The sequence below is a fragment of the Ascidiella aspersa genome, chromosome 6 (genome assembly GCF_963924565.1).
Source record: "Ascidiella aspersa chromosome 6, kaAscAspe10.2, whole genome shotgun sequence".
NCBI lineage: Eukaryota > Metazoa > Chordata > Ascidiacea > Phlebobranchia > Ascidiidae > Ascidiella > Ascidiella aspersa.
The window spans coordinates 18,796,640-18,926,262 of NC_139452.1; the positions used below are offsets into that span (position 1 = coordinate 18,796,640).

Sequence of the window (129,623 nt, forward strand, 5' to 3'; positions counted from 1 at the left end):
AGTTGTTGATCGATGAGCAGTCATAAGCTCATTTACCTTAGAGGTTAAAGATGCAATTGTTTCTGGTTCTGGAGTCTTTTTGGGCAAGGCGCTGTTTTTCCTAGATATATCATGGAATTCATCCGCATATTTGCCCAAGTCTCGCAATGCTTTTCCTTTTTGTGCCTGTATAGTAGGCCGGATTATTTCTGGTAACAGGTCTATAAATCTGCTGTGTAATATAGCTTTGGCCTTTGCGTCATTTTCGGGATCTAATGGGCAAAGATCAATCAATCTACATAGTAGTGTAGAGGGGCGCTCGTTTAGTTCTGCGCTTAGCGCGTTTACTCTATGAAGTCATTCAGTTGGGCTGGTTCCGAAAATGTGGCTTAAAATAGCCTTTTTTAGCGTTGTATAAGGATTTTGGCAAGACTTGCTTCCGCAAGGTGGGTCGCGTATTTACTAGATTGCTCTGCTGTAAACGACGCAGCGAGCAAGGCGATACGGGTGCTTTCAGTAGCAATTCCATTCGAGTCATAAAACTTATCCAAAAACACGAAATACGATTTAATTTTTGTAGACCAAACCGCGGGAATTTTTAGAAGCGAATTCCTTAAACTACCAATGCCAAGGCTGTCATTTATACTCGAATTAGAACAAGAATCGTCATTTTGTGGGCATTAACCTGAAGTAGATGATATGTTATCATTTACGGTCGGGGATTCATTTTGTAATGTATTCGCATTTTGACTTTCTGTAGAATCAGTTGGATCTTGAGTATTAGTTAAAATCTCTGTGCCAGGGTCGGATCTTTCTGGTTGTTCAGTTGAGGCCATTTGATTTTTAGAAAACATCACAACAAAGCGTTGGACGACGTGCGAGTGCGCAGTGCAGCCAATGATTTCCAGTGACGTCAGAATTGTCGAACACCGAACAGGGGATTGCCCACCCGATTCACAAAATTCCTGTCTAAAACACCAAAACACAGCTCTGCCGGCGACTTGAAGAAACAACGAGATCGCCATCCAGCGAAAGCTAACATCAATTCAGCGTCTCCCAAGACAAGGAGAACTTGGATCAACAGGGCACACAAGAGAAAATGAATCAAGAAACAGGAATAAAAAACAAAGCACATATTGCGCAAGATCAGATAATTCTCGCATTTCGCGTCCAACGTTTCCACAAACATTCCACAAACAATAAAACAAATAGCCAGGGCTTTATATGCACCCTGGCCAAAAATTTAAAGGCCGAGTATTCTGTAGTAACAGTGGTCATTTAAGATGTTTTATTGAGCATTTAAGACGTTTATTTGAGTTGTGTTCTTTTCAAAATGTATAATCAAAAATGTTGCTACTTTTTCACGCCTTTACCAAACACTTCCTGTCACGCTGCGAACAAAGCTTCAGCTGGTTCACATATGATTAATGTATAATGTGACACATATTCCGTTACAGCTAAAAGTATTTCACCTGTGAGCCAGAAAAGGCTACGGGTTCTGAATCATTTCCGCTTTCTCGTGTTGCCTTTTCTCTTTCATGCAAACTTTCAACTTATATTTGGAAAGCTTATATCAATATAACCAGTCTTGTCTAGTCAAAAAACTAAGCGGGTGTTGGCAGGCTTGCTGCCAGGCCAGCTCAACACCAGCCAACAAAAACTGTGTGGATTTGTAATCAGACTACAGCAATACCTTGAAGTAATAGTGAGGTTGATTGGTCGAGGCAAATTAGTTTAATGAGACTTGTAATTAACACACATGCTTCAAATTGATGCCCTCCGAGTGACGAACGAAGCTCAAGAAAAGTTGTACCTAAATCCGAACGAGCCACCTGCAAACTACTTTCCCAAAAAGACTGAGGAACGAAGCTCAAGAAAAGTTGTATCTAAATCTGAACGAACCACCTGCAAACTACTTTCCCAAGAATACTGAGGACCAACTCTTATTTCCGCATATCCTATGTACAAGAAAGTCGTCGAAATTAGTAAGTGGATGTTTGTAATTACAGTATATGTCGCGCAACGTACCATCATTTTCTGTTGGAAAAATTAAGCAAAAAGCAACCTTAAAGCCCCCCACCCCCGCTAAGGAAAAGAAAAAATTGAAAACGCTTATCAAGCCCACGCCTAGAATTACTCGCAGCCAAACTAAAAATCAAATGACCTCAAATAAACAACCAGAAAAATCCTCACTCGGGGCACCAATTTGAAGCCTGTGTGTTAATTACAAGTCTCATTAAACTAATTTGCCTCGACCAATCAACCTCACTATTACTTCAAGCTATTGCTGTAGTCTGATTACAAATCCACACTTGAAAAGTTTGCATGAAAGAGAAAAGGCGACACGAGAAAGCGGAAATGATTCAGAACCCGTAGCCTTTTCTGGCTGGCGAGAACAGTGACAATCACGCGTTCACACAGGTGTTTTACTATTTTTAGCTGTAAAGGAAATATATGTCACATTATACATTAATCATATGTGAACCAGCTGAAGCTTTGTTCGCAGCGTGACAGGAAGTGTTTGGCAAAGGCGTGAAAAAGTAGCAACATTTATGATTATACATTTTGAAAAGAACACAACTCAAATAAACGTGTTAAATACTCAAGCCTATGACGTAAAACATTTTATAGGGTTTCCCTATCCATAAAATACGTTAGAAATGCACCTGGTTGAAATGGATTACCGTATCAACATGTTTGTAAGAAATATTGCAAATGCAGGTAAAGCTTCACTTTACAAAAACCATACCTATTCGATTTAAAACAAAATTATTGTTTAAAAGTTCACTAAAAAACAAACGAGCAAACCGACAAGACTTGGTCTAGGTCGTGTGTGTTAAGAGCTATCAACACAAGCAGAATATTTATATAATGTATTCAATGTAAAAATATAGACACAACAGAACTAAAGTTCCAAGACAGTGACTCTTTGCCACGAACTTGTCCTGTTAATTTAAAAATATTAATTTTCGGCTACCAAAGCAAATTCGTTCCAAGATTCTGTGAAATTGTTCTAAACAGGCTAGTTTTAAACTTATGTAAGTGTAGCAGGTGGAGTTAAAGTTGTTTTTAAACCTTGTGGTACAAATTGATCAATTTAAAACAACGGATTCTTCCTGTCCCATCTTGCGAATCACACTGTCCCATCAAATAAAACTCTGGGTTCCTAAGACGGGACACAGCAACGTTTTTTCTAAGATGATTTAATAAAAAAGTTTAATAGCTAGAGGCAAAGTTATAGGTGTTTTTTAAGCGTTAGGGCAGAGGTATCAAACAGGCATGATATTATTCAAAGTTGTTGTTATAACTGAGAACTACAATCATTTGAAAAAACGTGTCCCATCATGAGCAACCTTCCCCTACATGTACCCAGTGGTGGGATTCAGCTGGTTCGCAACGGTTCTATAGAACCGTCTCATGAAATTTTAGGAGATTAGCGAACCGGTTAGCATTAAGCTACTGCCAATGGATTTTTGAATCTTATCTGAGACTGATATACCCGATTTTTAATATCCAAGTACCGGTAGTTTACGTGTTTTTTTCAAAATGTACAATTCTTAAGTTCGCACGTAACATAGTGTTAAATTTTTATAATTGTAAAAATTTTCCTTTATAGTTTGTCTGAAAATTGCATCGTTGCGTCATAAGAACAAGTCAAGAGACGACTGCTGCTTTTTAGTGTGTCTGTTAGCAATGATGGGATTCAGCCGGTTCAAACCTTTCGCTGTAACCTGAGGTTGCATTCTGTTATTGCAACTACTTTAATTATTTGCTGTAAAATATAACTTTTTTAACAGAACAGGCTGAAAAATATAAGGCTTTTGTGATAGAACCGGCTGACAAAAAATTTAAATCCCACAACCAGGGGGGCCGGCAGAAAATTTTCCAGGGGGGGGGACAATCAGGGGCGTAACCAGAAAATCAAAAAAGGGGTCCTGAATTTTCAACTTAGGGAATTCACCTATTTTTCGCCTGACGTTAATGAATAATGACGTCAATAAAACAGTTACAGTATGACGTCATAGAATGGTGATTGCAAGACGTGATAGAAAAAAAAACAGAAACAGCCAAATACGTCCAGCAAAGCGAGTACGTGCGTCGTCGACAATCCTGTCAGGCGCCAGCTGCGAAACCACAGTGTGCAATCGATAACTTTAGGCAAAAAAAAACCAAGACCTTGAAATATGTGTATTTAATTGTGGTAGAATCATACATAATAATTCGACTATTAGCAGCACAGTTTTCAAGTTCCATGAACGAAACTAGCGCTGAATTACAAGCACGCCTTTCACCACGTGCAATACTAAACGAAGATCGTTTTTACCGGGTGTTATTATGCCACGATTGGCGCAACATCTGCGCCGAGCTGTGTGCCAAGTCAGCTAAATTACAAGCTGTGGTTGAGGGGAAATAAGTCGTGTCCATTGCACACTTGGCACGTGGTCTTAGAGTATGCTTAAAAAGCATAATTTTGCGTTAACTATCATTACTTAAAAATTTACACTTTAAAACGCGCACGACAGTCACCATTATACCTCCTTTTAAGAATCTGCTTCATTTAAACAAATGTCGATGTTACACCAACATCGGATATTAGCGCAGAGACCGAACAGCGAGAAACATGGGCTACTGCGTATAACTTGACGTTTTTAACGAGAAAAAACGAAATAAGGTTTGACTTAGCGTTGTCAAAAGTCTACACACTTGCTTATAAGTCAACCTAAACCAGTGGGGGGGCCATTAGAACATTTGAGGAGGGCCACAGACCAATTTAAAAAGCTAGATTTAGTTTCATTTGTGTCATTATATTTAATTTTAAAGGAATAATGGTTTGGGAGGAATTAAAAGGGAATCTCACTAATGCACGGTTGATTAAATAATCTGTTTTGAAATATGTTTTGCTGTGTTTTGTTCTAAACCTATTTTAAAGTTTTTTCTTTTATAAAAATTCTATTGGGAGAAACTATCCAGCGTTTACGGTCGACCAAACTAAAGACGAAAAACGGCTTTGGCTTCGCATTAGATAAACACGTGATCCAATTACTCAAAAAGCCCGCCGCTTCGAACAGTTTGTTAAACCATGACAAAAACGATAATATCACTTACTAAAAGGGGTGGGTAAGAACTCCCTGAGTTTTAAGCAGATGCACAACTACTGCACGTGTTTCAGATGAAAACCATCAGAATCACGGTTTTCATTTGTGCACCAAAGTATTGACAAAAAATAAAGTTTTCTTTTGGCACAAAGGTTTACCTGTACCTTGGGAGTCTCTAAAAACGCTGTTAAAAAATTCGGCCAAAAACAAAAAATCTGAATTTTAAAATTACGGTTTCGACAGTGCACCAAAATGTTGTTTTTGAGAAATTGTTTTTTTTTTCGCACAAAGGCTTACATCGTACGATGGAAATCTCTAAATACGCGAACAACCAAATTCGACTAAAACAAAAATTCTGAGCTTTGATCAGTTAAACGTTTTCAGCTGAACATGATCTAATTCACGGTTTTCACTAGTGCCACAAAATATTGTTCAAGGAAATTTCACAATTTTTTACCCAATTGCTTAAAATTGCTTTTAAAACTTTTAAAACAATATATATACTGCTTCGAAAGTTCCCCTAATTGATCAACATCAAACATCAACCGAATAGCATGTTTTTTAATGACCAAGACTTTAGGATCTGTCTTTCTTGTATCAGCATGTTAGTTACAACGATATTAAAGCGACAAAAGTACAAAGTTCCAATTGGCACAATAGCAGGTTTTTTAAATGTGTGAAGTTCTGCACGACTTGACGTTCAACACCAATGGTATAAGGTACCAAAAATGGTTAACAAATTGCACGAAAAATTTGGAAACAAGATTTTTTTTTTAAATACAAAAAAGAAAACAGTCAAATAAATAAAAGTTCATTAATTAGTAGCAAGGTAAATAATATCTGTATTGCACAACTTTAATTAGCTGGTTTCTAGAAACTAAATTAGTGTATAGTGTATGGTCTTGTTGGGACTAACAGTAGTGGTTTCATGCCGAAAAAGTGAAAATTTATTACTTTTGGCAACAACATATGTTTGGGAAACACAAGCAATAATTGTAAGCCACATTCAAATTACCTATACAACGATTTACATTGCAGAAAAAACATTGTGCAAAGTCAGTTTCTGTACGGTAAGTGCATATCGCAACATAAAAGTTATCGTACGTGTGACTGGCAGCAAAAATATATGAAAAAGCCATTAGGAAATCGCTATCTTGATGGAAAGGATCGTCCATTTTGATGCTGTTAGCAATCTATGATGAATCTTGACAAATCTCACAGGTCAAGTGCACGTCATGTAAGAGGAATAAAATGGAACACCGATTGAGCAAAATCTTTCAGACAGTTTAAACGGCTATATGTTTTGGTTGTTGTACAAAACAATAGGACACTGTGGTCTTTATTTTGATTGTATTATTCGCCTAAAATGATTAAGTATTAATTTTTTACTTTATACATGTTGTTTTCAGCAATAACAAGTAAAACAATTACAAGATAAGTCCAGAAAATAAATTTTTGGACCATGTAATAACTGTTTTTTAATATAACATACAAGTTAAACTCCTGCATAACAAAATAATTCAAAATACATTGTTGTCCGAAAAATGATCCATTGGGTGTCAATTTAATGGTAGGATTCCCATTGTGAACTTCCAATGTTGCGACGGTCGGTGATTGCACAGCGACAATACAAGACCTTTTTCCCGTGAGAATTTGCTGTCGATACATAAGTCAGACCCACTCAATCGAAGCTGATTGTTAGAGTGGTCAAACTTCTGCACAAAATGTTTCAACATTGATTTAAGATCGGTTCATAAAACATTTTCATAACCTGTTTTGATCGCAAGTGTATATATTCGGGAACCAGATTAAGTTATAATATCAAAAGCTCTTCTATAGATAGAGCACATTAATCACTATTTAACCAAACTGGTCAATCTATGTATTATTATAAAAATGTAATATAAACGAATACAGTTAAACCAGGTATGAAATTGAAAGTTATTTTATCCTTTTTTTTCTCCAGGCCTCATTGTTATTGAATTTCAGTCTTTCAAAAGTAATTTATGCATTTCATTTGAGGATAAACATAACATAGTTGAAAAAATATTTTTAGGAATAAAAAAACATGTATAGGCTTCACTTATTCTGCAGCCTTGTCATAAAGCTCTTAAAATACCAGACAGGATATACAGAATTGTTCCAATAGAACAGTATCCCTCCTTTTCAGTCACACCCACCTAGTATACCGCTAAAACGACAATAGTAAAGTAAAACATAGAATAATTAAATAAACAACGGCGCAAAAATCCAAGATTTTATTTCCTAACTTTACAAGATGTCCTATTTTCCTAACCATAACGCGTGCCTTGATGTTTCTTCTCTTTCACATTAAGACATGGGTTAAAAACTTCTAAAGCACATCGGCATACCAGTATGTGGGACCAATTTATAATAGTTCGGGAGCATTTCTGGAGTAGTACTGGGGTTATACTAAATCTAAGTTTATTGATCTTAAATTAATGGTTAATGTAGAGTTGTTGTATAATACTGTGTTGTATAGGATTGTTGAGTGCGACCTTTATGACGTATTGCTGTGCCTGTATATAACCGCCACTCTTGCAGTACTTCGTTATTCATTACTTGTGTTCTAATACGTCGCTGTGTGTCACGTACCCTGCCAGTAAATACTACATGGTGTCAGAAGTGGATTCAACTGCATAAGATGTCTTTCAACAGCCAGATTGCACTACCGGAAGCTTTTAATTTTAACCAACCGGAAGGATGGGACAATTGGCTGCGACGCTTCGAAAGGTATCGACAAGCGTCGGATCTATGTAGTGAATCGGAGAAAAAGCAGGTGAACTTGTTTCTTTATTTACTGGGAAACACGGGAGATGACGTATTGTCCTCGTTTTCATTGTCTGAAGATGAATCTTCGACTTATGATGTGGTTATAAGAAGTTTAAAGAGTCCTTTAATGTTCGAGTTAACGTTATTTATGAACGGGCCACTTTCAATCGCATTTGCCAAGAAACCGTACAGACTGTTGATGATTTTATAACTTCATTGTATTCACAAGTCGATAAATGCAACTATGGGGTTCTCAAAGATAAAATGATTCGTGATCGCATAGTAGTGGGTATTTGCGATAAAACTCTTTCTGAAAGACTGCAACTTGACGCAGAAATAACGTTAACTAAGGCAGTAAATCTGGTTCGAAACGTGAAGTTTGTTAAGAAACAACAAAAAATCTTGCAGTCCAACGATCATCAGGTAAAGCAGGTGGAGATCGACACGATGCAAAGGTATACGCCTCGCGCCAGCGGGGACCCCAAAGTCAGAAAGTGTGCGTCGTGCGCTAATTATTACAGAAGCGCTCAACACGTGTGTGTGTCCCGCTAGAAATGCATTTTGTTTTTAATGCGGAAGGCGCGGCCACTACAAGCGGGCATGTAATGGTTCGCAGGTAAATGCTCTTTTAAGTTGTATGAAACCTTAAGATTCCTTCATTGGCCATTTATCCGGGGAGAACTGCGCCAGTCCAATGGCTTGGATTTCATTTAATGGGTTACGATTACATTGTAGATTGGACTCTGGCGCAGATGAGTCAGTAATTTCCTACGCAAATTTTAGGAGAATTCCACAGGTAAAACTTCTTCCGCCGAACCAGACGCTGCGTGGTCCTCGAAAAGAAGATTTACCGAGTGAAGGTAGATTCATTGCCACCTTATGTCATAGTGATGTTTCTGTTACGGAATTTTTTTTATGTTTTTCGTAATTTAAACCAGTCTTTATTAGGATGGCCGGCTATTAAAAGAATGGGATTAACGTCATGCTTAAACGCGATTGATGCAACGCAGAGGTATCGCAATTTATTCCCATCGTTATTTACGGGGCTGGGTCAACTAGGTGAGCAATATCGGGTGAAACTTAAACCGGATGCGAAACCATTTTGTTTGTCCAGTCCCCGCAGGGTTCCTATTCCCCTTAAAGATGCGGTCGAAGCTGAATTGATTGAAATGCTCAAGACTGGAGTAATTTCTAAGGTAACGGAACCAACGGACTGGTGTTCGGGAATGGTTGTTGTGAGGAAAAATAACGAAAAGGTGCGTATATGCGTGGATTACAAAAAGTTGAATCAAAGCGAATGTCGAGAAAATTATAGGTTGCCAACTGTGGATGCAACATTAGCAAGACTGGCTAACGCAGCGGTATTTAGCAAACTGGATGCAAATTCGGGGTTTTGGCAAATTCCTCTTTCTAAAGAGTCAAGATTATTAACTACTTTTATAGCCGATAGTGGCCGTTATTGCTTCAACAGACTTCCATTTGGGATTTGTTCTGCCCCAGAACATTTTCAACGACAAATGACTTCCATTCTTGAGGGTTTGGATGGGGTGCTGTGCAAAATGGATGATGTGTTGGTATTCGGAAGTTGCCAAGAAGAACACGATAGACGTCTTCGCAAAGTTTTACAAAGGTTAAGTAATTGTGGGGTAACACTTAACGATAAATGTGAATTTTCAAAAACCGAAATTAAGTTTTTAGGTCACATAATTGACAAAACAGGAATTCGAAGTGACCCCGATAAAGTGAAAGCAATAACAGAAATGTCACGTCCGGCTAATACAACCAATGTCAGACAATTTCTTGGTATGGCCACTCAACTCTCAAAGTTTATTCCGCGATTGTCGCAGGTAACGAAACCACTTAGAGACCTGTTAACAAAGGATCAGAAGTGGAGATGGGAGAAAATACATGAAGATGCTTTCATCGAGATCAAGAATATGCTTACTACCACACCGACATTAGTGCATTATAATCCAAGTTTAAAAATTGTTGTATCTGCAGATGCTTCATCTTACGGCCTGGGTGCGGTACTTCGACAAGAAGTTGATGGCGACTTGAAGCCGGTAGCATATGCCTCGCGATCACTAAATCCAACTGAGCAACGGTATGCTCAGATAGAAAGAAGCTTTGGCGGTAACGTGGGCATGTGAAAAGTTGAGAGATTTTTTAATAGGCTTACGATTCTGCATTGAAACCGACCATAAACCTCTAATCAGTTTATTTATGAAGAAAAATCTTGACGAATTGTCTCCGAGAATCAGCGTTTTCGAATGAGATTGGCGAGGTATGATTTTACCATTACTTTTGTCGCAGGTAAAAATCTACTAACTCCGGATACGTTGTCCCGATCACCTGTTTCTTGCCAGAATGAAGACGAGCTGCAGTTTATGAATTTGGTGGAAGCTCAAGTCGATGCTGTTATAAAGTTTTTGCCAGCCACTGACAAGAGACTCGAGGAAATTCGTAAAGCCATTCAAACCGATTCAACATGCCTGAAAATTATCGAGTACTGTCAAAGTAAGTGGCCAGATATAGTTATTAATGACCTTGTTCCTTATAAAAGGGTTTCTTCCGACCTTGCCTACCACAGAGGACTCTTGATGAAGGGAGATCGGTTGGTGGTACCGGAGGATCTACGAGGTAGTGTACTTTCCAGCATTCACGAGGGTCACCAGGGGATTACAAAATGTCGTAATCGTGCCAAATCAGCCGTTTGGTGGCCGGGGTTAAACTCCGATGTGGAATCTTTCGTGAGTAGGTGTCATATATGTACTCAGTTACGCAGCCGCAGTCCGGAAATGATGATACCAACGAAACTCCCAGATTATCCATGGCAGAAAGTGGGCTGTGACTTATTTTACTTTAATAATAACATTACTTCATTGTCGTAGATTACTTTTCACGTTTTATTGAAATAGGTTTACTAAACAAAGACATCGGGTCGGACAACCTTATTATTCATTTAAAGTCCATTTTCGCAAGACATGGGATTCCAGAAGAGGTTATGTCCGACAACGGCCCTCAGTTCTCATCGATGACATTCGCAAAGTTTGCGGACAGTTTTGGATTTCGCCATGTGACGAGTAGTCCACATTTTCCGCAGAGCAACGGAGAGGCGGAGAGAGCGGTTCACACGGTGAAAAACTTGTTACATAAATCGGGCGACCCGTATATAGCGTTGCTGGCATACCGGGCTACACCGTTGCAATGTGGTTGGTCACCAGCGGAGCTGTCGATGGGGAGAAGAGTGTGATCAACGGTGCCAGGACTCCCACAACATCTGGTGCCACAATGGCCTTATCTAGACTCGTTTCGCAGCGCGGACGAGCAAGTAAAACGTCGTCAAAAGCGAGACTTCGATAAACGTCGTCAAAAGCGAGACTTCGATAAACGTCATCGCAGTCGAGATTTGCCGTCTCTATCTCCAGGCACTTACGCTTGGATAAATCACGATAACGCATATAAAGAGTGTACTGTTGCCTCACAATATGATAATGTACCACGTTCGTATGTTGTTAATGATGGTGCTAATATGCTACGCAGAAATAGACGCGATGAAATTCCTATCCCTGTTGAACCTGTATATACTCGTTCTGGTCGTTTGGTAAAGCCTCTCGGGCGGCTTAACTTATAAGTTTAACGTTCAATATTCTAGAAAGGGAGATGTAGAGTTGTTGTATAGTGTGTTGTATAGGATTGTTGAGTGCGACCTTTATGACGTATTGCTGTGCCTGTATATAACCGCCACTCTTGCAGTACTTCGTTATTCATTACTTGTGTTCTAATACGTCGCTGTGTGTCCCGTACCCTGCCAGTAAACTAATACTACAGTTAAGGAATACGAATTATTATTTTATGAACAACACCTAACAAGTTTCTATAGGAAGACCACATAATGCGCTTTTGTCCTAATCACAAAAGGTTTGTAAAACAGACCCCCTTGGCAGAGCACCACTTCAGGCGACATCAGCTTGACTGCAAAAGCACTGAATAAAACTGACATAAAGTATAGACCTTAACATAATAAGATGTTAAATAAGTATATAAATAAACCACACAATTTACCACCAAGAAAAGCATACTACACCAAACTCTCAATACAGTTTTTATTCAAATTTATTGAAAACACACAGAATTTGTTGCCAATTTGCATAAAATGAGTTTTTGCATTTTTAAAGGTAATGAATTTTAACTAAGTCAGTAAAATATAAATAAATATCACAAATTCATTAAAATTAATGCATTATACGAATTTGCCTCTAGTGACCCCCGCTATAGTGACCCCCGCTATAGTGACACTTCGCCTATAGTAACAGCTCTTACAAATGAAGAATACAAAATGAGTAATTTGCAAGAAGTTGAGTCTGTAGACCAGGTAGACATAGACCAGGGGTGCACAAATTTCAGCTACTTAGGGATTGAGAATCTTTATTTTTTAAACTCGTCCAAAAATATGGAACTATAAAGCACTATAATAATGCGAAGTGCGAAAAAAAATGTGTTTATTGAGTTTAAATTTGTCAAAACTTTCACCTTAAACGAAATGGGCTGGGCATATTAAAAGAATCGTGTAATGTTAAAAACATCAACATTTATGTTCGAATTGAACAAAAAATTGTAATTCATATATTTTGTTAGTAACGCGGTGCAACATGCTATAATATACATAGTGCCTTCGATATTAACTGATTTCCTTAAAAGGAACGAAAACAACACAACAGTGACTTGTAGCAGTACTTCGTCACATTGTTGTTTTGCCACAGAGAATTTTTGTTTTTATCGCTGTGTCGTAATGGAAAGTTTTCGGTAAAAATCCATTGCCTAGATTTATTGCAATCGCATTTCAATGTTTGCGTTATCTTTGCAGCAAATGTGCAAGATTCATTTTTGACACCAATTTTTATGCGTCAGAGCATTTTCTAAAATAACGTATATCCGTTTTAGCATATGTTTTCAAAACGCCGGTCCGCGCCGCGGTGTAAACATAGATTAGTTTTCCCCGGTCGCGTGATATTCATTTGTTGTCATTTGACTGAAGTCAGAAGACGTTTCGCAATCGCGTTTTGACGTAAAAATTGTATGTTTAGCGTCAGAAATTAGTGTGAAGAAGGTTGGTTAACGCCCTTTTTGTCAAGTGGTATTTTGTTAAGTATTGTAAGAATTAATGACGTAAATCCTTTTTTTGTTCACAGAAACTTTGCTAACTGATTATCGTCTATAAATAGCGTGCTCAATCAATACAGAATGCCTTTTACTCAAACAACAAATTCGAGTGCTTTTGTGACTGAAGCAGATAGGGTATATTCAATTCGTTATTATGAAGATCAGTATCGAATAAAGTCTTGTCTGTTACTCAAGGAACCAATTGCAGTGCTCGTATGTTAGAAGCAGTCGACAATGAACAATTCAATTTGAATGCAGTATCTATCTTGTAGTCGAGAAATTGATACACCGGAGACACAAAGACAATTAAATGAGTACTCATCATCAACCACTTCTATAGACTGATAGAGGTTCGCACCAAAACAAACAAGTTAATATGAACGAATCTTGTATTGGTAATATTGCTACCGCTAGATAGGAGTAGATAGCTATAAAAAAATGAAAATGATGACGTCACACTATCTGAGGTTTTTGTCCCCAATTAAGAACCCTAAACAACTAAATCGCACCTACATACCACTCTACATCATTTTTTTGTTTTAAAATTCTACAATGTCTACTTTTCTGAAAAAAACAGACAAAAATCGGTCTAAAACATACCAAAGCAAACCAAAAAAGAATAGCGTCAAACACAAGATATGTCCAGAAAATAAATTTTCGGAATTTTTCCCATATAAATAGTGCTTAGCAGCAACTAAAATTAGTGCATAAAAACAATTTTTGTTATATCATCATGGCGATTTCTTGCCAGATTTAACTAACCAACCTGAAATGGATTGTCTTTGTCACATTGACGTAATTTTATAATGCTTCCTTCGCTTATCCCATCACTGGCGGATAAACATAAATCTTGATGGCGTAGCTGTTGATTGTTTTCTAAAGTAAATTCCTAAACAAAATTTTCAGATAAAAAGTTTTTGCCTATTTGTGAAATTGTATCTTTATTGGTTTTACAAACATTATTTAAAAAAAAACGAAAAAAAAACAAACAATTTAACTTGCTGAGGTGGTATTTCAGCTAAGCTCATTTTCGAAAAACTTAGCGCACTTGCCATTTATTGGCTGAAGTGCAAAAGACAAAAAAAAAAAACCAAATGTTTGGATCAATCTACAGTTGACTCCCGAGGCCAACATGATCATTATTATGCAAGGATTATTAAATATAATACTTTATGTACCCTATGTTTACTTCACATATGTTTTCAAAACAGCTACTAACGGATAAAAAAATCCTGCAGGAGTTTTATTTAGGTAACATACCAAAAAAAATAACCAAATGAGTTTTTTTCGAGCTACAAACAGACAAAAAAGTGCCCAAATGATTTTTATTCAAGCTATATACGACCAAAGTGAGTGAATTTGTTTATTTATGCTATGTATGACAAAAAACACAATATTTGTGCAGGTTTAACCTCATAATAGACGGTCAGAACAAAATGAGATTAGTGTAAATAGCAATCATAATAAAATGGGATTAATATAATACCGGGCTAAAATATACATAGGGAGCAGAACGTGGGTGTGCAGAGGGATTTAATCATCCTTAATAAGCTTTTATTTATCGGCAGTAACTTTTGCTAAAAATTATGTAACATTAGACAATAAACTAAATAACTATCCAAAATATGTATTAGTGTAAGTATTACCTGGTTACCTCCTGCATCATGACACTCAAAAACACCCAAACCACCGTCAAATATAGCCCCCAGTGTATCCATGCAAGACTGTTCATTCTGCTTAATTGAACCAAATGCCACAGACTCTTTACTTGGAACCCTACATATTATACACATAAAACAATCAAATCACATCATTTCTGTTTAGTTCGGCAATTGTAAAAAAATATTTAAGCAAGGGGTGTTCAACACAGGGCACACATGCCGAATGTGATATGCAGCCCAATAAAAAATAGCATGCAAGCCTCGCAAATTACTTAATCTGTTATTCAGCCAATTGTCAAAAAATACTAAATTTGTTATCCAGCCAATTGTTACTGTTTGTTTACAATATAAAACAAACGACAATTAACAACTAATTCTAATATGATAACATCATAATGTGGTGATAATTCTAATTCAAAAAAATTTCTCACTCAATAGTTGCCTTTGGTCGCAAACTAAGTTTAAAAATGCTTTTGGGAAGATCCTCTGAATACTCAGGAGACCACCCTGAGTAGCAGTGTCTACTTCTTCTTGGACACACCGACAATGGTCATGCAGGGGTCAATCCCATAAAAATGCCATAACTCTGTGACCGGTGGTGCTAGAGAGTTAATTTTGATACCAAAAGTGGAATGTGCACTTTTTTATCTGTCCTATAAGAACTATTTGTCCTAATTTTACTAAAAATATACTTAGGCACTCAAAATCAATAATTTCTAAATTAAAATATTTTTAGTAAAATTTTTTTTTTAGTGAAAAAGAAATTTAAAAGAAACGCCGTTATACCAAAAAAAAAATCGCGCTCACTTGCTCTCCAGGTGCGCCCAAACTTAAAACGGTTATCAAACGCTGAACTAAATTAACTAACTATTGAAGTTACACTGTTTTTTTCGAAATAGTTTTATATGTCGCGCTAATCGAAAAAACACCCGGGAAGCGATCTCCGTTTAGTATTGCAGGTTTTTTCGCCTGAAAGTTAACGATTGCATACGCCCCTGCTTTCTACCATGATCAACGTAGTGAAAGAATCGGTAGATTAATTGACATTGTACAAATTCTGTCTCCAACAGACATCAATTTCAAAATGAGAGTTTCTCAGCAACTAAGATAAGGCTTCTTGCTCAACAGTGGATAACCCAGGCCAGCCGCCAACTGAATGCTGGGATTCGTAAAGTACTGCAAGCAAATCGTGTACTGTAACGGCTAGTACATCATCTGAAGACTTTGGCCAACCAGCAAAAAAGTTAAAGCTAAATCTGCAAAATAGGCAAACAATCAAAAATCTTGTTTTGATGAGCGAAAGGTTACAACTGTCCGACAGAGCTGGGTCACCAACATGTACAGTCACATTAAAAGATTTTGGCATAGTTACTGACACCGACACCACATGCGTGATCAACAGGTAACAACTGAACACACCAGAAAAATTCACAGAAGAACCAATCTCGAGAAATTATGTCATAGTGAGAGAACCTGGCGAGTTCTACCTTTTACATGTTAGTCCAGAAACTGGAACAGGGCTTCAAATCTCAGACTCAACTTATCAGGCCCTGAAAGACACAGAGCTTGAACAAACATTGAACATCTTTGGACCTGATCGGACAGCATCGATGACAGGATCAAGGAAGGGCTGTATAGCTTCACTGAAATCACTTTATCAGAGGTCTTTGCAATCAATTGTGCTTTAACAACACAATTGACCAACCCAGCCGTGATTATTATTACGGCTACAGAATCTGCATGGCCGTAATGTTGGGCACTGTTGATAAAGACCTCGAGCTTCTTGAAGTTGGAGGACTTTCCCATGCACGCCTGACCTTGGCCGGTCGCATACTCTGTTTCTATGTTTCTGTACAACGACCAACCACAACATTGACAACAATCACAGAATTTTGCACTAGAGTTTACTTTCCCACATGGTTTAAAATCAAGCATCACATATGGGCGGAACAACTTCTTCAAAATGCTACAAATAGTCGTCAAATTTCAGAACAATAAAGTTAAGAAGATTGCACTGGATGTCCTTAAGCGAAATGCATTCTTTGTGCAACAAGAAAACGTTCTCTTGGGGATGATGGCAGATGATGATGAGAAAGTTTGTCATTTAACTGACAACAAAATTCTTAGTTTGAGAGGGGTTATTGAACAATTTTCATTTGAAAATCAAGTCCCTATAAGCGAAGCAGCACCAGTTCAGAATAAGCCATCCGATGGGGAAGAATCCGTAGCTTCTGTCCATGTGAGAAAATCCAATGTTCCTACAATCAACGTTCATGTTAAATCTTACTACAAACTTGTGAACTTAAATTATGACCGACCCAATCAACCACAAACAATTCAACACCTGACCAACCTCAACATCGAAAATATCAGAGAACAAAAGCTCATTATGCGCCATCTGTGCCACAATCAAGCTGTGGAGCGCCACATAAAGCTTGTAACCGAAGCTTCATCAGCAGTAGCTGGCTTCAACAAAGGTGACTGTCTGATGAAGCTAAAGATTCGGTCTCGAAAACTGATGAAGCAATACAATACCAAAAAGCAATTTCAATCTTAGGTCCTCCTGCTGATGCCATTTTCTCCCTGCATAAAACTGGCATAACGTTGTTCTAGGTTATTGTAATATTATGAAACCCAATTTCATATTTGTTTGGTGTTACCAACCTGTGCTTGTGCTTGATCTAAAACCACTCAAATGTGTGTTTCATTGGTTAGAGATATTTTATACTCATTATGCTGATTTCTTGTGGAGTGATTATGTTATGGTGATGTTGAACTGTGCATAATGCTATGTCTTCTTCATATTTGACCCAAAAATTACATTTTGTGAAAATAACCATATAACTAGTGAAGTTTGGAAAAACGCATACTTTGTGACAGATAGAAAAGTGCACAATCCGCTTCTTTTGGCATCAAAATTAGAGTTATAGCATTTTCATGGGATTTGACCTTTGCATCAGGGTTGCCGCCTGAGTATTCCAGGCAACTTTCCAAAAACATTTTTAAACTTAGTTTTGGGACCAAGGGTAACTATTAAGTGGGGATTTTTTTTGAATTAGTGATTTTTATTTTTTTCAGTCCACCAGGCCAGCATTCACATAATTACATAGCTTGGTGTGAAGAAGCAAAAGTCAGCTCACCGAAGGACACTTAGATGCAGTAACGCAATTTCTACTACGCAGCTTAAGGCCAATCTATCTGTATAGTTTGGCTAAAAACAAATGTTTGCAAAAAAGCAGTTTGATCAATATGAATGGTTTGCTTGACTAAATATATGAATGGTTTGCTTGACTAAATGTTTTCATGAGTAGATAAGCATTTTTATTTTTTGTAGAAAAAGCCCTTTAATTAGAAAGAATTAGTTACGAAACTTTGGCATGGAAAGAATTAATACAAAAAAATTGGCATGTCGGCATGTTTGAGTTGAACACCCCTGATTTAAGCTATAACATAAAATCTTCAAAGAATATATCTTTCAATATCATAGTAATTTACATTGTTGCAAATAACTATTTAAGTCTTGTTGAGCTTAATTGCATATTGTGAAAAGTCAGGAATATTTGCATTGCAATAAATGGCAAACATTTTTCATAAAGAGCCAAATAACTGTAAGGCCTTCGCAAAACCGAATACACCATCGCAAACCGGATACCTTCTTGTCAAACTTTTGTAACTTGATCATTGTTCAACAAAGAAATTAAAAAAGTGACTATGTAACAAAAACTGTACAAAATTTAAATGAATTGTTGCTTAGTTTAAAATTTCGTTAAAATTTCGTTTGGAATCTCATACTAAAACATTTTGACTTTACTTCTCTTTATTAAAGAAATATGCCACAGCCCACAGGCCTTATTAATTGACTGGGTCGGATCTGGCCTGTGGGCTGTACATTTGGGACCCCTGGTCCAGAGAAATGTCAAAAACATTTGAAATATGAAAAATCTCTAGAACAATGGTTGTAGTGCTAACATTAAACTATTTATTGTAACACATAACTAGTGCTGCAAATAAGGCAAAGGAAAAGTCTCAGCTAAAGCAATAAATTTGCCAATTAAAGTCCAATCGCCGCCAATTATAATGGAACCATTAAAGTATTGAAATGAATAACTTCCTAAAATTCCAAGAAATGTTTTGCTTAGTAAAAAACAAAAAATTAGGCATCAATTTAATTTCATCAAAAAATCTTTAACAATTGCCCTCGAGTATTTTACTAAAGGTATTACTGTCAAAACAATTTTGAGAAAAAAATGATATTTAAAAGATGTGGAAACCAGACATTACCTCAGTTCCGGGTATACATGCTGCAGATACCACTTAAATGGCTTGCAAAGGTTCCTTTTTCGTATTTCTACTCTGGTGGCAATGCTACAACAAAACAGATTAACTATGATAAAACAAACATGCAATTCTAGTTACAGAAAAAATATTTATAGCTAGAAACAACTTATGTTTAATTGTGATCAACTGAGATATTTATTAACAATTTGCGATTGACCAGTTTGGTAAGAAAGTCAGGACATATAACCCCACTAGACAGAAAATCAGCAGTTTTCTCATAGTTCGAATTTCATATAAGGATGTAAATGAAATAAAAAATCGATATACGCATGGCCATTAGCCCTGTTTAAAACAATCTTTGCAGTATAGAGATTGCATCGTGAACACATAGTTTTGGTGCGATTTTTTTCCTAATTTGTGCAATTTTTTTCCCTAATTTTGGTGCAAGTGCATCTTCATAGAGTTTTACCTCAATATGAAAGATAATTCCGACATTATCCATTGACGTCCTAAAACTTGGTGATGTCTTACTGCGGTATCACATTGACTATTTTGTATCAGCAACTCTTAACGGCTAAACAAGAAAATTGAATTATTGTATTTTGCCATTTTGTTGTAAAATATTGTAACCCACCCATGTGTTCAGCAGAAAAAACTAACAATTGATAAATAATTTTTTTCACCACAGATTTTTCAAGCAAAAATATGAATAACTGCTATTTCCGCAGTTCATTTAACACCCCATGACCTTTTTGTAAATTTAGACTGCTTCGTGACACTTAATGATATTGTTGGTAAACCAGTTACTCAGCAACATTACCTCCTTTGTGTCTAGCCATCGTATTGGTATAGTTTCGTTTAAATTGCTTTTAACATCGGAATTATCAGGTTTTAGTTCATTTCCATATGCAAGTATTTTTAAGCAGATTTACACTGCAGAAAGAGTAATTAACTCAAAAGAAGTACAGCAGTAAACAAGTATTAACTGTCAGGGTAAAATTCTTTTTATTTTTTGTTGTTAAGAGTTTATTGATCAATGTTTTGTCAAGTGCATCACATGTTGGTTTTGTTTTTTTCCCTATAATACATTTAAATCAAAGATGGTAACATCACACTAACAACTTTATTCCTCATTTGATTGGCTTCAGTGGAAAATATTGCTTTGTTTAAAAGAGCATCTTCCCTTGCAATGGACAACTCAATGCTTTTGAAGGGTCTGTATTTTTGAAATGTGTATTTCCGATTCTATACTATTTCACCAACACAACATAGTTTTTTTTTAGCTGGCTGTGATTTTAGTAGATTAACAATGTAGAGTTTGTACTTGATCAATTTAAATCAATCTCTATAAAAGGTGATTTGAAAAGTCAATTTTCCAGCAAAGGGTGTACAAATCAGTACAGATTTATAGATGAAAGTTTGTTGTATCTCATGACAAAGAAGCACCCAAATAACTGCTGTTTTCCTCCAGAAATTTCGTTTTAGGGAGTTCTTTTAAACCTAGAACAAAAATTTTGTCTTGTGGTTCATGTACTTGTTATTGGCTCTCTATTTTCGTACACTCCATCAGTGTTCCCGCTAAGCGCATTTCTTTTTTTTTTTTTTTAGTTTTCAGCACTTGCGCACTTTTTTATTTGAGCTACGTACAATAAAAAATGTACCCGAATTAGTTTTGTTCGACCTACGTACAACCATAAAAGTGCCCAATCGAGTAACGTATGGACAAAAAAGTACCCAAATTAGTTTTATTTGAGCTACAGACGGACAAAAAAGTTCCCAAATTAGTTTTATTTAAGCTATTTGTGGACAAAAAAGTAATTAATTATTTTTTTTAGCCACCTTCGGACAAAAAGGTGTCCAAAATGGTTTCATCCGAGCTACGTACAAAACAAAAAAGTGCCCAAATTTATTTTATTTAAGCTACAGACGACCAAAAAAGTGCCCAAATTAGTTTTATCCAAGCTTTGTACTGAACAAAAAGTGCCAAAATTAAGCTAATTGCAAAACAAAAAGACCCAAGTTGGTTTTATTCAAGCTACTTATGGAACAAAAAGTGGCCAAATTTGTTTCATCCACGCTACATACGGAACAAAAAGTGCCCAAATTTATTTTATTTAAGCTACAGACGACCAAAAAAGAGCCCAAATTAGTTTTATCCAAGCTTTGTACTGAACAAAAAGTGCCAAAATTAAGCTAATTGCAAAACAAAAAGACCCAAGTGGGTTTTATTTGAGCTACGTATGACCAAAAAAGTGTCCAAATTAATTTGCTTTGAGATATACATGCAAAAAAAGTGGTTCTTAACTAAGGAAGGCGCTTCCACCTAACCGACAAATTCTTAGGGCGTTGCAAGTACTGCAATAAATATTTTATATTTTGTGCAGTAATTTTTATGATTACAGGTTACGCCTGGTGTGACTTCTGCCTATATTCGGTGTCTTATGCTCCATGCATGTGAAGTTTCACCCGATCCGTCAGAAATTAGTGCACTTCAAAGCAAAAAAGGCAATGCACTAATTTTGGACCTTTACGCAAACTCCCGGAAAAAATAAATGGAAAATATTCGCAAAAAAACTCACAAAAAAACTATGAGATCTTGACCCACCCGAACCCAAACACTAACCAGCACCCTGACTCAAATAATGTGCGTTGATTTAATAATTATTTAAATGTTGGGAAAAAGACCAGACTCGAGTGGGCATAAGATAGTTTCTCGTCCAGGTTATATAGGATTGTTCCGTCACACATTGATGTATTAGGGCAGAAAGGTGACCATGTAGTAGAGGAAGACAAAAACTGCTTTTTTTAGCTTGGTGCGTTTAAATATTATGGCAAGCCTTAATTATAGACTGAACTGAAGTAGTAAGACTTGTTACTATGTGTGACACTGGTTAAACTGATTTTTGTAGTTGAGAACATGTGTATCATAAGCAATTTAATGAAATATCAGGCTTCGAGTCTTCACCATCCAACAGTTTGCTACAGATCAACAAAAGAGAATTATTTTGAGTCAAGTAGGTTTTTACAACCAGTGGCGTATCCAGGGGGTATTATGAAGGTTTGGACTGCCTGCTAGAACATAAAAGAACCTTGCTTCGTTAATTCTTTTAACTATTGATTACCATATCAAATCGCCGCACATTAATATAAGTTCATTCTGGATTATGAAACTAGTGTACATTGCATTTCTCACATTATCTCCAAAATACATATCTCCAAATGTTTTTTCATGATTTCATCTCCAGCATTAACTCGAAATCTTAATAAAAATATAAAATTCCCATGGTTTTTAGCAGTGATATGCTGGTCGAGATTGTTCTGCCCAGGGTCGATATGCCCTGTCAATGCAAACTTCTGTCTTCCACACAAGATAATAGTTTCAAAAATCAAGCCCAGGGCAGCTCGACTTAGGGTTGCTTGTTTCCTTCTCCCTCGGTCCATCTGCTTGTGTACAAATTCCACTGATAATTTAAATGCTGATTGAAACGACTCTGCTTTAGCAGCAGAAAGCACATGGTATTTGTTAGGTGCGTGTTTGGTGAATGCTTCAATGTCGTCTTTCTAGTTACAAAGCGGTTTAATAACTAAAACTTTTAACCCTGATCCTCCAGCTGTGGTCGGCCCAAAACAAAAAGCAAAATTGATTAAAAGCACCAGAACACACATTACTGTAAGATAACCAGGGGAACCGTTTTAACCAACTGGATTAAAAACTTCATGTTATAATTTTTCCTTTTACAGTGTTTTTTTTCTTGGATAGAACCATGTTTTTGTAAATTTGAAATTTAAGAGTGTCGTCGATCTTGTTGTAGACAAAATTGCCAATGTCAAGTTCATGCATTGTTTTTCCCTTAACCGCAGCTTGAGTTTTTGCTGATTTGGCAAACAGCTCAGGGAAGATGTTCTGCTAATGGTGACATAATAACACCCAGGAAAAACGATCTTCGTTTAGTTTTGCAGGTGGCAAAAGGCGTGTTTGTAATTTAGCTAGACGTGTGTATGAAATTCAGGACACAGTGCAGCTGATAATAGAATTGTTGATGGACCAAAATCAACACGCTTGAGCGGTCTGTTGTTAAGGTTTCCTACTAAACTTAACGATTTCACAATGCACAAGCGGGTTTCGCAGCTGGCACCTGGCAAGAGTTATGTAGACTCACATGTTCGGTGTCGTCTAAATGTTTGCTTTAGTCGAATGTTATTTGGCGTGATAAGGGTCTTTCCCTGTTTTATGATGTCATTAACGTTAAATGGAAAATTGGGGGAATTCCCTATGTTTAAACTTCGGTATGCCCCTTTTCAAATTTTTGGATACTCCCCTGTTAACAACCATTGTTATGATATTCAAAATGCAGTTTGTTTTAACGTTGACAACACTGTACAACCTGGATAGCAATAAGTCGTATCAAAATGTTGTTCAATTAAAGCACTGTAAATAAATAATTGTTTATCAGGATAAGCTTATTGTTCCGTATGCAACATCTCTTTTGCGCGAACATTCTACGCTTATAAAATGCAGTCTTCTAATTAAAATTTTTGTCAAATACGCAAATTTTTAGCGCTTCGCGCACACCAGTTTTTCCAGTCTCATAACATTAGATTTTATTTGCGCACAAGTTCGACGACAGAAGCAAGTTTCTGGAACGTATCTGTCTTTCACAGCTACTTTGTGACTTTATCTTTAAACATTTCATGCCTCGACCAAACAAAAAAAGTTGATCCGCTTCTGGTAAGCATTTAGCCTACTTTATGTGGCCCGCAAAGAATATGCAAGAAATAATGTGGCCTGCCATGCAGTCAACCGTGGACAACCCTGAGTTAGAAGGTTGTTACATTAGAAAGAATCGTGACTGCGCTAGTGTATTACAAAAAATATGGGTCAACTGACCCTTAAAATTTTATAGGGCCGCGAAATATCAAAATAATTGCAACGGGTCCACCAGGCAAAATTTTTAGAAAAGTTTGGGAACCGCTGGTCTAACTAATGATGCGTGACACTGAAAAAAGTTTACTAATGGGCTGCAAGCTGTAAATGTGAGTCATAATCATTTTGAATTGGTTTCAAAAACACTCTGGAATTTTAACAGTTTGGCGTGCCTTAGATTGGTGTCCAAGGGTTTATAAATGTCAATAAGTCAAGAGTTCTCTTGCAGGTTTGGGCTTAAGCACTCGCCCGCTCGCCAATGCGAGTGCAAATCGCTCTGGGCAAGTTCTGATTAACACCCACTCGCCCGACCAGTGAGTGGCTTCAGCGAGAAATTTAATTAGTTGGTGTAAGATAACTTGTGTTCATCACCACTATCCCCTACTAAGCGAAATAATACTTACCCCAGTTATCTTTCTAAACACTAAGACGCAAATACATTCAACACTACACAAATGATAAGGTTAATGGAAGTCATGTTTGAAGCTCTTAATAAAGATTCTTTGTCCCGTTGTATGATCGTAATAAACACTCATTGTCCCATTTAAAAACCATTGTAACAATAAAAGTCGTCATTGCTGCAGTGACAAGTAGTTATAAGGTTTATTTTTCACCTTAAACATTGTTCATTTTAAAATGTTTAACCCAGTCGTTGACGCCTTTGGAAATGTTTATTGGAATTACGATGTACCCACCGATAAGAATTCTACTTTTATGTATTTATTTAATTGTTTGAATTAGAAAATTAGGAGCAATTGCTGCAGTTTTTGGTAACAATAAGTTTGAATGCAAATGTCTTATAATAATATTTGTAAGCAGTATTTTTTATGTTTTGAGGGACCGAACCTACACTGAACACTATGGTATTTAAAAATTTTGCCTACGTGAAATTACATCTAAGAAGGAGAAATTGGTCTACGGAAGTATGTTGTTGCGATCTCTTAAAGATCATAGCGGTCAACCAAGTCAAAGCTTAAAAAATAACTGTCTATGAACATGTTATGCAAAATTATGGATAAAAATCAAAACCATTGTGGACATCCTTGGAAAATTGAAACGACACACTATAGGGCGTCGCGCGGCACAGAACCTCTGGTACATGTGGTAGTTAATTTTTCAAATGAATGGTTTAGTTTGTGAATTTACAATTATTTTGTCATTATTTGCTGTTCAACCATTAGGTGAAATGTTGCAATTTGTTTCTGGCGTGAAACAACCTGCGGTAAAACGTCCTTCAAGCACAGAAAAACCAGAATACGAAGAAAAAAATGAAATTTTAGAAAAATGGAAAACAGGCAGGCCGTGGCTAATGAATTGTCAGGGTTTTTTCACTATACATTGCAAGAAATATTTCGCTAAAAAAACATTGTTTTAGGCGTCAACTGATTTATTTGTCATTAATTTGTTTATTCATGCATGGAAATAAACGACCAGACTTTTATAAAAACTAATGGTAACGTATAAAAACCACAAGACAGATTAACGATAACCCAAAAATGACCCTGCTAGGACGGAAATTTGCAGACGTCGTGCCAACAAATTTTGCAAATTTTTGCTTAGGAACAACCCTGTCTTGTCTAGTAATTTGTATGTAATGATAAATTAGTTGACAGAAATTTGTTACCCAACACCTACTGTAGTTTAAAGAAATAGACAATTTTATAAAGTTCTAGAAAAACACATTACATTTTCCAATAGCCCTTAAAATTTCCAATAGATAAATGTAACAAAAACAGACTTTCGGTCAATTTGATGGTGAGGTTAAGTGTATAAAAAAATATTTTTAACTTGACTTTGCTGTTTTTCCTTACTTTCCAAAAGGGACAACTTTTGCTGATGGTACAGCTGCATAATAATACTGCTTGTAGTCATCCATCCAGACCTCAGCAGCACGCCTTGTGTTCCTGAAAAAAGATAGACAAGAAACATAAAGTATTCAACTGATTAGCTTGGAAAGGAAAAGGTTATTTATTATTAAAAACCTTACTTGGTAAAAACATTTCCACTACCTCCTGGAAAGGTGTAAGGGTGTTGTTTACGAAACACATGCCCAACCCTACTGCATGGAATTATTTCAAGTCTTCCACCACATTGCCACACACGGAAAGATATCTCTTTAATAAAAAATTAATGGTTTATATATTTGATAAAATTATGCAATTGCTTAATGGACAACATACTAGATCAGCCTTTCTTAACCTGGGGTAAATTGACCCCTGGGGGTAAATTTCCTCACTTTAGGGGGTAAATTAACTATCAATCAAAATATCCACATCCGCTGACGAGACAGAAAAATATTACCAGGTGTGGGTATTGGTAGTACAGTTTCCTAGAACTGCTTTTTTGAATCTAGCCTATAGTACCCTATTGATTTTTTATCGCCTTGTAACGATAATGTTATGCTTTGCTAATTGATCATTTTTTTAGTTTCGTGACAATATCCTTATCTTTCAGTTACTTCATTAATACGTCATTTACTGTTTGAATAAATCAGGTTCTTCAGCAGTAACGGCATAGATTAAGGCAGTGGTCTCCAACCTGTGGATCGCGACCTCAAGGGAGGTCGCCTAAAATTTTTGTGGGGTCGCCATAACTCACCATATTCGTAATGTTTTAGTACGATTTATGTATTTAGTTTTCTTTACAATGAGGTCTCACTAATAAACGTGACTGAGTGCATCTTCTACATAAAAATTGCTGTTTTTAGCTCTTAAAGAGCTGCTATATCAGTTCTTAAAAGAGCTGCTATATCGTACATTTGACAAAATTTTTGTTTTTTGATTTAGGGCAGCAGTAGACGGAGATGTTTAAAATCGTCCCTCAATTTTAACATCATAACAAATGCTCTTGATTTCTAGTAAAACATCCGCGTTTTCTGAGGTTGCATTCCACAGGCCAAATTAGAAAGCATACTTGTCATTATGAATACATTCCCCTGGGAAGTAGGTGCCCGTTCTGCTGCATTCTAGCACTTGTTTTAACATTGCCTATATTTGTCTCCAAAATGGGGTCGCAATGTAAATAATGATTACATCTTATTTAAATTGGGGTCGCTTATTTCAAAGATTGGAAACCACTGGAGAACGTGTCTGCGAGCAGTTTTGAAAGTTCCGAAACTCATTGACTGATAATCATAGTCTGTAAAAGTAACAAAAAATGTAATCTTAAAAATGGTGTGTCCCAAAAGAAGAGAAAGTACCAGAAAAACTATTTTAATTTTAGATTTACATATTTTATTGAGAATGGTCTTTAAGTTCCTCAGTGAGTCTCGTGCGTGGAAACATTTTTAAACAGTACCATGAAACCGGCTCCTTTAAAAAGGCACCTAGCAAATTCTCATCCAATTATGATGAGCAAACACTGGCGTTTGTTAGTCAAAACTGTCCAGTCTGAAATGAAAAAAATAGACCAAACTGGAATGTTTTGACAACAACTCGTTGCCAAACGCAAGGGAACCCGTCGCATTGATTATACCTGATGTAATTTGTTACTTTCCTTTTTCTAATAGATGAGAACTATTTTATATAATGGAGGGTAAATGTGATATTTATCTTTGTTAAAGGGGTAAAACATACAAAAAAGGTTAAGAACCCCTGTACTAGATGGTGGGTGTGCAACCATTTATAGCAACAGGCCAAATGTGTTTACCCAAATTACATCAAGCAAAATATGTGATTAGCATTGCCAAACCCATTTCTCATTTCCAAGATTCCCCTAAAGTGCTAGCAACCCAGTCAATACTCGAGGTGACCACAAGTCAGAATTGATCCATGGGGAGTCTGTCTAGGTTGGAAAAAATGCTTATTCAGGTTACTCGAACACAAGTCAAAAAAATTGAACATGATCTGCAGATATTAAACACCAACTGTGTTAACAATTGCAATACCCTTCACGGTTCATGTATTGTGAACACAATCACTTTTATAACCGAGTGTTGCACACCAAGTAGTTTTAGTATAAACCATTGACGTTTCGACGTCCTATACAGGACGCCTTTCTTCATCACGATAACAATTTTATTGCTCAGGGTGCTTCTTAACCAAAACACTTTTAAATAAGAAATTTGGGAACTGCACCATAATTTCAGGGAAGGTGCTCACTTAAAACAAGACATTGTAATGGGTCAAGATTTATGTGAGCATCTGGTTTAAATTTTTTTCAGGTTTTTGGTTAAACGGTTTAAATATTTTCAAAGAGAATAGACAGATTTCACTGAAGAGGATTAAAATCATCTGTCAATCCGTTGACTTCCATGATAACCGAGATGACTGACATTTCAAAATGGGCTTTAAGAAATATGACTTCCTATATACATTTCTTAGAATGCAAATTGATCAGATGTTCAGCCCTATTTATTCTGTACACTCAAAACAGTATCCAGCTTCAATTCTCTAACTTTTGTTAGATGCTGACATAGTTGCTTCCAGTGTTTTTTTAAGGTGTTTTGGGGGACCGAAACGGTACCAAACCTTAAAAAAAAACCTGGCTGCTTCCACTAGGGGTGATGTTACCTGACCTGAGCTTTACTGTTGGAATATTACCGCCTTTGTAGGGACTGATTTGAGATATATCAACCTATTTACACTCGGCGATTTTAACTAGAACCATCAGACATTGTACAGTTTTATCAGGACGGAAAAGCAAGAATGTCAAGTTTGTTGTGCCAAACATAGGGGTAACATACAAAATTGGAAATTTATTTTACATCTTTGTAAGTTATACTTTACAGCATGTAAAACCTACTCTAAATAGTCCCCAGCCTAAACCCACTTTATTTTGAATCAAAATACTTGGATTTCAGATTATTCGCCAGTCTACTGTATTTGCTGCAACCCACAGTCAAGGAACTTATGACTTTAAGTGAAGCAAAGTTGATTCATGATTAGGGATGCTCAAAATAGAATCCCAAGGTATTCTAGAATAATAGGTTTTGAATCTAGAATAACGAATCCAAAATAGCGAATCCTAGTATATTTTTATTAAATTATTTAGCCTCGATTTTGTTTGGGGAAGGGATTAATTTTTATCTACCCTACAGGGCCCACAATCACAGCAATAAATCGCCCAAACAACTTGCTAACATGTGTACATTATAATTTAAAAAAATCTCCCATTTACATTCTTAACAACTGTCATCTGAAGCCGTTCTGTAAACTGTAATATGTCAACTGTCCAGGTTGTGTCCAAAACTTATATTTTTGCCAATAGTGAGTTCAATGCAACACTGCACACAGAAGTCTTAAACAATTCGGTTCTGTTTTTGAAAGCATTGTTGGGTCTTAGTGCTTCTTTTTTGACTAACATAATCGGTTATGCAGTCAAAAAATGTACTGCAAAGAATACAAAGTTATTATTGACATAACAAATTCTTGACAATTACGTTGTGCATAACTTCATAACTTCGCTGAATATTGGCCTAAAGTTGACCTTAAGTAACCCTATAGCGCATTTTTTAGACGGCCAGCACGTTTTGCAACGCTATGTTACTTTTGTAACTTAACGCATTTAGGGCAATTGCGAACTCCACACCAGACATTACACGTTAGTCGCTCGCCCAATAACGCTTGATTGACACTTAATTATTAGACAAACATTATCGCGAGATGCGATAATTGGTCGCTTACACTGCACTACGAGGTTACATTTAAAGCAAGCACTATAAATTGCAGGCCAACTTCCCACACGCGTTTGTACAATTAGGCGCAACAATCCGCGGTAAAACATTAAATTATATCGGTTCCAATTACCCGAAATAAACGGCCGAATTCGATTCAAATCCCATCTGGATTCGAATCCAAGGATTCGATATTCTACTTTGATCATCCCTATTCATGATGATAAGTTATATCATGATTTGGAATTACACTTGGATTGAGTAACTTATGCAGATAAAAACTTTGTAACATCAGCCGTGGATAAAGCGGTAAATAATATGCTCCTGCAAGCAATGAGCAAATTTACAAACAGTTTTGTTAAGTTATATTCAAAGGATTTTGTTACGTTTGTCCCTGATGTGAATTTAGTTCATTAAAAAATAGTTCATTATGTTGCACAACATGAATTGCATTTAGAAATGGTTGAAAATTGTTTTAAATATGTTAAAATTCGTTGTTATCATAAAGATATGTTAAAAAGTTGTTTTGCAATACTCTCTTTATATCACCTTAAGGTATATTAGAAATAAACCCCTTTTAAAACAAATATTTAATTATATAATGTTATAAAATGTGACATAAGGGATTTGTAATTCTGGATTCAAACCTAATATTCTAGAACACCCATGGATCCTACTTTATACCACCTAGATACGGCTTTTAATCACAAACGAAACTTCAATCAGTATAAACATATTTTCAGTTCAGGCTATATTATCAGTTCAGGATAGACACTTTCGCATACCCTTATAAATTTGACCATTTCATTTTAAGTAGTCAAATATGTTGACCTTTAGTTGACTATTGTTTGATTATTCCCTTTTTTATGAAAGTTTCCTACATAGTTAGGCAAACACAGAGTTTAAATGTTGGGGTATGAAAAAAACAGAATAATTTGGTCCTAAAATGCTTGTCACCAGGAGGCTGTAAAAAAGGCTCAAAGTCTTTCTTATCCTTAGTTTATGACTAAATAGAACAAAAAATGGTATCAAATACAGGATAGAACATTTACCAAGATTTTCCCCTCCCCAAACATCCATCTCTACATCGTATTTTCCCAGCTGGTTGAAGTATGATTTATCCATGGTGAAAAGACCACCTGCTATCATAGGTGTGCTAAAATAAAAAGACTAAAGTTAGTGTGGGCACTGTGTCTGAATGTTTTAAAATATATCAAGGAGTTTATTTATCAACACATAAACAAATCAAAGCAGAATTCAACAATGCAACCAAACTAAAAATAACATCAACGTCAGAACAAAACACAGTTTGGAATAAGATCTAAGCAGCCAGAAAAAGGTCTAAAAAACGTTTTACAGGGTTGACACACTATATTATGATAAAATTTCAAGACATAATTGGACTTTATCAAGTAAAATTGATGGATTTAATTCAAAAGCAAAACAATATAAATGCCAGTGTCAATACCAGAAACGTAGCTTTGAGGAGTTTAGAACTACTGACCTGCCTCTTTGAAATACCAGTAACAAATGATTGTAAAAACTAAAACCAGGAGTGCTACGATGTTAAACTGACAACAATGCATTTGGCATGAATGAACCTCTCAGCCATTTTTGTTGCCAGCATTTAATTGCCACTTGTTATTGTTGTCAGTTTAACAGCACAATGGTTCTCAAACTTTTTGCGTGCGACTCTATTTTTAACTTTGAGAATTCCTTACAACCCTAGACATGAAAAAGTAATATGAATTGTTTTGCTTAGCAAACAGTTTAAAATGATTTGATATGCACTAAACTTTACTGGCCTATTTATTAAACTATTTATTCCAATACTATTCCGCAAGCGACTATACTTGAATTCAACTTATACATGACTAATTACAAGAATGCTTGATAACTGCACGAACTGCTTACGATGCAATATTCTGTGGGGATGGAACAAACCTGAATTGGAAAAAGTCATTTTTGGCCTATTTATTAAACTATTTATTCCAATACTATTCCACAAGCGACTATACTTGAATTCAACTTATACATGACTAATTACAAGAATGCTTGATAACTGCACGAACTGCTTACGATGCAATATTCTGTGGGGATGGAACAAACCTGAATTGGAAAAAGTCATTGAAAAATTTACCACAGTGTAATTTTGTGCATATTTGAATCATTCCAATGCGAGTCATTTTTTTTTTTTTTAACCCATACTTGGGAACCACTGCTTTACCACTTCATGTGACAACAAGAAATCTCAAATTTAAAAAATCTGAATTTTTATGTAACTAACAGTTGTCGCTTATAGATTTATTGTCCATGGGTTCTTGTTGGACAACATTTCTACAGGAAATTCTTTTGCATTGACCGCATGCAAACGTATATTGTAAACTATGCTTTCTGCAGGTACATTACGCGGTTGTGCATGTTGTTGTAGAATTACATTGTATCACCTTAAAGAGGTTCTGTGGAGCTACTGTAGCTAAATTCAAGTAGAATTTTCTGTGTCTTGCATGGCCAATAGACTCTATTCTAGTGCTTCACTGACATCACCATTATAAAGAAGAGCTACTGTATTGTCCCAGCTTTCAATGAGATCGATACAAGATGATGCAGATGAACAGCATGTTCAGGCACAATTATGGATAACTTGTTTTTCGTAAATAGAGTCGAACCTTTCAGTTTTTCTATACTGAATAAACATGACTTCGTGTCACATCCAAGTATTGCATGTAGGAATAATATACTCTGTGATATTTTATTTTCGAGTCGATACTTTACAGAGTAATATGACAAGTTTTGGTGCTGGATGAGTTAAACAACACTTCTAGGGACTATCCTCATGTACGTGAGCGTGATGAATTAGGAAAACCAGGAGACCTTTGTCATCTACAATTGTGTTGGTTTCTTTAAATCACTGAACAGCCTTTTAAACAATAATTTGTTAGCATCTTCCGGAGTATAGAGGAATGTACACTTGCTTTTAGTGAGATATGACCCAAGCAATTTAATAAATTTTTCTTATTTTTTTTAAATTCCTCAGAAACTCCTCCTTCACAAGTTACATAGTATGTCACCAAGGAAGTGAACAGTTACTCCAGTATTTCCAGGTGTTCTTCTCGCGTGAGTGGGCGGTTTAGTTGAGTGTGCCAGATTTGTAACCATCTAAAAAACAGGAGCTGACTTATGTTTAGTTACAAAATATTCACAATATGTTTGACAAATTTCATCGTAGGTATGGATTACTGGGATCCATGGTATCCGGTGAAGTAAGGCTTCTCCAACAACCACATATTGAACTGTTTAAAGATCATTACGAATATTAAAAATAAAAGTTTTCTATCTTGTCCACAACGCATTTGCCAAAGTTGGTTTGCAAACTTGCCGCATTACGAAAAAGGATTCAAAAGGGCTGACGAACGTGTTTTACAAGCACAGATTTTGACACAAAGAGATTTAGGCATTTAAAAAAAGATATCAATTTGTTTGTATTGATCATATTCAGAGTTTTGACAGACGTTTGACAAATCCTTAAGCTGTTTATTGCTTACATATTTGATACCAGTTAATACTGAAGAGTGTTATTAAATTTAGCACATGTTGGCATTGATCAAATCCATGTAATTCTTTGTTGCTCTGTCATTTCCACGGCCTCTAGTTGAGCCAAACAAGATCAGTTAAAACTAAAAGTCCAGCCCACACTTTATCACTTCCTCTGACCACGTGGAAACCATTTTTAAATTTTGTATAAATGTCTGTATGAGTTTTAGGGAGGAGTTGCCTCAATGCTTGGATGTTCTTCAACAATTGCACATTCCGCTACTATACTCATAGGTGTGCTTTTTGGTCTGCTTTTTATGTTTACAGTTGTGATGTCATTATGATTTCATGTGCTCATCTAATAGTTTTTATTTAATTGATTTTTTGTTTCTTTAAACTTTACTTTTTATATGATACTATGAGACTAATCTGCATGTATTAGAACTACAAAATTTTAGCAGTTAACATACTTATGGTTTTGACATCATTATGACGTGTTAGGCACTAAATTTTCCAAGGACTTGATTGAGAAAGTTCCAAAGACCCTTTCCAATATGATTCAGCAAAAAAATCTTCTTTTGGAATTAATTCAAGGTTCAAGCCTTTTTTCACCTAGATTTACTGGCCTATTAAGATATGAAATTAGGATTGCATAACTTAAACAAAAAACAGGATATATTGTCTCTCAGCTTGGCTGTTCATCAATAAACATAGTTTAAGCATAAGACGAGGGGAGAAAGTGTAGCTTGCAACAACTGATCATAAACTTCCATATAATGTTTTTAGAATAGTGTTTCTCAAACTTTTTCTTACCGCTCATCAACTTAATGTACAATATGTCAATTTGTCACTTTAACATGGTATTTCATGCCTAATATTCATACACAATTTAATAAAATGTTAATTGTTTCTTTTCCACAAGCTTTTTTTGACCTTGCATAGAAAACCTAAGGGCAATTTCGGCTTTTAGTTTGATACTTATTATAAAAGACACCCTGCTCACACTTCAATGTGCTGGGAAATATCAACAGCAGAGTTATAGCAGTGCAAGCCAAATCTTGTGGTAGTTGCTATCCTTAACCAGAAGTTTATGTGTCATTTGCTGCATTATCAGATTGAATGTCAATCAGATCTTCTTGCTCCCTTGTTACAATTACTAGAACAAATTGATTAATTTGGAACAGATTTGTGATATATTTACAGCATGCCATGTCTACAAAATAATGCATTAACTTGGCTTTGAGCAGTTTAAGGTGACATCCGATTACTCAACATAATTTATCATTGGGTTACCAATGTATAGAGCAGTGTTTCTTAACCTTTGTTACTTGGAAGCGCACCTAGAGACGTATGCAAAACGTGGCGGCGCACCTTGCGAGTGAAGCGAGCGCGAAATTATTGAGGTGTACCGATATTTCTCTTAAATTGCCTGCATTTTTTATTATATGGGTTATTTAGTTGCATATCTTTAAAGGGACTTACAGCCTTTGAGATTCAAAACGTTATTTTGTGTCCATTAAAGTCGTATTCCGATTAATTTTGGACTTATTTTGACATGTTTCCCCCTTTGCCGCGGCGCACCGGTTGAGAAACGCTGGTATAGAGGTTAGATGTTTTCATCTCGATTAGATATTTAAAGTCTAAAATAGAGCTGTTTGGTAGTTAAGTCGACACTTTTGCTGATGTTAGGATTAGCAACTCAGTATTGGCATGGAACTTCAAGTTTTGGGCGATGACTTGACCATACCTTTCACTTTTGATAGCGCCGCGCTGTCTGCCAAACCCAAGGGTGGGCAATTATTTTTAACCGCGGGCCACATGAGAAACTTGAAATGTTGCGACGCTTTGGGTCAAAAAAAGTATCTAAAATACATGCAATATGACGACATACTCTAACTAACAGTATAAAACAAATTAGCTAACAAATTTGTTATTACGTTTGGAGTTGTATGAAAATGTGCAGTGGAATTGAAAAAGGCCACAAAGTGAAATTTAAAGAAGGTCACGAGATGCCACGTGAAGCGCAAAAAATCAAGACTATATTTGTTTTAAAATGCAAATTTTAATTTAGATTTCGAGGGGACGTGGCGCATTTAATACTTTCGAGCATAGCGCAAAAAATATATAAATAATATGCTAAGTGTGTTTAACTTTCGTTGGAAAGAGTGCAATAGTGCAGAGGATGCTACTTGTCTGTAAAGATGAAAAAAAATCAAGTGGACATACAAGAAAGACATTAGACATTTGTTTTAGTTTTCAAACCAGGGAGTCGAATCGTTTGACTTTTCCGGTTAAGGTTCAGTTCAGGTTAAAGGATCTTTTTTCGGTACACGGTTCAGTTCTGGTTCCGGTTTCGATCAATTTAAAAATTCCGGTTCAGTTCCGGTATACCATCGTTATTTAAAAAAAAACGGTTCATAAGTTTCGGTTCGGATACAATATAAGTTGTGTTAAATCTAAAAATATGAGTTAATAAATGTAGAGAATAATCTTTGAATTGTAAGTCATTTAATCTAAGTAACGTGACGTATAAAAACAACAGCAAATCATTACCAACATATCCCCAAAATAAAAAAAATAAATGTTTTATTTAGTCAATATTTATAATTTTTTCATACAATTTCGAACATGGCATAACTTGACTCGGAATACATGTTGTACGTCGTGCTGGAGTAAACCACTTTTTTGACGGGGTCGGTTAAGGTTCAGGTTCTATTAAAATATTCGGTTCAGTTCCAGTTCGGCTCCAATTACAAAAAACGGTTCAGGATCTGTTACGGTTCGGAAAAATTGACCCCAAACCGTTTCATTTAGTTCTGGTTCGGATTCTATGACTAGTGTTACGTCATAAACAACATGCTGCCCTAAATAAAGAAAATAAAAAGAGAGAAACATTCATAAACGGTACACTTGGTAGACTTTATTTACAGTTTTTTTTTATTTTACTATTCGACTTGAAGAGCCACAAAAAGCATGCCAACGAGCCGCAGTTTGCCCACCCCTGCTTTAAACAAATTAAGGGATTAAGTTAACGACTTATTCCTTGCTCTGATTAGGAAAAAAATATCAGAAGAGCCCCAAATAACAGAAAATGGTGCAGTGTCGTAACGTTTATCAAATCATTTCTGGTTGTTAAAACTTATCTTTTTAGTATGTAAATAGCACAGCACTTATACAGCTTGTGTATCAAAGGCTGTGTGAACTATTGCTTCCATAAATGTTACGCAGTGAAGGCTTTACAAAACAACAGTTTTCAGTTAATTTGTGTCAACAGAACAAATGATGCGATTTGGTGCATGTCTTTTGTGACAAAACCTAAAAAAGATTTCTTCCCGAACTTCCTGTTTTATTAAAAAAATTGTGAAGATACGCTTTCAAAATCTAAATAACCAAGTAAAATATCTCTCATTGTTTCAATGGCCATTCACAGTTAAAGTGGAAGAAGTTACATAAACTACTCTTCAGCATGAACTTTTAGATCTAAAGTAACAGGAAGTTATGAAAGATGTATATGCGAAACAATTAATACAATATTTTTACTCTTGCTTCGACGAAGCTTCCTATCGAGTACTAATAAGGAATTCTCGTTTTTAGACTGCACAGTTTGGAAGCACACAATGCGAACAAAAATTCTTTGTCATAAAACTCAATAAGTTCCCAGTGTACAGTCAGCTGTCCGACAGAGAGTTTAGATGTAGCAAATGGTTTTGCCACTGCACAGCTTTGACAAATCTGTTGAGTTTGGCTACAAAGAAATGTTTGCAAATAAGCAGATTTAGTTACCTGATTTGCTTGATTAAATAAACAAATGTTTTTCATGTGTTTATAAATTCTATATAATTTAAAAAAAAGCGAATTAGATATACGTAATGTACTAAACTTTGGCAATTGAGCATGTCAGCACGTTTTAGTTAAACAGCCCTGGCTTCTCTTATTCCACCATGTATATTACTGCTTATTTAACATTATTATGACATTGGTCTTAATACTATAGTATTTTAAGTACTACTTTAACTTTAGATATGGTTTGCTTTCTTATTATGTCTTTTCAGCGAAGCACTAATAAAATTTTTACACACAACACCTACATAAAAGGTATTATCAACCTACATAAAACTTACGCAATTGGGGTTGTTGGATTTGAAACCCTTTTTCTCCGTTCTTCTGCAGTCATATAATCCCATTTAAACACCAAGTTCCAATCAAAGCCTATAAACAAGTTGTGTAACTTATTGCCTTAATACAAACAAAATATTTCTTAAATTGATGCAACTTTTAGGTACAACTACTTCACGGTATAAAAACAAACAATTTAGGTGTCCAAACAAAAAGTTTAAATTGAGTTGCTTTCAAGTTAACAAACCCTAGATTTCAATTATGTTAAAAACATAATACTAATTTATGCAAGTATGACATAATTATGTTCTTTGCCTTGTGCTATGCCTTAACTGTCACATTATTTTGTGTAATCATAGGCTAGGCAAGCAATATCACACAGCCATGTTACAACATAATATGGAATAGGGGTGAATACATGGATTGTTTCTTTTTGTGTAACCATCGAAAATTCATGGATATTTCACAAATCATCGCACTTATTACAGGTACAATTGATTTACTTTGCCAGTGCAATACCCAAGGTCGTAGCGTCAGGGGTGTCTTAATAGTCCTTTTGATAATCTAAACAATGATCACAAAACTAAAACCGTGATTGCTCGACTTTTTTGATATGAACTCCTGTATAATAACTTTCATGGAGTAGTTAAGATCCCAGTGCATTAGGGTTGTTCAGATTTAACCTTTTTTTGAAAATTTATGCTTTCTGCTTGATTTTCCATTATGTGTCACATAAAAATCAGTTTTGTAAGTTTTCAAAATAATTGGACAACATTTAGGGGCTCCGCAGACAGCCCAATGTTACCACACTAAAATTGATAAAATCTAGGATTTCCCCTAACACGATACTGTACCTTTTTCTTAAAAAACACAGAAACCTTGTAATTTTTATATTAAACAATGGCAAGAAAGCATCACTAAATCTATTTTCCAGTTTTATGTAACTTAAAATGTATTCCTAAAGCCCCCAAATCCCTACTTTACCCCCATTTTTAGAGCTGTCATTTAATTTATCACATATATATAATAAAATATATTTCAACAAATTGTTTATTATGAAAAGCAAAATATTTTAATCAACAGTGGATAAAGAAGGAATATAACAAAAGTATAACAATGTCATAGTGGAATAAATATAGTAAGGAAACATCAATGAGTAGCTTTTTTATTTTTTAGCCAGGGTTTTTTTTTAGAAAATCTGGGTAGGATCGCCTGTGATCTTCAACAGTTTGTAGCAAGTTGTTTGTTGCTGTGGATTGTCGGTTAATATAGCAGAACAATCAGTGTTTACTTTTAACCTCTCTTTCTGCGGCATCATTCACATCTTTAACAGTACATGAACACTTTAACTCGTTGAACCCATTATGAGGACCAGTTTTTGTTTAAGGTTTGGTTTGGGTGACCGCTAAGTAGTTTTAAGAGACCGCAAGTGTTTCATTTAAATACCAAAAAGTTGCAAAAGTCCAAAATTTGGGAAACCGCTGGGGAAATTTGCCCAAAACACCTTAAAAAAACACTGATGAGGACTATGAATCGGAAGAATGTGTCGGCCAATCACACTTCTGATTGAGTAGCGTAAACTAAACCAGGAATCTGTGCCAAACAAATCCTATCAAATGGTATAACTTTTGATTTTATGATGCAAAACTTAAATGCCTTGGTGAAAAGCTTCAGGTTTTGCAGTTGCAAGAAGTTTCCGGGCAATTGCTGCCTTTGTGTCGTTGGTCATTTGTGGGTGATTACTAAACAAGGAAAATGTGACAAGTTTGTCTAGAAAAATAGCATCATTACCCATCTGTTTAGACCACATAAACATTTTTGGCCATAGAAAATTTGTTCCGTACACCTTGTACTTAGTGTTGCACCTGCTTGATTTTCTTCTTCTTTCATATGGACGATCTTATTATTCCAGTTCAAATGTCCGGGAAGAAGTTAAGATGCCAGCGTATAGTCTCATCGTACAAGAGTGTCAGACCATTTGTCCCACTTGGTTGGCGATATATGGGCACTGTGAGACTATGTGCAGTCTGTTCCTCCAAACCACAGTCGCAGAAGGAGCTAGTCCCCATTTATTCATGGAAGACATGGCACGCCCGACCCGTGTTCTCAGCCTGTTCAGGCTCACATAGCCAGGCCAAAACCCGAAGACTTATTTAAGGTGGTGGGGCAATAGTGGTGGAGAGAGGTAATCTTGCTCCTCGTTCCATTTGGTGGCCATCCAATCACCTACACCAGAGCTTTCACATTTCTGCAGTGATTTGAGTGCAGCTGGTACAAACGGGCATCTTGAGGGTAGTAGCCTCTGGTATTGTGGCTCCTCTGGGGCGAAGCTCAGCAGGCTAGATGCCTTCCAGGGTTGGAATGTGAGTGTCCTGACCAGATGCATGCCGGGGTTTGTAGACGTGGAAATCCAAAGAGAAAATTCTTCCATTGGAATTGACGGACAACACACGTTTCACGTTTAACTTCATTCTTATTGAGGTGGACTAAGAGTCCTACCAACACTGCGCCAGCATTCCCTTCAGCATGCAAGATCGCCAAGTCATCAGCGTATGCTTAGAGACTGTGGCGGGCAGATCACTGGTATAAACATTAAACAGCAAAGGAGCCAGAACTGATCCCTGAGGCATGCCATTTCTAAGGCGTCATAACCTGCTTTGATGGACCCGTTGTTTGTCTTAAAACAAAGCTGCGATTATGGACAAGTTCCATGATCATGCTGACCATGTGTTTGTTAAAAATATTAAACACTGATTATTAGAGATGTTCAAAGTACAATACCAAGGTATTCTAGAATAATAGGTTTCGAATCTAGAAAAACGAATCCAAAATAGCGAATCCTAGTATATTTTTATTTTTTTATTTAACCTCAATTTTGTTTGGGTAAGGGATTAATCTTAAACTACCCTACTGGGCCCACAATCACAGCAATAAATTGCCCAAACAATTTGCTAACATGTGTACATTATAATAAAAAAATCTTCCATATGTTTAACATTCTTAACAACTGATTTGAAGCAGTTCTGTAAACTGTAATATGTCAACTGTCCAGGTTGTTGCCAAAACTTATATTTATGCCAATAGTAAGTACAATGCAACACTGCACACAGAACTCTTTGGCAATTCGGTCCTGTTTTTTAAAGCATTGTTGGGTCTTTGTGCTTCTTTTTGGACTAACATGATCTGTTATGCAGTCAAATAATGTACTGCAAAGAATATAAAGTTACTATTGACATAACGGATACTTGACAATTACACTGTGCATAACTGCATAACCTCTCTGAATATTGGCCTAAAGTTGACCTTAAGTAACCCTATAGCGCATTTTGTTGATGGCCAGCACGCTTTACAATGTAATGTTACTTTTGTAACTTCACGCATTTAGGGAGATTGCAAACTCTGCACCTTGCATTGCACGTTAGTCGCTCGCCCAATAACGCTTGATTGACACTTAATTATTAGACGCACGTTATCGCCAGACGCAAAGTAATTGGTCGCCCGAAAAAAAACACTGACACTGTACTACCAGGTTACATTTAAAGCAAGCACTATAAATTGGTCGCCGCAGCGATAGGCCAATATACCACACGCGTTTGTACAATTAGGCGCAACAATCGGCGGTAAAACATTAAATTATATCGGTTCCAATTACCCGAAATAAACGGCAGAATTGGATTCGAATCCCATCTGGATTCAAATCCAAGGATTCGATATTCTACTTTGAACATCCCTACTGATTATGCTACTATATTAAACGATCCTCAGCAATGTGCAAGCTTGCTACAGGATGTTAAAGATCACAGGCGATCATAAATAGGTTTTAAACAATTCGATAAAATACATTTTATTGTATATATGTGATAAATTAAATGACAACTCTAAAAATGGTGTAAAGTAGGGCTTTGGCAGCTTAAGAATACATTTTAAACTACATAAAACTGGAAAATAGATTAGTGATGCTTTCTTGCCATTGTTTAATATCAAAATTACAAGGTTTCTGGGTTTTAAAGAAAAACGTACAGTATGGTGTTAAGAAAAGTCCCAGATTTTAATAAATTTAGTGTGGTAACTTTGGGTTGTCTGCGGAGCCGCTAAATGTTGTCCAATTGTTTTGAATCTTGACATAATGGGAAATGAAGCAGAAAACATAAATTTTCAAAAAAAAGTTAAATCTGCACATCCCCACTCGTGTATATTCATTAGCGTTAAGTTGGTCAAACGCTGTTCGTCGCAGGTCGCTCTATTAAACATTTTTATTAGCCTCAATCAAGAAAGGTTGCGCTTGGCTGACATAGTTGTAACAGGCGGAGTCATTGCAAGCTTTATACAATTGGCGAAATCAAACTACAAATTACCATATTTGTTGAAACGCATCGTTAATTTTCATGACAGCAAAGTGCAACAGTTTGTGATTGATACGTCACAGAGGCTGTTCTGACACCACAATTTAGTCGTTTTTCATGCACAATTGAAATCATGTGACATTCGGACGAGAATTAGTCAACGAGGTGTTGCATTTTTCTAGCATCGGACAGACAATTTTAAACAGCCATAAGCTCCTAGTAATCGCCGTTTTTATCGTCTAAAATACACGAAACATAAAATTTATTTGGGCTCCGCCCATACCAGTTAGGGCTGTTCACACCATACTCCGAGACCTGCTTGATTATTTAAGTGCTGATAATCACTGACGTATTCAGGGGGTCGGACCTCCCTTTTTGTAAGTGATATTATCGTTTTTTGTTCTTTTTTGTCAGGGTTTACAAACTGTCCGAAGTTGAAATGTTTTTAATATAATTAGGTCACACATCTTAAGCGAAGGCGAGATCAAAATAAAACGCAAAACGCCGTTTTTCAGCTTTTGTTTGGTTGACAGTAAACGCAGGCTGTTGTTCTCTTTCGTTATTCGTTCAGGTTGGATTAGCAAGTGTATATTCGACAATTGACAACGCTAAGACAAACCTTTTTCTAGCTTAAAACGTTAAGTTAGGCAGCTAATGGTCCTAGCTGTTTGCTATCTACGGCATTATCCGATGTTGGTGTAACAACAGCATTTTTTTAACTGAAGCAGTTTCCTAAAAGGTGGTCTAATTGTGACTGTCTTGTGGGTTTCAAAGTCATCATTTTTATGTCATGATAATTGACGCAACTTGGCACACTGCTCGGCGCAGATGTTGCGCTAATCGTGACATAATAACACCAGGAAAAAACAATCTTTGTTTAGTTTTGCAGGTGGCAAAAGGCGTGCTTGTAATATGAAACTTAGCACATTACACTGCTGATATTCGAATTATGATTCTTCCATAATCAATCACACATATTTCACGGTCTTTGGTTAGTTTTTAGCCTGAAGTCAACGATTGCACACTAAGCAGTTTCTAACAACACTGGATATTACAACACTGGATATTTCTAATAACTATAAAGCAAAAGTCTTTGTTCCATGCAGCTCAAACAAAACTAATATGGGTCCTTTTTGTTTGTACGAGCTTGATTACAACTCATTTAGGTAATTTGTTATTGTATGTAGCTAAATAAAACAAATCAGCGGATTTTTTTGTTTGCAGGTAGCTCAAAAAAAACAAATTTGCTATTTTTTTATCTGCCAGTATCTACATAATAAAAGAGAAGATTTGTGAAATGTGTGTGTGTGGTATATGGCCCTAATAAAAAATAAATTTGAATGCTTTCAACTAAAAAGATGTTTGAAGTGCTTAGCCTTAGGGTATTTAGTCCTTCCAGCGGCTTTAATAGTAACCAATTTTCAGTTTCAAGTGAAATTTTACTTTAGTTCGAAGAAGTATGGTACCGGGATTAAGTAAAAAGCAAATCACATGTTATAATTAATGTTAACGAGCAACAGCTCACGTGCAACGTTCCAAGTGCCTTAAGTTTCACAATGCCAAATTTAGAGTTCGCAAAATATCACGTTTGTTGTCCAGTTTGAGTAGTAAGTAAGTTACAGTTCAACGGGTTACGGGTTTGTCTGACGTTGGACGCAGCTTAATTTGGCGTTTAGTGCAAAGGTTTAGGCATTTTCCCTTTTAAGCATAATTGGAATAAACATTAGGAAACCTGCACGGACATCGTACAACCAACCGTGTTTAGCCAAGCAATTGGCAGAGGTCGCAAAATATTGTGTTTATTGAAGCAGTTTAAAAGTAAGAACTTGTTTTTTCAAAGAGAGTTTTTCTCACGTTTGACACAGTTTAGCACCGGGATTGAGTATATCATGCTACCAAGCAGGTCTAAACAATTGCTGCTACAACCTAAAGTTTTACGTCTGAGAGTTATTCTCAATTGACAAATGTTACGGGGTTTCGTTACTTAAAAGATGTTTTTTTCATTACTTAAAATGACATGCTTAAGCAAGTGACGTGTAATATAGTTTAGTCATACCATTTCAAAAACAACATGCAGCATTGTAGTTTGTTTGCATGTTAAATACAAAGGGGGCACGAGCGACTTCTTACAAAGCCTCTTTGCGTATCTAAGGGTAAAACGTTCCCAACAATGTATAGGGCAATAACTTGCGTGACCGTAAAAATCTAGTCAAGAACATTGCTTTGGTAAAAATAAAGTTCGCAAAATATTGCATTTATTGCATCGTTTTCGTTAACATTCTTTCATGAGGAATCACGACACTTACACAGACAACGAACAGCAACCCTAACGGAGTATAACCTACGTCACATTTGGACTGAGTTTGCCAGATATCGCGTTTATAGCAGCGGTTGGAACACTAAGTAAATTTACTTTTTAAACGTTTTTTTTTCGTTGGATGCAGTATGGTACCTACCGTGATTACGTATTTGCCTGAATTTCGCGCACAAGAATTGACGCTACGACTTTTTTACATTTGTTAGTAATTTTTGATCGACATATGTTACAGGTTTTCGTTACGCAAATTATGCGAGACGTGTTAAGAAGCCAAGGTGGTGTGTTTAGTAGCTCTATTTTAAAAAACACACAATGTTGCAATTTGGTTTGATGTTAAATATATTTTTCAGTATCGGCTATAACATGCGGCTTCAGGATGAAGGTTAAGCAATGCTGGTAACATGTGATTAGTGATTAAATGGTCAGAACGCGTTCGCGCCTTTCCTTTAGTGACCTATTTCAGACACAAAACTGTTTCTCGGTATACGGCAATTTTTTATTTTTACACTGTTTTAACAAAATGCAAAAATTAATGAGAATTTACGGAGACCAAGAATTAAATTTTTAAAGCCACGCAGACAAGTGACATAATTCAACACGCCATTCTATTAATGCCGTTTTCACACAGGCAGTGGGGTGTCATTAGGTTAACCAATTTTAGACACATGATATGACATGATTTGAAACACATAACATGATTTGAAATTTCTATTTTGTGACACGCAGTGCAGATGTTTAGGCATAAGTAAAATGTTATGCCGTTTAAAAAAATATGTTTGCATTATTTGTGCCTCTTACGAATATCTCACACTATCCAGAACATTACTTTTTGGGTATATTTTTATTACCACATTTATCTTTCATAATCATGGGCTAAAACATGAGGCTAGCAGTTTAACATATAACGCAATGTGCAATAGTGATAAAGAGCCCACAGAAAGTTGGATTGTATCATTTTGTTTAACCAGACAAAATTAATGTAGACTTTGTACATTATGGTGATTATTGTGGTGTAATTAATTTTTCATAAGTTAAATAACTGGTAAGTATTCTATTTAACCTGGGCAATGCCGGGTATTTCGTCTAGTAGCTTAAATAAAAGTGATTTGCACAGTTTGAATATAACTCAATTCGTTTTGTTGTTCATATCTGGAATTAAATAGCTTAAATAAAAATCAATTGGGCAGTTTTTTGGTTGTACGTATGTTAAATACAAATCAATTGGGAACTTCTTAGCTTGAATAAAAGGGATATTTGCACTTTTTATCCCCTAGTAGTCAGTCTTATGCAGCTCAAATAAATTTAATTTGGGACCTTTTTTGTTCATCCAGACCTCGAATAGAACAAATTTGAGCAATTTTTGTAAACATATATTTAATAATCGTTGTAAGATAGTAGTCAAATGGGGACCAGGAATATCTGGAGATTAAAACCAGCGAAAAAAACAATTAGTTTTATTTGATTGTGCAATTTGGTGAAGAAAGTGTGCAAGTGCCCAAAATTTTGCTTAGATAAATGAAAATGCACTTTTAGAAACTATTATTAGCTATCAAAAATAATTAAATTCAATAAAGGTTTAGGCTACAGTTGTGACAACTCAAACATGTTAAAATTCAACAGGAACAGTTATATTTATTGCTGTGGAATTATGCAAATTACAACAGACTTGACCTAAAAGTATAAAACAGGGGTCGGCAACCTACGGCCCGCGGGCCGGATCCGGCCCGCCGCCTCTTTGACAAACTAGGCACGATTCCATTTGAAATACTTTTTAACTATTTTAACTACGTAAGTGCGAAAAATTTTTGCGCTTCGCACAAATGATCCTTCTCCATTCGGTTTGTTTACGCTTTCGACGCTGTCTTTTGAAATATAGATTAGCGCTTCTTTACCGTTGTGCCGTGAAAGGCTGCCAAGTGCGTTGCGGACAAACGGAAAATGTATTCACAAATATTGGACATATATTTTTTAGCATTTTTTTATTTTTTATTGTCGGCAATGTAGGCTAATGAAAACTTGCAAGAAATGGCGTTATACCAAAATAAAATCGCGCTCGCTTCCCTCGCCAGGTGTGCCCGGACTTTGAAAGGTTGACGAACACTCAATTAGATTAACTATTGTTATTGCGTTTCCTTAAAGTAGTTGTATTACACTTTTCATTAGCTGTATGGATGACGATGTGTGGACTCGGATTTTAAACCAAACAAACGCATTTTATTCGCGCTTTGTGCCAATACTTTAATACTGCCTCCTTAAATGTAATTAAACACGTTTTTAGGCGCAAAAAAGATCCGAGGTCCGCCTGATTCACTGTAGTTTTAACATTTTAATAACATAATTCTTAGTTAACATTTTGTGCGGCCCGCAGAGACCTTTCTGAGTTTGGTTTTGGCCCGCGACTACAAAAAGGTTGCCGACCCCTGGTATAAAATAATACAAACCACTCATAATTCAAACATATAACATAAAATCATATGCACATAAAACAGAGTAACAACATGAAGATCAAATCAGAAGTAATGCTCTCAGTGTGCTGCAAACACCTGCTCAATGACTAGAGGATTATGTTATCAAATTACTTCTAAACAGGTTGTTGCTTTCATTCTTACCTCCCCTTAGATCAGCACTTGCACCAATGTATTCAAACGTGTCCATGTTAATGACATCAATAATAGGACATACAACTGCAGTTTTGTTAGAGGATACTCTTGCCAGAAGAGGTTCCAGCCAGTTAGTGTTGCATTCAACATGAGAATCTAAAAAGGTAAGCACCGGAGCTTTTGCAGCATCTGCCCCTCTCACTCTAGATCGCATTAAACCTACAGGAGAAAAGCGGATATTAGCATAGAACAGTGTAATACGGGTCATAGAATATTCTATAACTTTGAGAAGTTTCATTTAAAACAAACCAAAAAATTCAATTCTGTTGATAAAAATTTTCTATGTTGCACATAGTATGGAATGACAGTTTCTTAAATTTAATTATGCACTTATGACATAAATTTGTTCTCTGCCAAGCAAACATATTTTTAAACTAAATATTTGACGTAAGGCCAACACTTGTGGTGGAAAGGGAAAACAAAGAATAAATGATTTTTGGTACAGTTTTTTGCAAGCAATGTTACAAGTTTACACAGAATATTCTGCACATTGTGCTTAGTTTGTTGTTACATGTTTATAAACATAATACCTAAATTGGTTAATTGCTATAAGCCTATAATCTCAGAGTCTTACTATCATTAGGAATTATTAGAAACCGTTAAATAGGGCTTTCGGATAGTGATTGTTAAAGTGTTTTTGCATTTAAGAAACGCTTTTTTCTTTCTGTTTTTGTGTACATTGTTATGGGTTTTTTGTCACGATGACCGCATTTTTTTGTGACATAATTATCTACTTGGGGTTAAAGTGCAAAGAAAAAAAAACTATTATTGTTTATACTGGTCACTCGTGCACTGAAATCAGACGCACTTTCCGTCTTTTTTTTTAAGTGCAACAAAAACGATACCCGCCTGATTTACAGTTGTTCTAACATTTTAATACCACAATTCTTAGTTAACTTATTGTGCGGTCTCAGAGACCTTTCTTCGTTTGGTTTAGGCCCGCTACTAGAAAAAGGTTGCCCGGGCCTGTACTAGTTGCTTCCTGTTAGCGTCTCCTCCTGCTCGTCGATAAATGCTCAAGATAGGTTTTTAATATTTTTTCTGGCTGATGAAATATTTAACAAATGTTTTAAACATAATAAATGCCAAATTTGAAAACTCCCAATATTCCCATTATTCCCGGGTCCTTCAAAATTACCGGAAACTTTCGAGGAAAGTTTCCAAAATTCCCGGAAACTTTCCACCCCTTTACAACCCTAGGCAAGTCAGCTGAAATACAAGCAGGTCTTGCAGACTTACACCAACATCTGATATCCGCGCAGACAGCAAGCAGCAAGGAACATCAGCTGTGCCTAACTCAATGTTTTTTTAGCAAGAAAAAATTTTATCCTATATATTGAGGGTAATCTTTTGCTGTGAACGCCAGTTTTGATTAGTGGTTTTGGAAGTAGCATGTTATGGTTTGATGAAAATATTGTAAATAGATTTGTATAATGCTATGTTAATACCTTTTGTTTGGTGATACTTAATCTATAACATATTAAATATATTCTGAAGTGGTACTATTTGTGATGATTAATTATCTTTAGGACAGAATAGAATTAACATTTACCCGAATATAGAACTTACAGCAGCTTAAGTCACTACAGTTGTCAGCAAACAGGAAAGGGAAAAGTGCTAGATACTGACAAATTTCTATGAATCAACTGCCACTTTCTAGTTCTTGGTAAAATTCTCAATAAATATATTTTAATGCATACCAACCATCAGGAGCATATCCAGAAATCCAAAAAGGGGGTTGTACAAATTTTTACACATCACTTGATTTTTCTGTCTGACGTTAATGACGTCATAAAATAGTGATTGTAATGACGTCATAAATAAATAAAAAAATAATCAAAACCGTCCATTAATATCCAGCTAAAGTGAAACTTTATACGCAAAGCGAACTCGAGCGTCAACAATCCTGCCAGGCACCAGCTGTAAAACCGCTTTGAATGCAATCGTTAACTTTAGGTTGGAAACAAAACCAAGACCTAAAATATGCGTGATTGATTTTGGTAGATCCATGTACGGGAGTACGAGTACACTAAATTGCAAGCACGTCTCTTGCCACCTGCAATGCTAAACAAAGATCGTTTTCCCGGGTGTTAATTGATTAGCGCAACATTTGCGCCGGGCTGTGTGGCAAGCAAGTCAGGTGAAATACAAGCAGGACAGCGAATAACGAGGAACATCAGCTGTGCCTAACTCAATGTGAAAATCGCTTGATTTATTGTTTTTAATTGTCAAACACACTTGCTGATCAACCCGAACGAATAACGATAGAGAAAAAAATCCTGCGTTTACAGGCGACCAGACAAGAAACGAAAAACGGCATTTTGCGTTTGATTTTGGTTTCGCATTAGCTTAAGACACATGACCTAATAACATTAAAAACATTGCCCCGTGAGACGGTGAGTAAAACCCTAACAAAAATGAACAAAAAAACGATAGTATCACTAACGAAAAGGGGGGAGTCTGGACACCACCCCCCCCTCATATCTGGATACGACACTGCCAACCACATAAGCGCCGAACGTGGGTGTGCAAAACTTTTACGCCCGGGATTTTTGGCCGGCATCAAAACGCTCATGTATTGTGATGAGTTATATGAGAGGTGATTATTTTTTGACCTAAAAATTTTAAATTTTGACAAAATGTTGAACTATTAGAAATTAAATTAAACAACATATTGGTGTTTAAAGAACTGCATTAGTGGTCTTGGTGTCGTCAAAAATTTCTGATGGTTTACCAACTTCCGGTCGAATACTAAGCGACTTCAGAAAGGGTTGTTTAACATGTGCATGTGTGTGTACCTATTATATCATTCAGTAAAAGTTGGCTTACTTATAATTCTGTAAATCTATTTACAGGCTAAAAGTGAAGTAATGTTTTGGCATGATTGCATCACGAACATAATATGTTGCAATAGGCAATATTTAACAAACATGAAACAATAGACTCCGAACATGCTATGCTGAGTTTGAAAAACACCAGTCTTGCAAAAAAACATCAACTCCAATAAACTTAAGAAATAAGCATTTGGACAGATGCAAACTTTCTTAAACAAACAATATAAATATATAGTTCATGTAAACAGTGACACAACAGCAAACAAATAAAATCATTTAAAAGCAATTTATCACTAGAAATTAAGTGCCCAAAAAGTAGACAATTGCATCAAGGAAAAATAATAAGTATATTTGCATTGTTCAAAAACATACTATTTAATTAGAAAAAATATATTTTTCTATTTTTCTTTTCTAATAATCACTTATTTCTAATTTTGTGGGAAAATGAAATTACAATCATTCACATATTGGCAAGGTACTTCTATCAACAGAATTAGAAAAATAAATGAAACCATGTTGTTAAAAACCAACAACTAAACAGCTAAATTAGCCTAAATGACACTATGCCATTTGAATGATGGAACAAAAAAATAAAAAATTGCACAAATAAGTACCTCCATTTTTACAAAATTATTTCTTTAAACATAAGCACAAATCAAAACTCTCGAAAGAAAGATTGTTAATCTTTATATCCTTTTAACCCAATTGGTCAGCACCATGTGTGCCCCAATATTAAGATACCCAAGTCACTATAGAAAACTGAAAACACTTGCTAAAAAGGAATGTTAAACCACAAATGCATTACTTTTATGTCAAAAGTTTATTTAAATCTTTAATCAGTCCACCAATATTCTTGTCCCCACCCTAATTGGCCTTGTAGGTTTTTAGTTAGTTCAGATCTTTCTAATGCCCTAGTGGAAGTAGAACCAACTATGGGTTTTATCAGATTACAAAAACTTACCTTCACGCTTTCCATTTCTTAGAATTTTCACTTTCTCAATTTTCGATAAGAGCTGACCATCTTCAGCTAAAATGTAAAACAAGGCAATCTGTAAATTTCTACTGTGAATATGTTCTAAGAGGCAAAGCATTAATGCATTGGATTGCAAACATTTTAATTTAAATTTGAATAACTTTTGGACCCTTGTTTAGCAAAAGGTTATTAATAGTACCCTTTGATATCATGAATTAAAAATACTTCAACAAGTTGCTTTACACATTTTCCTCCCAGTAGTACCTGAATAATTTACGGAATAAACCTTGATTACCATTAGTATGGCAGTAGATAAACTGAAGTTCACTACAGTTCCTATTGTTGCAGCCACTAAAACCACAAAACAACATAAAACCATATTTGATACGAAACAGACAATAATAATTGGTGAGGAAAAATAACGCCAAATCAAAATATTGGGTATGGTGGGTTTAATAGTTTACTGCAAATAGCACTCCAATAACAATGATTTGTTTATGGTAGCAGCAGGATATATGTCCAGTATGGTGGTTTTAGTTTAAATGCTGCACTAAGTAAGCTTATAACATTTTATGTTGGTTGTCACACAAACATTAGCAACAATTTTTTTAAATCAGTGTTACGGAAAATCGTCATAGTTTGAGTAAAGTGAGCTCAGTGGCGTATCCAGGGGGGTTTTGTCAGGGTTTACCTCACCGTCCGAAGCTGCATGTTTTTTTAAGTGCAATTGGGTCACACGTCTTGCTAATGCGAAACCAAAACCAAAGGCAAAACGCCTTTTTCGTTTCTTGTTTGGTCGACCGTAAACGCAGGATATTTTTTGTCTTTCGCCTTTCGTTATTCGTTCGGGTTGGCTGATGAACAAGTGGGTGTTCGACAATTAATAACAGTCAATCAAGCGGTCGCTGTAATTAATCGGGCCCGCCGCCTCTTTAACAAACTATACACGAGTCCATTTTAAATACTTTTTAGAGTATTTTAACTACGTAAGTGCGAAAAATTTTCTTTACGTTTTGATGCTGTCTATTGAACTAGATTAGCGCTTCTCTACCGTTGCGCCGTGGAAGGCTGACAAGTGCCTCGCGGCCAAACGGCAAACATATTCAAAAATATTGGACATATATTTTTCAACATTTCTTTTATTTTTATTTTCGGCAATGTAATAAAAACTTGCAAGAAATTTTAAACAATGCCATTTTTCCCCCCAAAAAAAAATTGCGCTCGCTTCGCTCGCAAGCTGTGTACTCAGTTAACAAGGTTAAAAACACTGAACTAGATTAACTATTGAAGTCGCGTTTTAGCAGATGTTGCGCTAATGAAATAACACCGGGGAAAAGCGATCTTCGTTTAGTATTGCAGGTGGCGAAAGACGTGCTTTTAATTTAGCGTAGTCCCAAAAATGGATTTACCAAAATCAATCACATATATTTCACGGACTTGTTTTCGTTTTTCTCCTGAAGTTAACGATTGTACACTAAGCGGTTTCGCAGCTGGCGCCTGGAAGGAATGTCAACGATGTACGTGTGACGTTGTGTTTTGCGTCTAAAAGTTTGCTTTTGCTGGACGTTAATTGGCTGTTTCTGATAATTTTATTATTATTTATGACGTCATTATAATCGGACAGATATGACGTCATTTACGTCAGACGGAAAATCGGGGAATTCCCGAAGTTGAAAATTCGGAACCCCCCCCCCCTCTTTGGATTTCTGGATACGCACCTGAGTGAGCTTGATTGTGTAGCACTGAAATGTTTCCTGCTTACCCCAGTTTTAAAACCCCTGGTTTATTTTGTATTTTACATTGACTTTTTTTTCTGCAAGCAAAAACAGATAAGAGCGGAAAAATGTGCTCTCCTTACCTATGACTTTATTGATCGAAAGGAAATAATACATTTACAGTATTGGTCTTTTCGGTAAAGATTATGCAATTTTTTTAAATTTTACAAACACAACAATTATTTCATTGTTATTTTACATATATATATATCCTCTTTTATGAAAAAATTATTCCCAAACATTTCTTGCCTTCCACAAAGCCTCACCTATATTCGTATTTTAAACACAACTAATCAAGCCAAAACAGAAAATTATTCTGTTGCACTTCATGTTGATAAACTATTTTAAACATATTTCGGAACTCATAAAACAGTTCAAGAACAGATTTTTGTTAAAAAGAAGAGTTAAATTTTAAAATTTCATAAACCATATTCGAAAATGCAATTAGTGGTCTTTCAGTATGAATCCAACCAAAGGATAATTTTTATAGCAATAAAAAAAATTGTCTCAATAAAAGTACCAATGTCTCATGGAAATAAAAGCATGCAATATATGCATTTACTGTTTGTACGAATCGTAAACAAGTTTTCTACTGAATAAAGTACATTAAAACTCCCGCAAGTTAACTGATATCTGTCTTACTAAATTTCTTCCTGCAAACAATTTTTAAAAGCAAACTTGGCCACTGAAAAAGATTGGATGTTATAAAAGTGTGTGCCAACAGAGATGTCTACAATGTATATGAGTGGTTCTTATCCTTTGTTCTGAGCACTCATGTTTACAATTGTGGTGTGGTAGTAAAAAGGTATCATAACAAAAGCAATTTGATATTTTTTGCATATATGTGAGTAAGGGAACATGAAAATACCAAATTAATCCATTTGTATTTTATTTGGCTGAAGTTGGGAAAATGCTTGAGCACACAAAAAATACTAATTGCTAGTGCACAATATTTACCTTTTATCAAGATTATTTTTGTGCTGTTTATTAAAATATGTTAGGGTATTTGATTCCATAGCTGTAAGGCTTCATAAAAAACACACATAAAAGTGCTTGTTGAAAAGACGTTATTCAAAAATGGCAATATTGCACAAAAATTATAGATGCACGGATTAAGAAAAACAGGCCCAATCCTAGCCTGTTGTTACAGAGAAAATGTGTAAGTTAAATTTTTAGGGATGGTAGAATAACTTTTATTTAATTTGGTCTACACTGTCTACTGCAAGATTTTACATTCCCATTTGTGACTGACCAACTTAAACAGGAAAACTATATTAACAATAAAAAGCGCAATGGTATAATAAATTGCCATTGTATCCTGATATTCAGTGATTATGTCTTTACAATGTGTAAGAAATGATTTTTTTCCTTACGGTTATCGCTGAAATCATCAACAAGAATGATTTCTTTTATCAAGCTAGGCGGACTTCTTTTTAAGATGCTGACAACAGTACGAAGTAATGTGGATCTTGCTTCATTGTGAAAGGTTATGATTATACTAGTAGGATGTAACTTTTGGAGATCCCAATGACTGTTTCTGCAACTGTTAAAACAAAGATAATCTGTACCAAAAAGCATTATGTAAATTAAAAAAACAGCTACCGCAAAATCAATTTGCCTTTGCCACATCAAGACTTAAAACTAAAAAAGTTGAATAATGTTGCAAAATAATAATGACAATTTTTTTTTGTTAAAAATTGAAACGAAACTATTATTATAATTAAAATAGATTTGCAAAGAATTTTCTAGCTCATATCAAAAATACACTTCATCAATGCCATCGAAACACAAACTATAAGTTATTTTTTAATTTTGTTCTAAAATTAAATTGTTTTCTATTCTATAAAGTACAATAGCACACAAAATATAAAATAGTTAATAACAAATTTAATATTTACGACTGAAAACAACATTATTACTCAAAACAACAACAAACAAACAACAAACGGAAAAAAACTTCAATGTCAACCAATATAAGTACATAATTTGCATTAACTAGTTCCTTAAAGAAACTAACAAAAGAGCAAAAGAGAAGTAGGTGCATTACAGTTAGTCTTAAACAAATATTTGTAATGACTGAAGCCTCTTTTAATACACAAGCCATATACAAGAAATTAGTGAAATGCCCTGCATAGCTCAGGTTAAATGAGGTATTTTTCTTAGTTTGTAACCTTAACCTTTGTATTAAAAAGACACCGCTTTCTTGGCGATATAAAGAAATTACTAGGGCTGTCAAAGCAGAACATCAAATCCTGAGGTAGTTGAATTTACGTGACAGAAAGGTGAAAGGTGAAATCTTGTACAAGGGCTATCATTTATTGCTAAATGCAAAGTTTGTAATTTCCTTAAATGCAAAAGTTGTAAAATAACATATCATTATAAAATGTGCCGGCATAACCGATGACGTTTGTAGCAAAATAGTTTAAAACTCAAGAATGTTTAATAAAGCATAGTGAATTTCTTAAGACTTGCATTTCATTACAATCACTATGTGAGAATAAAATACGGTTTGGGCATCAACTTGGTATTTTAATCATGTATAATATCAGGATTCTACTTGAACGTCTCTGGCATTTACAGTTGTGAGACTGTGCTAGCTTAGCCCCATTTTTGCATAGATAATAAAAATTTAAGACACCATTATGATGTGTCCAGTGTAAGTTAAATTAAGTTGCATGTCACAGCAGATATTATTAAACTTCAGAACATGAAAACAAAAAAAGTTTTGTTGTATGAATAACAGCTTTTTAGATTTTAAACCTGATAACTCAGTGGGAGTTTCACTAAGTAACAATTTTTCATTAGCAACGAACCCAATCCAACTCTAGAAAGCGACAATTATTCGGACAAAATGTAATATGTAGCGTGAAAAAATTTTTTTTTTGGACACATATTGTTTTTATCTGAATTATTATTTTTTTTTCTTTATTCAATTTTTTTGTCGATCACTTTTAACCAGGAAAAAAAACGAGTTGGAACTTACAATTTTTTTTTTCTCTTCAGTCAATTTTTTTACCCTTTCAAAGTTGTTTCTCATATAAAATTTTTCTGCCCCGGAATCAAGGGGTGGTTTTCAGGGGGTAAGAACTATCATTTTTTGTTAGTTTGGGTTTAAGCAATTTTCAGAGATAAAAAATGTAAAAAAAATCTGATATATTTATGGATGATGGATAAATGTCATATACAAGGCTAAGCAATAACCTTTTAAACCTTACCCCTGAGTAATTCATCTGGGGGGCAAAATTTACAAAGAAATGACACAGAAATCTCAAAATTTCACAAATATTATAGAACCATTTAAACGTGGTGTTAAAGTAAACATTTTACCCATGGAAAAAAGTTTGGCTGTTTTCGTGTTTAAAGGTGACTAATTAATTAAACAAATTTTTTTTAAATATATTTCAATATTAAAGGCAAATTATTGGTTTGCTTGCACAGCAAAATTTTGACTTTCAACTCAAAATAATTAACCTATAGGGGCAAAAATATAGAAATTGATGTGATTTTATTGACAGAATAAAAATCCTCTTATAAATCAGCAAGCTTTGCAAGGAAAAATCTAATTTAATGCACAACAGACATTAATAAATAATATTACAATGCACAACTGGTTGTTAACAAATTTTATAAGCAACAGTTATCAACTGATCACCACCCAGTTCATTAGAAAAGTATTGTCCTAACGCATTGACAGACGTGTCAGTCTTAGTGCGATTAACAGCCTTGTTTCGCAACTTGACGCTATTCAAACTGTTCTTAAAAGATGTTCGTGTCTTTAATGAAATTTAACACACAATAAACAAACCAGTTAACATTCGTTATATCCTTACACCATTTACATTAGATTGAACTTATTTGACAAAGACCACTAGCAACCTATCTTTGTAAAAGTTCAACGAATAACATGCAACTTCGGGCCACATACGCTTTTGCCTGCTAAAGCACTGAAACCAAAAACAACATTGGGACTATATGGATACTGACAAATAAGACCTGATGGAAGAATATAGAATAACTCCAGAATACCCCCCTGGTAAAATATAGCGAAACCGAGCTATATCCCCCTGGTATAATATAGAACCACGCTATACTCCTCTGGCAATATACAAAAAAGCACACCCTGTCTAGTTTATAATGATTATGTAGGACGGCCATTAAGACAGCTAGTTTCATTGCGAATTCTGTTAATTAGTATAACACTTGACACAGGGTAGAATAGAACATAATTATCATATTGTTTGACAGGTTTTACGCTATCATTAAAAATAAACGTAACAAATTTATGATATATAAATCAACATCTGCTTTAGGCCTTAAGCAGAAAATTAAATTGCTACCCATTGTTAAGTTGCTACCCATTTGCCTGGATAACTTCGATTACATTGTGGTGCTATGCCATTAATATTGTTACAGTAATTATGACATCACATAAAACGATTACATTTAAAATTTTACGTTCAGTAGATTCTTGTATATCCTTTGTCAGATGTAAGCCAACCTTGTCAGATGTAAGCTAAGGTTTTTTTACGCAACTGCCTAGAACATTTTAATACCAAACATGCAAAGTATTCCGACAATAACAAAGGACTTTATTGAAAGACTTCTGTATGCTTCTTCGGGGCATTAGTATGAAAATTACTGGCACACATTTGTAGCCAATAATTTAAAGACGAATCTGCCAAAGTTTTTGTGGTTGGCAAATATTTTGATTTACCTGACGCTGTTAAAATGTTGGAAATAGTACACATATATGGTGAACAAGATAATTTCCTTATGTAATGGCACTGTCTGAAGAAAAGCTGACATGTTTGATGATCAATTTCCAGCAGCTAATCCGTCAGAAGTATGCAATTCAGCTCAACAACTAAAGTAGATTTTACAACTGTAGATTAACAATTAAAATTGTCTTATAGTCTGTAAGATTGCGGAGAATGAATTTAATATTGTTCTTCGTGAAGCTGTCAAATAATTCAACTTTATAATAAACAGTGCACTGAACACCTATTTGTATTCAAATCTTTGCAATAAACATGACTCAAATTAGACAACATTTTCACATCCCTTTTTATGCATGTAGAAATCTTATGGCTATCAAGAGGCTACAGTAAGACAAAGGCTATATTGCGTTTAAAATATGAACTTGTCATATCCTTAACTGAACAGAAATTTTGGGTTGATCTTGGGTTGTAAGGTGTGCTACTTGTTGAGTATATTTGGAAAAATGAATAAGTCTCTTTGGGGAAAATGCAACATTTTCTACTTAAACACAAATATGTAACATTTATTAAAAAGCTTACAGTAAAAAAATGGAACAAAATGGTAATATGGAAATTTTAACCATGACTTTTTTCTAATAAAACAGCATCTAGGAAATTTATTGTAAGGTTATCAGGAATTCTTTAAATTGCCTTCATAGACAGTTAAAAAAGCGTTAATTAAACTCTTCCTTCTTTCCGGATTCATAACTTGGTCCTAGGTTGACTGCATCGCGGGCCACAATATTTCTTACATATTCTTTGCGGGCCGCATAAAGTGCTACATGCGTGCCAGGGGCGGATAAATGATTTTCGTTTGGTCGGGGCATGAATTGTTTAAAGATGACACCACAAAGCATCGACAAAAAGTAAAGTTGAAAGAAAAATAAGCTCTCGAAACTTTCTACTACCATCTAACTTTTGCGCAAATGAAATCGAACGATAATAGTTATGAGACTGCCAAAGCAGGGAGCGCAAACCGCGAAAAAATTGCGTATTTAACGAAACTTTGAATTTAGGTTATAAGCGTAGAATGTTTTTAACTAGATCAATTTGGCTGAAATGACATCATGAAAGGGTCCGGGCGTTAGCCTTTTGTCATAGTGAAAAAAAAATTTTAGAAGCGTGATATATTTTATTGTTTATTTACTTTAAAGTGTCAAAAATAGTAATTTATCTAAGGCTTTTTATGTTATGTTTATATTAAAAAGAAGCAAAACAAAGAGCAGATATATAATTATTAAGGTTTGCAAAACAGCCATTTTTTTAGAAAGTTGCATATAGGACGTACTGCGACTTTCAAACTGGTCTAACACATATGAAAAATTAGGTGTTCTTGCCACCCCCTGGACACAAATTTGATGAGCGATAGTAAACTGGTTTATTTAATGGTGTATAGCCGGAAAAATGTAATCATAAGCAAACAATTACTTTTTTTGGGGGGGGGAAATGGCATTTTTAAAAAGTTCTTCCAAGTATTTGTTACATTGCCGAAAATAAAAATAAAAGAAATGTTGAAAAATATATGTCCAATATTTTTGAATACGTTTTCAGTTTGTCAGCGACGCACTTCGCAGCCTTTGACGGCGCAACGGTAGAGAAGCGCTAATCTAGTTAAATAGACAGCATAAAAACTAAAAAAACCGGACATGAAAAAAACATTCGCGCGAAGCACGAAAATTTTCGCACTTACGTAGTTAAAATAGTCAAAAAATATTTAAAATGGTCTCATGTATAGTTTGTCGAAGAGGCAGCGGAACAAATAACGAAAGGCGAAAGAGAAAAAACATCCTGCGTTTACGGTCGACCAAACAAGAAACGAAAAAGGTATTTTGCGTTTGATTTTGGTTTCGTATTAGCAAGGCGTGTGACCCAATTAGACTGAGAAAAAACACACAGCTTCGGACGGCAAGGTAAACCCTGACAAAAACAAACAAAAAACGAAAGTCACTTCCGAAGGGGGGGGGGGGGAACCCCCAACCCTCCAGGATACGCCACTGATTTAAGAGTGCTTCGCGGGCCACAAACAATGATGTTGCGCGCCACATCTGGCCCGCGGGCCTGGGTTGGACCACCCTGGTTTAAACATTAGGAATTTTATGAACTTTTAAACCATGTGCTTTTTAAAGAGTGAGAACTTCTGACACACACTTTTTAGACTTTGTGTTGAATCAGAAGATGCCTGATGTTTAAAATTTTGCAAAACAATACATGCGCGATTTTTTTATAAAAGGATTAATAACTACACACAAAACACAATGTGTGTACTGTGTTGTTATTGTTGGTCAGTACAACTTATGGGAGGCCTAGATCACAGTTGTTTAAATAAGCTGATATGGTACTGTAGATCCCTTTAATATGATGTAGCTGGAATGGTGCTTAGGTTGTTCCTTGACTTGCTCACGTCTGAGTCTACAGTGACAGTCCCAGGAGAGCGACGGTCCAGGTATATCGGAGGTTGTTAGTACGAACCTTACTACAGGCTTGTTGTTTTTCTAGCCTGACCTTTCTTGCAGTAAAATCCCTAATTAATCAAATTAATTTTGGTATGGTGTACTATCTAAAAAGCTTTACACCCCTATGAAATCTTGGTTTGTTCTCACCAACTAGCAAAGTTTACATTGTGTAATGCAGGGTGGTCAAAATTTTACAGGTTCTGGATTCTAGATTCTGTTTTGAGAGGGTCGCTTAAAAAAATTAAAATATAGTAAATATAGTGCCATAAAATTAGTCATATTGCGACATTAGCACGTAACCTTAAAGCTTTTATTGAAGGTCCACTTATGTGAAATGTTAAAAAGAATGAGTCTGGAGTCCTTACGAAGCACTACCGTAACCCATGTGTTTATTTGATATATGCAAACAAACAGAGCTAAAATACTTTCGGAAGTAAGGAAAAACATCAAAGATATATTCGCACATAGATTTTTTTCATTTGTTGGTACCAGAACACACAGTGATGTCAATATAGAACATCACTATATTAAACAATGTTATGCAGGCCCAGGCTAATAACGCTAAGCCTGCTGAAAGACCATTGTAAAAGTATTAGAAACCTCAAAATGTACAGTGCATCTACTCTCTTGAATCAACAGGTCACAACCCAAATGAAATATTGGTGGTTTGAAATGAATTGAACGATAGATTTTTTTTACTGATGTCTTGTTTACAGATATTGGCATAAGGTGATTTAGAAAATTCAAACAGTGACAAAATGTAGATTTTATCAAACACAGGCTTTTAACTCAAAGGTAAAAATCAGGGATTTTAGGCTACTTAATAAAATTGCATAAGAGTCATATTCAGAGGCGCAAATTCCAGGGCGTTTTATAAAAGATCAGTCCAAAATGATTTTTATCCATAAAATCACCAACAAAATACAACAGTATTTAGGAAACAGATTTAGTGCTTCTGTAAGTTTTTATTGAAACAATGCAGTGTGTGGGATTTTGTCGTACAAAATTGCAAATGCGCGCTAAATACTAAACGACAATATTATAGTGGCGATCAACTCTGCTCATAACAAAGAAGATGTCTGTCAATCAACAAAATAATACTTCGCAAATACACGGTTATTCAATAAAAATACTTAATTAGAACAGAGTTTAATTTGTACTTGCTGACAAGTCGTAGCATATCTGGAGACCTGGCGAGCAAAACAAGTGCTAATTTTTTGTGGCATATTTGGATTTTTCTTGAATTGCTTTAAAATTTTTATCACATAGTCCGCATCATTGCGTTAGTACTGAACCACAAAGTTGTTTTATTTTGTTAATTTCAGGGTTCGGCAACATTTTTTTAGACGCATTTCAAAGCGAAACCCTAAAGGTCGGCCTGTAATAAATTTAACTGATAATTTTTAAGTTGACGAACCTTTCATAGTTAATAGTTTCAGGGTTGGTATGGCACTTTAAGGGGAAATCTTGCTTGAAAACTTACCAGATGCATCAATAAATTTTAAATTTACTTAACAAAAATGGCTACAAAAGACAAATAATCAACATTGGCAGGGCGTATTTTGCGACTTTAGCACCTTGGTTAATGTATCTGCAGATGCGAACGGATACTTCCACACGGTGTAAGTTCCGCACATTATTTTAGTGAACTGTGCTAATGGTGGAGTATCTTTATAATATTTTTTTCAGAATTTAAATTTGCACATTAATTGCGTGTGTAACCGGTCAAATTTCAGGGCGTCTAAAAACGCTCTGCACACCCACATTCGGCGCCTATGGTCAAATTAGAATGTGAAGACCTTCTAACAATCCTTGTGTTATCCAATAACAGTATTCATTGATTAGATTTCAATAAAAATATCATTTAATAAGAATTCACTGTTTACAAGAACGCTTTAAAAATCAGCAAAAAGTTTTGCTGGAAGTTAATTGGCTCTTTCTGATTAGTCTTTTCCTATTCATGACGTCATTAAAAACATCATGATATGACATCAACAAAATCACTATTTTAAAATGTCATTTAAACATAGACAGCAAAAATTTTAAAAAGGAGAAATGTCATAAAATGTGATGTGTTATTTTGGCAATTCGCGTTGATCAGAAAACGTAGTCTGCATTGTAAAACCGCAAAGGTGCTTGTTGTCCCTATGTTGTTGCTGCCAACAATAACAGTAACACCTTATAAGGATAAGACCTGTGTAGAAGCGGCACTTAAATGACTGGTGTGGTAAAACTATCACAGTTATGTAGAAAATATTTTATCAACAAAAAAAGTCGGTCACTGGCAGAGCCACGTCATCGTCGACTAACAAAAGGACCGGCGACTTTCCGTCATGTGCTCGCCTCTTCCCGGCCACGCACAGTTTTTTTAAAAGTAACCAATTTTCAGTTTTAAGCAAGATTTAATAAACGTTCGAAGAAGTATAGTACCAGGATTACATAAAAAGCACATCACGTCTTATAATTCATGTTAATTAACGTACGCAATGTTCCAAGTAAAGACTTAATTTTTAAAAAAAATGCCAAATTTAGGCAAAGTTCGCAAAATATTGCGATGGTTGTCGCAGTTTTAAAAGTAAGCAATTTATATTTTTTTTATGGTGTTACGAGTTTGTCTGACGTTGGACGCACCTTAATTTGGCGTTTAGAGCCAGAGTTTAGCAATTTTCACTTTTTTAAACATACTTTGAATAAACAGCAGGAAACCTACATGGATATCGTACAACAAACCTTACCAACAATATTGTGACAGTGATTGTGAGGCCAAAGCCTAATGGCTTCTTATAATGTGTTTATCCACGCAATACTTGGCAGAGTTCGCAAAATATTGCATTTTTTGAAGCAGTTTAATTTTTTTTATTTTCAATGGGGATTTTTCTAACGTTTGACGCAGTTGATTACGCATTTGCTTAAATATCACGCTATCAAGCAGGTCTAAACAATTACTGTTACAACCTAAAGTTTTACGTCTGAGAGTTATTCTCAATTGGCAAATGTTACGGGGTTTCGTTACTTAAAAGATGGGTGACACGCTTACCCAAGTGACGTGTCATATAGTCGATTATTTAGTCATACTACTTCAAAAACATCAAGCAGGATTGTACTTTGTTTATATGTTAAATCTAAAGGGGCATGTGGGACTTCTCGCAAAACCTCTTGACGTATAAGGGTAAAACGTTTCCAAACATTTATAGGGCAATAACCTGCATTACTGTAAATATCAAGTCAAGCACATTGCCTTTATAAAAATAAAATTTCATGTGGCAAAATTTCCACTTATGTTTAATAGCTTTATGCAGTTTTTTACCCATGTGGAGCCTAAGTTCGCAAAATATTGCGTTCATTGTAGCGTTTTCCTTAACATTCTTTTATGAAGCATTAGGACAGTTACAGAAAACATACAGCAACCCTAACAGAGTACAAACTATGCAACATTTGGACTGAGTGTGCAATATATCGCGTTTATTGCAGCGGTTTGAACACTAAGCAAATTTACTTTCCAAATGGAATTTTTTTTTTCGTTGGATGCAGTATGCCAATGACCGGAATGACGTATTTGCTTTTTCGCGCAATTTGAACAATTGGTGCTACGACTTTTTTACATTTGTTAGTAATTTTGGATAGACATATGTTATAGGTTTTCGTTACGTAAAACATGCGAGACGTATTTAGCCAAGGTTGTGCGTTTAGGAGCTCCATTTAAAAAAAACAGACAACGTTGCAATTTGGTTTGATGTTAAATGTGTTTTTTTTTTAATTATCGGCTATAACATGCGGCTTCAGGAAAAATATTATACAATGCCGGTACACGTGATTAGTGATTAAATGGTCAGAGCGCAAAACTGTTTTTTATACGTTAATTTTACACTGTTTAAACATAAATGCAAAAATAAATGGCAATTTACAGAGATCAAGAATAAGATCTTTAGAGACACGCAGATAAGTCACAAAATCAAACACGCCATTCCATTAATGCCGCTTTAACACAGGCTGTAGAGTGTTACTGTGATTGTGGGGGAGCATTAGGTTAACCTTTTCAATACACGATATGACATGATTAGACAAACATAACATGATTTAAAATATCTATTTAGTTACACACAGTGCAAATGTTTAGGCATAATCAAATTTGTTATGACATCACAAAAATATGTTTGCATGATCTTTAGAGACACGCAGATAAGTCACAAAATCAAACACGCCATTCCATTAATGCCGCTTTAACACAGGCTGTAGAGTGTTACTGTGATTGTGGGGGAGCATTAGGTTAACCTTTTCAACACACGATATGACATGATTAGACAAACATAACATGATTTAAAATATCTATTTAGTTACACACAGTGCAAATGTTTAGGCATAATCAAATTTGTTATGACATCACAAAAATATGTTTGCATTATTTATGCCTCTCACGAAGTTCTTATACTATCCGTAACATTACTTTTTGGGTATATTCTGATTACCACATTTATCTTCCATATTCATGGTATATAACAGGAGGCCAGCAGTGTAACATGTAACAACGTAACGTGCAATAGTGATAAAGAGCCCACAGTATGTTGGATAGTTTCATTCTGTTTAACCAGACAAAGTTCAGGTGACTTCGTACATTATTGTGGTTGTTGAGGTGCAATTAACTTTTACCCAGTTACAATAACGGGTAAATATTCTATTTAACCTGGGCAACGCCGGATATTGCATCTAGTATTGCTATATATGAAAAACCTTGGGTTTTAATAGCCTTTTGTTAAAACAATGTACAACGCAAAGTTAAAATATAACCGAAAAGCCATGTTGTGCGTTGTGTCCAAATAGATCGAATAAATAAGCAGCCTGACTTTATATTATTATAGACAGGTCAAGTCCAGTCTAATTTTAAAGCTATCAAGCTGCATCAAATAGAATTGAAGGGTCTTGAAGTAGAGTTGACCAGCTTGGGCGACCCACAAAGACCAAGTGGAGGCATTCCCTTTTTTAAAAGGCGGCCAAAATTAACTTCCTGAATACATTGATGAAAAATACGAAATACAAGCCTACAGTTGCATTTCAAGAGGATGGATTTTAGTTGACAGAAAATTTGTTTATGTAGATCAAGGGCGGGCAACATACGGCATGCGGGACGGACCAGGCCCGCAACGGGATTTTGTGCGGCCACAGACAGTTTCCAGTCTTACATAATAATGTGGCCCGCTGCCGCAGTAAGCCGCAATCCCGCCACTACTTGCTTACTACGTCAAATAATAGTGATAGTTAGTTATTCTTTAGTTCTTTGTTTCGAGTTACAATTAGAGGACTCCAGAAATACGATCCCGACGGAATAAGACCTAAATTACCAGAATCAGGACTATAAAACATTTTACCGAACCCCAAATCCCACCCTTAAGAACAACACTAACTCCCCCTTAAAATTTCAACCCGAACCCATTATCTAACCCCACCACCAATACCCACCAATAACCTCAAACAGGGTTAGAAAATCAGGTGCCAAAATAAAACACCGTTCAAACTACGGCACAAAAAATTTGACACCAAAACAGCCGATGCCATACCCTATACCTACAGTCTCAGGCATTATTTTGGCCATTCAGGTCTTTCCGAAGAATTTAGAACTTATTTCAACAGATTTATATCTTATTTAAACAGCTTTTATTCTGTGGTGGGTCTTATTGCGTATTTCGCTTTTTTACGTCGTTGGTTGGTGTTAATACTATTGAGCTACTGATTTCTGCTTTAGGTATTGTTGATTTTTAGGTCTTATTGCTTGTTCCCAAATTAGATTTACAATTTGCAATCAATATATTCCTTTTGATTTTGCCTAGGAACATAAAGTTGCAAATTTACCAAGGATTAGATGCCGAAGTACTTTTTCACTCAAGTCGACAAGAAACAGTATGTTTGCTGTGCAATGAAAGTGTTGCCGTGTTTAAAGAGTACAACATTAGCCGTCATTATGCAACAAAACATATTGTAGGCTATGGCAGTACAAATAATATATCGATCAGGAATCCGGCTCGCCAAGTACTTCATTTATCCATATCAGGCCCGCCGACTGGAGAAGTTGCCCGCCCCTAATGTACATGAAATTACTAATGAAAATGACAAAAGGGCGATTGGTTGAGAAAGACGTGGCCCAAATTGACATCAACACGTCCTATTTATCTAGAAAAGCTGAGCCGTTGTGTCTTCTGGATGTATCATACAACTTGTTTTATAATTACTGTACCTGACATCAAAGTACAAACTAATCCAGAAAAAATATTCGGTTTTAACCCACTGACTAGGTCAGGAGCGAGTGATGATGGATATCATCATATTTTAAGGATAGGACATTGACAAAATGTTATGGTTGTGTGCCATCTGGAGGTGGCGATCAGTAGGGTATCCAGGGGGGGGGTTTTGGGGGTTCGGACGATAGTTTTTCTCTTTCGCCTTTAGTTATTCGTTCGGGTTGGCTAATTAGCAAGGTTGTGTTCGACAATTAATAATATAAATCAAGTGCGAAAAATTTTCGCGCTTAGCGCGAATGATTTTACTACGTCCGGTTTGTTAACGTTTTGATGCTGTATTTTGAACTGGATCAGTGCTTCTTTACCGTTGCGCCGCGGACAAACCAAAAACGTATTCAAAAATATTTGACACAAAACATTTTTTATTTTCGGCAATGTAATAAAAACTTGCAAGAAATTTAAAAGAAATGCCGTTATACAAAAAAATCGCGCTAGCTTCGCTCGCCAGGTCCGCCCAAACTTAAAACGGTTATCAAACGCTGAACTAGATTAACTAACTATTTAAAGTTATACCGTTTCTTCGAAGTTGTTTTATACGTCAAGCTAATCGAAAAACACCTGGGAAAAATGATCTCTGTTTACTATTGCAGGGGGTGACAAACGTGCTTGTAATTTAGATAGTCCCGTACATGGATCTATACAAATCAATCACAGATATTCCACAGTCTTGGTTTAGTTTTTCGCCTGAAGTTAACGATTGCACAATAAGCGGTTTCGCAGTTGGCGCCTGGCAGGATTGTCGACAACGCACGTGTTCGCTTTGCGTCTAAAAATGTTCGCTTTTGCTGGACGTTAATTGGCTTTTTGGGATGATTTTTTTTCTGTTTATGACGTCATTACCATTGCTATTTTATGACATCATTAACGCCACACGAAAAAATAACGGGGAATTCCCTAAGTTGAAAAGTTCTGAAACCCCCTTTTTGAATTTCTAGATACGCCCCTGGTGGCGATTGCCGGATGATTGTAAAAAAACTGGCGCCCAAACAAGATTTGCATCAACTATCGCAAATTGAACAAGGTGTCAATTTTTTACTCTGAGCCAAGTCCACAGCCAACAAGGCTTTCCTTCCAGAAGTTGTCACGAAGCCACTACTTTATGAAGGTTAGTCTTTTAAAGGGGTGTTGGCAGAACAAAACTACTTTTTTTCACCAACAGATGATGGGCATGCGAATTTCTCAAAATGCAGTTTGACATGGTAAACTTAGGGCTACATTCATACGCGCCAAGCAAACGCTTCTTAAAGGACTAGAACATGTAGAAAGTTATATTAGTGACTTATTGACCCACATCGACTCACAGAGTGATCACCTTGATGCCCTGGAGAAGCTGTTAACCCGTCTGCGCAAAGTGAGTGAAGTTATTAGTACGTTCAGCAACAATTTAAGCCAAAGCATCAAGGATGGCTTGGTTCAAATGACAATAACTTAGCCAAGATATGTGATGCTGGTCACCCATAGACCAAATATGAAGTATGATCTTTCCTTGACTGGATATTAACGCAACTTCATCCTACATTACATGGCTATAGTCGCATGGCTAACAAATCTTAACAGGAAAGGCCAAGGTCAATGGAAGATGCACAAGAAGCACTCAATGAGCTGTGCTCTAGCTAGGACTAGGTGAACAAGCCCATCCTGTACCTACCTGATGTGAACCGGCCAGTACAAATGGATGTGTCAAATAAGAAGATTAGATGTGTGCTTCAACTAGCACAAAATGGGGACCTCTTATTAGTGAGCTATGCCAGTTAATAAGCCAAATAGTGAAAAAAAAGACCATACTCCAATATAACAGTTAAAAGCAGTGGTCTTTACGCTTTTTTTCTAGCTCGCCTTCCTTTTGAAAATGTTCTGTGCCTTGTGCCCCCCTTTGTATATTAAAAAGGTATAATTACAATAGCAATTTGGTATTTGTCAATTATGTAAAAGCAAGGCAACATAACAATACATATTCAATCGTTATCTTGTCAGCGAAGCATGAATAAATTTACATTTTATTTGATTTAAGTTGGCTAAAATTTAATTTAGGACACATGATGCATTGGCATTGAGCACACAACAATTACACATCGCTTTGCTCAATATATTACATTTTATAATGATTGTCATTTTTTGGCCTTTTCTAAAAATGTGTTATGGAATTTTACTCCATGGCTGAAAGGCTGCATAACATTACATGTAAAAAGTTTTGGCATTACCCACAATATTGCCATATTGCAAAAACATTTTATATTTGTGCATATGCAACAACAGACCACTAGTGAAAGCGTGTTATCACAGAGAAAAAGGTGTAAAGATAAACATTTCCGTAAAGCGGAATACTTCTAATTTTCAAAAATTGTAATTTGAATGGGACCGTTATATTTTCAAAAAGTATGTTTATTAAGAAACACAACATACAAATGCATATAGGCAATGAGCTAAGATATGTATACAAATTAGAACAAAACAAAACAGTTAAACAGAATTTTCGCGTATTGCACAGCCCAAATCGGCCGTGTAGGCAGCAAATACAAATTAAAGGTGCCTAGACAGAACTTTAGAAATCAGTCGCTCAAAATCTTGCAAAATGCACAATCACGAATTGTAGTTTGCAGTTAATAAACTATAAATGTGTTCAATTTTAGCGAAATGCATAAGACATCATAAAGGCCGAATTAACACCAAGCGTATCATGTAACCATAAAACTACTACATAAAAAGTTAAATATTGTAGCAGTACTCCACCGGGCCCTGAGAAGCATTGTATAGTGTGGTATTGGATAGCAAATGTGGAATAAAGCGGACATGTTTTATACTGGCTCCATCCTAGTCCTATTCTTCTTGCTCAAGAAGATAAGTCAAACCTTATTCTTTACAGCTTTAGGGGATTGTATGCTTATCTGAACCATGGGACAGCTATGTCACCAAGCATTGTAAAAGTTTGTTTGTTACAAAACAGACAATAAAAAGGGCAAATAGAGTGTAATACAATACCAATAACTGGTGTTTTACCTAAGATGCTGTACTTAGTAAGCTCGGTTCTTGCTTGTCACATAAACATCAACTAGAATTCCTTGAAATCACTGTGCCCGCTCGCCAATGCGAGTGCAAATCGCTCCGGGCGAATGCTGATTGACACCCACTCGCCCGACTGGCAAGTGGCTTCGGCGAGAAGTTTAATTAGTTGGTGTAGGACAACTTGTGTTAAGCACCACTAAAGCAAAATATTACTTAGCGCCAGTTTTAATACGTATAATGGAAGTCACATTCGAATCTCGTAATTAGGGTTGTTCAAAGTAGAATCCCAAGGTATTCTCTAGAATAATAGGTTTCGAATCTAGAATAATGAATCCAGAATAGCGAATCCTAGTATATTTTTATTAAATTATCTAACCTTGGTTTTGTTTGGGAAGGGATTAATCTTAATCTACCCCACAGGGCCTACAATCACAGCAATAAATCGCCAAAAACAATTTGCTAACATGTGCACATTATCATAAAAAATCTCCCATATGTTTAACATTCTTAACAACTGTCATTTGAAGCCGTTCTGTAAACTGTATTATGTCAACTGTCCAGGTTGTTGCCAAAACTTATATTTTTGCCAATAGTGAGTAAAATGAAACACTGCACACAGAAGTCTTAAGCAATTCCATCCTGTTTTTTAAAGCATTGTTGGGTTTTAGTGCTTCTTTTTTGACTAACATGATCTGTTATGCAGTCAAATAATGTACTGCAAAGAATACAAAGTTACTATTGACATAACAAATTCTTGACAATTACGCTGTGCATAACTGCATAACCTTGCTGAATATTTGCCTAAAGTTGACCGTAAGTAACCCTATAGCACATTTTGTAGAGGGCCAGCACATTTTACAACGTAATATTACTTTTGCAACTTAACGCATTTAGGGCAATTGCGAACTCCACACCAGACATTCCAATAAATGCTTGATTGACACTTAATTATTACACGAACGTTATCGCGAGACGCCGTAATTGGTCGCCCGAAAAAACGCTGACACTGTACTACGAGGCTAAGTTTAAAGCAAGCACTATAAATTGGTCACCGCAGCGACAGGCCAACTTACCACACGCGTTTCTACAATTAGGCGCAACAATCGGCGGTAAAACATTAAATTATATCGGTTCCTTTGGAGCATAATGGTTGGAGGTTGTAGTAAGACGTAATAAGAATATCAAAGCCCATACAGAGCCCATGCCATTTACAGGTTTCTTGACCAAAAACACAAGGACGTGCAAAACAAAAGGGTTGAACATGAAAAAAACAAAACGTTGTATACCATCACAATGAAGCTCCCGTTTATTGGAAAAACATCGATGAATATATGCAAAGAACTTACTACCTTCGTAGCGCGCAACACCGAAAATAAAGTCAAATTTATTTTCAGCCACGAAACCACACCTATCAGTTCGTTTTTTATACACAAGGACCACCAGCATGTGTTACGTCGTTCAGGAGTTATATACAAAGTGCAATGTTCGTGCGGATCTACTTATATTGGACAAACCAAGCGTAACCTACAAGTGCGTATGGACAACCACGACCCTTCATCACGGTCCACGCAGGACACAGACGTGGCAAGACATTTGCATCAAAATCCTGGTCACAAAATCGATTTTAAAAACCCCAAGATTCTTGCGACAAGTCGGTGTTGGCGTTGTCTTTTGATTAAGGAAACCGTAGAAATAACACGGCACAACCCGGAAATTAACGCAGACCAAGCTTCTATACCACTCTATGTTTTCAACATCTGATCACGTGGATGGCCTTATCTGCTATCGGCGACCTACCTTCTAATCGCCGCCCACCCGGTTTAGATTATGTATCTATCCACGTTTCCTTCTTTCTGATGTCTGCCTTAGCACTATATATACACTTACCATCAGTGACTTCTCTCTATGTTGAAAATGAATAAAGAGTTATTCGAAACGTTCAAAATGATACCTGCTTCTGTATGGGCTTTGATATTCTTATTATATCGGTTCCAATTACCCGAAATAAACGGCAGATTTGGATTCGAATGCAAGGATTCAATATTCTACTTTGAACATCCCTACTCGTAATAAAAAATCGTTTACCGGCAAATAATCAAACCAAAGACGTCATTGCTGCAGTGGTAAACAGTTACGAGGTTGACTGTTTAACTTAAATGTTGTTAGATTTTTAAATGTTTAACCCAGTCGTTGGCGCCTTTGAAAAAGTTTATTGGACTTGCGATGTACCCAGCGATAATAATTTTTGCTTTACTGTATTTATTGAATTATTTGTATACGAAAATTATAAGCAATCGCTGCAGTTTTGGTAACAATAGGTTCTAATAATATTTGTAAGCAGTGTGTTTTAAGATGTTTTGAGGGACCGAAACGGCCTTCTGAACACCATACGATATTTCAAAATATCGTCTACTTGAGCAACTATAGCTTAGAATTGGCAAATAATCTACGACGTCTGTAGACTCTACGTAAGTTCATGTCAGACGCGGGTCAGCGCAGCCAAAGCTTAAAATATAACTGTCTGTAAATCATTTATATCGGAATTACTGTATGTTTAGATACGAATCAAAACCATTGCGGACTCCTTTGGAAAATTGAAACAACCCACTTAGGGGCGTCGCGCAGGACAGAACCTCTGGTGCATATGGTTGTTAACTTTGCGAATAAATGGTTTGGTTGTAAATTTACAGTTATTTCATTATTTGCTGTTCAACCAGTAACTATAGTGTTAGGCGAAATGTGGCGTTTTGTTTGTGGCGCGAAGCAACCTGCGGTGAAACCTCCTTTAAGCACAGAAAAACCACAACACGAAAAAAAGAGAGCGCGAAGATTTTTAGAAAAATGGAAAACAGGCAGGCCGTGGCTACTTTTTCAGTATTATTTTTTACAAAAACATTGTTATAAGCGTAAACTGCTTTACGGGTCATTAATTTGTTCATCCATCCATGGAAATAAACGACAAGACTTTTATAAAAACTAATATTTAAGTATAGAAACTGTAAGACAGGTTAACGATAACCCAAGAGATGACCGCGCTATGATGGAAATTTGCAGACGGCGTGCCAACAAATTTGGCGAGTGTTATTTCGTCCGGGCGAGTGTTGATTGATAGGCGCTCGCCCGCCTGGCGAGAGTAAAATTTTGCTTAGGAACAACCCTGCTGTGCCAGTAAATTTAACTTTCTCCATACCCCCGGAATTTATTTTGTTTACCCCAGTTGAGTACCCTTGGTATTGGCAATTCTAAAGCATGCATTTTTTTAAATTAACAGTTCTAAAATTAATTCTTACATTGGGTCACTAATAAAGTCATGTGTTATGGAAACATACTCAAGAAATGTTGAAAATAACTAATTTAAATTAGGCACCGGGTTTTCTGAATGTTAAACACTATATATTTAAATGCAGTCTTCTTACTCACCTTCACACGAGGCTTTTCTTACTTAAATATTATATTAACTGTTTTTATTTACAAAATGTCAAACGGTTTGAACTATAACAAAAATATTACAGTTGTTAATGACAACTTACATGTGGTGTCTTGTGTCTGGAATAGGTCTATCACATTTCAAATTGTCAGATGCTTGCTGATTAAACTTGTTTCTTTTGTATGGATCCTCTCCGTGTTTTATTAAAGTTGGAGAAATATAATCAATTTCATTAAAATCTTGCCAAGAAATTGCATTATAAACATTCAAAAATGCTTTAGAGGTTTCATCAAACTGTTTAAAGTTATTTGTTTTTTTCCATAGTTTTCCTAATAAATCTTTAGGAAAATCGGATTCAAAGTTGTTATTTGTTATCTGATTGAGGGATACTGATTTGAGCATTGTCTTTACTTTTGAGTCTTTGATCATTGTATTTTGCAAATCTGTTTGTAACGACAAATGTGAAGTGTCACCCTGCATAAAAATATAATAATTTTGTTGTGGAACAAAACTGACTTTATGTTATTTGTTTTACACAAAACTTGATTATAAAAAATTCAAATAAACCATGATAACAAGATATGTTTTACATTACATTACATTACAATATTGTAAAATAATATTGTAAATAGTCCTTTGCGAGACAATAAAGTATATGTGACTATATACTTAATTTAATGCACTAAATAGTTTTATATTATAAATAAATGCAATAGAGATTCATACCTCATTATCTTCCTTAAGCACTTCTTGATAAGAATAGGGTGATAACCAATAGTAAAAAATACCAACACACCAGATAGAAATAGAAATAAGAATAAATCGTGTATTTCGCCTCATATTCATAGGTTTCATTTTCTTGAAATATAATTCTTGTTAATCAGTAACAACTTTTTAAATCACCATGAGTTTCATTTGCTGACAAGAATAAAAATGATTATATTGTTTTATTAAATGTGTGAAACATTTTACTTCTACTAACTAAATATAATAATTAGAGTGTTTTTAGTACTCATTGGGTGTTGCTTTATCTGCTATATGCTAGCTTGGAAACTGGAAAGGTCTGATTTATCCCCCGCGCAGTTTTCGCTCGGCCACGGTCATAGCCGCGCATTTAATATCAAATCAACGTAAAATGTTGTGAGCCGCGAAAAATGGCTCATATGCGCAAAACTTGCGTCACACTAACGGTTTTCAGTATAGTACTACATTTTCAGGTGTGCAAATGTTACAAATAAGGTTATTACAGCCGCTCAATTTCAGGCTGCAAAATTGTCTCCCCGGCACAAAATCCAAAGTGTTCAATCTGGTATACCTATAACAATTTAATGTTAACATGACAAAGTTTCTACTTGCAAAAGGTCAGTGTGTGTTTGTACAGTTCAACAATATGAATCAACTGAAAAAAAAACGTTCACAGACCCTTCAAAATTTAGATATAAAATTTGAGATTATTATGTGGACTCTCAATATCTATATGAAATGCTGGTAATAAATTGAACAAAAACACATACCATACATCGAACACAATCTCACGCAAAACATGGCTGTCAAGTTTTTGGTTTAATGCAACCAATGTTTGATTTCAGTGCGAAAACCTAAACCTATGTGGACTTTATCCAGAAAGATATAGCTTGTGATTAGGGATGTTCAAATGAGAATCCCATTGTATAATACAATAATAGGTTTCTAATATATATATAAATCCTAACAAATATTTAATGAATTATTAGCTTTTTTTGTTTTGGGGAAGGGGGTGGGGAGGGTGAATTAATCATAATATACCTTTTAGTGAAAAACAAGCAATTAATCGCAAAATGTAATCGAAGATTATATTAGAAATGATTGATATGATGCTCATCCGATTCTTGATATTTTATTCCAATAACAATCCCGATATTTTGGACAAAATGTATCGGGAGCAATCTGATACCAAATAGTCATTTATATATAAGCTCAAACAAGCAAAAGAGCAAAATTAAAATGTAATTTTTTGCAGTCAACTGTAGGCGCAGGATATTATTTCTCATTAGCTTTTCATTATTTTTTTCCGCTAAAAAACATTGAGTTATGTTAAAGTTCACTGCCTGAATAAATATCCGATGTTGCTGTAACAACAGAATTTTGTAACTGAAGGAGATTAACTTAAAAGGTGACCTAACTGTGACTGTTTAAAGTCGCCTTTTTATGTAAGGATAGTTATTGCAAAATATTTCTCTCTCAAATGCAGCTTGTATTTTAGCCCTCTTGGAACACTGCTCGGCGCAGATTTTGTACTAATAATAGAATCGGGGAAAAATATCTTTATTTAGTTTAATTTTTTTTATTTTAGTATAAAAAGGTTTTACACAGTACACAATTGCCAATTACAAAAAATTTCGTGTTTCACGCTAAAAATGTTACAAATAGATCCATTAAGCTAAAGTTAGGAATGTTCGAAGTAGAATCCCAGGGTATTATAGCATAATAGGTTTTAAATCTAGAAGAAGGCATACAGAATATCAAATCATAGTACATTTTTGATAAATTATTAATTACCTTATATCAATCTGGACACTTTTTTTTCCATACGTAGCTCCCAATAAAACTAATTTGGGCACTTTTTGTTTATATGTATAGGCCAGGCAAAACTGATTTGGGCAATTTTTTGTCCATATGACGCTTGGATAATATTAGTCTGTTTGTAGCTCCAATAAACTAATTTGGACTATATTTCTCAAAAACAAATTCTACCCAACTCAGTAAGTTTAAATTTATAAGTAAAATTATTGTTTTTGTTTTTTTCTCAGGGTTTAACTCACTGTCCGAAGCACCAATGTTTTAATGTGATTGAGTCAGGTGTGTTAAACTAAAGCAAAACCAAAATAAAGCACAAAACTCTGTTTTATGGTCTCTTGTTTGCACAAGGGTTGACAGAAAATGCAGGATATTTTTCTCTTTTGCCCTTGGCTATTTGTTTATGCAGGTATGCATTTAGCAATTGACAATGCTAAGTCATGCCTTCTTCCACATTTTTGCGCAAAAGCAACGCACTGATCGCTATCTGCACTAATATCCGATGTTGGTGTAACAATCAAGATTTTTTTCAACTGAAGCAGATTCTCTTAAAAGTTGGACTAACTGTGACTGATGTTAGCGTTTTAAAGTCTCCATTTCTATGTAAGGACAAGTAACACAAAATTATTCTCTTTAAGCATATTCTAATACCATGTCTTTAGTGTTTGACTCAACCTATTTATCTTCAACTACAGATTGTATTTTAGCTGACTTGGTACACCGTTCGGTGCAGATGTCGTCCTTATAATGGCATAATAACAACCAGGTAAAACAAACTTTATTTAGTAATGCAGGTGGCGAAATATGTGCTTGTAAGTTAGCGAAGTTGCGTACATGAAACTGCGCTGCTGATAGTCGAAACATGATTCCACCAAATTCTATCACACATATTTCACAGTCATGGTTGAGTCTTTTGCCTAATGTTAACGATTGCACACCAAGCGGTTTTGCAGCTAATGCCAGGCAGGAGAGTTGACGACACCTGTGTTCACTTTGCGTCTAAAGGTTCGCTTTTGCTGGAGGTTAATTGGCTCTTTCTGATTAGTTTTTTTCCTATTTATGACATCATTACAATCACTATGTTATAACATCATACCCATTTTGGAACCCCTAGCCCCCTTCCCCATTTGTTTGGATATCAGGAAAGCCCCTAACCTGCAGACTGTCTTTTTTGTTAATAGCAAAGTCTTGCACATAGTCAAATGTTAAAAGCATTTAGTATTATGATGAACAATTAAAACAGTTTTGTAGAGTAGAAAATAATAATTTTTGTTCAGCATCCGATTTGTTGAGGAGAAATTTTGCGCTTTTGAAATGACATAACAAAAGCTCACTAAATAATTAATAATGTTTCATAAAGACCAATTAAATTAGATAAAAAACCTACCCGCAAAATGCCAAGAACACTCTATTTAACTGTCCGAATTATTTTTCATTTTTAAAATCCAAGTATAATTTGCTTGCGTCATACAGTTGAAAATGAAATTTCTTGTTTTTAACGACTATAAAGAACCATTTAAATTTCATTCATTCAAAGTTGTTTTTTTTAAGGACTATGAACTGCCACAGAATAAAAAAATCTTTATCCTTTTATCCAGGAAGTTTGTTCAGAACTTATTAATAGTTCAAATTATCATTATTTAGTCAACTTGTTTACTTGTTGGCATGAAGATTTAAAAAAAATGAAAGTTTTTTTGCAAAATGGCTTCAAATGGCCAGTTTAGAATTTTAAATATTAATAACATAAGTAATAAGTATGCATAAATTTTGCTCAATATTAATTAAAGCTATTTTGGATTATTTGGGTTGTTGATTCCAAAAATGATTTACCCTATCACATTATTTTTGTTTTCACAAAATCACTGCAAGAACGAAGCACTAAGCATTATTCAAAGCTGGTCTATGCTCAGGGTTACCATCTGCTCAGACCAAAAAATAAGCACTCTACACCAAAAAAACAAGCACGCTTCTGATGACCATTGGCAAGATCCAGCATTCCAGGGGTGGGATTCAGCCTTTAGGAATAACATTAGGCCAGGGACATTTGCTTTATAAAAAAGTTTAATAAAATTATTCATTGAATGATTTGCTGTAATTAATGGTTTAAGAAATTTTTTGCATCTTGTCGAAACAATGTGGGCACCAATTGCTTTTTCACCAAGGGGAAGTACGCAGCTCAAAGTTTTTTGCGTAATATTTCCGGAAGTAAACAAGATATCGATCAGAATTTTTTACACATTACTCAAAGCAACTGAAGCTAGCCAGCAATTCAACTTTTTTTTTTAAAAACATTATATTAACATTCATATTTATTCATAAACGTCCAAAATTTCATAAAACTGATAACAACTAGGGATGCTCAAAGTAGAATATCGAATCCTTGGATTCGAATCCAATTCTGCCGTTTATTTCGGTTAATTGGAACCGATATAAATTAAGGTTTTACCGCCGATTGTTGCGCCTAATTGTAGAAACGCGTGTAGTAAGTTGGCCTGACGCTGCGGTGACCAATTTATAGTGCTTGCTTTAAACGTAGCCTCGTAGTGCATTGTCAGCGTTTTTTCGGGCGACCAATTACGGCGTCTCACGATAACGTTTGTGTAATAATTAAGTGTCAATCAAGCATTATTGGGCGAGCGACTAACGTGTAATGTCTGGTGTGGAGTTCGCAATTTTTTGTATGCTTTGCAGTACATTATTTGACTGCATAACAGATCAATTAGTCAAAAAAGAAGCACTAACACCCAACAATGCTTTTAAAAACTGTACCGAATTGCTAAAGAGTTCTGTGTGCAGTGTTTCATTGTACTCACTATTGGCAAAAATATAAGTTTGGGCAAAAACCTGGACAGTGGACATGTATTACAGACACACACAACTGCTTCAAATGACAGTTGTTAAGAATGTAAAACATTTTTTATTATAATGTACACATGTGCAAATTGTTTGGGCGATTTATTGCTGTGAATGTGGGCCCTGTAGGGTAGATTAAGATTAATCCCTTCCCCAAACAAAATCAAGGCTAGATAATTTAATAAAAATATACTAGGATTCGCTATTCTGGATTCGGTATTCTAGATTCGGAACCTAGTATTCTAGAATACCTTGGTAATCTACTTTGAACATCCCAAATAACGACTTGTAAAGATTTTGATAAGAGTCTGATTGCAGGATCGGCCAAGGTTACTTTGAGTGACGTGTAAAAAATTTGACTGAAAATCTTGTTTATTTCTCGAGTTATGGGACTTTTGCTTTTTGGGCCCGATTTGAAATTTTGGACGTTTATGAATTTTGAAGGAATATTAATAACTTATCCCTAGGGATGCTCAAAGTAGAATATCGAATCCTTGGATTCGAATCCAGATGGGATTCGAATCCAATTCTGCCGTTTATTTCGGGTAATTGGAACCGATATAATTTAATGTTTTACCGCGGATTGTCGCGCCTAATTGCACAAACGCGAGTGGTAAGTTGGCCTGTCGCCGCGGCGACCAATTTATAGTGCTTGCTTTAAAGTTAACCTGTAGTGCAGTGTCAGCGTTTTTTCGGGCGACCAATTACCGCTTCTCGTGATAACGTTCGTCTATTAATTAAGTGTCAATCAAGCGTTATTGGGCGAGCGATCAACGTGTAATGTCTGGTGTGGAGTTCGCAAATTCCCTAAATGCGTTAAGTTGCAAAAGTAACATAGCGTTGCAAAACGTGCTGGCCGTCCACAAAATGCGCTATGGGGTTACTTAAGGTCAACTTTAGGCCAATATTCAGTGAAGTTATGCAGTTATGCACAACGTAATTGTCAAGAATTCGTTATGTCAATAATAACTTTGTATTCTTTGCAGTACATCATTTGACTGCATAACAGATCATGTTAGTGAAAAGAAGCACTAAGACTCAACAATGCTTTCAAAAACAGGACCGAATTGCTTAAGACTTTTGTGTGCAGTGTTGCATTTTCTCACTATTGGCAAAAATATAAGTTTTGGACACAACCTGGACAGTTGACATATTACAGTTTACAGAACTGCTTCATATGACAGTTGTTAAGAATGCTAAACATATGGGAGATTTTTTTATAATGTACACGTGTTAGCAAATTGTTTGGGCGATTTATTGCTGTGATTATGGGCCCTGTAGGGTAGATTAAGATTAATCCCTTCCCCAAACAAAATCGAGGATAAATAATTTAATAAAAATATACTAGGATTCGCTATTCTGGATTCGTTATTCTAGATTCGAAACCTATTATTCTAGAATACCTTGGGATTCTACTTTGAACATCCCTACTTATCCCTGAATAATTGGCGGTCAAGTCATATCTCATTTTGAAGAGTAGACTCGTAGCTATCACCCTATGTAAATCTCTTAGGGCACATTTTAATTTTAGGGCCGAATATGACTGAATATTAATATTTTAATGTTTTTTGTTTTAAAAAGTCTGATTGCTGGCTAGCTTAGGTTGCTTTGAGTAATGTGTAAAACTTTCTGATCAATATCTTGTTTACTTCCGGAGATATTTCGCAGAGAATTTAGAGCTGCATACTTCCAAACATGCAACAGGACTCAAAACCAAAACGTGCACATTGTGGGAACAATGTGCACTTGTGATATGTGCACGGTTCGGTGCACATTGGGCGCACAATGTGCATTTGCAATATGTGGCGATTAAGTGCACTATCCCTCAATGTGCAACTTACTATGTACCAGTGCACGTTATGCAGTAAAATAAATAACTTCATATGAAACGGATTTTTTTTTTTTTAAGTTTTTGTATTGAGAAGATCAAGTAATGCATTCATCTTTTGTGCGAATGTTATTGTGGAAAACTATCTTTTGTGCAATTATTTTTATTATTATATATTTTTTCCCCAATTCTATGGATTTCCGATTATATGGAGTGGATTTATCATGCACGTTATTTTTCGATAGATTCTTTTTATAATTATATTTTTTTAATTGAGTCCCAATTGTATGGATTTTTTACCTATACAGGCGTTGATTATATATATTATTATATAGGTAAATTTACTAAAAAAATAACTTTTTTACAACTGGAGGTAACTAAACCTCCAAATTTAGCCTTAAAACCATAATTTTATCTACTCTGCTTATGTGGGCATGGTTATGATGTCATTGGGCATCGGATTGTGATACTGTTTGTCCACGATATTGGTTATCGGAATAAAATGTCAAGTTTTGTGCACCCCTACCCAAGTGCGTGTTCATAGGACCTTTTAAATGTAAGGCAACACTTCATTGTATTTAAAGATCTATGTTTGACCATTTTTAATCTAATTCGACTGCAATATTGCATTTTAATTTTGTTACCGGTAACTTCAAAAAAAAATTAGAATTAGGTGAACATTGAATAGCAATACGTCAGCTTAGATTGTTTTGTTTTTCAAATGATCAATGACTCCTAAAAATAACTTTCGTAATTAGTGTTCTATCGCCCTCTTTGATTCACTGCATATAAAAAAAATACAAGCATTTATATTATGAAATACATTTAAAACAAAAAAAACAAAAAAAAATACTCACTACAGGGCGAAAACCAATCGTAAGATAAAAAGTGGAAATGGTTGAATAGAAAAGTTTCAAACAAAAAGCGCAACCTAAACTGCAGCAGGGTAATTCCATGTCAAAGCAACCAACCTATTTAACCCATATGTTTTCAAAATTGCTCAAATTTTGTACATGTGTAGAGTTTTCCATCCTGATTACAATAAACTTTATTTTACCAAAATTTTTTGAGGGGTTAAAAAGTTATGCTGTTTTGAAATATTGGGCATTTTGTGCTCGCTGAACCGTGAAACTCATTGATTTTTACTCATGCAAAGTTCAATCTAGCATAACTTTTTAATGGATTGGAGTTTTACTTTAAAATTAAGTTTATTTAAAAGATAATAACCTAATGTTAGATTTGTTACATTGTTTTGTTGTTTCAGCTCTAAGGTCAGAGGTCAAGTGCAGGTCAAACTAATGTGTATTTTAAAAATCAGTGAAGCGGAACCCAATTTAGAAGCGAAATATCTCAAAAGCGTTGACTTAAATTTTTTTGTGTAAGGTGTCTATGGAGAGCTTATTCCAAGTACTTTCATTTAAACCAGGTTTCATTGCTCCTTTCAAGGGATACCACTGTCATATGAGCTGTGTAACATGACCGTCTAAAAAATAGCATTTTGGTTCGAATTACAAATTTATTTCAATACAAAGTCTGAATTACATTATTTTTTCAACTACTAAACTGTGACATTTGTTTTTTAAATAAATTAATTTCTCAACATATTTTTTGTTTTTAAAATGTTTATGAAGAATATACTCCTCCAAATACTTTTTTAAAACATGGGTAGATAAAGTCCATTGTATCATATTTTTTTATTTCAGATTCATTACAAGTTGATAAATTCTGTAGTTTTGTGAATTGTTTATCTAAAATTATCGAAAAAGTACTCATCAAGTTATTGAAAACCCAGTTAATGAAGAGTTTAGTGCTTGTAGTGTTGGTTTACACACTAATGTGGATTCTGACTGCCATAAACTAACTATGGTAAAAGAATATCGGCCTATTCTATTTGCTAAACTATCTAAATTGTTGTTATTAATAAGAGCAAACTTATTGCAAAAAGAAAATTTGCTTGTATCACCATGCTTTTTCCTAAATAAATATGATCTGCCTCAAAAAGTCTGCTGCAATCCATTTAAATCACATAAAACAAATATTATGGCTAAATTACAAAAAATACAACTTGATTTTTCACAAAAAACTAAGCAAAATAATTTTAAGCTTATCCCTGGACAAAAAATTCTAGTAATTGCAAAACAAAACTAAAATTAATTTGTAGTGAAAATGAAAGCATTTCACCGGAATCGTCAATTGATACGAATGTTAGTGTAGCTGCCTCTAACACTAGTGACAACAGCGATTTATATCTTTCCACAAGTCAGCTTAACACAAGCCTACATGTGATTAGTCAATCCCATTAAAACTTCATAGCCTACCATCATCCAGCAAGATTGTATATAGAAAAAGGAAATTGGGCTCTATTTATCAAGATTTGAAGAAGAGGTTTTCAACTGCTCTTCCACACTTGGAAACTACTAATAGAGAAGAGAAGGCAAAATTATTGTAAATATGCAAAAAGCCAAAGATTTTGACAAACTAATGGATAAAATTCAAACCAAACTGGTTACAGAAGAATCCTACTCAGCAAAAGTTCAACTTCTAACCTTTTCTCCAGACTCTTGGTCTAGAAAAAAAAGTTTCAGAATTTTTTGGAGTGCCAGAAAATATGATGCGTACAGCAAAGAATTTTTTAAAATTTACGAAAGTCCAAAAAAAATGTACACCAAAAGAGAAAACCATTGCCAGCAGGAAACATAGAAAGAAGCTGTGCTGAATCTGTGTCAATGACAACACACGTATAATGCCAGGAATTAGCGACAAAGTTAGTGTTGCAACTAAAGTATATGAACAGAAGAGGTTAATACTGTCTACATTAAAGGAGTTGTATCTTGTGTTTAAGAATAAAGCAGGGTGATACAAGCAAATTTTATCCTTCAAATTTTTCTTATAATAAGGCTCTTATTAATAGCAACGATTTATCTTTTATAGGTAGTTCAGCAAATAGAATATACCCACATTCTTTTACCATAGTTAATCTATGGCAGTCAGAATCCTCATTAGTGTGTAACTGCGAGCACTAAACTCTTCATTAGCTGGATTTTTAATAACTGGATGAGTACTTTTTTGACAATTTTAGATAAACAATTCACAAAACTACAGAAATTTCCATTTGTAATAAAAAAAAAAATTGTAATAAAAAAAACATGATATAATGCACTTTATCCACCCATGTTTTAAAAAAGTATTTGGAGTATACTTCCATAAACATTTTAAGAATAAAATAATATTGTGAAAATAAATTTATTTGAAAACAAATGTCACAGTTTAGTAGTTGAAAAAATAATGTAATTCAGACTTTGTATTGAAATAAATTTGTAATTCGAACCAAAATGCTATTTTTTAGACGGTCATGTTACACAGCTCATATGACAGTGGTATCCCTTGAAAGGAGCAATGAAACCTGGTTTAAATGAAAGTACTTGGAATAAGCTCTCCATAGACACCTTAACACAAAAATTTAAGTCAACGCTTTTGAGATATTCCGCGTTTAAATTGGGTTCCGCTTCACTGATTTCAAAAAAGACAAATATTCAACCTCTGCATGACCTCTGACCTTCAGCCTTAAATGTCATAAAAATCTAAGCAATAGGACCTTAAATTATTATCTTTTAAATAAACTTTATTTCAAACACAAACTTCAATCCATCACAAAGATACAAGATGTTGAAGTTGACATAGCTGAAAATCAATGAATTTCATGGTTGACCGAGCACAAATTACCCCAAATTTTAAAATAACATAACTTTTTTACCCCTCAACCAATTTTGACAAAATAAAGTTTTTAATGATCTGGCTGAAAAACTCCACAAGTGTGGCAAATATAAAAGAAATCCAAGGTGTAGTGGTTAAAATTTTCGTTTTTTCTGGTTGCTTTGACATGGAATTACCCAGCAGCAATATTTGCGAAATACTTTAAGCAATATTATAAACGAAATACTATCAATAGATAGGTAATCTGAAAATGCTACAGAAACATAAAAAAATGTATAATGTTAGATTACAGAGAAACAAATAATTACTGAAAATAAAAAGTAAAGGCATACATTTATGCAACATCCAAAATGGTAAAGAATCAAACACAAACTGGACAACGTTCCCTGCTTTTGTTTTGCAAATTTTTTTTTATCTGTATATCTTCTGGTAAGAATTTAGCAAGTACAAATCCTTCATCTGCCTGTCTGTCTGATTTTAAGTTCAATATTAATTGACTGCCAGACATATACCGCCTTACCATCATATGCGGTGGAAAAAGTGATGACGGAAACAAATTGTGCACCTTTTTAGCCACTTTTGGCGCACATGCACATCTAGAGTACATCAAATTCATGTGAGGTGAACATTAGATGCAGATTTAGTGCACATTTTTAGTGCACAATGTGCACCTTCAAATGGGCATTGGACCATGCACATATTACAAGTGCACATTGTGCGCACAATGTGCACGTTTTGGTTCGTGCAAATATGACAAGTGCACATTGTGCGCACAATGTGCACCTTCGAATGCGGTGCACATATGACAAGTGCACAATGTGCACATTTTGTTTTTGAGCACGTCTCCCAACGTGGGCGATCTCGCATAAGAGCCAGCGCCTACTTCAGCAACTATATCTTCTAATTGCTAAACCCACAAATTGCGTTATAAAAAAATTCAGGTGTACACCTGCCACAGAATGCAGACTGGCCAAACATCGTATTAAAGTTAGAGATCAGAAATTATCATACAAATTTTGAATTGGTTTCATGAATTTAACACACACACTTTTAGCAAAATATTATTAATAAGTAATAATATTTATAAATGCAAATTTCAATATTCAGCCATATTAACATCTAACGGTCAAGCTTTCCTGCTAAAACTACAATATACTATTTTCTTCAAAATACATCACTTTTAGTCAATGTAAATCGGTCTAAGCTTCTAATATCAGATAAAAAATTAATAACTGCTAAGTTCAACATATGGCCTTTAAAATTACAAGGCCACAAACACCATTTAACATTAACCTTAGAGAAATGAAATTTTGGCACTGGTCTAGAATCCTACCACATTATTAAAGCAACACACAATATTTGGGTTGGGGTGTGAGATAGCGTTTGGGTGTGTCAAGTATTATTATATTCATTATTTAAGAATAATACTTGGCCCACCGGCCCACCCTAACCCAAATTTCTAACCCGCACCCTAACCCAAATAATGTGTGATGTGGTAGGATTCTAGACCAGCGCCGAAATTTCATGTATTTGCTTTAAAACAACAAGAGCTAGTCAACCTACAAAATCTCGGGCGCTCGTTAGGGTTCCTCATTTTCCCGGATTTTTTCACTCCCGGGAAACGGGATTGAAAAATGAAACTTCCCGGGAATCCCGGGATCCCGACGAAAAAATTATTCATAAAATCACGCCATTTAGAGGTTGGTATTTTTTTATTTATTTTAGCTTCAAACATTCAATTAAGCTCATTTATGGTCGTTCTTTCATTTATGTACGTAAAAAGTTGCAAAAAAACAAAAGAAAGAAATACCGCATACCACAACGCATATTGTTTGGGTTAAGGTGCGGGTTAGCGTTTGGGTGAGGGTGGGTCAAGTATCATTATGTTTATTATTAATAATACCGCTTGACTCACCCAAACGCTAACCCGCATTCTAACCCAAATAATTTGCGTTGTGACAAGCGGAATTTAAAGACCGTTTTGTTTTATTAATTTATACGTTCATAACTGAAGGAGCGCCAGACCTTCTCTAATACGAGTCAGGACCCTTATTTGTGACGCATTTTTTTTGTTAGAATAAATTTAATTAAGTTTTTCCGCTGGTGAGCGCAAATAAAACAGCTCAGGCAACAACGTTAACATGGTTAGTACTATTTTTTTCTTTATATTAGTCAAAAACGGCAATATTTTTAAAGTTTTGCTAGGTAGCCGAATACCCGGGATTATAAAAAAATTTCCCGGGATTCGGGATTGCTAATTTGCGGGAAATCCCGGGAATTTCCCGTCGAAACATTCCCGGAGAGGAACCCTAGCGCTCGTCTAGAATCCTACCACAACGAACATTATTTGGGTTAGGGTGCCGGTTAGCGTTTGGGTGTGGATGAGTCAAATAATAGTATTAAATAATAATACTTGACCCACCCTCACCCAAACACTAACCGACACCCTAACCCACATATTAAGCATTGCTTAAGAATTATTTCAACAATGTGGTAGGATTCTAGACCAGCGCCAAATCTCGTCCTACAATTTCAATTGCAAAATATAAACATTTATGCAAAATTAAAAAAAAATAACAACAAACTAAGACAGGTCTGTAACTCTGTATATATTTTACAAATATCCAAAAAAAATAAAATTAAAATAAATATTAATATTCGCGAAATAATACAAGATAAAAACATTAGACAACTGTTTACCCAACAAATTGGGGTAGGGTTCGGAAAGAGGTCAATCTGGCAACCCTGGAAAGAAGTCAATCTGGCAGCGGCAACCCTGACTAGCCTAAGGGGAAAACCCAGTAGATTTGCAACGTCAGAAATAGTCACGCTCAAGTGCATATTGAATTAAAACTATTGTCATTACGGCGAAATAATTTTTGGTATTTTTTAAACTCGTTTAACACAAAATTCCTTTTCGCCTATCTAAGAACGAAGAAAACTTAATTCAAGAAAATTTAAAGGCGTGTATAAAAACGTTTTTCAGAGAAACTATACACCAATATTTTACCCAAAACGTTGGAAATTAGTGCATTGCTAAGCAAAAGGGTCTACGACAATTAGGGCATCCAATGGCAAAAAAGTCGGACTTTTAGACCTTGTCGTGTTCCGGCGTAGATAAATTGAAAATATTCGCTGAAAATTCACAAAAGATAACAAAAAAATGTGAGATCAAAGTATAAAAGTCTGGACCTTTTGATGCAATTTCAAAGTTAGCCTTAGGTTATTGATTGTTTATCGTCTAGTGTTGGTAATGTTATTCTTCGGTAAGTTTTTTAGTTTATTCGTCATTTGCTGTTTGGATTCATCAACTTGTGTGCGCGAGCCTCAATCAAAGAATATTTCGAACGACAAACGGTATTTGCTTTGCCAGATGTATATCAAGCAAAAGTTAAATCAGTTAATCTCTACCGCAAATTTTACGTTTCTATGGTTAAAGCGTGCTTTATTTTTTTTTCTTCTATTTTATTGCGTTATTCATATAAAGCGTTCACGTGGTCAAAATCATTGAATACGCGAAGAGAGGCAGCGCCAAGCCGTGCCTCTCTTCAGACACCCCATCCGTCAGAAATCAGTGCATTTCTAAGCAAAAAGGTCTACGACAATCAGGGCATCCAATGGCAGAAAAGTCTAGACTTTTAAACCTTAAGGTCCTGGCAATGCACTGATTTGGACCTTTAGGTAAACTCCCGGCGTAGATAAATTAAAAATATTCATTAAAAGTTCAGAAAAGATAACAAAAAGTATGAGATAGGATTAATAACACTTGACCCACCTAAACCCTAACGCTAACCCGAATCCTAACGATTTTGCTATGATTTGAGGCATGCCTCAATTATGACGTCCACGCTATGAAACCTTTCTTTGTCCAGCTTAAATGCCGGCATAGTGCGCGTACATTGATTTCTTGTAGTGCAAAGCTCTTAAGTTGAAGTCATAAATAAAGGCAAACCTATTGCAAATTTCAAAGTTTTGCATCAGACGACTGGACAAAAAAATAACACGCAACTTTCAAAGAGATTGGTAAAAAAGGGGTGGATGCGTGGCTGTCACAGGCGTAGCCAGGGTGGAAAAAAATTTATAAATATTGTACTCTAAATAATAATTTGTTTTGTAGCTTTAATGAGCAGTACCACAACAGTCCATCACAGCAGAGGCGTAGCCAGGGTATTTTGCGCCCGGAGGCAAACTATAAAATTGGCGCCCCCTCCTCCATGTTTAATCACATTTTATACTAGAATAACATAGCATGCCTTGCTTTATACGAAAAACGATTCAAATTTTAATAGAACATTGTATTTAAAGAACAATCAGCCCCATTTTAGCTTTTGAAAGCGTCATTTTGGCGCCCGGGGACATATGTACCCCACCGCACCCCCCTAGCTACACCTCTGCATCACAGGCATGCCACGCCATCAAATGTCATGCTCTGCTACGTCATAAAAGATGTAGTCATTATTACGTTTGCTATATTAATGTGGTTTTACTACTGTACTTTTTGAGGATTTTGTTTTTGCTCTCTGAATAATTTTTGAGTATTGCGCTAAAACTCAGTCAGTTGCTGCTCGAAACGGTTTGCCAGTATATTTATTTGTGTTCGATACGCAGTTCATACAATGGCAAAAGCTAAACAAAAAGAGTTCAAACTTTCTTTTTATTTTTATTATTACGATACCGTTTTTTTGGTTGTTAAAGAAAAACGTGACTCGAAAAAATTTGTGCCTCACCATCCAGGAGCCTCACCGCACGTCACTGCCTAGTACGGTAAGCTTTCATTTACTTTACCCTATCCACGGCCTCTTACTATCCTAACCTCTGACTATCCTAACCTTCTTTTCCCTTTATTCTCAGCCGTTTGCTAGTTTTATGATAGACGTTTTAACGTTTTGGGGTAATTTTTAGCGCCAATAACTTAATTACTGTTAACGCAGGGATTGGCCTTAACACCAATTAAATTGAATTATATCAATAGGTTCATTAAGTAGGATGGCAGCTATAGTTTTTCGCAGTTTTTGTGCGCGCTATGCATTGTCAGTTATTGGTACATGCCTCGTTTATAATTTACGCAATATGCCTCTTTTTCTCTGCCGCCGCCCTTGTAAGTATTTAACCGCTGAATTATGAGCTCGATTTAATGTTGTCATATCGGTCGTACAATGCAGATTTAAAACCGCGTTTGAGCTAAACTGAAACTAAAATTTAAGGTTTCAAGCAAACCTAAGGCTTGAAACGACAAAACGTCAACGTTTCTAGCTGTCATAAGGGCATTAATTCGAAAGTTTCTATCAAGATACGTCGACCGCAATTAGGCGTTAACTCTCTTCCTAAACTTGTTTCTCCTTTCTCTAAAAACAGATTCACAGAGAGAAATAATGTTTCTTTTCCATCGGTTACAGTCGTTCCAACGATTACACTGCCGACCTCGAATACAGATTCTGTTTCTTAACCTGCAGCTTCTCTTTCAGCTGAGCCTCGGATGGCCAACGACCAACCGCAGTCAACTTTCGAACCTTCTTCTTCGTCGTTTTGCAGCACGGAAACCTATTATTGTTCCGTTAAAACCTTTGCAGCCAGTTGCAGCTACGCCCAGCAGCCAATTTTCAACTGCAGATGCGACGCCTCGACAACAACGCGATCCTTCAAACTGCTGAAAAGTTAATTAAAACACCTTTGACGACATGCTACTTAAAGTCAGACTTTCTTGTCGCTCGATTTGATAGTTCTCAGTATCCCGATCGATGATTGGAAGCGTCCGCCGGACCTAACAGCTTGCAAGAAAACCGTTCGTATTTGTTGCGATAGAAGTCGCACTTTCGTACGACGTTTGCACCTGATGATAACTTAGTAAGATTTCATAACTTTAGCTTATCCTCGACTATCCTAACCTTTCCTTTCCCCTTATTTTAAGCCTTATGCCATTTTTTATAGAAGTTCTGTTAACATTTTTGGGTAATTTTTTAGCGCCCATTTTTATTTATCGTTATCGCAGGGATGGGACATACATAAGTCAAATTGAATTATACCAATAGGTTTATTACTTAGTATGGCAGCTATTGTTTATTCCCAATTTTTGTGCGCGCTATACATTGCCAGATATTGTTTTAATGTTGTCATATCGGTCGTACAATGCAGATTTAAAACCGCGTTTGATCTAAGCTAAATTTACGGCATAGCTGTTCAGTCATCAGTGTGCAAAATTACGTCCCTTTCTGTTAAGTCAAAGGTGAAACTTTACGTAAGAGAATATTCTTCTCTCGCAAACTAAATTCTAAGCCAATGAACAGATATATATGTGTAACACTTACAGAAGTTGCGCCATCTAAAGTTCAATCCCTTTAGCGGCTAACCTGCGGTCTGGTCCTATATGGGTTACGGTGATTGACCAGAGATATCTGACCTAGAATAACCTGACCGTTTTGTTTGTATTCCGGGCAAATATCCCTATAATTTTAAGGCAACGTGATGTACCAGACCTAGGCAACACACGTCCCGCGGCCGGAATTTTTCTTAAAATACATAGGCTAAGCGAAAACAAGGACTGGTTTCTACATGTTTGGTTGTATCGTAAACACTTTTTCAGGGACGATTCTAGTCACGACTCCGCCAAATTTGATTTTTAGTCTGTTATAAATACCGGTACTAAAATGGAAATTGTTTTCGAGCTTCGCGCGAATCTCTTCTGTCTTTCTCGTATATTTTCGGCAACTTTACAGACAAATAGCGTCCTCTGCACTGTGGCACTCTCTCCAACGGCTAGCTTAGCCTAAATACTTTTTTTTTCGTTCGACGTCTTCTGGTCTTCTCCAAATTCGACATAAATTATACATTTTCGCATAACTCCAAAGGTAATATAATAAATTCATTAGCTTTCTGACGTCATATTGCGTGAGAAAGAGTTTCTGACGTCATATTGCGCGTATTTCAGATCCATTTTGACCCGGCCCACCATAACATTTTAAGTTTCTCATGCGGCCCGCGGCTAAAAATAATTGCCCACCCCTGCCTTACATTCCCAGTTGGGTTACAAGCTTGAATAGTGTACCTTTTTAGTTTAACCTTTACGCCAAGGTTAAAATGTCTTTCATTTAGGAATTACTTAAATATGGACAAGGCGTTAAGTTTGTTTTCGAGTTTTAGAGATTGGCACCTTAAAACTTTCTTGATTTCGGAATTCTAAATTCTGGACATTTGACATTAAAATTTCGTATTTTACGGCTCTATTTGTGCATTGTAGGCTGTTTCTTGTATTCACATGTTGTTAATCGCCGGTCTAAGTATTTTTACACAGATCGTTCAGGAACAACGAACCAGCTCTATAACGGAGGGATTTGAAGGAAGTGGGTTAATTATAGGAATCATATAATTATGAGAAATCATTAAGTCTTTTGCCTCTGTGAATAACCTTTCTTCTTCAATGGGGATTGTCTTAGTCTGATACAACTCCACACAGTTTTTGTTGGCTGCTATTGAACAAGCCAGCAAGCAAGCAAGGCAGCGAGTCACAACCGTTCTCCTGTCTCTGACAACGTCCACTCGAATTTGCTTCTGGGTTAAATAGCATATTTTATTAAATCACGGCTCTGTTTTATAACGAAATCAGTAGGAAGAATTCTGCGTAAAAGAAGGTAAATACGTAATTAATTGTTATACTGTTTCATTATATATCACGTCCCACAGGCGTTGGTCTATCTGCCTTTTTCAACTTTTCTTCTAAAGCGGAAGTATGAGCTTTGCCCATGTTTAGGCAACAACAAAACCCTAAATGTTTAAAAAAATCATAAACAAAAAAGTGTTGCATCACAAACGCTAAAAATATCAGACTGTTTTCACAAAGAGCGCGTTGAGGATATGCCTCACCTCACAGCAGGCAACAGGGGACATGGCGTTATTTTGCACAATGTGCGCAAAAATGTGCACGCCAAAATGTGCAAAAAATGTGCGCACATTTTGAACTGCCTTCAAAAATGTGCGCACTTTTTTTAACAATGTGCGCACGTTTTGAACTGCCTTTAAAAATGTGCGCACTTTTTTTCATAATCTGCGCACATTTTTAAGTTGAAGTTAGAGTTAGAGTTAGCTAAACTGTGTACTCTAAGTCTAACCCTAACTAACTCTAACTTTAACCTAAAAACGTGCACACATTGTGAAAAAAGTGCGCACATTGTTGAAAAAGTGCACATATTGTTAAAAAAGTGCGCACATTTTTGAAGGCAGTTAACAATGTGCGCATTTGTAAAATGTTTTTGAAGGCAGTTCAAAATGTGCGCACATTGTTGAAAAAGTGCTCACATTTTTGAAGGCAGTTAACAATGTGCGCACATTGTTCAAAATGTGCGCACCTTTTTAAAGCCAGTTTAAAACAGTGCGCACATTTTTGAAGACAGTTCAAAATGTGCGCACATTGTTAAAGAAAAGTGCGCACTTTTTTGAAGGCAGTTTAAAATGTGCGCTCATTGTGATAAAAAGTGCGCACTTTTTCGAAGCTATTTTAAAATGTGTGCACTTTTTTTGCACATTTTGGCGTGCACATTTTTGCGCACATTGTGCAAAAATTGCTCGCATCCCCGTCTCACAGCAGGGCTTTTCGGTCAACAGAATAGCAGAAGTATGTGTCAAACGGAATTTATCTTGTGAATCGCGCGGTATTTTGGCTCGCGGCTCAGGCCGGGAGTTTTGCTGGAAACGGTTTCTTGCAAGTGGCATAAACGGTAAAATTTCCATTACGTCATAGCGATAAAAGACAGGTTTTATGTGAAAAAACACGAGGATACGCAATACGATAAATTCCAAATTAATTGCTTATGACGCTACAGAATCTCGAACGCTAAGGAGCAATTCATCTTCAGCTCCTTGTTTTCCAACGCGTCTTGTACAAAGCAAGCTTTTCATCGCCGGGCAACAGTCATTCGCCTGAGGTCCGCCACCGCTCCTGACTTCTGCTACAGAAAGCCGATCAACAAGGTGGACATTATCATCCAACGAACAATGTTTGACCTCCAGGAGGAACAAGACAAAGATGGAGTTTCTCCGGACTTTTTGTCTCAAAGACAGGAAATGATGTAACAGCTTTGGAAAATCGGTCCCAATCCTGTTCGGACCGTCTGGCCGGTGTGACGTCAACGTACGCCTGCCTGTGTTTATTATTTAAACTGTCAGCATATATACTGACTGATCGTGTTTCGTGAAATGTCCAAAATGTCCTGTTTTTCGTTGCGTTACCGAACCGCATTGTTGTGAAAATTAATTACCGCCAACTGGAATGCGTTATTTAAACGCTGTCATTTGAAGGCAAAATTAGCAGTTGCCTAAACTGTTCTCTTGTGGAGTCCTGATCGCTACGTTACGGAGGTAAATTTATTGTACCTTTCTCGTTTGTTTATTTGCAATAAATATTATTCCATTGCGGCTCGCACCCACAATATGAAAACAAGGGAATGCACCTACATATTCTGTGACACTTCAAGGCAGAGGCAATCCCCAAAATGCCAAAGTGCAACCAAGCAATCAAGGCACGACCACAGTAAAGTGAAGCAAGCTAACTAAAAAGTGTCACTTTTGTAACACAGGTTTCAACGCAATACCCTGTAACACATAAACTTACTTGTCTACTTTGTTAAGTAAATCATTTCCTGAATCAGTGTAGACCTAAACTATTTAGGGAACTGACTTACCAAAGGCGAAGAGAATTTGTTGACAAAAACCAGCTCTGCCTTGCCTGGCTAGAAAAGGGATATTGGACTCGACAATGTAAGAGAAAATAAGCATGCAAGAAGCCATGTTTCAAGAAATGCCACACAACTTTGCTACATCCAATTGAGAATGCGCAGCAATAAAGTAGCCTAAAGAAAAGCCAGTGGAAATTTAAAATGGTATATTGGCAAAAAAGGAGGTTTGCTACCAAAAAGTTGCAAATGCTTAAGTGACCTGAGACTGACATTTTCATGGTCTCCATTAATCAAACAAAAGTTGTAAAAAACTCGAAATTGTTAGATTTGAAGAATCAAATTGTCTAAAGTTAAATGTGGACCAGTTTCCAGAATTCAAGGATGTATGTTATACCAAAGGCAAATGTGGAACTAGGTTTGCTAATTGGCAATGACAATGCAAAAGTTTTATAGACACAAAAAATCCCAAAAGGACTGGCTACTATGCTATCAAAACAGTAGTAGGCTGAATTGTCAACTGCCAAGCAAAACAAGTTTGCGAAACCAAGAACTTCTTTGTCAAAACAGCTGTACTCCCAGTGTGTAGTATGTGCGCTGAAGTTGTTGATTTTATAACCAAATTAAATGATGAACTGTCTGTGGATCAAGCTCGTTTTATGAAATCGGTAAACAGTACAATCCGACATCTAGATGACCAACATTATTAAATTGGATCACCAGTGCGAAATGTAAATTTGCATTTGCCGCATAACAAAGAGCCGCATACTTTAAGCATTATTTAAAAAAAGATAAAACACTACAAGGCCTTCTTGGATGACATGATTAACAAAGAGTACCGGTACGCAAAAAATTTATTGAACACAACTGGACAACCAGGCAGAACTTGGTATATTCCTTTTCATGGAGTGTGTCATCCTGAAAAACATGGAGAAATAAAAGTTGTGTTCGACATCTCTGCTAAAGGTAAAGCAAATATTTTAAATTACAATCTCCTCCAAGGGTTGGACAAAAAACTAATAGGTGTCCTGTTTCGCTTCCTTCGCGATTGGAGTTCAAGGAGTCATCCAAGCTATGTTCCACCAAGTCAAGATTCTAGCCGCTAACCGTAATCTGTTTAGGTTCCTGTGGTAGAAGGATGGAAACCTTGTAAACGAACTTCATGAATACAGCATGGCTGTGTTCAAGTTAGATTTTGATGCTGTCACTGTGGCGTCTGCAAAAAATTGTTTCTATGTAGACAATTGTCTTCCCTCAACACCCACTGTGGAAAGTGCAATGCAGCTTGTCTAAGAGCTCCGTGAGCTACTTTCTAGAGGTGGTTTCATATTGACTAAATGGATAAGTGACCACAGGGAAGTACTTCAATCAATTCCCAAAGAAGAGTAGTCTCAAGAGGCAACTAACTTGAACCTATCAAGCGACAACCTACTGTGGGGCACGAGTTTAAGTTGTTGAACATATAATTGTTTATTCAAACAGAAGTGCGTTCTAACTGGCGCTTACATTCTGAATCCAACTTCAAAGGTGCGTATCTAACTCGCGAGCCGCCACAAGACGTTCAGGTTATTAGAATTGTATTAGTTGATGAACGAACAACCAGTTTCAACTATAGATCAGCGAAAATAAGCAACGCTGTAAACAACACCAGTCGATAGCTAAAAATAAGTTAGTTTACAAGCGGATTGCGGTCTTAAGTAGCTACAGACACTCCAAATGCTGACAGCAGTGATAATGGCGGAACAAGCCATTTAGCATTTAACACTTTGGTGCGAGCAAAACATACGGTAAGCACAAAAGCTCTTAGTCGGTAATAAATCATGCCCTCTACATTACCAATAGAAAGAGCTTTGGGTATTTTCTGGAATGTAGAAGACGACACACTGTGATTTAGAAAGTTATGCAGACTGAAATTAGGTTGGGACGATCCAATGCCCGACTGGATAAAGAAGAAGTGGCTTAAATAGCAACAACAACAACTACCCTGCTGAAAAGGTTTAACATTCCAAGATGCTACAAACCACTTAACTTTAATAGGGTGGTTCCAATTGCAACATTTTTAGATGCGTCTTTCGAAGTAATAGTTTTGTTTCATATTTAAGTATAGTGGATGATGATGGCCACATTCATTGTCCAATGGTACTTGGCAAAACAAGACTTGTACCACTAAAATCAAAATATGGCGGATTTACGAGAACAAGGCTATTTTCAAATGAATTCCCTTCTCTTAAGTGGGAGTTGACTGTTTTAGATCATTTGTGGTACGCAAAGGAAGAAGCGTCCTCAAAAGGTATGGTGTTCTGTTCACATGTCTTACAATAGAGCTATTCATAACGAGCTGGTTCACAGGCTATATAATGTTCCGCTGCCAGTTCTGTGTCAAAGACTAGACATAACACAATGGCTTACTTAGAAACTTGCGCTATTGCTTGTGCTTATCCAAATCAATACATAATACTGGATGAGGTCATATAAAATCACGTGATACATTGTTTACATAGAAATCAAGTAATACTGTATAATTTGTAAACACTATACAGCTTAGATACTTCATCTTTTGTTAATGCTCTGCGAAGATTCATTACTCGCAGATGTCAAGTGAAACAAATTCGTTCTGAAAATAACTACAATTTTGTTGGTGTCGAAAGAGAGCTTCGTGAATCAAGAAAGAGCTGTAACAACACCCAGATTTCAGATCTTTTACTCCTACGGAAGATTGATATTCAATACATCAACTACATCACATCATGGTGGAGGGTGGGAGCGGAAATCCGCCCTAAAAAAATACTTGATGGGATTTGTAAAGAGCAAAAAATTTGGGCCAGTAAAAGTTTGCCCACTCTTATGTGTGAGAGTCGGCCTCTAACCACCGCATCGATGATCCAAAGGACTTGAAGACGTTGACACCCAATCACCACCTGCTCAAAAAAACGACGATGTGCCATTGCCTCCCGGTCTGTTCGATATGAAGGATGTCTACTCCAGAAGACGATTGAAGCAAGTTCAATACCTGCAGATGTCTTCTGGTACAGGTGGTTAAAGGCTGCCTTTGCTCCAGCAGAGGCACAAATGGACTGAAAATTTCGTATCCCTAATGCTAATGATCGTGCTACTTGTTGATAATATGCCTCGTAATGTTTGGCAAATGGGACGTGTGATTGAATTGTATCCTGATAAAAAGGATATTGTTAGAAGTGTCAAAATTCAAACCCAAAATTCTGTACTTGTAAGACCAACACAGACACACATAAATGGCAACCTCTCAGCAGAGCGTGGTTTATTCAAGTGACCTTACATTTAACACAACGAGGCACAACGAAACGCAAGTCGTGTGTTGCGAATATAATAATTAAACGACACGCTAAAAGGCCCAACAAGTGTACAGTAATTAAAGACTGCTGATTTTGGCTTCAAATGCAATCACTTAAATAACGCATTCCGTCTGGCGGTAATTAAATTTCGTAACTGTGCGGTTTGCACACCAAACAAAATAACAGGAAATTCTGGACAATCGACGAAACACGATCAGCAATATGCTGTCAATTTGATAAATACACACAGCAGGCTGGCTTGCTACGACACAAATCACCAGACTGTTTTAATTGAATGACCGGGATTTAAACCCGGTAACAATAATGAGCAAAATTCTACACACGCGACCACAGCGTGAACAGATCGGGTTATTGACTCGACTCCGTTTTTTGGTTGATGAGTGGTAGCATAAACTTGTTGGCACAAAAGTTTGTTCGAAATAAGCAGGCTTAAGACGGTCTATGGAAACTGTGTCTTGATGACGGTTAATATCAAGTCGAAAATACTTTTTGATCAATCATACGGGCACTACAAAGGTATTTTGTGTACGTCGTTGCGGACAAACACAAACTGGCAGTGTTTTAAATTAATGGGAACCTTATTGTGGGAGGTGCGATGCCAGTAGCCTATTGCGTAGAGGCGAAATATAAGTAGTCGAGTCTTGACATTCTTGATTTTCTTCCAGAGATGAAAGGAATTCTTCCGGTAGTTTTAATGTGGTTCCATAGACCAACTCTGCTGCTGAACATCCAATACCTTCTTTTGGCGCTAATCTAATTCCAAGCAACACTTTTGGAAGTTGGTCAAGCCAGTTGTGGTCTATAAGACGTGCCTTTAACGCTGACTTTATTTGACGGTGCATTCTTTTAACAATTCCTTTCGATTATGACAAATTTGTTAACAATTGGTTAAGGCTCGCCAAGAGATTTGATTTGAATTGCCGACCTTTATCAGAAGCAATGGTACTGGGTGTTCCGCATCGTTAAACCCACGGCAATCACGCTCTAGCACACGACTTTACTGTGGCAGCTGTTATAGGTAAAGCTTCGGACCAACAAGTAAAACGATCGATGCACGTAAATAAGTATGTAAAACCTTGTGAAACTGGAAGTGGGCCTAAAATATCCACGTGAATATCCGCAAAACGTCTATAGTTGGTAGAGAAAACGAACATAAAGAAGAAGTAGTATGTTGGCGGATTTTAGCCTTTTGACAACGAGGCATGTTCGGGTCCAATTACCCACATCTTTGTTTTAAGAATGCAACACAAATTGCTCAGACACCAGTTTACGTCTTGCGCGAATTCCTGAGTGCGATAAATTGTGTACAACGTCGTAGGCTACACTAGTCATCGGTAGGCGGAAGGAACTACAGGTCGAGGATTGCTTTGACATACATCACAAAGCATGGTCAGCTTAGTTCCAGGCAGGGGCAAATCACGGGAATGTCATACAAGTACGATAAGCATCTATTTCTTAGTTATTTGTTGCGCAATTGCTAACTCTACAAAATCGATTACGGATGACGATGTTGCATTAAAGCTGACCCTCGATAAAAAATTGACGACCGAAGTAAGTGTCATTTATGCGCAACAGTATGCAAATGAGGCAGTGAGCCTTCTATGCACTGATCTCTATGAAACCTAGATAGCGCAACTAGTGGTTAAATTTTGAAGCCAATTAGAAAGCTCTTCCGCAATTTCGAAAGGTTCCAAAAATGCAGTTGGCCTACGCCTTATGGAGGAAGGTATTAGTGACGGCGTTTTCCGACTATTTAGGAATATTTATAACTTAAAATTGGTGGTTGCTAAGGCGACAAACCATACTCTAATCATTTGGAAGAAAACAAAAACTAAAACTGTATAATTAACGCAAAAATCTGCATTTTGAAAAAGACTAAACCAGTGCCTATATATATTCAATGTATAGGCACTGACTAAACCAGTTTGATTTTTTCCCACTCCAATGCCACCCAACCTTGAGCTTAGTTTTTGATTCCCCGAAAATGCCATATTACTTTTGCTGAGTTGGCTCTAGTTTTTGAGATATTGCTTCTTCCTAAATACACCATGACAAAATGTATAGTGAGTAACATAGGGTAATAAAACCTGAAGCCATGTGAAGCAGCTATTTAGTTTTGCCCTAATGTTGAGTTGTCTGGCACAAATTTCTCGCTTAGGAGGTAAATAAGGCCTTTTTTTAGTTTATATCTTCTCCAATCAAGCACTAACATAAGATTTGTGGAAGAGCTAAATTTTTTTGTGCTTGGAACTCAATAGTTTGAAATCAACGAGTTAAAACTTGTAAATTTTAATTTTATTTTGTTGTGCACGAAATAATTTTGTATTAAATTTCCAAATTCTTTTAAACATTCGGTACGTTTTTGGGTTTTAGTTTAGGGAAGTCTGAATCATACGCACAACGCGTCTAGTTAAGTAAATTATAAAAAAAAAACACGAGACGTAAAATTCCTCGTCAAAAGCATAATGATTTATCCACGCGCGAAACATATGCTTCAATTCGTGCAAGTTCAAACACGAATTTAGGGATAAGCCCATTACCTTCCTTTGTTGAAAGCAATAGTGAAAAAGCAGCAATGTAAAAACGAATTTTCTTGTGATGCATCGTTTGTTTAAAAACTTATATTGAACAAATCGTGCGAAATAAAGCAAAAAAATTGCACATATATAATGGTGATGTTGCTCAGGTTAAAAATCAATCGAATGTATTCCCGAACAATTAACTGATCCTCCTTCTTTTATGTTTTTAACAGTTTCACGTTTTTTTATATGACGGAAGGACGTGAACGAGACAAAGAGACAACAGCAAAACACCTGTCGTTCGTTGGCTTATCGACAAAAGAATACCATCTTGTTGTTGAACGTGTTGCTAAAAGCTACAACTCGTGTGACTCATTGCCTTGTTCATGTTCCTTTCGCTCTAATCGTACAACGCACAAATCTTAATGGGTTGGATAGATATATGTGGTTATGTGATGTCAGCTGATCAATTCTTTCGCACTTATACGTGAACACGTCTGTGTTATTTGTAAATACTGCGTCGTTGCAGATTTATTTCTTATAGGCCTACGCATTCTGCGTCGAAGTAATGCTTGTCGCACCCCAGTGTTACTTCTTATATTTGGCATTTCGTTTTGGCTTCATAAGTCATCGGGAATGGATTTAGAACCAGTTCCGTTTGGGACTCACTAGGGTTACTTAAGGGCTGACTAGTGTATCTTCTTGGCCCATATAACACCTTCTTAGCTATCGACTTGTTCTGTTAACAGCATTGATATTTGCAAGTGGCATTTGCTATATGCTAACTTGTTTCGCCGATCTATAGTTTGAAACTGGTTGTTCATTCATCAACTAAAACAATTATAATCACCAGAACGTCTTGTGGCTGGCTCACGAGTTAAATACGCAACCTTGAAATTGGAGTCTAAACGAAAGCGTCAATTATAGAACGCACTTCTGTTAAATAAACTATTATAAGTTCAACAACTTAAATTCGTTGCCCCACAATACCAGGTTGCTTAACAGCAAACTTTAAACATCCCTCGAACAAAACAGAACGGATTTTTGTTCTTCTTGATGTTTGCCATATGCTTAAACTTGTTCGAATCGCCAAAGGTTTTAAGTCTGCTTTATATGTTTCATACAAATAAGTTTGTATGGCATCCTTTTCTTTGAGAATGTTTTACCTACATAAGGCAGTTAAAAACAACTGACAACACTCCACTGCACATTTCCAGAAGAAAAACTGTTTTTGTTGTTTTTTTAGCCTGTATCCAGAGTACAAAAGGTTTGTTCGATAATTTAGTAGGTAGAGCCAATGCCCCACTAAGTTATTTGTTAATGTACAAGTTTAGCCAAGATCACCTGGAATCGTTTCTCAGTGCTGTCTGAACTGCTGGTGGCTGCAATAATAACCCAACAGCACAACAGTTTACAGCAGCCTACAAGCGTCTTTTAATGAAAAGCTGTATTAAAGGTACCAATGGTTATTGCTCCAACCTGGGTTCAACGACAATTCTGGATGCAATAATCGGCACCTGTAAAACAAATTATACAGAGGTAAAGTTAACTGATGTGGCATTAATTAAAAAATATGACCTTATTCAGCGTCAGCCCATTTCAACAGACCATGATTACTGTGACATGCCAAACATAAACATTTTATCAGAATATAAAAAAGCAGCTATTACATACATAGCTGCGGGTATGTTGCAAAGATGGCTAAAAAACAAACAAATGTTTTACCTGCTCCTTGGCACTTGGTTCCCAGAAACTAATAGCACAACCTAGCTTTTTGACTTTCGAAGACGGAGGAGGTCTTATGAAACCATCAGAAAGTGTGGGTGTGCTCCGACACCGAAAAATGCTTCTTAAGAATGTTGGCATGTTCTGGTGGAAAATTGCCGATTAGTACCGGACTTCCAGATGCTATTGCAACATCAGTATTACAAAGTTAATGTATCCCAAGTATTTACTGATTTAGGTAGTCACATGTTTGACAGTAGCTAACAGGCATGGATAATCATGTCTTCAGTCTGATCAAAGTTGTCATCTTGGAAAGGAAACCTCTGAAAAACAATAGTGGGAGAAAAAATAAGAAAAACTAGACAGGGTGTGCGGTTTTTGTATATTTTTCCAGGGGGTATAGCGCGGTTCTACTATATTATATCAGGGGGTATGGTGCGGTTCTACTATATTATACCAGGGGGGTACAGCGCAGTTCTACTATACTTTACCAGGGTGTCATTCCTTAGTTATTCTATATTCTTTCAACGGGTCTTATTTGTCAGTGTCCATATACTCCCAATGTTGTGCTTCCAGTTTCGGTGCTTTAGCAGGCAAAAGCGGATGTGGCCCGAAGTTGCGTGGTATAGGTTGGACATGGTGCACTTTTACAAGAATGATTGTCAGTGGTCTTAATATAAATTTGGCTGCGAAGCAAACCTATAACTTGTCTTTATAATTAAAAATATTTGACAATTTTTTCTTGCACCCCTGTACGCCTCTCATTGGGGACAAAAGTCAATAGTGTGACGTAATCGATTTAGTTCTTTACAGCTATATACTCTAACCTAGCGGCAGAAAACCTTTAATGCTGAATTTGTTCATATCACTTGCTTTATTCAGGCCGCGAAGCGTCTGGCTGCCTACTGTGCTTTTTTTGTCCAGCGCGTGCAACATTCATTGTGCGAAGTGGCTTGTCTCAGGGAAACTAAGCGCGTGCGACTTGCCTTTTAAAAAGAGGCTTCTCTTAGTAAATTAACTTATTGCTTTTACAAAACAACATATTTTACCGCCGCAGATTGAAATGAAAAATTGTGGAGGCAGTGTACACCACTCTGTTTCCAGTTTTTATTCTATGAATGAAATCACTTTAATTTCTATATTTTTGTTTAGTTGTTTTCCCCCATAGGTTAATTATTTTAAATTGAAGTTCAAAATTGGCCTGAGGAGCAATCTATAATTTGTCTTTATAATTGAAAACTATTTAACAATGTTTTCTTTAGTTTTTTAGACACCTCTAAACACAAAAACGGCCGAATTTTAATTTTACCCCCCTAAATTACTCCCCTTTTTTTCAAGAGGTAAAATGTTTATTTTAACATCAGCTTTAAATGGTTCTCTAACATTTGTGAAATTTTCAGATGTTTATGTCATTTCCTTCTAGTGTAAATATATCATTAAAATTTCCTAAAGTGTTGTGCATTTTGACCCCCCGGATGAAAAGTTCAGGGGTAAGGTTTAAAATTTTGTTACTTAGCATTGTATATGTCATGTATTCATCATCCATAAATATATCAGATTTTTTTTACATTTTTTTATCTCTGAAAAGTGCTTAAAACCAAAATTAACAAAAAATGACAGTTTTGCCCCCCTAAAAACCACCCCTTAGAACCTAGGCAATTTTTTTTTATATTAGAAACAACTTTGGGAGGGTATTTAACAGTTGTGAAAATTTCATGTTCCAACTATGTTTTTTTCCTTGTCAAAAGTGAGCCATAAAAATTGACTGAAAAAAAAAAAAATAAAACTAGACAGGGTATGCGGTTTTTGTATATTTTGCTAGGGGGTTATAGCGCGGTTCTACTATATTATACCAGGGGGGGTATAGCGCAGTTCCACTATACTTTACCAGGGTGTTATTCCTTGGTTATTCTATATTCTTTCAACGGGTCTTATTTGTCAGTGTCCATATACTCCCAATGTTGTGCTTCCAGTTTCGGTGCTTTAGCAGGCAAAAGCGGATGTGGCCCGAAGTTGCGTGTTATAGGTTGGACATGGTGCACTTTTACAAGATTGATTGCCAGTGGTCTTAATATAAATTTGGCTGCGAAGCAAACCTATAACTTGTCTTTATAATTGAAAAATATTTGACAAGTTTTTCTTGCACCCCTATACGCCTCTAATTGGGGACAAAAATCAATAGTGTGATGTGTTCGATTTAGTTCTTTACTGCTATCTACTCTAATCTAGCGGCAGAAAACCTTCAATAGAGAATTCGTTCATATCGCTTGCCTTATTCTGGCCGCGAAGCGGCTGGCTCCCTGTTGTGCTTTTTTTGTCCAGCGCGTGCAACATCCATTGTGCAAAGTGTCTCGTCTTAGTGAATTAACTTATTGCTCTTACAAAACAACATATTTGACCGCCGCAAGTCTAAATAAAAAATCTGCCAGGCAGTGTACACCACTTTGTTTGCAATTTTTTTTCTATCAAAAAATCACTTTAATTTCTATATTTTGGGTTAATTAATTTCCCCCATGGGTTAATTATTTTGAGTTGAAGGTCAAAATTTTGCTGTGAAGCAACCTGTAATTTGTCTTTATAATTGAAAACTATTTAACAATGTTTTCTTTAGTTTTTCAGACACCTCTAAACCCAAAAATGACCGAATTTTAATTTTGCCCCCCTAAAATACTCCCCTATTTTCAAGAGGTAAAATGTTTATTTTAACATCAGCTTTAAATTATTCTCTAACATTTGTGAAATTTTCAGAGTTTTATGTCATTTCCTTCTAGTGTAAATATATCATTGAAATTTCCTAAAGTGTTGTGCATTTTGACCCCCCGGATAAACAGTTCAGGGGTAAGGTTTAAAATTTTGTTACTTAGCATTGTATATGTCATGTATCCATCATCCATAAATATATCAGATTTTTTTTACATTTTTTCATCTCTGAAAAGTGCCGAAAACCAAAATTAACAAAAAATGACAGTTTTACCCCCCTAAAAACCACCCCTTAGAACCTAGGCAATTTTTTTTATATTAGAAACAACTTTGGGAGGGCATTTAACAGTTGTGAAAATTTCATGTTCCAACTATGTTTTTTTCCTTGTCAAAAGTGAGCCATAAAAATTGACTGAAAAAAAAAAAAAAAAAAAAAAAATAATAATAATTCGGATAAAAACAACATGTGTCCAAAAAAAAATTTTTTTTTCGGGCCACATAATAACTAGACAGGGTGTGCGGTTTTTGTATATTTTGCTAGGGGGTTATAGCGCGGTTCTACTATATTATACCAGGGTGGGTATAGCGCAGTTCCACTATACTTTACCAGGGTGTTATTCCTTGGTTATTCTATATTCTTTCAACGGGTCTTATTTGTCAGTGTCCATATACTCCCAATGTTGTGCTTCCAGGTTCGGTGCTTTAGCAGGCAAAAGCGGATGTGGCCCGAAGTTGCGTGTTATAGGTTGGACATGGTGCACTTTTACAAGATTGATTGCCAGTGGTCTTAATATAAATTTGGCTGCGAAGCAAACCTATAACTTGTCTTTATAATTGAAAAATATTTGACAATTTTTTCTTGCACCCCTATACGCCTCTAATTGGGGACAAAAATGAATAGTGTGATGTGTTCGATTTAGTTCTTTACAGCTATCTACTGTAATCTAGCGGCAGAAAACCTTCAATACAGAATTTGTTCATATCGCTTGCCTTATTCTGGCCGCGAAGCGGCTGGATCCCTGCTGTGCTTTTTTTGTCCAGCGCGTGCAACATGCATCGTGCAAAGTGTCTCGTCTTAGTGAAACTAAGCGCGTGCGACTTGCCTTTTAGAAAGAGGCTTCTCTTAGTAAATTAACTTATTGCTCTTAGAAAACAACATATTTTACCGCCGCAAGTTTAAATGAAAAGTCTGCCAGGCAGTGTACACCACTTTGTTTGCAATTTTTTTTCCATCAAAAAATCACTTTAATTTCTATATTTTTGGTTAATTATTTTCCCCCATGGGGTAATTATTTTGAGTTGAAGGTCAAAATTTTGCTGTGAAGCAACCTATAATTTGTCTTTATAATTGAAAACTATTTAACAATGTTTTCTTTAGTTTTTTAGACACCTCTAAACACAAAAACGGCCGAATTTTAATTTTGCCCCCCTAAAATACTCCCCTTTTTTCAAGAGGTAAAATGTTTATTTTAACATCAGCTTTAAATGGTTCTCTAACATTTGTGAAATTTTCAGATTTTTATGTCATTTCCTTCTAGTGTAAATATATCATTGAAATTTCCTAAAGTGTTGTGCATTTTGACCCCCCGGATAAACAGTTCAGGTCTAATGTTTAAAATTTTGTTACTTAGCATTGTATATGTCATGTATCCATCATCCATAAATATATCAGATTTTTTTTACATTTTTTCATCTCTGAAAAGTGCCGAAAATCAAAATTAACAAAAAATTACAGTTTTACCCCCCTAAAAACCACCCCTTAGAACCTAGGCAATTTTTTTTTATATTAGAAACAACTTTGGGAGGGTATTTAACAGTTGTGAAAATTTCATGTTCCAACTATGTTTTTTTCCTTGTCAAAAGTGAGCCATAACAAATTGACTGAAAAAAAAAAAAATAATAATAACTAGACAGGGTGTGCGGTTTTTGTATATTTTTCCAGGGGGTATAGCGCGGTTCTACTCTATTATATCAGGGGGTATGGTGCGGTTCTACTATATTATACCAGGAGGGTACAGCGCAGTTCTACTATATTTTACCAGGGTGGTCATTCCTTAGTTATTCTACATTCTTTCAACGGGTCTTATTTGTCAGTGTCCATATACTCCCAATGTTGTGCTTCCAGTTTCGGTGCTTTAGCAGGCAAAAGCGGATGTGGCCCGAAGTTGCGTGGTATAGGTTGGACATGGTGCACTTTTATAAGAATGATTGCCAGTGGTCTTAATATAAATTTGGCTGCGAAGCAAACCTATAACTTGTCTTTATAATTAAAAAATATTTGACAATTTTTTCTTGCACCCCTGTACGCCTCTCATTGGGGACAAAAGTCAATAGTGTGATGTAATCGATTTAGTTCTTTACAGCTGCATACTCTAACCTAGCGGCAGAAAACCTTCAATGCAGAATTTGTTCATATCGCTTGCTTTATTCTGGCCGCGAAGCGTCTGGCTGCCTACTGTGCTTTTTTTGTCCAGCGCGTGCAACATTCATTGTGCGAAGTGGCTTGTCTCAGTGAAACTAAGCACGTGTGACTTGCCTTTTAATAAGAGGCTTCTCTTAGTAAATTAACTTATTGCTTTTACAAAACAACATATTTTACCGCCGCAGATTGAAATGAAAAATTGTGGAGGCAGTGTACACCACTCTGTTTCCAGTTTTTATTCTATGAATGAAATCACTTTAATTTCTATATTTTTGTTTAGTTATTTTCCCTCATAGGTTAATTATTTTAAATTGAAGGTCAAAATTGGCCTGAGGAGCAATCTATAATTTGTCTTTAAAATTGAAAACTATTTAACAATGTTTTCTTTAATTTTTTAGACACCTCTAAACACAAAAACGGCCGAATTTTAATTTTACCCCCCTAAATTACTCCCCTTTTTTTCAAGAGGTAAAATGTTTATTTTAACATCAGCTTTAAATGGTTCTCTAACATTTGTGAAATTTTCAGATGTTTATGTCATTTCCTTCTAGTGTAAATATATCATTGAAATTTCCTAAAGTGTTGTGCATTTTGACCCCCCGGATGAAAAGTTCAGGGGTAAGGTTTAAAATTTTGTTACTTAGCATTGTATATGTTATGTGTCCATCATCCATAAATATATCAGATTTTTTTTACATTTTTTTATCTCTGAAAAGTGCTTAAAACCAAAATTAGTAAAAAATGACAGTTTTGCCCCCCTAAAAACCTCCCCTTAGATCTTGTGCACAAAAATTTTATATTAGAAACAACTTTGGGAGGGTATTTACCAGTTGTGAAAATTTCATGTTCCAACTATGTTTTTTTCCTTGTCAAAAGTTAACAACAAAAAAATTGACTGAAAAAAAAAAAAAAAAAAAAAAAAAAAACTAGACAGGGTGTGTTGTTTTTGTATATTTTGCTAGGGGGGTATAGCGCGGTTCTACTTATGCCAGGGGGTATAGCGCAGTTCCACTATACTTTACCAGGGTGTTATTCCTTGGTTATTCTATATTCTTTCAACGGGTCTTCTTTGTCAGTGTCCATATACTCCCAATGTTGTGCTTCCAGTTTCGGTGCTTTAGCAGGCAAAAGCGGATGTGGCCCGAAGTTGCGTGTTATAGGTTGGACATGGTGCACTTTTACAAGATTGATTGCCAGTGGTCTTAATATAAATTTGGCTGCGAAGCAAACCTATAACTTGTCTTTATAATTGAAAAATATTTGACAATTTTTTCTTGCACCCCTATACGCCTCTAATTGGGGACAAAAATCAATAGTGTGATGTGTTCGATTTAGTTCTTTACAGCTATCTACTAATCTAGCGGCAGAAAACCTTCAATACAGAATTTGTTCATATCGCTTGCCTTATTCTGTCCGCGAAGCGGCTGGCTCCCTGCTGTGCTTTTTTTGTCCAGCGCGTGCAACATCCATTGTGCAAAGTGTCTCGTCTTAGTGAATTAACTTATTGCTCTTACAAAACAACATATTTTACCGCCGCAAGTTTAAATAAAAAATCTGCCAGGCAGTGTACACCCCTTTGTTTGCAATTTTTTTTCCATCAAAAAATCACTTTAATTTCTATATTTTTGGTTAATTATTTTCCCCCATGGGTTAATTATTTTGAGTTGAAGGTCAACATTTTGCTGTGAAGCAACCTATAATTTGTCTTTATAATTGAAAACTATTTAACAATGTTTTCTTTAGTTTTTTAGACACCTCTAAACACAAAAATGGCCGAATTTTAATTTTGCCCCCCTAAAATACTCCCCTATTTTCAAGAGGTAAAATGTTTATTTTAACATCAGCTTTAAATGGTTCTCTAACATTTGTGAAATTTTAAGATTTTTATGTCATTTCCTTCTAGTGTAAATCATTGAAATTTCCTAAAGTGTTGTGCATTTTGACCCCCCGGATAAACAATTCAGGGCTAATGTTTAAAATTTTGTTACTTAGCATTGTATATGTCATGTATCCATCATCCATAAATATATCAGATTTTTTTTACTTTTTTTCATCTCTGAAAAGTGCCGAAAACCAAAATTAACAAAAAATGACAGTTTTACCCCCTAAAAACCACCCCTTAGAACCTAGGCAATTTTTTTTTATATTAGAAACAACTTTGGGAGGGTATTTAACAGTTGTGAAAATTTCATGTTCCAACTATGTTTTTTTCCTTGTCAAAAGTGAGCCATAAAAAAATTGACTGAAAAAAAAAATAAATAAATAAAAAAAACTAGACAGGGTGTGCGGTTTTTGTATATTTTTCCAGGGGGTATAACGCGGTTCTACTATATTATATCAGGGGGTATGGTGCGGTTCTACTATATTATACCAGGGGGGTACAGCGCAGTTCTACTATACTTTACCAGGGTGTCATTCCTTAGTTATTCTATATTCTTTCAACGGGTCTTATTTGTCAGTGTCCATATACTCCCAATGTTGTGCTTCCAGTTTCGGTGCTTTAGCAGGCAAAAGCGGATGTGGCCCGAAGTTGCGTGGTATAGGTTGGACATGGTGCACTTTTACAAGAATGATTGTCAGTGGTCTTAATATAAATTTGGCTGCGAAGCAAACCTATAACTTGTCTTTATAATTAAAAAATATTTGACAATTTTTTCTTGCACCCCTGTACGCCTCTCATTGGGGACAAAAGTCAATAGTGTGACGTAATCGATTTAGTTCTTTACAGCTATATACTCTAACCTAGCGGCAGAAAACCTTTAATGCTGAATTTGTTCATATCGCTTGCTTTATTCTGGCCGCGAAGCGTCTGGCTGCCTACTGTGCTTTTTTTGTCCAGCGCGTGCAACATTCATTGTGCGAAGTGGCTTGTCTCAGGGAAACTAAGCGCGTGCGACTTGCCTTTTAAAAAGAGGCTTCTCTTAGTAAATTAACTTATTGCTTTTACAAAACAACATATTTTACCGCCGCAGATTGAAATGAAAAATTGTGGAGGCAGTGTACACCACTCTGTTTCCAGTTTTTATTCTATGAATGAAATCACTTTAATTTCTATATTTTTGTTTAGTTGTTTTCCCCCATAGGTTAATTATTTTAAATTGAAGTTCAAAATTGGCCTGAGGAGCAATCTATAATTTGTCTTTATAATTGAAAACTATTTAACAATGTTTTCTTTAGTTTTTTAGACACCTCTAAACACAAAAACGGCCGAATTTTAATTTTACCCCCCTAAATTACTCCCCTTTTTTTCAAGAGGTAAAATGTTTATTTTAACATCAGCTTTAAATGGTTCTCTAACATTTGTGAAATTTTCAGATGTTTATGTCATTTCCTTCTAGTGTAAATATATCATTAAAATTTCCTAAAGTGTTGTGCATTTTGACCCCCCGGATGAAAAGTTCAGGGGTAAGGTTTAAAATTTTGTTACTTAGCATTGTATATGTCATGTATCCATCATCCATAAATATATCAGATTTTGTTTACATTTTTTTATCTCTGAAAAGTGCTTAAAACCAAAATTAACAAAAAATGACAGTTTTGCCCCCCTAAAAACCACCCCTTAGAACCTAGGCAATTTTTTTTTATATTAGAAACAACTTTGGGAGGGTATTTAACAGTTGTGAAAATTTCATGTTCCAACTATGTTTTTTTCCTTGTCAAAAGTGAGCCATAAAAAATTGACTGAAAAAAAAAAAAAAAAAAAAAAAAAAAAAACTAGACAGGGTGTGCGGTTTTTTTATATTTTGCTAAGGGGTTATAGCGCGGTTCTACTATATTATACCAGGGGGGGGTATAGCGCAGTTTCACTATACTTTACCAGGGTGTTATACCTTGGTTATTCTATATTCTTTCAACGGGTCTTATTTGTCAGTGTCCATATACTCCCAATGTTGTGCTTCCAGTTTCGGTGCTTTAGCAGGCAAAAGCGGATGTGGCCCGAAGTTGCGTGTTATAGGTTGGACATGGTGCACTTTTACAAGATTGATTGCCAGTGGTCTTAATATAAATTTGGCTGCGAAGCAAACCTATAACTTGTCTTTATAATTGAAAAATATTGGACAATTTTTTCTTGCACCCCTACACGCCTCTAATTGGGGACAAAAATCAATAGTGTGATGTGTTCGATTTAGTTCTTTACAGCTATCTACTCTAATCTAGCGGCAGAAAACCTTCAATACAGAATTTGTTCATATCGCTTGCCTTATTCTGGCCGCGAAGCGGCTGACTCCCTGCTGTGCTTTTTTTGTCCAGCGCGTGCAACATCCATTGTGCAAAGTGTCTCGTCTTAGTGAATTAACTTATTGCTCTTACAAAACAACATATTTTACCGCCGCAAGTCTAAATAAAAAATCTGCCAGGCAGTGTACACCACTTTGTTTGCAATTTTTTTTTCATCAAAAAATCACTTCAATTTCTATATTTTTGGTTAATTATTTTCACCCATGGGTTAATTATTTTGAGTTGAAGGTCAAAATTTTGCTGTGAAGCAACCTATAATTTGTCTTTATAATTGAAAACTATTTAACAATGTTTTCTTTAGTTTTTTAGACACCTCTAAACACAAAAACGGCCGAATTTTAATTTTGCCCCCCTAAAATACTCCCCTATTTTCAAAAGGTAAAATGTTTCTTTTAACTTCAGCTTTAAATGGGTCTTTAACATTTGTGAAATTTTCAGATTTTTATGTCATTTCCTTCTAGTGTAAATATATCCTTGAAATTTCCTAAAGTGTTGTGCATTTTGACCCCCCGGATAAACAGTTCAGGTCTAATGTCTAAAATTTTGTTGCTTAGCATTGTATATGTAATGTATCCATCATCCATAAATATATCAGATTTTTTTTACATTTTTTCATCTCTGAAAAGTGCCGAAAACCAAAATTAACAAAAAATGACAGTTTTACCCCCCTAAAAACCACCCCTTACAACCTAGGCAATTTTTTTTTATATTAGAAACAACTTTGGGAGGGTATTTAACAGTTGTGAAAATTTCATGTTCCAACTATGTTTTTTTCCTTGTCAAAAGTGAGCCATAAAAAATTGACTGAAAAAAAAAAAAATAAAACTAGACAGGGTGTGCGGTTTTTGTATATTTTGTTAGGGGGTTATAGCGCGGTTCTACTATATTATACCAGGGGGGTATAGCGCAGTTCCCTTATACTTTACCAGGGTGTTATTCCTTGGTTATTCTATATTCTTTCAACGGGTCTTATATGTCAGTGTACATATACTCCCAATGTTGCGCTTCCAGTTTCGGTGCTTTAGCAGGCAAAAGCGGATGTGGCCCGAAGTTGCGTGTTATAGGTTGGACATGGTGCACTTTTACAAGATTGATTGCCAGTGGTCTTAATATAAATTTGGCTGCGAAGCAAACCTATAACTTGTCTTTATAATTGAAAAATATTTGACAATTTTTTCTTGCACCCCTATACGCCTCTAATTGGGGACAAAAATCAATAGTGTGATGTGTTCGATTTAGTTCTCTACAGCTATCTACTAATTTAGCGGCAGAAAACCTTCAATACAGAATTTGTTCATATCGCTTGCCTTATTCTGGCCGCGAAGCGGCTGGCTCCCTGCTGTGCTTTTTTTGTCCAGCGCGTGCAACATCCATTGTGCAAAGTGTCTCGTCTTAGTGAATTAACTTATTGCTCTTACAAAACAACATATTTTACCGCCGCAAGTTTAAATAAAAATCTGCCAGGCAGTGTACCCCACTTTGTTTGCAATTTTTTTTCTATCAAAAAATCACTTTAATTTCTATATTTTTGGTTAATTATTTTCCCCCATGGGTTAATTATTTTGAGTTGAAGGTCAAAATTTTGCTGTGAAGCAACCTATAATTTGTCTTTATAATTGAAAACTATTTAACAATGTTTTCTTTAGTTTTTCAGACACCTCTAAACACAAAAATGGCCGAATTTTAATTTTGCCCCCCTAAAATACTCCCCTATTTTCAAGAGGTAAAATGTTTATTTTAACATCAGCTTTAAATTATTCTCTAACATTTGTGAAATTTTCAGAGTTTTATGTCCTTTCCTACTAGTGTAAATATATCATTGAAATTTCCTAAAGTGTTGTGCATTTTGACCCCCCGGATAAACAGTTCAGGGGTAAGGTTTAAAATTTTGTTACTTAGCATTGTATATGTCATGTATCCATCATCCATAAATATATCAGATTTTTTTTACATTTTTTCATATCTGAAAAGTGCCGAAAACCAAAATTAACAACAAATGACAGTTTTACCCCCCTAAAAACCACCCCTTAGAACCTAGGCAATTTTTTTTTATATTAGAAACAACTTTGGGAGGGTATTTAACAGTTGTGAAAATTTCATGTTCCAACTATGTTTTTTTCCTTGTCAAAAGTGAGCCATAAAAATTGACTGAAAAAAAAAAAAAAAAAAAAAAAAAAATAATTCGGATAAAAACAACATGTGTCCAAAAAAAAATTTTTTTTTTCGGGCCACATAATTCGGACAAAAACAACATGTGTCCAAAAAAAAATTTTTTTTTTCGGGCCACATAATAACTTAGCAAGATGGTTTTATTTAAAAATCAATAATTTTTATTAATCACATGTTCACTTGATGTTTTAAATTCGTACTATTTGTTTATTGCTACAATATTTTTCGATTGTGTTTTATCCTTTGCTGTAAGCAACCAAGTTACTTTTAACACCGACTGTGTCAGTTTATAAAAGTATATGCAGAAAATATGATTAACCTTGAGGACATCCAATAAAATGTATCCTTTGTTTGTTTTTTTAAATTATAACATGGTTAAGTTCATCTTAACCAAAACACGAGTTTTGTTCCATGTTTGTTCTCGAAATAAAATGCAACTTCAACAGAAGCCTTTACATAAAAAACCTGCAGAGCATTCCTTTAGTACATTTTTATATTTAACGTAGAAGTAACCAACAAGCAGAAAGGATTAAACAAAAGATTTAATAGAAGATAAGTGTGGTTTGGGTAATAGAGTGTAACGGTTGTGGGTTTTAGCACAAAGAAAGAATATTTATTGCAATTATACAAACGAACGACAAACAGTACTTACAGGTACTTACGATACATACATACATACAATAATTACCTCCGTACAACGTACGCGGTCTGGACTCCACAATGAACAGTATGCAAGACTGGTATTTTTGGTATAAAATGAAATCCCTTATATACAGCATTCCAGCTAGCGGTAATTAAATATCGTGACAATGCGGTTCGGCGACGCAACAAAAAACAGGAAATTTCGGAAACACGATCAGCAATATGCTGTTAAATTAATGAATACACACAGCAGGCTAGCGAGGCGACGACACAGTCCACCAGGCTGTTTCAATTGAATGACCGAAGTTTCAACTCGGTAACAATATGGAGCGCAAACGCTACACGGTTTAGTCTCGTAAAACACCATAAAAAGAGTTTTTTTCATTTCTAAATGGTCAGAGATTGGCTTGTCGCTTTAGAAACCATCAACTTCAAGTTATAAATAGTCTAAAAATGAGTGGGAAAAAATATACTGGTTTAGTCGTCCTCAAAAAGCAGATTTTTGCGATTTTTTTTTTCCGCCATATAAATCACCAATTTTAAGTCATAAACATTTCTTAATAGTCCAAAAACGGTTGTCACTAGCACCTTCCCCCATCAGGCGTAATGCAAATTTTGCGCATTTTTGGACCATTTTGAGATGGCGGAAGAGCTACCAATTGGCTTCAAAAATCGCTCATGCGTGCCGCTAGTTGCAACAGCGGACGTAGCGTTATTTTGCACAATGTGCGCAAAAATGTGCACGCCAAAATGTGCAAAAAATGTGCGCACATTTTCAAGTTAGAGTTAGAGTAAAAGTTTTTTGAGTTAGACTTTAGAGTTTAGGATTGAAGTATCAAGAGTTCTAATGAGTCCCAATGGCACGCTGACATAGACGCGCAGCGCTAGATATGTCTCCATGTAGTTCTTGCCTCCAAGAAGTATAGGAATAGGTGTTGTTTGATGAACAAAAACGTCCCCAATTGTGTTGTTAAGCTGTAGAGTGTGTACTGTGACAATTCCCAGGTCATCTATTTGACTGACGTGGCGAAATTCACTTGATGGTGGCGTGGAGAAATGGTCAAAGGTGGTTCTTATCACTTTAGCTTCCGTGGATCCGTTTCGCAATCTGATCTGTTGAGTGGTTGGTGCACGAATTATAGTATATGCATCAATTTACGGGTACAAGTCTCTGTTGTCGGTTAGTATGTTGTAAACTGATCGCTCACTAGAAAATCCTACACCAAGGAGCACCCTCTTTCTCAACGGAGGTCTTGGACCTGTAGCATCTTAAGCCATAATTAATGTATAATTACATATTATGGAATTTATTGTATTGCGTATTTTCAAATGTGTTGCTGTTGCACGCTTTTTGGCGCTGATAGAAATGGCAAAAACACCGCTTAGCAAAACTTTCGGCTTGAGCCGTGAGGTATTAATCACATCCGCAAGCCCACCCATTTTTCTCTCGTATTGTAAACATTCTATTCAGTTGGTCGCCAGTCAATAAACAGAAAAGTTGTGGCTTGCTCAAAACCAGCCAACAAAAACTGTGTGGACCTGTATTCAGACTCAGACATTCCCATTGTTAGAAGAGAGGTTAATTGACCGAGGCAAAAGACATGAATGATTCTCATCCCAGATACGAAATTATGTTAGGCCGATCTATCAATTAAGTGCCAATTACCAAAGGCCGACCTACCTCCACACCAAACATCTGCGGTACATATATGCTCCCAAACCGTCCTGAAATGTTACAACGGCCATGGTTTTGCCATACCTTTTTGTATCTCGTAGATTATGTACGGCTAAAAATATTGTTAGTGGCTTCCGCCATACATATTTTATCCTCGGTGAACCTAATCAATCATACCTGAAATATATATGGGCCAAATGTTACTTATGTACCTTTGGCAACCGTCCTGAAATGTTACATCGGCCACACTTACGCCGTACCTTGTGAACCATTCATAATTGTTGTCTGACTAACCACATTTACCATGCCTGTGCCCATACATCAGCGTTATTTGGCTAGCCATCCCCGCCATACCGATAACAATGCAAGATTTATGTCGCGCTAATTATGCCGACCATAACTATAACTTTACTTAAACGTTGTCAGGCTAAACAAATTTAGCCGGACAACGTTTAAGTAAAGTTATAGTCGAGATGATCAGTCGTACAATGTTGCATAGTTATAGGTATGGTGAGGATGGTTAGCTATACGGTTACAGTTATGATGGCGATTTTAGTCGTGCAACGATTACGTACAGTTACAGTAAACTGGGTAAAGTCGAAAAATTTAATGAGAAGTTGAAATGTAGCCTGAAGGAAGCACACATATAGTACAAAAAACGAAGTATATTTTTAAAAACGATTGGAAGAGAACAATTACACTGGAAAGAACATACTGTCATACAAAACGTTGGAAGTGATCCAAATCCTATCCAACTGGAGGGAAACAAAACGCAGATGACCCGGACAAAACAAGTACTGCTGAAATAAAGAACTAGTAAACGAAATATGCAATGCTATATTTAGGTGTTAACGATTCCCACAAACACTTGAGGACTGGTGTGGATCCCCTCGAATGGGGAGGTTGGGTAAAACAGGATTCATAATATTAGCTAATATTATGCACTTTCCCATTTAAAAATTTCCCATTCAATAAAGTTTGTGTTTGACAGACTCAGCTAATTGCTAACACAAACAAATAAAATTTGCAATGATTGTATTTTTTAACACAAAGCATAATACCTAAACCTTTTAAAAACAGTTATGCCAAAACGCAACCAAAACAACCTCGCCATTATAGAGGGTCCCAACCAACAAATTCGCTGTATGATTTTATTTACTGAGTTTGGCACATGTTTGAATTTAATTCGGTGTATCTAATATGCAGGATCGCGCTTGGGTGGGATCTGGTAAGGTATTATTAAACTAGTTTATATAGGTTTAGTATCATTTCAGTTAAATATGTTGTGAATAAAAATATCTTATTCTATCCCAGCCAAACATCAAACTACACAAAGAGATTCCGCATATTTTAGATGCACCCAATTAAAAACATCTAAGGGGAAGCATTTTCCCAAATGCTTCCTACAAAGAGGGTAGACCCTCCCGGTGAAGTTGTGGTATTCCCTTCAGGGGATGTTGGAGTGGGGGTAGCCCTCCCTGAGGATGTTGGAGTGGGAGTAGCCCTCTCCGAGGATGTTTGAGTCCCAACAGCCCGTTCAGCTCTACCCCCATCCCAGTCCCCAACTCCATTCAGTGGCGTATCCAGGGGGGGGGGGGGTCGGACCCCCCCCCCCCCCCTTTTAGGAAGTGACATTAACGTTTATTGTTCGTTTTTGTCAGGGTTTACCTTACCGTCCGAAGCTGCGTGTTTTTTTCGGTGTAATTGGGTCACACGTCTTGCTAATGCGAAACCAAAATCAAAGGCAAAACGCCTTTTTCGTTTCTTGTTTGGTCGACCGTAAACGCAGGATATTTTTTTGTCTTTCGCCTTTCGTTATTCGCTCGGGTTGGCTGATGAACAAGTGGGTGTTCGACAATTAATAACAGTCGATCAAGCGGTCGCTGTAATTAATCGGGCCCGCTGCCTCTTTAACAAACTATACACGAGTCCATTTTAAATAATTTTTGAGTATTTTAACTACGCAAGTGCGAAAAATTTTCGCGCTTCGCGCCAATGTTCTTTTTACGTCCGGTTTTTACGTTTTGATGCTGTCCATTGAACTAGATTAGCGCTTCTCTACCGTTGGGCCGTGGAAGGCTGCCAAGTGCCTCGCGGCCAAACGGAAAACGTATTCAAAAATATTGGACATATATTTTTCAACATTTCTTTTATTTTTGATTTTCGGCAATGCAATAAAAACTTGCAAGAAATTTTTTTTAAACAATGCCATTCCCCCCCCCAAAAAAAAATCGCGCTCGCTTCGCTCGCCAGGTGTGTACTCAATTAAAAAGGTTAAAAACAGTGAACTAGATTAACTATTGAAGTCGCGTTTTTGCAGATGTTGCGCTAATGAAATAACACCGGAGAAAAGCGATCTTCGTTTAGTATTGCAGGTGGCGAAAGACGTGCTTTAAATTTAGCGTAGTCCCGCAAATGGATTTACCAAAATCGATCACATATATTTCACGGTCTTGTTTTCGTTTTTCTCCTGAAGTTAACGATTGTACACGAAGCGGTTTCGCAGCTGGCGCCTGGCAGGAGTGTCAACGATGTACGTGTGACGTTGTGTTTTGCGTCTAAAAGTTTGCTTTTGCTGGACGTTAATTGGCTGTTTCTGATGATTTTTTTTTATTATTTATGACGTCATTACAATCGCTGTTTTATGACGTCATATCTGTCAATATTTTATGACGTCATTAACGTCAGACGGAAAACGGGGAATTCCCGAAGTTGAAAATTCGGGACCCCCCCTTTTTGGATTTCTGGATACGCCCCTGAATCCATTCAAAACTTTTTTATTGCGATTGCCACGTCTTGCTGTTTAGCATTCCGGAATATGGTCTGGCTCAACACATCTTCAAAGAAAAATTAAAACATTTGTTATGATATCATATAAATTCATTTCATATTTGGGTGTCATTAAACTTCCAGTTGGTAAAACAGTGTAGACTACCTAAGTAATGCCCATTATATACATTTTCAATATTCAATATTTTTGTGGCCAGAGCCTGAAATAGGTATCTTGTTTATTTGCCCATGTTGGTAATACCAAATAATACCAAACGAAATCTGAGATTCCACTATTTTTTTTAAATGCAATCCCCCCATTTACTGATGTTTCATAAAATGGCACTAAAAATCGTATTTTAATTGAATAAAAAATTCTTATATATACACCTGCACTGGCTTTTATTTTACTTCATATACCCTTTAAAATTATTAATTTTCTAGATTGCTCTGAATTTGCCCACTCCATTTCATGACAAACCAGCAAACAGGGAAAAAAATAACTCTAACTTAACCTATATTCTATTTATATGTATATATAAAACTTGGTTTTGGTGAACATGTTTGCTGGTTTAGAATGTGAGACAATTGATAACCAACATATCTAGACAGATGGTTATTTTTCAGAAATGACAAAGAACTACTTTTTTCATTAAAATAGTGTAAAATCTAAAAACCAAGGGTCAATCACAGAGCTTCTGTATCTTGTTAAAGAATTTCAGAACACACTTACTTAGCATATAGGGATATATTTCATGATCCTTAAAGGATTCTTTCATCTTTTTCCTCTTTTCCCCCAAGCCACTATATGAGAATTTGATGGCCAGACCCTTAGTCATCATTTTTTTCATGAATTCTCTTATTGTTGACCGAAGAGAATTTGTTTCCACAAATTGAGCTACAACTTTAACATCCTGTTGCACAATTTTAAATTAAGTACAGTTATATAAGATCAACAAGGTCAATAATAGGATAAAACGCATTCAGTTTAGTGTTAATATAGAACTTGTTTCTATTGCTAACATAAGAAGTATGATATACCAAAAAATAATGAAAGCATTAGAGACTAGAGTACACATTCATACTTTACCCCAGTGACCTCTCCCAAGCACTATTTGCAAATGCCATTGTTCCACAAATAACAATACAGAACAAGCACAGGCAACCAAGTGAACCAGTACCACTTATCAAATCCCAATTAAAAACTATGCAAATATAATTACCACCTATGTTACATCCACATAATTATAAAGAAGTGTACTGCATTTTAAAATGTCAATGTCTATATGAGCAAATTATACTTTGCATTATTAACCACTAGAAAACTCACCTTGCAGATTTCAATTAAAGTTGATAACTCATCTAACGTTTTCGCTGGACTGGGAAGAGTGGAAGTTGGTACTGGGGAGTTGGTAAGCTGTGCTTTAACTTCATTAAGTTGTTGTCTAATAGCACACGTTGCTTTATACTGTTGTAGCATTAGTTCTTTTAATTCACGTAATGATGTTTGCACATATTGCTCAACATTTTTGTGATTGTATCCAGAGTCGAAATTCCTTTATTAATTTAACATAGGATGAATATTGAAAGGCAGGAAAGGTATTACAGTCACAATAACCAACTTCTAACCGAAATTTTAACTTTTTGCCAAAAAATAACATGGTATAAAACTTACTTTTGTGTATAAGTGAACAAGTCATGAGAGTGTGCCCCCTCACATTCTCCTAAGCTTTCTTCTTCCGACGACTCTGTCATGGACTCATCAAAGATTTCTTTCCTCAATGTCGCATAATCATCTGTAACAAATTCAAATTGTTAATGAAAAACGTTACAAATAGCAGGGTGGAGATTTAGTACTCACCCCGTTCTTCAATGTAAGTGCATTTTGCTTCTGGCGAGTGCTGATTGACACCAACATAATCATTATTTTAATAGCTAGTTGGTACATAATGGATGAGCACAATACTGCTGATGCATATGTGTAACATACTTTTGTGCAAAACTGGCATATTATGTATGATGTTGTATTAACTGCCACCGTTGGAGGTAGCTAAGCATGCTTGTCTTTTAGTTGTGAGACAGAATAAAATAATGTTAGTGTTATAAGGTCTTTCAAAGATCGCAAAATTCAGACAATTTTACATTTTAAGAGTGTTATCGTGTTCGCTTTTTTTGGCTAGAAAACACTGGTTACAATAAAAGATAGAGAACACTGGTTACAACAAAATTGTAATTCAATAAATGTCATACATACTTGCATCTTTAATCCTCTTACAAGAATACTTCTTCCAACTGGGGCTTGGGTAAACCCTTTCTTAGGCCAATTGGTTGACATCAACATCCCCTGTCGGCCATAAGCAATGAGCTTGGCCCAACATCCATTCTTTTGGGATAATATTTGATGTTTTATCCGTAAATTGAACAATGAACATACACATAATCTGACATTTCTAGTAAGCTTAAATAATCACTAGCAGAATCAAGAATATATGATTAGTAGATCAATATATAAATGTATACATAAGAAAATAACCTTTTGGTAATTTTATTTATTAAGAGGCGTTTAGACCAGCAATTGTCATCATCAGTCAAGAAAACTGAGCCAAATATATATTTGATGAATTTTTTTTAACTGATGTTCACCAAAGTACTGGTTGAAATGAGTCTTATTATAAAAATGACCCTAAGGCTATTTTCCCTAGCCATTAACTTTTTAATTAATATTTCAAGCTAACAGAACAAAACAAAATGTAACAAAACACACTGTTTATGTATATATAGAAACAGTAACTAACATGACATTTTATGTATGATATATCGTTTGCGTGAAATTTAGCTTCTATATATATATATATATATATATTATATATATTAAGCTAAATTTCATGCAAAAGGCACATAGCACCATGCTTGTGTTTGTATGGGAAAAATGAAGCTTTTTTAGCAAGCTCTCATGGAATTAAGGATACATTTATATCCACATCGGAAACAACAAAAATTCCTATTTTTGTTGATGGTACTGGTTTTAAAAACATATTAGAAACAGTTAAATATTTTTTGCATACAGATACACTTTACCATTGCATTTCAAAATGTCAACAATGAAATATACATTACAATAAAAAAAAACTATTGAGTCAGACGATGAAAGTCGATAAATGATTTTACAGTTACTTGAAATGTAATCATAATGAATGCAACTTGTCAACTTTAACTCGCATGCATTAACCCGCACCCTAACCCAAATAATGTGCGTTGTTGTAGGATCCTAGACCAGCGCCCTTTTTACATATTGACGTGTTACCAAGGCTGCAAACCCATATCATACACAACGCAACTCACCAAGGATAATCTTTCGTGTATAAAATACTTTCATTTACACAAAAAACAGGAGAACAACTTGCACCACGGTTATCACGACAGTCAGGCGAAACGAAAACCGCATGTATCAGAAAGTTAGTTCACAACGATTGCAGCACCATTGTCTCATAGAAATCGGTAATTCCTGGCAAATACGATGTAACACAACTTGTATTATGGTCCATTGACTATAGTGGTATATCGACATTTTAATAAATTTTTTTCTTTTTCCTTTTTAAAGTCTTAACTTGCTGTAATAATGTCTATTTCAAGTATGGCCAATATGTACATAGGCCGTTGATAAGAGACATGGACAAATACGCACGTTACATTTACCGCAGGTCAAATCAGGCCGTAGTTAGATATCTATCAAGTTTACCCGGAGTTTGCATGTGGCGTTGATAAAAAGTATATTCAACTTCAAATAAGATTTATTTACCTGAATGTCAAACCTGGCCTTAGTAATACCTATCGTTTCCTCGGCCAACTCGTATTATGCTCCATTGATAAGTTGTACATCGACATTTTAATACATTTTTCTACCAGAAAGACTTAACTGGCCGTAATAATGTTTATCTCAAATATGGCCAACTTGTACATACGTCGTTGATAAGAGGCATAAGGATATTTACGTACAGTATATTCACCAGCAGGTCAAATCTGGCCGTAGTAATATATCTACTAACTTCGGCCGAAGTATACATGTACCGTTGATAAATGGTATCTTCCACTTCACATACGATTTATTTACCTGAATGTTAAACCTGGCATTAGTAATACCTATCGTTTCCTCGGCCAACTCGTATTATGCTCCATTGATAAGTTGTACATCGACATTTTAATATATTTTTCTACCAGAAAGACTTAACTGGCCGTAATAATGTTTATCTCAAGTATGGCCAACTTGTACATATGCCGTTGATAAGAGGCATAAGGATGTTTACGCACAGTATATCCACCAGAAGATCAAATCTGGCCGTAGGAATATATCTACCAACTTCGGCCGAAGTATACATGTACCGTTGATAAATGGTAGATTTGACTTTACATACCATTCATCTATCGGAATGTCAAAGCTGGCCATATTGTTGTCTATATCATATTGGCCAAGGTATACATATACCATACGTAATACGTATATATAAAGTTATCTACCATTTTTGTACAAAACGGCAAGCTTGGCCATAGTACTAAACAAACACCAGCCGTACATAACATTGACTGGCCATACATACGCGGTGCAAAATTCGTAACTGGGATAATTACCCACTTCTACAAAATGGTGCCCCGAGTGAGGAACGAAATCAAATTTCTACCGCCTGAAAAACTAAAAATAACGACCGCCCGAAAACTATCATGTTTGGAACCTGCAAGGACCTGTAGCGAATCAGCGTCTGTATTTGTTATTTACAGTACTGTGTTTGTTGTGCGTGTGCTAAAGTCTGCTAAAGTCTTTCTGGCGTATTTCCTGTGCGCTGCATCCTGCTAGTTAACTGGCCAGTTTTAATCCTCAACGCATTCGCTTTGAATGCAACGTTAGTCGTGTCCTTTCTACTGCACTACAGTCAACGATGCGCTCCTCCTTACTGGCAACACGTGTTTTTACTGCGCTGTAAGCTCTTTTATTGAAAGCGAAATATGCTAAATTATGTGAATGTACAATAAATCTATAAGCGACCTGACAGTATGCTCTTTAAATTACAATGGCAGTTTGTTTTACTTTCGATTTAGTGGAGTTCAGATGGCACGGTGGTCATGTCTCACCTGTTGAAATATACAGACCCAGCTTTTGGAGGAACTGATCTCGTCGAAAGATACGTCAAAAGACTATCCATGAAATCAGCAAAGCATTTGCTTGAAATACGGAACACTTCACAATAACTGATTCTGCAGTTTATCAGGTGAAAAGCTATTAAACTTTTGAAAATATTTAAAAATAAATAAGTAAAATACCGACCGAAAGGTCTGTAAATTGTTTTTATGCGACTTTTTTTTAAACCATTATGTGTCGAATTTCGCAAATTATGTATAATTGTATAGTCTGTAGCGACACGTCATCACATTGTTGTTTTATCACAGAGAATTCTTTGTTTTATCGTTGTTATCGCCGTTTTATGTTTGGTCATGGAAAATAACTGTAAGAAAGCCATTGCAGCAAAAGTTTGCAGCGAAAGCCGTTTGACACCAATTTTATGCGTCAGAGCTGTATCTACTGTCACGCGCATCCGTTTTATAAAAATAACATATGTTTTTAAAGCGCCGTCCAGCGCCGTCGTGTAAACAAAACTTATTTTCGCAGTTACGTGATATATGCATTGTTGTTATTTGTGCGGAGCCAGAAATGATGTTGCAATCGTATTTCGACGTAGAAATTGTATTTTTCGTGTCAGAAATAAGTGTAGAAGAAAGTTTTCGGTAACGCCCTTTGTCACGTGATTTTTATTGAATATTGGCCTGAAGCGTTATAATTGAAGCGTTATAATTATTAAAAATGAAGTGTTATAATTATTAAATTATCGCACATTATTGGGGTTAGGGCGCTGGTTAGCGTTTGGGGTTGGTTGGGTCAAGTATTGTTGAACTTAATCTTCTTATGCACATTTGTTAATGCAAATTGGTGCATTGTCCAAGACCTCAAAGTCTAAAAGTCGGACTTTTTGATCCTTTGAATGCACTGATTGTCGTAGACCTTTTTGCTTAGAACTGCACTGATTTCTGACGGATGGGGTGACAAATTCGAGTGTTCTTGTAACTGAAGCAGACAGGGGCTATTCGCCGACTGATCCGCCCCCTAGCAGGCTTTTTACGCCGATTACCAGCGTTCTCGCCAATAAGTTCTGCAAGTTCAGATTCAAGCAGAGATTCTCCAGTCAAGGAGATACTGAAACCTCTTGTGGATGTCGGCAGCGATATACCATCTACTTCAGCAGCTCCCAGGAATACAGTTAAAAGACAATTGAGAAAACAATCATGAGGGCCTAGAACACCTCCATTAATCAGAGAATTTCCAGATCCAGATCACCTCAAAGGAGAAGATCACCACCAAGAAGAAGATATTCATCAAAAAGAAGAAGCACTTATATAAGGAACAGCCACGAGCGTTCTCCGGAGTCCCAATCTTCTTACGAACTATATTGCCCACCGGCTCCAAGGCCTTCCTGGAGAGTACGTTCCTTTATCCGCAGGAATTTCAAGAGAGCAATTAGCTTGCGACCGGCTAACTGAGAACAGGGACTGTACCCCTTAATCGATGCCTATACCAGAATTCGTACAATATCTACTCAACAGATTAGATTGCGAAACGGCTCGTTCGAGGCCATTGTGAAGAGGACTGCGTTCGACCATTTTGCTACGCCTTCCTTCAGTGAATTTCGACACATCAGCGAAATAGACAATCTTGGAATTACCGCAGTGCATACTCTACAACTCAACAATAAACGTGGAGACGTATTCTAGGGGCAATCAAACCATATTCCCACATCTCTTGGAGGCAAGGTCTTGATCGAGGCATATTTGGCACTAAGAATTTTTATTAGTGTCCCTGTGAGACTTATAAGAACCCTTGTTTCTTCAAGTCTATAATTATATCTATAAAGTCTAAAGTGAAACGCCGATCGCAGGATCTTTTCATATATTTTAAAAGAGCTTAATTTTGAGCTTGGAGCTCAATAGTTTGAAATCAACGGGTTAAACTTGTGAATCACGACTTAACTTTGTGATGCACGAAATAATTTTGTGTTAAATTTCCGAATTCTTTTAAACATTTGGTACGTTTTGGGTTTTAGTTTCTTTTTCTCTGATCATACGCAGCCACGTTTAGTAACACAAGTCTAAATACCTCGTAAAAACATAATGATTTATCCACGCGCGAAACATATGCTTCAATTCGTGTAAGTCTATAAACACGAATTTAAGGACAAGCTTGTTACCCGCCTTTGTTAAAAGCAATAGTGAATAAGCAAAAATTTCAAAACGTATTTTCTTGTGATGCGTCATTTGTTTTAAAAACTTACATTTGAACGAATTGCGCAAACTAAAAAAAAATCAAATTTATAAGGTGTTGTTGTTCAATGTTAAAAATCAATAGAATGCAATCCTGAACAATAACTGCCCCCTCCTTTCTTTTATGTTTTTCACAGTTTTACGTTTTTTACCATATATGACGAAAGGACGCGAACGAGACAAAGAGACAACAGCAAACACCTGTCGTTCGCTGGCTGATCGACAGAAGAAAACATCTTGTTGTTGAACGTGTTGCTAAAAGCTACAACTCGTGTGACTCATTGCCTTGTTCAGGTTCTTTTCGCTCTAATCGTATGAAGCACTTTTTGACAAATGTTCACTTGTAAAAAAACAGGCGTTCTTTTATATTCAGAACGGCAATTAATTTTGTGCTGGAGTATTTGTAGCATCTTAAGCAATAATTAATGTATAATTACATATTATGGAATTCATCGCATTGCGTATTTTCAAATGTGTTAGTGTTGCACGCTTTTTGGCGCTGATAAAAATTGCAAAAACACCACTTACCAAAAAACTTCTGGCCGTGAGATATTAATCACATCCGCAAGCCCACCCATTTTACTCTCGTACTGTAAACATTCTATTCAGTTGGTCGCCAGTCAATAAAAAGAACGGTTATGGTTTGTTTGCTTGCTGGCTTGCTCAAATCCAGCCAACAAAAACTGTGTGGACTTGTATTCAGACTCAGACATTCCCATTGTTAGAAGAGAGGTTAATTGACCGAGGCAAAATACATTAATGATTCTCATAATTACCCACTTCTACAGACCTGATGGGTAATAGGCTGTAAGATTCTAGACTTTCCGGATAATGTTCACGACTGTTTATTTCTTGACGGTTTCTTTCTTCTGATGGTTGTCTTCTCGTGTCAGATCTTAATCTGGTAGACCGTCTGCTAATTGGTGGTGTTCGTGGTCTAAGGTGTCTGCTGTCTTAATTGTCTAAAAGCTATAGGCCTACTCATAGGAACAGATGAGGTCGAAGGTAAATTCTTACGGTTGACAAAGGGCTTCGAAGTTTCTTCGGCTGAAGAATTCGGGAATGAATAGGAGCTTGAAGAATAAGTTGGTGAATAAACTAGTGAAGATCGTGAACTGGCCGTTCCGATCGCTTGCTGTCTCCTTTCACTGCCACTTTGCTGTAGTTTGGGAGTTCTGACAGGAAAATAGCCTCTTCCTATTTCTGACAAGTGTTCACTCGAGTTTGCTGCTGGGCTACAAAGCATTTTTATTGATTCACCACTCTGTTTTATAACGAATCAGTAGGAAGAATTCTGCGTAAAAGAAAGAAAAATACGTAATCAATTCTTATATTATTACATCATGTAACACGTGACAAGGCGTTGTACCATCTGCCTTTTTAAGCATTTTCTTATAACGCGGAAGTATAATCTTTGCCCATGTTTAGGCATACAACAAAGCCCTAAATTTATATAAATCGTCAACAAAAATCGTTACATCCCAAACGCTAAAAATATGAACTGTTTTCTGTAAGCGCGTTTAGGATATGCATAACATCACGAAAGGTCTTTTAGGTCAGCGGAACAGAGGATGTATGTGTCAAAAACAGCAAATCTATATTCATCTTTGCAAACCGCGCAATGTTTTGGTTATAAACGCTTACTTGCAGTTTCTTGCAATTTCTTGCAAGGGGCATGCTCTTGCAGGACCAGTAAAATTTCCATTACCTCATAGCGACAAAAGACAGGTTTTATGTGACAAGAAACGAGGTGACGCATTTTTAAGGTATTTTAAAATGTGCGCACATTGCGAAAAAAAGAGTGCGCACGTTTTTGAAGGCAGGTCAAAATGTCGCTATCCAGGGTTTCATAGAGATCAGTGCTTTTATGTAATTAGTATTCTATGATATAAATCGATACGTTGCCATTGGCAATACGACTGATGTGGTATCACAGGTCTTGAAATTTCATTTTTGAACTTTGTTATACCATTTAGGCCGGCAGTGCTTTTGAAAAAAGCTTTCCAAAGCAACGAGCTTTATTTCTAGAATAATTAGTCGAGAATATCGAATCCTATATTTTTTCAGTGTGACTCGACCAAATGTGATTTTGTACTCCAACTCTACATCCATCTTGTACTTCACCCCCACCCATTTACGTAACTAAAAGCAAATACACTCATTCTCATATAGGGGTTTGAAAATGTTCAACAAATTTCTATTCCACCTTTACAATTTACGGTTTTCGGTTTGCGGCCTTAGATGTAAAATTTGGTACTGCGAATTGGGTTACTCCTTCATTATGACTTATATTAGCTCCAAACATTTGATCTTATATTAGCTCCAAACATTTGATTTCTCATATATGTTCTGCAATACTTTTTTTGTAATCTCACAAGACATTCTTGTATTAAAGGCTGCACCCTTATTCGTTTTTATTTAAAAAAAAAGCACATAGGGAGCATTTTCATTGGTAGAACAAATTTAATGAAGATTTTCCGCTGGTAAGCACAAATAAAGCAACTCAGGCAACGACTTTAATCGGTTTTGTAATATTTTTTTCTTTATATCAGTCAAAAACAACAAGTTTTTTTGTATGTTTTGCTATGTTGCCTAATAACAGGGATTATAAAAAAAAATTCTGAGATTCGGGATCGTTAATTCGCAGGAAATCACAGGAATTTCCTGTCAAAACATTCCGGAGAGGAACCTTACTGCGAATGTCGGCCTTGGGTAGTCTTACTTGTGTCCCGAGTCTAAATCTGGCTCCACAGCCCTGGTTTAGTACTACATTGGAATCCTACCACAGCGTTAAAACAATTATTAAAGCAACCTAATATTTGGTTTAGGCCAGTGGTTCTCGAAGAGAGCCACTTCGGAGGAATTTTTAAATTTGGGGAGGAAAAATGGCTAAAAAAGAAGTTATTTAATCGGTTATATGCAATATAACATTGATTAACATTATTGTTGGTATTGTAAAGAGTTTTTAGGCCCATAATCTAAGTCTATTGTTTCTTCACAGTTACATCCATTTAACAAATATACACCAATGCAGGCATTTTTACATAGGCATAAAATTAATCTTCGTTATATGTTCAAACAAACTCAACTTTCAGACAATTAGCGAATCCAATTTTGTAACAAGTCTTGACTTTTGGCACAAATGTGTCTATTGCAGTTTTACACTTGTTTTTAATTTTGTTGACTCTTTTGCTGTAGGTTTGGTTTTTGTTTTTTTCTGTCAGCATGGTACATCGAGGTAATGGAAAAGGTAGTATACTTTGTGTTTTTTGCTGGAGAGGAAATGACAGTGTTTGTAAGGGAGGAATATGAAAAAAACTTTGAGAACCATTGGGTTAGGGCAGTGGTTCTTAACCTTTTTTTTGGATGCGCTCCGCTTTGGTAATTTTCCTATGCCATGCGCCCGCCTTCGAAAAGCAATTTGACATTTTTCAATAGAAAAAATATAGTGAAAAGTGTTGTTGCTGCTCATAATTCGTAGCGCGAAGCGATAAAAAAAAACATATTGAGTTTTAAACTGTAATTCAGGAGGCTTTTCGCATTGGGCACACAACAAATCGCTTGTGCTCGACACATTGATTTTTATCCAGCTGATTTTGACAAATGTTTTGTGGGGACATTTACTCCACACTTGTAAGGCGGTGATGTCAAGCGAAAATAGAAATTTCAAGCGCAGAAATTAAACATTGCATTATCATATTTCAAAAGATGTGACAACACACAATACACCGGCAATATTGCAAAAAACATTATAGATTCGCGGAAAAAGTTTGGGTCCTCCTGTTGCTAGCCTGTTATCATATATAAAATATGAATAAAAAATAGTTCTAACGGGGGATGACTTCTATCGCTTATGTATAAGTTAGCCAAATTTAAATTTAATAGGCCTGTTATACCTTCGATGATACGAAAACATGCAATGACACTCAACGAAATTTTGTGCTAAAAAGTAATCAACAAAAGTAGAAAAGAAAGATGAGATTCACGCGGAGCGCACAATTTTTTGCAGTTTTAATGTTTAAAGTTCGAAAAAACAGAGTTTGTACAGCTGTAGGAGTGGTGCCAAACCCAAACGAAACCATTAAAATCACTGCAAAAAAATTAAATATTGATGAAGAGCTTGTGTCCTTTTGAGAATTGTTTGGCTTCTAGACCAGCGCCCTACTTTCCTACAAACATGATCTATTGTGCTGCAAAAAGAATATAAAGTTTCTACTGCAACTTTTGCTTATGGATGCATGACAATTATGCTGTGTCGCTGAGAATTGGCCTTAAGTTTACCTTGAGTAACCCGTAACGCATTTTGTCTAAGACCAGCATGCTTTACGTTGTAATATTACTTTTACAACTTTTTGCATTTAAGGGCAAGTTGCGAACTCTGCACCTGGCATAACAAGTTAATCGCTCATCCAATTACACTTGTTCAAAGAAATTATATCAGTTACAATTACTCAAAATAAACATCAAAATTGGATTCAAATACAATTTGGATTGAAATCTATAAATCTGGTATTCTGTTTTGAACACCTCTATTCACAATTAAATCTCCCAATGACACTTCTTCAAGCTTTTAGTGCTTGGGTTATTGAAAGTCGTCCCAAGGGGAGTTGAACCGTTTGACTTTTCAGGTTTGGTTCGGGTTCAAGGATTATTTCGGAATACGGTTCAGTTTCGAGCAATTTTAAAGTTTCAGTTACCATCGTTATTTCAAAACCGGTTTATAACGTTCTGGTTTAGATACAATATAAGTTGCGTTAAATCTAAATATTTGAGTCAATATTCAGTAAGATTATGTCAATGCACAATTGTCAAACAATATTTATGCATTACCGGCAGTGGAAACTTATATTCTTTGCGGCTTGTTATTTGACTCTCTTTTAATAACAGAACATGTTTGTAGTAAAACTAAAACACAACAGTGTCTTATAAAAAAATAAATTTGTTTAGAGTTCATGGTGTTCTCACTATATGCAGTAACTTTATGGGCAAAAATGGTTTGGTCAACAACTTGGTGTTTCAATCATGTTTTATGTTTTTGTTTTGTTTTTTGTGTAGTTGTGCATTATAACTTTTAATGGCAGTTGTTCAGATTGTTGATCATTTGTACTTTAATTCTCCATTTAAAATATAGATATGTTAGTTAATAGTTTCGAGATTAATTGCTTTTGTCACTGTAGGGTATTTTATGATTAATCCACCCCCAAAATAGAAGGTTAATAGAACTTGATAATTGGTGTTCTAGATTTGAAACTTATTATTCTAGAATACCTCCGAATTCTTCTAGTTTGAACATCTCTACCTTATTTAGGTTTAGTTTGGCTGTTGCTAAAGACATGTTAGTGACTATTTGGTTATATGTTTAAAAGTAGATTTAGTCTAATGTGTATTGGTGGCCACCACACTCACCGAGTATAGCAAATGGTCGTGATCTGCTGATTTTGTGATCCCCAAGAGAAGAATCTTAGA

General features: G+C 35.8%; 1 protein-coding gene across 1 annotated transcript; it reads right to left on the bottom strand.

The window, feature by feature from the left end:
- Positions 1-5,620: 5,620 nt before the first annotated feature.
- LOC146140608 (polypeptide N-acetylgalactosaminyltransferase 2-like) lies at positions 5,621-76,691 on the bottom strand. The gene is made up of 13 exons (XM_083391233.1): positions 72,717-76,691; positions 72,094-72,464; positions 53,434-53,603; positions 50,274-50,339; positions 46,428-46,637; positions 37,164-37,251; positions 30,561-30,664; positions 25,882-26,008; positions 25,706-25,798; positions 18,974-19,057; positions 14,678-14,807; positions 13,798-13,920; positions 5,621-6,790 (listed from the first exon to the last, which is right to left on the bottom strand). Exons 1-13 carry the CDS (start codon positions 72,843-72,845, stop codon positions 6,635-6,637), a joined length of 1,851 nt encoding a protein of 616 aa, XP_083247359.1. The 5' UTR covers positions 72,846-76,691; the 3' UTR covers positions 5,621-6,634.
- Positions 76,692-129,623: the final 52,932 nt, after the last annotated feature.

Coding starts and splice junctions, on each gene's coding strand:
- LOC146140608 (XM_083391233.1), bottom strand. CDS start 72,845: ATGAAACCTATGAATATGAGGCGAAATACACGATTTATTCTTATTTCT. Junction 46,638..50,273: donor AAGAAATGGAAAGCGTGAAG/GTAAGTTTTTGT, acceptor TTTCTCCTGTAG/GTTTAATGCGATCTAGAGTG. Junction 13,921..14,677: donor ATGATGCAGGAGGTAACCAG/GTAATACTTACA, acceptor AATTTTGTTTAG/GAATTTACTTTAGAAAACAA.